Genomic DNA, 144,179 nt, shown 5'->3' with positions numbered 1-144,179 from the left:
TCCCAACTCACTATATATATATATATATATATATATATATATATATATATATATATATATATATATATATATATATGTATGGTGAATAAATCTCCTTTTGTTCTCTGCGAAAGAACTGTCTGCGCGTGAGACCGTTCAGTAGCCATGACTCTCCTCTTCTGAGTACCACTTTGAGTTTTGCTTTTTTTGCTGTTGCCTGACTAACAACTGCTATAAGAAACTTGCAAAAAAACCCAAACAAACAAAGGGAGTAAGTAATATATTTACCAGCATGCCTTTCTCCATCAAAAGGTTTTAAAATTGGAACCTATTTTTGTAGCGAAAAATAAAATTACTGAGTCAATATTTGCATTTGCTAAAATATATTTCACAAGGAAAATATATACTGCATAAAAAGTCAAGCTGTGATTTAAGGCTTTCGGACTATTTGAGTGGTTGATAAGATTCAGAATAAAGGCTGCATTTAATAACATCATTCATGGTTTTCATTTACCTGAACTAGCTGAGCATTTCCACCACAATCAACAGTTAAAAAAAAGAAATAACAAAAGAAAACACCAAATAGCTTCAAGAGTGATTTTGTTATTACATTTTCAGAAGATGCGACCAGAAAGGTTCCATAATTTGTATTTGCATTTCTCAATGTTTTTTTTTTTTTACCTGAACATGTTACAAATACAGGAAACAAAGCAGCACTTAGCAGAGCTCACACCTCCGCCATGGCTGTGCAGCCGTCAACATAAGCTGTCAAAATCTGCCAGAACTGCGGGATGGCTTTTCAGCAAATGTAAATATCAGTTCTTCCAGTCACTATCACCAGCTTGTTTCACAACAGAAGGTTCACATTCTGTCATCACTGCAGCTTAAATGGAATGTGAGATCAGACACTTTTAATCATCAGCCAAACAGCACATATCCGTACCAATTAGTTCTACTTTCTTTTTTCAGTCAGCTAAAGTACGTGCAAGAACAATCCTTTGTAAAACTACACCAAGTTCTGGAAGAAAAACATTTTAATTTAAATAATTAATGTACATGATCATTCTGTGTTGTCAGCAGAGGTCTGTGGTTTATGCACAATGCCTGGTAAACATGTCTCATATAGTTTTGTGAAGACAATATTTGATATCTCGATTTGGCAGAATGAAACTGGATAGTAGGCCTACTTTCCTGGGTGTATATAAAGTAATAGTTAATATTTTGGTCAACAGCCCCTTTAAAGTTCAGCTATGAGGTGAAATCATAAACTTCCACAGTTCTGTCTACTGCAAGCAAAAGGCAATCAAGATAGTCTCATTGGACAGTGTTAGAGCTGTCTGGATGATCTCTGACCACTTGAACATGCGATTTCTTCGCCTCAAACTGAAATAGAGCCAGCTAGCTGGCTAATAGATCATCACTGATGACAAAGGGCAGGTATCAGTCTGTGACCCAGTGACCAAACAGCAGATTTCAGCTGTGTCTGAGCCTGAAGTTCAGACACATGCCAGTAGCATTCATGTTGTCTTCCTTTCAACACTCAGACTATCTAAGCACAATGTCCTGATGCATTTAATGAAGAACATTTGGGGCAGAGGCTAGCCGATATAATATTTTAAGGCCAATACTGATATTTAATGATTTAAAATTCAGATATTTTGGCCAAGATTTGTTTCTTTCAGGCACATGAAACAAACAGATCTTTGAAATACTTGCTATGTGTAGTCATTTCTAAGTTCTTACTAAGATAATATGATAATACCGTTTAAAAATAATCTTCTTTTATGGCTAAGCAGTCATGGAGTACTCATTTTCATTCTGCACAACTGACCTGACATCGGCCGGTTGCTGTATTCCAAATACACTGCCAGCAGGGAAGTTGCAAACTGTCTTCGGCTGAATAAAGTATGCAACATGAACACTTGAACAGCTGCAGAGTGTTTCTCCTATATCTTCTTTACTTCTTTGTTAATCTTGTTAGTCGTTAGAAATGCTAATAAACAGGCAAATACCTTACTGTATATCCATCATACTCTAATTTGGGGCAAACAATGTGCCATTGTGTGCCTGCTCACAATAAATAAAAAATACAGATTTCCTGGAAACACCAACACAATTGTTGCTATTCATAACACCAGAATAAAATCCAAGGCGAAGCGCCCTTAGTTTGACAGTGAAGCAATACAGTATTCCAGGGAATAATTCAAAGAAGCAGGAGCGCAGTGCTTCCAAGAAAACAACCTTGCATGGAATAGTATCCAAAGTTGAATATGAGGTAAAGTTTGTATTTTTTTTTTTTTTGGTGTATTTGCAGAACTTTCTGATTGAACCTAGAATATTTTAAATATGGATGATTTGTATGACTAAGCATTCGAAAAAATAAACAGCTCTGTCAAGATTTTTAAATATTTGCCTGAAGCGCACAAATTAAGAGTTTGCACATTGCTTGTAAAATACAAATGTAAACATGGCAATTTGTGATTCTGGCTAAACTTTAAAGGTATTGCTAGCAGAACTTATCTTACCCTGCAGTTAATCAAACATGACTTCCCTCTCCCTTTATATTTAGATGAACTTGAACATTTATTCTACCTTATTTCTTTGCTCCAAAAGCAAATATCAAATGAATAAAAGACTAATGCTAAAACATTTTATTTTTCAGCTTTCTGATCCACTTCTGCATAATAGTACAAATGTCTTGTAGCACCATATAATCCCTCTCTGAGGGGTTCATGACTCTTACGCACACCAGCTTTCATCTGGCTTGTGAGGCTATTGCCAGGAGAAGTGAGGCAATAGATGGCGAGTCTTGTTTTGTTCTGGTCAGCTGATATTTGACAGAAAATTCAAATGTTTAAGTTCTAAACTATGTTTTTCAGATATCTCCAATTTAGAAATAGTAGAATTTCTGTGTGAAATAACCAGCTAACAACTGAACTAACTAATAAAGTTGAAACAGAGGTGCAGACACTGTTGTGTTCTTTGAGATCAATTAGGTGAGGGTAATCTACAAGTAGACAATTCAATTCAATTCAATTTTATTTATATAGCGCCAAATCACAAAAAAGTCGCCTCAAGGTGCTTCATAGATACAGAGACAAGGCTGCAACGAGTGATATTTTTCAAAACTGATTAACGTGTACATTTTGTGACCATTGCCTTCGACTAGCATTTGAATGAACAGTCAGAAAAATGTTTTTGCACACTGTTGCACCAGTTTAAATCTAAACACACATGAAAAGTACATTTTCAACACAGGCCTTCCTACACACACCCTCTCAGGTCCGCAGCAGCAGGATCACACTGTGATGTGGAAGAATGGGACTTGCAACGTGATGCGGAGAGAGGAGGCAAGGAGACATGATAGACGGGAGGTGCTGCTAATGCATTCCTGTGATCTGTGGCCTGAAAACAGACAAGTGGCATGACACAGAAAGAAGGACAGTCAGGCAGGAAAGTAGAGCTCCTAATATACAGAAAGGATTAAAGAGATGGAAAGCAATCAGTGTAAAAACAAAAAAGAAAAAGAGAGAGCACTAGGCAAGGGTGACGCTTTGTCAGAGGTAGAGCTAGTTGTCAGATGGGCTAATGCTGCCTCGGTTCAAGTCCCTCTTAAAGACGTCAGATCACACAGGCAGATTGCCCGTGGAGGATTTGAGGCAGGGACCCACCGGGGGAGCTGCGAAATTGCATTTGCTGCCTGCTACAAGATCCTGATAAGAGCAGATTTGTTCTAAGAACGCAATGACAGGGCAAGGTTATCACAAAGCTCCCTGCCCTCCCTACTGGAGAGGAGAGGAGAGGAGAGGCTTCATAACACTCAAGAAATCCTTAGAAGAGAGGAGAAAAGCTCACAAATTAGGGTGGAAACAAGCTGATGCTTGTCTAGTATCCTCTCTCAGAACAGTAAGATGTCCAACAGAGTTGCAAACTAGGAACCAGTGGTTGCAGAAGTATCTTGTTCACACTGTAAATTAGGTTTTTTTTCCCTTTTAATTATGCTGCAGCTGTGGCCATCATATGGTCAACAAACCACCCAGAAGTGTGAATCAGAGCTGTACAGCAGTTAGGCCAGCTCAATTAGGAACATCACAGTAGCCTCTCAGTATCTCACTGGCCAGGAATCTAACAGTTTTATATCATATCAAAGCATAATTTTCTTTGGACAGGTTTGAACTTTTGGTTGTACGACTTTAATTTTTAAAGATTCTAACAGAATATGGATCAAAGCTGTGGATGTACCACAACAGCTAGCTAACCTTTTCCACACTATGTTATTTACCACTTACTGGTACTTAAATCTAATGAAAATCCAAAATGGTTCGCTGCTTAGAACAAGCTAGAGTGACAGGGACTAAAGCAAACAGGACAGCGTATGACCAAATTGTGTTCGGGTCAGTAAATGTAGAGACTTCTTCCTGCTGGAAGTTTTTATTGTATCATTGCAGAGTGACTGCATCTGAAGTCAAGGCAAGCTGATAATAGGCAAAGGTGACAGAGCGCTGGAGAAGGTGGGGACGTGGGAATGAGAGAGAAATGTGGGAAGCCAGATAGGTGTTAAAACTGCTCTCAAAACACCGCAGTGAAGAGCAGAAAGAGCCGAGTGTATTTCTGTGTGTTCTGTAAAGTTGGAAAATTGAAGTCCAATTACTCACAAGAATAGTAAGTAGAACTGTGAGGGCAGAAGATTTTACTAATGATCTTCTCAGTTTCAGTTTTTTATTTCACAGTCAGGGAATAACGGTGGAGTTTTGGAACATTTTAAAAGTGAGTTCTCCTCACAGGTCATGATATTTTGAAGTAGTTTACTGAAAAATATCACATTACTTTAGGGAGCCTTACCATCATCTATTAAGGCATGTGTGTTTGTCCAGAACTATATCTGGGACTCTCCACCATTTGACCTTAGAACTGAAGAAGCTTCTCGGATGAGAAACGTCTTCAAGTAACTTAAAGAAGTCCAGACGCTTTTCTTTGCAAGCTCCTTTGACTACAATGACCTGGATGACTGAGAACCTTCACAGACATTTTGTCCAGAACTGTATTTTATTTAAAATTTCAAGGGTGAAATGTGGTTTGTTAAGGGTCATATTACCCTGTGGGCTGGCCAAACCAAGGCATATACTGCACTTTATAATATACCAAGTTATAACCTAATTTTTATGACATATATTTCAGGTACTACTTATTGGCTACTTCATTAGGTATAACTATTCAACTCTTTGTTATCTCAAATACCTTGTCAACACTAATAAAGGTTTGTCTTATCTTTTCAGTCAAAAACATGGAACTGAGTCCAAAGTTCATGTGGCTTAAAAAAACTGGTCAATAGAAACCTGGAAAAACACTAATTGGTCTGATGAGTCTTGATCTCTACGGCCACATTTAGATGGAGTGGTCAGAATTTGGTAAAAACAAACTGAAAACATCAAATCCTACTTGATTATGGGAGATTCACATCATGGATGTGCACTCAACAAATCTATGCCAATTTTGTGATGCTGAGGAATGTTTCCAGCAGCGTGCTGAATCTACAGTATTCTCATTTCTTTATGCAATTACACAGTTTCCCTTGTTCATTCATGTCTATGTAATAGAATTTATATGGCCCAATTTCCGTATTAATACCAATAATCATTAAATTGCATCACAGGTTTATCGAAACCCTCCTGCAACATGGACACAGGCAGAGTGTTTGGATGCAAGGATAAGGTTCTGTGACATGTCATGTGAAAACACCCTATGATGGGCACTGACTTTCCAAGTGACATCAGTCCACCATCCCTCCAACTGTAAGCTCAGAGTCCATGCACCTCATGACAGATGGATTAAGATTTTGACAGCTTTAAGCCATCTAAGCTTACAGCTCAGGACATTCTTCTCCGAACCTTTACTTTGCAGCTCTGTCTTTCTCTGTCCCTTTCCCTGAAACAGTGTTTGTTCTCTTACAACCTATGACAAGCACGTGGTAACAAATCAGCTGTCAGACAGACAAGTTTTTTTTAAAATAACCAAACTAACCTGGCGTGCCCGGCTTTCTCAAACAACCATTTTAATATGTAAGTTTCTATGTGGGAATGGATTTGTCTAAAATAACAATAACCGTAACAAAAAATGATCTCAGCTGTGATTGCTACTGTTACAACAGTTTGAAATGTTACTATATCTCTTTTAATTAGTACCAGTACTGCAAGAATGAGAAAATATTCTTTCCATATGAGTTGCATGGCACTGTATATGTGCTCTACTTCCATTTATTATGCCAACAATGCTGCTTTTATGCAGTCATGGCTTCAGGTGCTCTTTTGGGCTATTTAACTGTTAAATAAGTAGAGACACGAAGAGCACATGACCTGAAGTTACGGCATGGAATTAATGGAGGTTTACAAAGAAGGGCATATGCCAGACAGTAAAGTCTGCACATTCAACTTGGCAAGGCCTAGCCAATGGTGAAATGTTAATTCATGAGAATAGTTCAGTAAGTATAAGTTTTACACAAAAATATTTCACAGTGTGTGACTATAGGGTAGTCTAGGACTTTGCATTTATGTTCAGCCCTCCCTTTACCACAGCAGACTGGTCACACACCGAGCATGCCACTCTGGCAGACTGTCAGACTTGTGCTTCTTGAATTTTATCTACTTGGGGCAGCAACTCATTCCCAACCTGGAGTGGGGTCTCCGCCCTTTTTTAATTAGAATCTTGGAAGTACTAATTTTGATCCCAGGGTTGCTAAAGCAGCTTGCCCTATATGCGATTTGCTAACTGGGTGCATGTAGGGATATCAGCAGATATCTTGGCCCAGAACTGATTTTGACTTGGCTTGAGGTTGTGGCTTTGCTGAAATATCTGTGTGCTGTCCCACTGTACTGTTTACATGTTTACATGTGGTTGTATATTTGGTAAGGAGTTACTAGTTAACATAGTCTTGATTGGATTTGTTACATAGTCATTTCAAAAATATGTCCTTGTAAAATTGTTATTGTAAAACAAAAAATTAAATGTCAAGATGCCAATAAAATTCCCTCATAATCACTGCTAAGGAACCTTTGGCTGCCAGTGATTTTAGATGCAGTATATCTACTGTATATTTAGCCCACACAAATGGATTAAGTAAAACTTTTCTTGGCCTCCAGAAAGTAGCATCTTTCGAAGTTTACTTGGCATTAGAGGTGGGCGGATTGATCCAGATATCGTTAGTATCGATACCAACGCTGGTATTGGTATGGGATCGATACCATCATGGTAGGATTGATACTTTGTTTCTATTCTCTAAGTTCAGCACGTAGCCTACTGAATTGTGTTAAATAAATTATTTTTTAGGAAATGAAAAAATATACCTCCAACACACACTATGAAAAATATCTGAACCTTTTTGTGTTGACTGTCAGGTCTATTTTATTTATATCCTATAGCAGATTTAGAAACAGGCACATTTACATTCCAGGTCTCAAAAAAATCCCAGTTTCAAAATACATTAAAGCTGAAAGCTGCGTTTTGCTGTGTTAACTAGTTATTGTGGAAATTACAAATCACAGTGGTCATTAAAATCAGAATGGCAGATTCATGATGATTCATTTCATGAATCCTTACACACCGCTCTTCGATACATAAGCTGCCTTTATAAGTAAAAAGTATCAGTATTGGTATCGGCAATACTGGCCCTGTATCTATTTGGTATCGGATCGATACCAAAGTTTGCAGTATCACACACAACTACTTGGCATTGTGCAGGCTGGATGCACTAAAAACATCCTGATTATTTGAAAGCAAACTCATAGAAGTGCCTGTAAATGTGGAAAAAACTTCTGAATATGGGAAAACTTTTTCTTTCTGCTGCTCCTTTTCAGGGGTCCCCACAGCGGATCATCTGCCACCATCCTACCTATTCCTGGCATCCTCCTCTGTCACACCAACCCTCTGCATGTCCTCCTTCACTACAGGAACCTCTACTGTGATCTTCCTGTTTTCCTTCTGCCTGGCAGCTCCAACATCTCTTTATTGCACATGTCAAAATCATCTCGGTCTTTCCTTTCAGACTTTTGCCTCCAAACTGCTTCACAAAAGCTGTCCCTCTGATGTATTTATTAATAATCTTGTTCATTCTGGTCACTCCCACCACCTTCAGTGCTGTCACTTTGCGACCTGTCTTTTTGTTAGTGCCACCATCTTTAAACTGTACATCATAGTAGGTCTCACTATCGTCTTATAAGACTTCCCTCCCACTCTTTTTGCTCTTCTTCTGTCACAAATCACATAGATGCTATAACTAAATTAAGAAGTGCGCTGTGTCTAAATTCACTGGAAGCTGTCTGTGAAAGAGAGAGAACAGATGACGTAAAGAAGAAGAGAAATGAATTTTCCAAATCAAAAATACTGCTATGCGATGCACTGTCCTGTGTATTTGTGTGCATGTGTGTGTTTGTGTGTACGTGGGATGTTAGCCTGTGGCTATGCTTAAGTTTCTGTGCATGTTTTAGTGTTCATGCATATGCCTGCAAATGCAGTTTAGATTCTGTGTGTGTGTCTGTGTGTGTGCACGCGTACATGCGTGGCTGTGGTAAATGTTCACACTGGGGTGATTTAGTAGCTGCAGGGGAAAATTAAATCATTTCTCAAGGCCTCTCCAGTCAAGTTTGTCACACAGAAACATAACACTATCATTGCAACCTCATCTTCACACAGCTGGAGCAGATCAGTGAGGAAGTGACTGGTCTGGGATTAAACTGAACCAGTAAATGATTCAGGATAGGGCAGTATTGCATATTTTTTCGATCTTCCTCCATTTAAATGTATTTTCTGCTGTGTTGTTGCTCACAACAATCTGAGCCCATTTCCCCATTTTGTACAGCCATCAAAGGTCTTCAAAGGCAGCACAAGAACTCCCAATTTTACTTTCAAACTCTTTTATTGGGAGTGTTTTACCTGAAATTAAGACTGACATTTTGTCTGACGTCATGATGAGTAAATAATTTGTCTTAACGTTCATTACATAATAGCTCTATTCTGAAACAGCACTAAATTAACACTACAAAAGCCTTTTTATTTGCAGTGCTGTATTCCTGTTTAGTACCATTAAGTGGAGGAAAGCAAGGCGGTGTACTGACACTGGCTGGGGTTAGATAGATGGAGCCCTGCCATGCTATAAATCATACTCCTATTAACCCATGGGCAAGTGAATGTAAAAATCCTGTCAGCCTCAGGGGAGCTGAGAACACAAGGCTGTTTATACTCTGCCTTCAGTCTTTGCACATACACAGGCAATGCTCTGGATTCAAAGTCAAGTTATGGAAGACATTAGAGCATATTTTTGTGCATGTTTGCAGACCCGTAAAAACCATGTAACTCTATAACTCAGTAGCTTGAAGAACCTACTTTAGCGTCAGTAACTTGATGTAATCATTTTCTGTATGAATTTGATCACTTTCTCATCTCCTTGTGGATCAATTCTTCTTCCACAAAGTTCTTTGATGTTTGTGAGAATTTGTTTATGTACAGCTCTCGTGAGGTCTCGCTACAAAATTTCAATCCGGTTAAGTTCAGGACTTTGACTGGGCCATTGCAACAGCCAAGCTATTCTGTTGTAGACTTGATGCTGTACTTGTGATCATTGTCCTGCGTGGACTAATTGGGCCAAGCTTTAGCTGTGTGACAGATGCCCTCATAATTTACTCTAGAATACTTTATTATACAAAGAAGTTCATGGTTGACCCAATGACTGCAAGGTGCCCAGGTTATGTGCCTGCAAAACAAGCTCAAATCATCACCATTACATCATCGCGTTTGACAGTCAGTATGACGTGTTTGTGTTGATATGTTTTCCATCAAAAGTGGTGCTGTGCATTAATAGGAGACTGTTCCAGGAGCCTTGTGGTTTGTTCAGAGGGAAACCTACACTGTGCTGCCATGTTTTTTTTTCAGAGAGAAGAGACTTTTTCCTGGAAACATTTTTTTAAATTGTGCTGTGACAAACTTTAATATTAAACATGCTAACTGAAGCCTGTGGAGTCTGAAATGTATCACTTGGGTTTTACACTTTCACTGATCATTGTCAGACAGACTATGAGGTGAACTTCCTTGGATGTCCACTCTTGGAAAGACTGGCAACTGTCTTTTCCTCAGGTGAACTGTAGACTGATGCACTTAAAGGTTGTATAAGCTTTCCCAGAGTAATGAGCAGGATCAATTGCTCCTATGTGATCATTGCTGGTTTCTTTCCTCCGTGCCATTTTATTAACACACACATTTTATAGCGATGCTTACACTTGCTGGTAATAAGTTAATGAAGTGCATTTGATCAGTAGGGCCTGCTGGGTACATACCCTTTTAATCTCAGTAAAAGCAATAAAGGTGCACTTAGTTTTTCACACGAATGAGTCCTTTAAAAAAGTTTCATTTGTATATTTGAATGGGTGCAGACTATTTCTGACAAAAATGTGATCAGTTTCTTTAAAAGACACACCCATCAAATTTCATGCAAGTTTTTGTCTTTTTCTTTATGGTGATTTTTAGTTTGTTAGTCCATTAGTTGTTTTATTATATGCTGTGTTGTTTAGATCTCTAAAACACTACTGGCATCTGTGGAGGTTTTAAACACTAACTTCAAAGTGCCACTGAATCAGAGGCAGATGTTACAGATTACATGTAGTTTGAAGAGCTTGGAAAGAAAAGCAACTGGACTTCTTTGAGTTTCTTATAAGTATATGAATTAGTGTAGGGATGAGATGCCGTCCCAAGGGGAGCAGTTCAAGTATCTCACGATCTTGTTCATGAATGAGGAGAGAGAGAGTGGAACACAAGACCGACAGTTGGATTGGGGCAGTGTCCATAGTGATGTGGATGCTGTATGGTCACAAGCTCTGGGTAGTGACCAGAAAGATGAGGTCACGAATAAAAGAGGCAGAAACCAGTTTCCTTTGAAAAGTGGTTGGACCCTCCCTTAACTATAGGGTGACAAGCTCAGTTATTCGAAATGGACTCGTAGCAGAGACGCTGCTCCTCCCCATCAAAAGGAACCAGTTAAACTGTCTTAAGAATGTCGTGATGCCCACTTGGATGAGCTGGAAGAGGTGGCTGCTCTCATGACCCTAAAAACCGGATAAATGTCGAAGATAGACGGATGGATTGTTAATTGCTGTAGCTTTAAAAAAAATAGTTAAACTACATGAAAGCTTCATAAAAATACAAACTTCCATCAGGACGTGACTTATATCAAGCTTCTGCTTGATATGTCTTCTACTGTTTTTGTTGCACGCACAGATCTCCCTTCCATGCATGCGTCAGTGATCACCTGTTGAATTGACTGAGGCATGTTGGAAGTGTTTAATAACCATCTCCCGACAGTGTTTAAAACAATATAGTAACATTGTAATGTAAAGTAAGGTGTGTGCACACAATTATATGTACTGCTACTATATTAAGTGATAAAACCAGGTTTGTCTGTCTGAGGAATGAGCTTTGCTTACTTCTTTAATTCCTCTTACACACACACACACACACACACACACACACACACACACACACACACACACACACACACACACACACACACACACACACACACACACACACACACACCTTTCTACCTGCCAATATATCACAGCCCCTAGGTAGGAAGATTGATGGCATTAAATTGCTTCTATCCAGGTTTTTTTTTTATCAGGATTTACAGGCGTCGCCTTACCCTGCGCTTTCCAGCACCACTCCCTTCCATAAATCATGCTTTTTCACCTTACAACCACTCTCCACACACATGCACACACAGGTGCACCACACATACACCTCTGCGCATGCAGGCACAAATGTACACACACATAGACTTTGGGATATGGCTGTAACAAGATGGATGACCTCCCTGTCGCCTGCTGCCACACACACACAAACACAGCAGCTCAGATCGAGCTACACATGTACATTTTGACTCCGTAATGGAAAATGTCAATCTCTGTCGATGGCAGGCCCTGGAAATGCAGTGATTCCTTCCCTTCCACCCATCGCTCTCATTACAGGAAAATGTCACCTCATTTCCCAAGTACACGTCGCCTGATTAATTTCTGAAAAGAGGAAAGAGAGAGAAACAGATGGTGAGATTGAGAGGCATGGCATCTGCCCAGTGTGTTTCTTTGGGCATATATGCTTGTGTGGCATAAAGTGGATGAGCATGTGAGTGCGTGTGTTTCCTTGGTTCTCACAAGATGGCTGTATCCAGGGTGTGGAAGTTCAGCCCCACAATTGACAAGAGGAAAACAAAGGTAGGCCAGACATCCTTCCATCCTGTCATCCTCCAGAACTCCCAGGGGAATCCCGAGGTCTTCCTCCACCAGATGAGTTTTATAATCCCTCCATTATATTCTGAGTCTGCCTATGGTCCCAACTCTCAGTAGGATCTACTTGGAAAACATAAAAAGAGGCTGCCTTTTTTAATGTGTGGCTTTCTTTTTCACAAAAGATCTAAATAAAAGGTGTGCAGGAAAAAGAAACAAGTCTAATTAAAAAATTTTGACACTCATACATTAAAGATCATTTTGAGGTGCACCTCTAAACCATTTTCTGTTGGACAGCTACTTTCAGATCACTCTGCTGAAGTTGATTTACACCTTTTTGCCTCTATATTGAATGCTGGATCGCCTGAAGTGTGTTGATATGATAATCCTTTAACTAGATTTTGATTGTCTGGAAGTTTTGGGGAGGCAAATCTGAGGAATGGGCTCATGGCGAGCAAAGACTGAATTGGTGTTTAAAAAAAAAAAAAGGCACATGGTGGTATGGCAGAATACCACACTACAATTTAGTTTCTTTCTCTGTTGGCAGCCTCAAGCATGCTAATGTCAAAAGAAATCCTAACCACACTCCAGGTTTTGTTTCCCTCTTGGTGCTGTCTTGGAAACTGTGGATTCTTCTGTGCTTGCCTGTAGCTCCCATCAGCAGCACAGCAATAGCTTCTCAACAAATTTGGGTCAGTTCCATACAGAAGTTGATGTTTCTCCTTTATCTTTGCCAAGTCTGTGGTAAAATCACAAAATGCAATGCTAGTAGTAAGAACTGGAATTGCATAGAGGACTTCAAAATCAGCTGCTCTCCTGAAGGCTGCTTCCTCAATTGTTTTAAAGGACACACAGCAAACCATGCCAAGATGTGCTAAGTTTTCAGCTGATAACTCTTTGGGAATCACCTTGTAGGTGCAAAAATGCTGTTTTATGCTTCTCAAATGAATCTATTGCTTGCATAGATTTAAAACACAAAAACAAAAATACAAAAAAAAAAAACCATACAGAAAAAAATTATTCTAAAATAATTGGGTACAAGGACTGGACTGAAACTAAGAGAAAAAGCATCCAGTGTCCAAATAAAAACTGTAAAGGACATTCAGACAGCCTCACAAACTATTACCCAAGATTACTTTTTAAAAGTGTACAAGAAAGTCCAGCTCCTTGAAAACAAAATATCAAGAAATGACAGGTGGCTCAAGACTTTAGCTTCTCCCATATCGATAAAATGTATTCTTTGATGTATTGGAAGCGTTTCTGATTCTGACAGGAGATATCACCAAAAAAGTTTGAAAATTATTTTCTCTACAGTAGTAAAAGTGAAATTGGTATTTACCTTTTCCATCTGCCTCACGGTAGGATAGGACAAATTTACCCAATAATTGCAAGAATTTTATTAGAAGGCAATTTTAGTGTAGCTGCAGGTAAAAAATGAGGTGTTAGAAACAGGCAAGGAGAAAAAAATAATATGGCAGACAAATGAGGTAGAAGCAAACAGGAGAGGCAGCGACAAGTGTTTTACAGCTGCTAAATAATTAGAATTAGATACAACGATGGCATTCTCCCACCTCGCTGGATAATGCAAACAAATGACCCTCAAATTGAAAGCTGCGGGACAACAATAGAGAGTAGCTTGTCTCATCAGTTTGACACACTCACACACACACACACACACACACACAGTTTACAGTCCAAATTATTCTGTGATGACAGTCACATTTTTTTCGAAGTAAATATTGAGGAAATTCTACCATGTGTCATCTGTGTGTGTGTGTGTGTGTGTGTGTGTGTGTGTGTGTGTGTGTGTGTGTTTGTGTGCGTGTGTGTGCACACGAGCACTCATAGCACAAAATTGAATATTGAATTACCATACCTTCAATCAAAAATAAAAGTTGCTGCTGCTTTGTTCTGAATACCAATATTTCATCAGATTATCCATGTAGCTGTTATTGTAAGCAAGACTGAATATTGCCTTCACAATCATTACCAGCTTAATGCTGCTTGCCTGATGTTAATGAACATTATTTGTAGCTTCAATTGACCATATCAGAAAGTAAAAGAATTTCACATCTACCAGAAGTAAGTATGAATGTGTAAAAAGCGACGGGAGTAATTGCCTGCACACTATCGTGCTGAAAATCTGAGATTTGTTTCCTATTCAGCTGTCCAGGGACCACAGATGAAAAATTGAACTGAGGTAAAATACAAATGAAAATAAATGGACCAAACGTGTAAGGAAGGGAGGGGAGTCAGCTCACCAAACCCTAACTAAAGTCTTGTATCTAATGTAATATGAACACTTCTGCAAACCTCTAAAGCTCTTTAGAAGTGTAGGAGTGGAGTGTTTGTGTTTTTTCAAAAAAAAATCACAGACTATTTCTAACTAACTGCATCATTATCAATATCAAAAAGGAAAAAAAACGTATTAAACGTGTTGCAGAATGGAAAAGTACACAAAGACGACGGAGAGCTAAAGTGCTTCTAACCTTGTCAAACAATCTGACTCATCTCACCGTCCAAAAAATCGAAATATATGCTTAGCTGGATAAGTGACGTTTGGCAAGTAGGAAAATCATGAGATCAGGTGTAGTGGTGCAGCACTGAAATAACGAAACTTTGAAAGTCTTATAATTTGTTGTGTGAAGCAACCACCAGCTGACCTGTGCTACTATTCCTTTATTCACACCTCTGACTGAATTAAAGAAGATATAAGCAGATAGTGACACAATATTAAGTATTGATTTAATATCAATACTTTATACTGCCAGTGCAGGCTCTGGTAGACTCAGGAGTATATTATTGTAGGGTCTACCTTACAATATAAAGTGCCTTGAGGCAACTGTTGTTGTGATTAGGTGCAATATAAATAAAATTGAATTGAATTAAACTGTAACAAACTACGTAGTACTTCTTTCTCTATTAGTTTGTTCTCATTGGTTGTTTTTTAAGAAAATTGAATTTTGCAACAAAAGTTGCAACAGAATTTAGGGATTTTCTTGAAGATGAGCAGGAGTGCACATCGAGAAGAAGTGTAACAGTGAGGGTATGCTGTAATTTGCTCATATAGGGCTCCGATGGACCAATTATGAAAGGAAACATGCTTTATGTGAAAGTAATAAACCACTCTGTAAGAGTAAGTCATCTCAGTGACTGCTCTCCCAGAAGATCGCGGATGAAAGAAAGCCGAGAAGAACTTGATTCATTCTGATGCGTTTCAGTTGGGCTGACAGTGTCACTTTCCTTTGTTCTGTCTTCCCTCTGTGGCCTTTCTTTTGCTCTCTATCTGTTCAGTGGTGCAGGAGGTGTACAGTGAAATTGAAACACTGGCAAACAAGGAAAAAAGTGGGAGGGGTGGGGGGGAGGTGAAGATGAATTTCCTGTGTGTGAGCGTGCGTCAGGAGTGAAGAGTTTGGCTTATTTGCCACCCCTCTTTTACTTTTCTTTTTGTGACAGATGGGGAATGTTAGCTGCAATATAGAGCTGAATCTTTGCCTTATATATAGGAAATATGCCAAGACAGAGTTGTTATGTTAAGGGACCTATAGAGGAGCAAGGCCCATACTACTTTGATTTAAGATATTTTCAACAGTTTATCTTCTTGAAACCTTTTCTACCTTGACCGGTGTCTTTTGATGCACAGGCAGGATATTATTATTTGCTATATCGCTTTCACCCATGGCTTTCCGTTAGTTCAATCACTACTTCAGCTACGCAGTGAATATGTTTCAAGGAAAGACAAACAAGATTGACAAATAATAAGAGGTTTGTAAGGATTTTCTATTTTTTTCTCTTTTATAGACAAATTCCTAATAACAAAACCAACAAGGTTCCTAACTGAAGAACTCATTTTACACCCCTCCAAGCATTTTTGTACCGCTGTGGGTATTTACACCCAGCTAGGATTACAGTCTAGCTTCACAAGAGCAGTTTATGGACTTGGGGCTCCAAAATGAGAAATCACAAGCCACAAATACTGGCACAAAAGTACAAAAACTGGAGCACAAAAACTATTGCCTCCAGGATGGCATGGTGCAGCAGTGGGTAGCACTGTCACCTCACCTCAAAAGGTTCCTGGTTCATATCCCAACTGGAGCTTTCCTGTTTTGAGTTTGCATGTTTCCCATGTGCCTGCGAGGGACTGATCTTGAAGTGATTCCAGCACTTAAACCATGATATGATTTTCAGAAAATTAAATTTTTTTAAAAGAATTAAGTTCTGAGAAAAATGATTGATTAGTTTGCATATATCAGTTTTAAGCCTATAATGCCCTATAATTTATCATATTCAATACATGAGTTTCTGAGACCTCTCTCTCATCACCATGATCAATACTTGCCATAATTTCAAAATTTTATGGACAAAACTCTTTTTTGTCTAAAATGTACATTGTTGTTAACATAAATGCCCTATGTATCAAATCTGATATGAAAAACATATAATAAATATATAATAAAAATATATCATACACTACATGATATAGCAAAAATTGTGGATTTTGTTATAAGCGTTAATAAACATCTCCATTCCGAAAAATCTGAATTTTCTGGCTATTTTTTTGATGGGTTCGGTGTTACAGGATTAATTGATATTATATTTGTTACAAAAGCCTTTTTTTGCAATGTATGCAATGTATTTCTTAAAAAAAAAAAAAGCCTTTGCAAGCAGCAAAACAGGAGGTTGGACTAAGCCTGTCTGAGTTTATGTTTTGCTACTGGGCAGCAGTGTTGGTCAAGTTACTTGAAAAAAGTAATCAGTAACTAATTACTGATTACCTCCCCCCAAAAGTAATCCCGTTACTTTACTGATTACTTATTTTCAAAAGTAATTAATTACTTAGTTACTTAGTTACTTTTTAAAAACACGATTTACAACCTGAAGAGGTGATAAAGCGATAGAGCTTTCAGCCCAGTTCTACTTTTTCTACATAATCCATCATACAAAATGTAATCAAATGGAAAAGTCTCTTTTTAACTTGTTTTATTAGTTTTAATCTTTTAACTTTATGCATCAAGCAAAAATTTAATTATATGCAACATTCTCTGACTGGAAGAAATTAGTTTAACATTTAAACCTATTTTCTGCACATTCCAGCACATAAAATAAAATATTTTGTGTGTTTACACTCAGTCTTTCAAATAGATGCAAGTAAAACACAGCAGAAAATAAATAAAGTCAAAGACTCAGCGGTCCTGTTGCTCTATTTTCACCTGTAAAGCAGGAGTTGGGTAGGCGGAGGTTTACCCTGGTGCAGGTGTGCTGCGGTCAGTGGAAGGATATGGCAGTTCTGTGAGTTTCCCATTACATCGTAGCTACTCGGTGCTTGCTTGGAAGTTTAGGGTTTTTTTCGCTGTAAAAAGAAGTTTTCTTCCCACGCACAGCGGACACTAATGTTTTTGTCACTTTTTATGGAATCAAACTCAAAGTAAGGTCAGTACTTCCACACTTTAAACGCTGCACGCTCATACTCTCTCTGCACTCGATATGTGATCCACTGTTGATCTGCACACAGCTGTTGTCACTAACGGAGCACTGGCTTACGTCACTGTCGTGAGACATTCTCGCAAAAGATTCACGGTTTTAGTAACGCAGTAACGCAGCGTTCCTACGGGAAAGTAAAGGTAATCTAATTACCGTTTTTGCAATAGTAATCCCTTACTTTACTCGTTACTTGAAAAAAGTAATCGGATTACAGTAACGCGTTACAAATAACGCGTTACTGCCCATCTCTGCTGGGCAGTAACAAGAAATGCTCAGCTGGTAATGTGAGGATGAGTTAGTTTGGTGTAAAATCGAGTGTCTCTGCTGTCCCACATGCTCACTGATTATTTTGACATATTCCCCCCTCACCAATCTCAGCAAATAGTTACACATCAGATCCAGTGGTTTTCTCGACTTTGTAAATCCAGAGTTAAGTTTGGAAGTTAGAAATTTATGGTTGTTGCATAATGGACGGAAGACTGTTTGGTTAAATGTGCCCATATTTTCAGTGTGGACAGATAATGGCATCATATCATTGTAGTGTTCCAGAAAAAACTGAAAAACCCAATAAGGGTGACATCTGAGCTTTGCACCTACATTCTTTAATCTGACAAATCCAAATGAAAAGTTAATTATTCCTATTTTCTGGCACTAATGGACCTCTGTCTTGGCTCATCTTGCCAAAACCTTCTGGTCATGTTCAAAATTAACAGGAATGAAAAAGTGGAAAACACTTTTTCAAAATCACATACTCCTTTGAAGCTGCCTTGAACTATCCTGAGTTAACTAAACAGTAATTAAATGTTGCATCACTTGATTACTTGGAGGTGTATCGTCATTCTCTAAAAGTCATCCAAACCTCCAGCCGAGCATTCATGACAGGGTGACTGATTATCATTCCTTAAGCCGAATTAAATTACAATACTCAAAAATATCACATCAGATATCAGATTAACAGCCATTTATCATTCTGTAATTCAGATTTGTGTCTTGCAGCAAAACAGAGATAAAGCTTTAGTGCTACTGCAGTTTATCATGTGGGTTAATCCCATAGAAACAGGAGGTTGTCCACTGAATTTCTCCTGTTTTTCCCACTGAAAACTCTACACTCTGGGATTTCCTTAACTGGATGATTGGTCATCCATCAACAAAGCATCCTTACCCACACAATAAATTATATTTTAACTTAGCAAATACCTCTCCAAACTCCACCTAAATAAGCAAAATTCAGCAAGAAACACCAAAGTTAACGTACTGGCACGTACTGGCTATTTTGTTAGATAGAGCAATTTAATTGTTCCTTAACAAATATCTAATAAGCTAATCACATGGCAGCAGCTCAATGCATTTAACCACCCATCAAGACAATCTGCTGAAGACATTGAACACAGCATGGTTGTTGAAGCCAGACGGGCTGGTGTGACTATTTCAGAAACTGTTGATCTACTTCCCCCTAAGTGACCTTTAGGGTTTATAGAAAATCCCCAGAAAAAGAGAAAAGAATCAGTGAGCTGCAGTTCTCTGGGTGAAAATGTCTCGTTCTGCTGCCACATTTGAATGGTTGAGTCAGATCTTGGTATAAACAATATGAAAGTACAGCTCCATCCAACCTTGTGACCTGTTCAGGGTGATGGTGGTCATGTAATGATGTGGTGTGGCTTTGTCATGCCACATTTATGGCTCTCTAGTACTAGTTGTGCAATCGTCATTCACCCAAAACCGTTCCGTCAACATGCAGCAATACACAGCCTGAAAAGTGGGAATCTGTGAGCTTGAACTAAGGGCAATCACAAACCTAAAGTTGCATTCTACATGCATACCATAATGTATGCATACTTTATATATGTGCAGCAAAAGTGTAAAAAGACATCCACCTGAGTTGTAAGTGGCTTTGCTTGTATTTACAGCCTAGAGACAAACACTTGAAGTTTTCAATCAATAATATTAATGTATGCAATATAAATAGAGATTTGACAACTTGTTAAATATTTACAAATCGAACATACAGCTTCTGGACACACATGTGAAGAATGTACATTCAGAGATTCCATTACAAGTCGGATTAAATTTATATAACTTTTTTAATACTTCTACAACGACACCAGACTGATAGATTTTTATGACGTTTGAATGCGGTCTTATTATCTAAAAATTTTATCTGCTCTCACTCCTGTGCGCTCTCTAGTTCACTTCTACCCTTCGGAGGCAGCCTGCTCTTCAGAGACAGACAAATTGGCACAAGCTCAGGTTTAATGGAAACAGTGTCACTGTCAGGAGCTATAATGTACAGCGTACATGTGTTTGCGTGTGTATGTGTCAGTGCCTATTGGTGCTCCTTATAGGCCAGAGGAAGGTAAATGTCACCTTCCCATTGGGGTTGATGTTCTCAGACTGTCGAATCACTGAGGCCATGCTGACAGTGTAACTGTCTGTAAAGGTTGAAAAGGTAAGTCTGTTCTCTTTGTCTCCCTTTATCTCTTTACCTCTGATTCATTCCTTCTCTTGTATGTCACCAACCCTCTCAGTGAAGCCTGACCTCGTTGGCAATTCAAGCAAGCATTTTCAAGAACAGATTCACTCCTGCTAAACTGTTAACGCTGTGAGGGATGGTGTGAATGTTTGCAGGTGCAAGGAGAAGCCACATCAGGTTAGTCTTTTTTTAATATGTAAAAAAAAAAAAAGCTTTATAAACGAGGATACAACTGGGCAGAATATTTTTGTACACCTATTTAGTCTCATGTGCAGATTAAACAACCCTCTAGAGTTACCGCTATCAGCTACACTCTTTGAATAATGTGCAATTCTAATACAACATAAAATAATCATCCTTGGTAACTAAAAATTTCATGACAATTGAACTACTGTAACGCTCGAGTGAACCAGAGAGCAAACTGTGTCTCACTCTTCTTGTTGTAATTTGGGAGGTTTTCTTCCTGCACAGTAAAATTAGCTGCTCTGTAGTTCTTTGGTATTAAAATTGCAAATAAAATGTGCAAATGAAAAGAGATACAAAAGAAATGAAACATGGAAACATGACTCCGAGGCCAGAAAATTGGGATGTTTGTTTTCGAGCAGGATAAATTGGTGAAACAGAGATCTGTCAACTCTTTTCCTTAAATATTTGTGTGAGTGCTATCTTTAAACCTTTGAGCTTTCAACACTGAAGATGGAAAAAATGCTTGTGCAGTCTCCTTGTGGTTTTTTAGGAAAACTCAAGGACACTTATCAACACTTTAAACTCTAGTCTTTTCTACATATCTCTTACAGTACAGCAATTATACGTATTTGGGACAACGGCACAGTGTAGTCAGATCATGCAGCACACACGGATTCAACCATTACGTCAACCTAATATCTTCCTATGCATGTAACTCTTCAGCTGAAACATTTAGACAGTGTAATGAGCTCACAATGCATCCTGTTACATGCTCTTATACTATGCACCATCACCAGCTTTATACATTAGCTGCTTTGCAGATGACACATTTTATCTTATAGCTGTCTTCTATTTTATTTGTTTAGACTTCAGATACCTGAATTTGGCTCATCATCATTTCATGTGGACCATTGACCTAAACGCTGGCTTTGGTTTACTTGAAAAAGACTGCTTTGCAGTGACTCATTGAAAAACAAGCTTTGTGTAATAATCATTACTTGTAGTACTTGGGTTGGTACTTACTGGATGCTGATACACGATGGGACTCTCGGTAGGGTTGGTAGCATGTTCACTGTAACATACCAATACTTCACTAGTCCCTGTCATCAAAGTTTTTTCATTCTTACTCTGTATAAGCATGTTGACTGGAGCATTAAAAAACTTGCATAATAACACTTAATTTTCAGGTGTGTACAGCTCATGTCTTAGTGAACTTTCTTTGGTTTGTTGGTCTTTGTCTCTCTTTTTTCTTCTATCACTTCCTTTCTCATGAACATGGCACCCTTGCTGGGTAGAAAGCAATTACAAAGTGTGCAGATCATTTCATTTACACTTCTTACACACACACATGCACACACACAGACAGAGGCCAGATTGTTTCAGTGGTGTTGATTTGTTTTTCTTATTTTAGAATTCAACTTCCTTCCCTCCTGATCTAGATCTCATTTCCTGACACTTTCCCCTCAGGAACTCTGTGTACACATGTCTGTGTGTGTGAGTGTTTGGCCATAACAAAGCATTAAACAGCGCATGATGCAAAGAGGTTTCAGTTCTGACACACAGATGAGATGTTTTGTCTAGGACAGTTTTCATTTAAAATAAATCACTTGGAGCAAAATTTAATTTCACATGGATGTTTGCCTTGCAATAAATCAATATTGTCATAGGTGGAAAAGCAAATAGGGTAATTTCTATTTGTTTCCATTATAAAAATTTATATTGTATTTATTATTATATTGTATTTGGCCTTTTTTTCGTTCTTGACCAATTTTTGTAAACTTATTTCCTTTTGTTTCATTTGTTTTTTGTTGCATTAATTATATTAGTGCCGCACAAAAATGAGTGGTGTGGAGGGTGGTTTAGTCACGAAGAAATTACATTTTCTCTAAGTCCTCCCTCAGTAAGACAGGAAAAGAATTGCCTCCAAACTTTAATTCTACTGTTCATTGAAGTGTAAGCTGTCGCACTGCACCTCCTGTGTCAGCGCTTGCAGATAGAGATATAGAAGGTCTAATGTGGGCTTAGGCTTCACTTTTTTTCCCTGATCTCAGAGATGGAGCAGTGCAGAAATGGCAGAAGACATTGCTCTAGAGCGATAACTCTCTTCTATACATCATCATTTGTGCTCCTGCTGGGACTTTTTTGCTTAATATTCCCCATGTATTTCAAATTTGGTTAAATATGCTCTACATGTACTGGGTCCAATTTTTCCCCAAGCAGTGTAAATACTTTCCGTTTTTCCAACCTGACTCTAACTGTCATCGTGTTTTAACATCATCGTCACTTCTTTCTTCAGCTTCCATTCCTATAGTTAACAAGGCTGCAGTGGATATTTTGGAACCAACTATGTATGAAATGAGGATGAAAAAAGGGATACTCATAGAGATTTGTACATATACAAATAGCATAAACAGAAAATAAAATCAAACATGTTAAAAATAGAAAATAAAAAAACATTCCAGCATTCTGTTTCCCTTAAGAGTTTACAGGGAGGCAAAAATGGATAAAAGAGAACAAATATTGGACTACATGAATCAGGTGACTGAAAGCACGACTCCAAATACTCTAACTCCATTGTACAGGGTATAAAACCACTCAGTTTACATGGACAAGAGTGAAAAAGAGAGGACACAGTGAGTAATCGCTGCCTTTGGTCATATTGCATGGTAGAGATCTATAACGCAGTCATCAAAATCATAGTCTTGGTTGCTAAGTCAGGCCCACTTTCTGGACAGCTGCAGAGTTATATTAGTGTGCTTCGTACCCTGAAATACTCAGTAACAAAACTCCACAACAAAGGTGGAGAATGCAACGCTACCCATAGAGACAGAGTGGCCAAATTAATGGAAAGTATGTTAGGATGAAATAAACTAATTGCCCTTGATGATGCTACAGCCAGATATCCTTTGGTTTGCTGCTTAATGTTGATTTTAAATTCTGAAATGTAACACACTGTAAATGTCAGTGTTTATATTTTTAAGGTAACACCAGGTGACTTACATGTGCACCTTAATTTAAAAAATTATTAGCATTCTCTAATACATCAGCACTAAAAGTTCATGCATAGGCAAAAGATACACTGCCCTGAAAAAGTATTTGCTTAGTTAATTTACACATTTTTCACACTTAAATGTTTCAGACCATCGCACCATTTTTAATATTAGATTAAAATATCATCAGGTAGGTAAAGCCATACTAAACTGACATGTCTAAGGTCACAACAAAGCATTTCAATCAGATTTAGTAAGTTCAGACTTTTTTAAGCCCCCCCCTTTTTTACCTACTCATGGTGGACATGCTGGTGGGTGTCAGATATTTGTCCTGCTGCATAACCTGTGCGAGTTTTTGTTATAGAGCATGAACTGATGGCTTAACATTCTCCTTCAAGATTTTTGTTTTTGATAGATTGCATAATTCAGAATTTCATCCCACTACAATCACGTTTGACTGTTCCTATGATGTTCTTTTTATAAAATGTTGTGTTAAAGTTCAACTTCTGTCTCATCAGTCCACAGAATATTTGGGTCAGAGGTTATAGTATTATGTTAACCATAACATCTTAAATTGTGTTCAACTGTCACACCAGTAATGGGTCAACGCAGATGTGCATCGTCCATGCTGGTCATGGCTAGCTCCAGTGTAATAGGGAATGCTGTAACCTACCCTCTAATCTACACCATAACCTGTTCTGTAACCACCTGCTTAGAAATGTCCATAGGCCTCCCTACATTTACCAGTAGCCCAGTACACACTGGTAGAAATGCTGGCAATGGCATCAGTGACGTGCATAGGCTATGTCACGGATGAAGGAAGGCAAAAAGACAAAGTCTACAGCCAGCCATTTTTTTTTCTGTGTGTGTGTTTTATTGATCTTCTTCCTAAGATGTTTTGGCATTGACATGTGTGACTAATTTCAAAGCTCTCTTACTTTTGCCACAAAGGAAACTTTAGGCCTTTTAAAAAAAAAAAAAAAGACCAGTTTTTTGTTATTTGTCTGCTGAGACTATTGTCAGCACACGTTGCTACTCTATCGCTCTGTCTAAAATCCATCTACCCATCATCCTTTTCCCCTCCTCCCCCTCCTTTCACTTCCTTCATAATAGGATTCATAGATCCAGAGACATGTCCTATTCAGTTCAGACAATGGGGGACTCTCAACACCCACAAGGAAGAAATAAGGGCTCGGAAGCTAATGGGACTTTCTGACTCTCTGTCAGAGAAAGAGAGACCGAGAGAGAGAGTCTGTGTGTGGACATATGTGTGAGGAATCTCACAGGGGTGTTGTGAAAAGCCAAGTCATGGTTGCAAACAACTGAACACACACACACACACACACACACACGCACGCACAGACACACGCACAACAAATACCCCAGTACCCTATGATATCATCATGGGTGACCGCCCAATATGACAAACACGAGGAGACAGGCTATAATGAGAAACGTTGTTGGAAGAGAGGAAAAGATGGGCTAGGGAATGTGTGTGTAACTCTTTTAGTGTGTGTTTGTGTGTAAAACCTCCACGCCCTCAGACGAAAAATAAATAAATAAATAAATAAATAACAGAAGGAAAAAAAATTATAGGATGAGAAAGTCTCATGCAAACACAAGTGAATGCCCCCTCCTAATGTTGTTCTCTTTCCCTCATCTTCTTCCCATGTGCTCATATCAACCCTGTAACTCAGCAGAACTAATATCTAGACAACTCAGCGAGAAGGTGAGGAGTATTTTTGTGCGCCCTGACTTCCAATTATAAGTCCATTTGGTCACGGATATTTGAGGAGCGAGAGTGGAGAGAGGAGGAGAGCGGGAGAGAGATTTGAATATTTGGATATTATGTGAGTTTGTTCCTCTCTCCATCAGGGCTCTCCGCTGATCAATTTCCCATTTCATAACCTTAGAAACTATTTAGGGTCACGACGAATCAATGAAAAAAACTGAATAATTATCCAAACCCTTTGAATCAGATAGATTGGGCTTGTGTATGATTTATTCATGCATTTATTATTTTATTGAGGCTGTGCTGCATAATAAAGCTGTGGCGAATGAGATGGATGCTGACGGCTTTAAAAAAAAATCAAGAGAAAGGGAGATGAAAGGAGAGGAGAGGCTGGCTGTCAGGACTGATTGATTCAGCTGGACTGATGGAAAGAAGAGATGGATGTTACAGTTTTGTATTCGTTTCATACTGCGGTCATATTGTACAGAGCAAACATTTATGGCACTGTAAGTGAGGATAGTTACAAATATAATTAAAGTGTTTATTTATCAGTAATTACTTATGCCACACAGTAAAGGAGTACTTATAGCCCCTGGCAAAAATTATGGAATCACCACATTTGGAAGATGTTCATTCAACTTTTTTACTTCACAGTAACAAACAAAAACAAAACAAGCCACAAACCTTAGACCAGGGGTGTCGAACTCCAGGCCTCGAGGGCCGGTGTCCTGCAGGTTTTAGATCTCACCCTGGGTCAACACACCTGAATCAAATGATTAGTTTATTACCAGGCCTCTGAAGAACTTCAAAACATGTTGAGGAGATAATTTAGCCATTTGAATCAGCTGGACACGTCTAAAACCTGCAGGACACTGGCCCTCGAGGCCTGGAGTTTGACACCTGTGCCTTAGACTATCCATCCATCCATCCATTCGCTTCCGCTTATCCTTTTCAGGGTCGCGGGGGGCACTGGAGCCTATCCCAGCTGTCATAGGGCGAGAGGCAGGGTACACCCTGGACAGGTCGCCAGTCTGTCGCAGGGCCAACACACAGGGACAGACAACCATTCACATTCATTCGAACATTCACACCTAGTGACAATTTGGATTATCCAATTAACCTATCCCCACAAGCTGCATGTCTTTGGACGGTGGGAGGAAGCTGGAGTACCCGGAGGGAACCCACGCAAACACGGGGAGAACATGCAAACTCCACACAGAAAGACCCCGGCCTGATGGGGGAATTGAACTCAGGACCTTCTTGCTGTGCGGCAACAGTGCTAACCACCGTGCCACCGTGGTGCCTTAGACTAATTAAATTTAATTACTTAAATTTTTTTTTTGTTTTTGCTTAAGTAGAGGAAAAATTACAGACTCACCTTGTAATTTTATTTCTTAAACAAATATCTGCACAAAATACATTTGAGTCACATTAGAGTAAAAAGGCCGACAACCTTTTTTGACAAGAAAAAATCAGTGATTGCAATTCATTTTTCACATTCAGTGGCCAATCATAAATATTTGCAACAACCAGCTGGTCATCCAGGGGCTGAGTGTGCAACACCCTCAACCTGTCAGAAGCAACTTTCCATTACAAGGAGAGCGCACAGGTCGCCTGCTGGGAGGCAACCTGTCTCCTACCAACTGTGGTATGACTCAGGTAATCTGCAGGCACTTTCAGTTTTGTGAAGGTTTGCAAATAACTGTCATCTAATTATATACAAAGGCAGACACATTGCCAACACACTGCAATCAATCAAAGTCTGTGGCTAGTTGTATTCTGGTTATATTCCTATATAAAGGCAATCTTACATAGCAGCAAGTATCACTATTTGAGGAGGAATTTCTAAATTTCTCTTTCCAATATTAGATGTTCTGGCTGGACTCTGAATTATTTAATGTGAATTTTGGTGCACATAAACGGCAATGAATTTATGATTTATTTATTTATTTAATTTTTAGACTTGTCACCCTCGATCACTTTATCACAAATTCATTGCATTTAATTGCCAGCTTGACCTGACTTGATCACAAACTAGCATGCTGACTCCATCTTATTGCTATTTTATTTGCTGTCCCGAAAAACCAAAGTTATTTTGAAGACTGCCACTCACTGTGTGTGGTCACAGACCTGCTCCTCATCTGCAAAGCAACAAATTCAAAGGCAAGAAGATCGCAGGCTCATTACACATGGTAGTGCCGTGGCCTCCAACCACTGTTTTCCCAAGTGTGACTGCAGCATTAAAAAAAAAACAAAAAAAAAACATTTTCAGGCTGCACCTGGCTGACTCAATAGAAGCATTGCCAACAGAGAGTTCAATGTGTAAGCAGCCGACAGATGAAGGCGCCTTGTGATTTGGTGCTATATAATTACACTGAATTCAAACGGAATTGAACTGACATAAAAGTGTGAAAATTTTGAAGCATTAACCAAACATGAAATTCACAACAAAACAAATATGAAAAACAGGAACTAATGTTTTTGGCATAGCTATAAGAAATAGACTAAATAAAATGAAACTCGTTTACAGATGAACCAAACAAAACTAGCAATAATACCTAACAAACGAAAACAAGGCTATAGTGATTTTAAAAAGAAAGCATGAACTTTGGATAGTTGGATGAAAGTGGTGTTTATGCTGAATCATAAATCTGCATTGGGCAATGAAAAGCTGCTGAGGTGAAAAACAGGTGAGGAATCTAGGGTCTGTCCGCAAGGTGGACACAGTAAGGCAGTGGAAAGCCACCAGGTGATCAACACACAGTATTGATCAAAATAGAACTACACCCTTAATGCTTCAATAGGAATTGAGAAGGTAAGAGAAGCTGCTAATCAACTGCATTTCATTAAATGATCATCATCTCCATAGAGCTGATGTTTTGGCAGTTGTTGGTCTGGGGCATTCATGTGTTAACACAATGTCAAAGAGGAAAGACATCAGCAATGATCTTCGGGATGCTTTCCATCAATCTGGGCAATGTTATAAGGCCATCCAAACAGTTTGAAGTCCTTCATCTATAGTGAGAAAGATTGCCAAATCTTCCCAAGAGTGGACATCCCAGCAAACTCACCTCAACGTCAAACCGTGCAATGCTCAAAAACACTACAGCAAACCCAAGGGCTAGATCTTAGAATCTACAGAGCTCAGTTACCATATAAAATATTGAAGTTCAAATACAAAAAAACAAGATTTGGCAACGACCAATCATAGCAATGCATCACAAAGACTGTGAGCAAAGTCATGGAAGGAAGATAAAAATCATACAGAAAACAATTACTTCAAGTTGTTGCTGCTAAAAGTAGTTCTACAAGCAACCGAATCACAGCATGTACTTCATTTCTCGCATGCTGTTTCTGCAGTTTGGCTTAGTTGTTGTTATAAATAGATGATGCATTGTAATATGTCATGATGTTGTTCATCTGAGGTTGTATTCAAGGAACAGATGGGCTTTTATTATTAATGTTCTCATATACAGAACAACTTACAGTGGGTGTACTTTCTTTTTTCTTTTACAATGACTGAAAGGGGCTAAAAGTAGCAGAACAAACTTATGTGTCAGTTTCATAAAACTGTGTCAGGTGACCTAGAAATTGTTATGGGAGAGTTAAAATGGTCCTCAACAAAACTGCTTATCATCTTGTTACTTCATAGGTCCCCTCGGGCAGTTATATTCCACTGTTTTACGTCACTTAAAATCCTTCTGTGCCTTTTACTGTCCCCCTTGCAAGATTTATATTTTTGTGTTTTTCCACTGGCCGATTTTTTCTGACATCAGCAGGAACAAGGATCCGTGTTCACTGTAGTGAAGTACAAACGATGAGAAGTGAAGCGGTTTACTTCCCTCCTGAGGAAACCCATGGATGATCACATCCAATGACTAACACTGGCCTGTATTGATCACAGTGCAGACAAAGCCCTTTAACATGATCCTACAGAGGCGAAGGCTTTGTGTTTGTGTGTCGCCATGAAAATGTAAAAAAAAAAGAAAAGGAAAAAGTCAGCATCTGCAGATCATTTTTATACTTTGGTTAAAATACATCTCACCAGCATGACAAATTAGATGTTTGGAATGACACATTTCACAATTGGCAAACCCAGTGGGCCACCTGTGCCAGAGTAAACACTATGTGTAACTGTGACACACCAGTGGCTTTGAAAAAATGTTACAATTTTACACCCCATGAATAAGAATGGCCAACATGCCGCTGTCACAAAAATCAAACCCAGGCGCTGCAGAGTGACAGAAAACAAGATGTAAACTGCCACTTCACTAACTTTATATTTGCTATGGCAATTTCATATTTTCCACACTGCTGCCAGTTTTAGATATATTTATGAACTAAAAAGAGACTCAGACAGTAAAGCAGTGAGCTACAAGCAACAATTCCTCAGAATTAAAAAAGTCTTAAAAGAAGGATTTTCTGAAATAATAAAACATGTGCTTTGTTAAAGCTGTGGAAAAATTACTTTCATTATAACTGCTCAGTTACAGTTGAAGAATTGTTCATGTTATAAAAATATTTGTAGTCATGCTTTAAAAAAAACAAGCTGATGGTTTGAAGAACCCAAGTTGTATCTTTATATAAACGCTAGATCTAGTTGACACAGACACGAGGATATCTGCTGAAGCTTAACTCTTTTGTCGTAAGTACCATCATCAAACCAGTCATCAAACAAAGAAAAGAGTATTAGGTGTTGCTCTATTCATGAGAACTTATTTAATCTACATCTGGAAAATGCTTTTTACAGCTATAAGCCATGGTAGGTGTGTTGCTATGGGTTTCAAATATTCTTAAACACCATCATTATAAAAGATAATGTCTGCTTCTTACTTGAATGTCACGCACACAAATATATATGAAGTGTGGAGGGATCATAACAACACATCATAAGAGGCCCAAAGCTGTGATGGAAATACAGAATTTCAAGGCTACGATTAGGATTGGATGGAAGTGTAACCTACCATGAAGATATAAAGTGCCAGTAGCATTGTCAGACCCTAACATGATGTCTTGACAGTTACATATTCTTATCAACAGCTCACACTCCAAAAATATTTAATTTACAGCTTTATAAAATGGAAAACAAATAATTAAAAAGAAAAATCCTCGTGTTTCATGTAATTTGACCAAAACACTCACCGGAAACATCAATAGTTATAGGGCTGGACCTACTTTGCTTACAGCAGTGCTATAAGTCTTCATAGCATCGATTCAACAAGATGCTGGAAACATTCCTTAGAGATTCTGGTCCATACTGAGGTTACAGCAACATCCATGATGTTAATCTCCTGTTCAATCATAACCCCAAGATGCTCTATTAGACTGAGATCGGTTGACAGTGGAGGTCACTTAAGTACCGGTACACCGATTTCATTGTTGTGCTCAAGAAACCAGTTTGCCATGATTTTTGTGTGAATATGGTGTATATGTTTATATATGCAACTGCAAAGTAACTCAGAGAACAACACTACTTTAATTAAGAGAAACTTTATATAAATATTAAACATCAGATGGCATTTCTCCGTGAAATAACACCAACATTTCAAAGAACTCTAGCTGATTACAGTATCAAATCATCTGTTGGTGTGTGGGAAGTTTTGATTTAAAAAAAGGCATTATGTGAAGATGTTGCAGGATAATAAAGAAACATGGTGCTCTGAGATCTTAGTTTGTATCAGATCAAAAGTGTAAAACCTGTGATAACTTTCAGATAATAAAGAGATTCTAGTTATTAGAGATGAGAGAGAACAAAGGGGCTGGGTTGAAAAGAAAGGAAGGGGGTAGATGAAGGAAATGTTTGTGCACAGAGAGAATCAGATAGTAAGATCGAGTGTCTGAGACGAGGAAGGAGAATAAGGTTGAGAGCGGAAAATCAACAGCAGACGAACGGGAAGAGAAATAAAAAGTAACAAAAAGGATGAGGAAGCCTTATGGAAAGATGAGCTCAGAGACTCCTTGCAGTCATGGGAACTGTCTGAACAAAGTAGAAAAAGAGAACATATACACAGTGTCACCGGACCGAGTAGCGTGAACCGAAACTGGACTCAGGCGCAGAAACCCAGAACAGAGACAGCATTTAACAATATTGTATTGGTTAGGCTTAGAGTCAATGGCGTGTCCAGCGGGGTGGCCTGGGGGGGCACAGGCCACCCCCCAAACCAGACTGGCCACCCCAGGTGCCACCCCAAAGGCAAAACAATAAAATTCAATCAAATATCAAATGTCCGATTATGTTTTCACGGTGACGCTCAGATATCCGAGTGTAAGTGAATGCAGCATCGCTTCTGCGCTATGCGCATCACGTTAGCAAAGGTAGGAGAGCCAAGCGCGAAAGATGGCACTGCAGGAAACAATTTTTCGGTGAAAGAAAATGAGGACAGAATAAATGTCCCGGTAAGTAATATCAAGTTTGTTGAGTTTAGTAAACTTCGGTGAAATTAGAATACCAAGGAAAAAAATAACACTTAAAGAATTATTGCAGCTGTGGAATATTTCAGACAGTATGCTACTGAGGGCAGCTAACATAAGAGTTATGCGTTATAAGATATAATCTAAGTCGTAACATTGCTGTATGGAGCTGCAGATTTGGTTGCAGGTTAACATAGCTGGACTGGCCATCGGGCATACCGGGCATATCCCCAGTGACTTATTTTTTTTATTTTTTTTGTAATGGCATGAACAATGAGAGGTGGTGGATTGGCCAGATGCAGGTCAATGTGTAGAAATAACTCCGTTGTTTGGTGGTGGCTATGACGGGGCTTCCACAGAGGCAACAGGTGGATGAGGGAAGGGGAGGCAGGAGGAGAGACCCGAAGCAGCCACCAGTCCGAGTGTCAGGTGAACTGAACTTCAGGTAAGAAGTTATGACCTGCAGTCTATCTGGGTCAGATATAAACCAAGTTTAGGTGGAGTTTATTTTCATGTTGCTGACTTTTTACTGTCAGTTGCAATAACTCATACTGCGTTCTAGCCAGTTTGACGGAGTTTTTATACAGCTGGGTGGGTGCTATGATGTTACTGATAGTGAACTTTATTTTATTCATAAGGTTAGTAGAGTTGCCAACGGCTCCTTAAAAAAATGGAATGGTCCCTCATTCAGAGAAAATATTACGCGTTTCGTATTGAGCTGAGAAGAGACGCAGTTTGTCCCGGACTTTAGCTAGAATGGAAAAAAGACACAAAGCTGGATTTATTCTGTCTTTATGCTGCACAGCTGCCTCTTCTTCTCTCATTCTCTCCCCCTCCCTCTCCTGTTGCTACTTCAATCATGAAACTGATCAATGATCAGCTGATCGGCTTTTCTCTCTTGTTTATCGCCCACTTTGCGCCAGAAAGAGGAAACCAGCGGATATTGCGCTAAACAACAGCAGCACGTTTAAGCTTGATCAGCTGTTGTTAGAATGTATTTAATATTAATTTCTAGTATCAGCTGATGTTTGCTGGAGCCATAGCTGTAAAGCTGCTGGTCATGATGTCTGTTTAGATATGTGGTGAGAGGGAAACATGAAGATGAAACCAGGAGATGTCCTTACTGAATCATCAGAGCTGAACAGTGATGGAGAAACAGGTTTACCTTTTAGGTGACATGAATGAGTTGAAGGGAAGTTATGAACTGTTTCTGAGAGACAAATAACACCAGGATCCTTTTTTATGTAGCTGACAGCTGGTAACTGTGCAGGGGCGGGTCTAGCAAAGTTTTGCCAGGGGGCCAGGTAGGGCATTAACAGGGAAAGGTGGGCACAAACAAATACTTTTCTTTCTTATTCTCATTTAAAATACCTAGTTTTTATTAAATAATTATCTAAATCTTACAACCAAAGTTTTTATCTGACGTAAAATGTATAGAAATCATACATATACCAACAAGACTGTACATCACTGTCACAACAGGGTTTGTTTTCATTCAAAGGCTTTATGGCTTTAATACCTGGTGGGTCGGTCTGTAGTAAAAATGCCCAATTTTTTTGTCCCAGTCCAGCCCTGCAGGTTAATACTGGCAGTGTCACCATGCCAGCTGACTGTATTTCATCATCAGCCAGTGCTGTTCTTTATCAATATTACCAAAGTTTACCATAAGGCAGCATAGAAAGTATTTACTTGCTTTCAGGTTTTATTCAAATGTTAGTCTTTTCAGTTGTTTCCCCACTTTTTTCCTGTTTCAAAATCAAACACCAGTTTGTGAGAAGATTATCTTCTTTTTTTAACAGGCAGAGAAAGTTTTACATTGGCATTGGCTAATTTGTCAATTGTTTGTTACAAATGTTCGTATTTTAATTTTCAAAAATGTTTTTGCCCAAAACATATGTGCACTATATGTCAGTAAAAATACTATGCAAATATTGATGTCCTTGAATGCTGAGTAAGCACTGACAAAGCACTGATTGTATCGCTTGTACTTTATCAACGCAGTATCTAAAAACTTTGCACCGTAGTGGTTAAAATCTCATTCTAATAAGAGTTAAAAGTGCATTTGGTTATTAGGTTTATAGGATTATTGAATTATGGTTAAGGGTTGGTAGAATTTTTTTTTTAAACATTATCTGCCAATTAAATCTGCCACCCTTCTCCAAATCTGTGCCCCTACCTGGCCCCCCCAACAAAAATTTTCTAGACACGCCACTGCTTAGAGTTTGGAAATGTGGCAAGGACAAAAGCAATGAAACGTAGAGCTTGGTGTGGCATGTCCTGGGTAACGCAGAACTGGAAGGAAGGTTGCCGGTTCGAGCCCCAGCTCGGACAGTCTCGGTCGTTGTGTCCTTGGGCAAGACACTTCACCTACCGCCTACTGGTGATGGCCAGAGGGGCCGATGGCGCGATATGGCAGCCTCTGTCAGTCTGCCCCAGGGCAGCTGTGGCGACAACTGTAGCTGCCTCCACCAGTGTGTGAATGTGAGAGTGCATGAATAGTGGTATTGTAAAGCGCTTTGAGGGTTCCCGAAAAGCGCTATATAAATGCAATCCATTATTATTATTATTATTATTATTATTATTATTATTATTATTAGAGAGAGGGAACGGGGCCTGAGATGCAGACTAGAACTGGGCAGTAAGCAGTCATATTACAGGAGGAGAAACAGAGCGATGACAGGAGGGCGACGGGGATCCAGGGTGAGCTGAGTGGCGTGGAGAGGCTGACCTGAGATCCGGAGGTTAGAGATGGAGTGTGATGGCAGGAGGGCAGGCAGGCGAGGCACACAGAGTGATTTCCAGAATGGTGGCTTGGTATCCTGAGTCCGAGAGTAGAGCGTGAGCCATAGTGAATCCAGAAACTGCAGGAACTGGAGGAGGTGGCCTTGCCCAGGGGCGGATCCCAGGTATGTTCAGGAGCCTCACGGAAATCCCAGCCACCCACCGCGGACCATGACACACAGCTACATTTATGAAAGGTTATACACACGTGTCATGTAACCAGTGGCGGTCCTAGCCTTTTTGGCGCCCCGGGCGAACACTCCCTCTGGTGCCCCACACACATAAAACATATTAAGGATTGTACATTAACATAAAACTGTTGCCGGAACCAGACTGAATTTTACCAGAGAAACACACACACACACGAAGAGAGAGAGAGTATGCGTTGTATGCAAACGACTACCAAACAGCCATCATAATTCGTCATACAATGAGAACAGGACAAATCAACAATTGACAATGACTAATTAATATTAAAATCTGTAATCTAATGTATTGTTTGGAGTTTAGTCTGTTACTGTTACTATTTTTACCATTTCTTTTTGGAGCAACTGTAACCCACATAATTTCCTAAGGGATTAATAAAGTATTCTGATTCTGATTGTTTCAGGGTGACCTGCCATTATCCAATGACACATCAGCTTACCTGTATCTTTTGCTCATTTCTCCTCCTCTTCTTTTCTAAACTGAGCACCTGATGGCTTTGAACTTTTCTTGTCCATCTTCCATTGGTTTTAATTTTTCACTCCAGTATGAACACAAATCCACCAACTCGAGGATCACCACAACATAACCTAATAGACCTACACCCTAGTTCACAGATTCACTTTGTCTAAGGTGTATTTCTGGGATTTCACACAAACCAGGATTCAAATCATGAATATATAATGGACTTGGATTTACCTCACGCTCACTTTTCGCGTATAGAATTTTGAAAAAACATCGGCGCAAATTCTGTATCATAATGTCTGGTGTTTTCGTGTTTGTTGTTTTGTTTTTATTTTGTTTTATTTTGCGAGTTGGTTATTAGACGCCGCTTCAGCCAGCCAGAGAATCCCCCCATCGCCACGCCCTCTCCTTCCTGTGCTGCAAGCAGCAGGCGCACCTCGCAAACGGAGGGCACCCTTACTCCCAGCAAATGGGTGATAGAAAACCGATTGGTGCCTATGCCATTCCCAATATGCGCTGGCATGACGTCGGGGAAGCATGAGTACGAGCAGTTTTTTTTTTTGCCGATGCCCATGATGCTGCCCCCCACCACGATGCTGCCCCGGGCAACCGCCCGTGTCGCCCGATCGTGGCTCAAGAGTTGGGAGTTCGCCTTGTAATCGGAAGGTTGCCGGTTTGAGCCCCGGCTCGGACGGTCTTGGTCGTTGTGTCCTTGGGCAAGACACTTCATCTACCGCCTACTGGTGTTGGCCAGGCGATATGGCAGCCTCGCTTCTGTCAGTCTGCCCCAGGGCAGCTGTGGCTACAACTGTAGCTTGCCTCCACCAGTGTGTGAATGTGTGTGTGAATGGGTGGATGACTGGGTGTGTAAAGCACTTTGGGGTCCCTAGGTGGGACTAGTAAAAGCGCTATACAAATACAGGCCATTTATCATTTACCATTCAAGACCGGTCTTGGTCTCAAGACCACTTTTACTTGGTCTTGTCTTGGTAAGATAAGATAAGATAACCTTTATTAGCCCCACACGTGGGAAATTTGTTTTGTCACAGCAGGAAGTGGACAGTGCAAAAGTTATGAAGCTAAAATTAGAATACAATAAGAATAAATACAGTACACAACTGTAGAGAATAGAATAAAATAAAATACTATATACAGTAGAATAAAATAGAATAAAATATACAATAAGATAAAAATAGAATACAAATGCTATATACAACTGAGTAAAAATACAACGATGCCAGAAAAGATTATTTCACTTAGTGTTATTGCACATGTGTGGATGTGTGTGTTTGATCAGTTAAAGTCTTTATTGTCTTTATTTAAAGTTAAAGTCTGACAGCAGTGGGGAGGAAAGACCTGCGAAATCTCTCCGTCCCACACCGTGGGTGCCGCAGTCTCCCACTGAAGGAGCTGCTCAGTGCTGTCACAGTCTGCTGCATGGGGTGGGAGATGTTGTCCAACAGGGATGACAGCTTAGCCACCATTCTCCTGTCACTCACCACCTCCACTGGATCCAGAGGGCATCCTAGAACAGAGCTGGCCCTTCGGATCAGCCTGTTCAGTCTCTTCCTGTCCCCGGCAGAGATGCTGCCGCCCCAGCAGACCACACCATAAAAGATAGCAGAAGCCACCACAGAGTCGTAGAAGGTCGTCAGGAGTGGGCCCTCCACTCCAAACGACCTGAGTCTCCGCAGCAGGTACAGCCTGCTCTGCCCTTTCCTGTAGAGGGCGTCTGAGTTATGAGTCCAGTCCAGTCTGTTGTTCAGATGAACACCAAGGTACCTGTAGCTGTCGACAGCCTGAATGTCCATACCTTGGATGTTCAGTGGTTGCAGTGGAGAATGCTTGTGCCTGCGGAAGTCTACCACCAGCTCCTTGGTTTTACTGGCATTGATCTGGAGGTAGTTCAGCTGTCACCAGTCCACAAAGTCTTGAGTCAGTCTTCTGTACTCCTTGTCGTCCCCATCAGTGATGAGGCCGACTATTGCAGAGTCATCAGAGAACTTCTGCAGGAAGCACTGGGTGGAGTTGTGGGAGAAGTCTGCAGTGTAGATGGTGAAGAGGAACGGAGCCAGAACCGTTCCCTGTGGGGCCCCCGTACTGCAGACGACCCTGTCCGACACACAGCCCTGAGTTCTCACATACTGTAGTCCAAAATCCAGGTAGTGAGGTGATGGTCCACTCCAGAGTTCTCCAGCTTGTCCTTCAGAACCGAGGGAAGAATAGTGTTGAAGGCACTGGAGAATGGTAAATGGTAAATGGCCTGTATTTATATAGCGCTTTACTAGTCCCTAAGGACTCCAAAGCGCTTTACATATCCAGTCATCCACCCATTCACACACACATTCACACACTGGTGATGGCAAGCTACATTGTAGCCACAGCCACCCTGGGGCGCACTGACAGAGGTGAGGCTGCCGAACACTGGCGCCACCGGGCCCTCTGACCACCACCAGTAGGCAACAGGTGAAGTGTCTTGCCCAAGGACACAACGACTGAGACTGTCCAAGCCGGGGCTCGAACCGGAGAAATCAAAGAACATGATTCTCACAGTGCTTCCAGCGGTCTCCAGGTGAGCGAGGGAACAATGTAGGAGGTGAATGACGGCATCATCCGCTCCAATGCCAGGTTGGTAGGCAAACTGTTATGGTCTCGGGTCCCTTGGTCTTGTCTTGGTCTCGCTGTCTCGGTCTTGCTGTCTCAGATCGACATAGTGGTCGGGAGATTTGGAGTCAACAGTATCCACGGCACACAACGTAACATTCGATAATGTGTCATGAGCAAAAGCATCAGCTCTAAGAGCCGTGCTTAGAGAGTGCTTTGTAGTGAATCAGAAGAGCCGACTCCCATTGAGCGAGAGCCGGCTCCTCACTTAATTTCCTTTCGCTGCTCAGCTCTCACACAGTGGCTCAGCTATGCTTCAATCGCTCCATATTGTGGTCAATCGCATGCGAGGATATAGGATAATATCATTATGTGAAAAACAGAGAGGGTGAGAGACGCGACAGTCAAGTGGAGCGTGTGTCTGTCCTCTCAGTAAGTGAGTGAGGCAGTAGACAGCGGTGAGGAGGGCTGTGCGAGTGCATCACAAAAACACATAAATATGCCTGACACCTGTAAACGAAGCAGCATCTGGCTGCAGTTTAAAGACTTTTTTGTCTCGGTCTCGTCTCGACTTTGTCTTGGTCTGGACTCGGTCTGTCTTGGTCTTGTCTTGGTCTCGATACCCTCTGGTCTTGGTATTGTCTTGGTCTTGGATTAGGCGGTCTTGACTACAAGTCTAGAAGGTATGTTGCTGTACTGCTATAACATTACTTTATTTGTATTCAATTCAATTTATATAGCACCAAATCACAACAGCAGTCACCTTGAGGTTCTTTATTTTGTAAGGTAACAACCTTACAATAACACAGAGAAAACCCCAACAATCAAGCTACCCTCTTTGAACAAGCGCTTAGTGACAGTGAGAAGGAAAAACTCCCTTTAAACTGATGGAACCCCTTGGAGACCATCTGCAGTGACTGGTTAGGGGTAACGGGAGGGAGAGAGGACAAAGCACAGGTTAAAATACACAACACAAAACATGGGTTTGATGAATTCACTTACTATTACTAGTTTTTAGAATGTCTTTAGCATTTTACTCTTACGCTTTCTTAAACATGATGATTTTATGTACACAGGTTGACTTTTAATCAGAGCAGAGCAGTTGTTACGTTTAGACAGTGAGTCATACAACACTAGACCAGGATTCCCACATTAAGGTCTCCCACTTTGTTGCACTATGGGCCTTTAGGTGCAGCTACTGAGCAGTTATGGTCGCGGCTGTTACCAGGCAACATTGAAAGTAAACTTTTTTTATTGGCAGCAGCAAGTTGCAACTCTCAGCTAAGACTAATCCCACTAGCCCGCACACCACAGGCTGCCGTTATCTGCCAACTAAGTTATACCCCGTCACATAGCTAAAAAGAGCAGACTGCATATTCTTCTCACTGGTATCATAAAGGTCTTTTTATTCACCCCAGGCTTGATAATCACTTTAAAGCTGATGTTGCTTATTTCATTGCTGTTTCAGTTCACCACTACATACTTTATGTAATTCGGTGGACTTGCAGTAAAACCAGCTGCTGCCTCATTTGCCGTCTGTAGATTCTGAGGTTGAGACAGTAAAAAAGACTATGCATTTATGAACCAAGCTGCTGCCCTCCCACTCCTTACCACTGCTGCTGTTTACTATGGCCAAAGCAAAGTGATGAGATTTACTTCCCATAAGCTTTTGTGGATTCATTAGCTGTAGCTAATCTTATGAAAACTGATATCTAATCTTTATAGTGAGGTTAATACATCACTACTAAACATTTGACAGATGTTGACATTTCTTGATGTTCTTATTTCTTTATTGATTGCATTAATCATACTTTATTAGTTAGTCAGTTCCTTGTTGAAAATAAATGGTCTCGTTATTGTTTACTTCACTATAGATGTGCAGGCAAAACAGCAAGGAGAGTAACAAGGAGAGTGTGTAGTCAAAGAAAGATGCAATTTTCTTAAAATGAATGGAAGAACTGAACTGAGTTGAGACAAATCCTCTCGCCTTATAACATAACATCTCTTTATTTTATTTTTTATTTGCTTCATACAGACAGGAACTGCTGCTGCAAATCTACAGTAATATACAAGAGGTGCACTGCCATCGTCTCTGGGTGTTTTGGGGCCATTAGCTGTGATGTGGCCAGAAAGAACAGCTTGTTCCTTTTTGTCTACACAAACTCTTTTCTTTAATTACTGACTTCATGAATACAACCTCGAATCTCTTTAGCCGTTTGTCAACTTCCACTGTAGACATACTTGATTTTTTTTTTTTAAACACAGTCTTGTCTTGTTTAAACCATGCAACACATACGTACACGTGGTCAGCTTGAATGTGTCCAAGTCTTTGTTGCATGTGTCTACATGCATTCATATTATGTGTATTGTCACAGATGGCAGCTATGCACAGTTGCTCACTGTAACCAACCACATGTACAGAAGCTTTTTTTTTCCCATAGAAATTTGCATTTAAAGGTCTTGCAGATACCTCAGTGTTTTATCACTTTTATGTCCAGTGCATGTGTGAATTTTCCTTTATAGCCTCATAAACAGTCATTCAGGACACACACACAGCTCTCCAGCCTCTACTGTGATTTGTCGTGTCCTTGTGTGTTCACAACCTCTCAATGTCTCTGTACTTCTTCCTCAGGATGGAAACCTGGTCTCTGAACAACACTGGGTCCAACCTCATCTGGGAGTGCACTAAGGGCATGAAACCTAGCCAGTGGCTAAAGGCGTTCATGCAACTCTGTCGCTGGGTGAAATGGTCCGGGTCAGCCCAACGAGATGACACCTTGGAGCCCTTCATATGGGAAAACAGAGAGAGAGTGAGAGAATAGGACTGTATTAGAGTAAATAGAAGGAGGGATGAATCACCTCAGCTCTACAGCAGGCAATAATGTAATAAAAATCCACAATCAGCAAAAAGAAAACACATTTTTAAACTTTTATCTAAGGCGCACATTGACTCGGGCCAACAGGTTTAGAGACAAAGTGTATGAGTGGATCGATTTTCACTGGGATTTCAATGATATATTAGTGCAGGGAATCTGTGTAGAGATGGCCAGATGGCATAAAGGGAGTTGGTGGAACAGCTGGAAAAGGTGAAACATTTTGTTGGAAACTTTGGGGGGAAAAAAACTTCATTATCACTTTGTTTCCTGTTTCAATCTCCTCAACTTCTAATCCAGTGTTGATGCAAAAAGTTAGCAGACACCTATTATTTCACAGACAACCTAGCCAGCATCTATGTGTCTGTCTCTTTTTCAATTTTCAGAAAGTATTTCTTTCAATTATCTTTCTGGAAACATTGAAGCATATTCATATTGTTTAACATTCGCAGACAAATCAGTATCCTTCACACCACTTGTTAGACACAAGTCGAAACCTTTGTCATCATAGCAAATATGGAATTGGCTTGTTAGGCTCTGAAGTATTTTTCCATCTTTTAAACTGTAATCAATGCTCTATAATGTAGAAGCCTTCACTTTTTTCTTTCCAGCTGTGCAGGCCTGTCTATACTATCCAAGCCCCATTGACTTGCCTACAAAGTTCCCTCTTTCATCAAGCTGTGACATTTAACTTGTGGCAAGCTTTTGTCCTTATTGAGCCATAGATAAGAGCCACATGATGTATTGTTCAGAAAGGCTCTGTTCCGAAGTTGGATTTTTAAACTTTCATCACTGCAACAAATCCGTCAAATGGATTTTAATTTGGGTTTTCTTTCCTAGATGTTCTACTTTCACTTTAGGTCTCTAAAATCTGTGATTGTTTCTGTGGTAGTAGTTACACAGGTAGTGTGTGTGAGTTTGTGAGTGTGTGTGTGTAGGAGGATGAGAGTGGCTTTGTGCAACACTTTGTCCTACCAGAATTTAAAGTAATACATGTATTGTGTCATTATTGAACTCCAAATGAAAAAAAGATTTGCATAACTTGATGTTTCACTGATTAAAGGTGGGTTACTTTATATTTCAGTGGGAGCCATGTTTTGAAACTCATCCAAATGACTTCTTCAGTTAGCCTTGTCCCTCCGTAACTGAACAGATCACTTGCATGAGACAAAAGGTTTCTCCACCTAAAAACGCTATATCTAGATGAACAAAATTAACGTCCTGAGGCTTCCCCTTCATTTTCTGCTGATATCCTTCTGTCCTGACGCTCGTTTCCACCCACTCCTACCTGCCTCCACTTTCTTCTTCACCTCTCATTTGCACTATTCGTTGCTTTGAATGGCTGACCCCAGTGGTTCATCCACCTTCACTAACTCTACTCCTTAGATATTTACTTTTACGCCTTGTGTTGTGTCTTGCTTTTCCTGACTTTCATTCCTCTTCTATCCAGAGCATACCTCCAACTCTCTAGGCTCTGCCCATGTACTCACTGCTCACACAAAAGAATGCAATGTCGTCTGCAAACATCATATTTAATGGAGACCTCTGCATGACCTCATCTGTCAACCTGTTAATCGCCAATGCATAAAAAAGGGGTTCAGTGCCGATCCCTGAGGTAATCTCCACCCCACAAGCAGGAAGTGTGGCAATTTACTGCTGATCAGTCACACAGTGCATTACTTAACAAACAGTTAATGCAGAAAAAAGTGAACAAACAGTCATTTTAGATTGTTTTTTTAGATTATAGCAGAAATCTGACCTACAAATAACTTTTTATAGTCACAGTGAGAATTTTAAACTGGGACCTAAATGTGACAGGAAGCTAGTGAAGGGACATTCGTAGTGAGGTGATAAGGGAGCATCTGTTTGACCAAGTACATAGCCTAACAGTAGAATTTTGAAATGCCAGCAAACAATGTGTACTTGCAGACAACAAGTTGTGAGCATCCCGGTTGCTGCTACAGATGAACCCGAGAAAGTGCAGTTGTAGGGTTAGTAGAGCCCTTTGAGAGTGGTTGTAAAAGCTGGAGGAAACTTATCTTCAGATAGAAAATTTTGAACTGCTAAAGAATATCCAGTGACAGAAGTGATCTGGGCCTAAAATACAATATGACTTGTACAATAAAACAGCTTAAAAATGTTAATTCATTTAACATTCTGGTCCAGGTATCCCACAAGATGTCAGCTCTTTCCTCTTACGCCATGTTAAATGTCTTATCTGCTGTTGCTTGAAGCGAAGTCACAAATCATGGGTGAGATTGAGGAGGTGGGGGTGCACACAGGAAAAAAAGAAAGAATGAGAGAGCGAGTGAGGAAAGGAGGGGTAAAGGGGGGGAGTAAATCTAGGTTTGTCGTGCTGCTTTCACAATTAAGACATTAATCACTACGTCCATACTGCTGAGTCATCGTCCTGCCTGTGGTCAGACCATCAATCAGAACCTGACAAAGGGCTGGCCCCATGAACACACACACTCACACAAACACATGCACATACAGGGATCTCCCAAAGAGAAGGTCAGGGCTGTATGTGGCCTGAAACTTTTCTACCATTTCTCTTTTAATACTCTTATTATCTTCTTCTTTCCTTAAAAAGAGGTCTATAAACACACAGCACTTTTATCATCTTTAAACTGTGTTGCTACTGTACAAAATGTTTTGATGGACCAACAATGTCATGAGCAATGAATTAAAAGAAGCCTCCATTTGGTTTTTCTCATGCCCTGCTTGCACATTAATGCAATGCAATTAATGCAACAGTGCTAATAGAGCTAAACTACTCCAAACAGAAGCATTTGCAAATGTTTTATGGGGAATGAAATACATTTTGGACTTTGTTAACAAACACTGAAATTATCCCAAAAGGGGACTTTAACAGGGGGAAGCTTGGAAGGCACTTTAGCTTTGGATAACTGCAAATTCATTGAATGTAACCATGAAAACTTAAACATCTATGTAAGGCACAAGTGACTAATTATACAATGTCTACAAAGAAATGATGGATAGTTAGACTATATATAACTAGTTTTTTTAATCAGGTTGTGGGATGACGGAGTTTCTTTCTTAGCTCTTGAACACCGACCCTCCTTCCAGCATTTTTAAACCTTGGACAAAGTTTTCTTCCCTTTTTATTGTCCAAATAACATTTGTAAGTGATTCATTCCATGTTGAAATGGAATGTGATAAAGCACTACTCAAATTCCCTTGCACATTTTTTCGCCTCAAAGTTATTTTTCTACTGAAAGGCTCAGATGGCTGTTGAGGGCCCCAATCACACAGGACTGGAGACTGGTCTATGAGTGGTTGCTGCAGGTTGCATGCTGTTGCTGGTTGACATACGTCACAAAGAGGGTGCTGCACCAAAAGGTCCTTGTGATTACTCTGGTTGTTAGCAGGTTACTATGGTTGACTGTAGTTTACATAGGATACACCGACTTGTCTGCAAACACCTGTAAAAATGTTCCAGGTACTTCAGACCTCGTGTGTCGGAAAAAGTGAGGAAAACCAGGATTTGTTTTGTTTCTTTCTTCTTGGGCTTTCTGAGCAGAAAAGAATGAGAATATGATCGCAAAGTCTGAACAGAAATAACTGCATTGTGCTGCTAAAACAACTTTGGCTCTTTGCTAGTATCTGAACAGACAGAATGCTAAAGCTAACCAAGGCAAGGACACCGAGTGATGTTAAAGCTGAGCGAATGCTGACCCCAGGTCAGCTACTAGATCTTGAACTTCAGCAGGTAACAAATGGATGCGCAGTCAGGCTGCTGGTTTTCATGAATTTCATTCATTCATGAATTTAATTTTCTTTATTTTGTGTTGTCAGCTTTGTGTTCATACCTAAACACTAAGATAAAGAAAATGTGTTTCTCCTCAACAGGATAAGGATTTGTGTTGGTGTGTTGATATTGTTAAATCTCAGATAATTTTTATAGAGAAACACAAAAGTAATGTAATCATTTGTGTAATTAATTATTTTGTCCTGGGATTAATAAAAATACGCTGCATTGATTTTAAGAGAAGTGCTCTTTGTAATATGTGTAATAATAAATTTTTTCCAGTAATGATTGCAACACAATCACAACAATGGGATTGGGATGTACCTCCAACATGCACAAACATTTGTCCGTACAGTATGCAATCACAAGGAGGTTTTTGGTGTAGCACACGAAATGCCTGCAACTGCTCTCAACCACTCACTAACCACTCACACTTTTTGATGTTTGCAAGGGGTATGTGTGTAGGCCTGTGTGACTGGGGCTTTAGCAATTAATTTCAAAGACAACCAGGAATCCCCAGGAATCCCCAGCAACCACTAACCACGAACAGAAATCTCAAAGAGGTTGAGTAGTGATATGAATGTGAGTTGGAGAGAGCCAGCTAGTAAGGAGCTGGTACATATTACAGAACTGGTGTAAAGAATTCAGTCTCACTTTCTTTAACCTTAAGAATGCCAAACAATGATTCAGAGTTTTTGTATTGCATCTGCAAAGTTATATGCCACACTTCACAAAGCTTTGGGGGAAAGGACATGATAAGGTTGCGGAATAAACACCTGTCTGTAGACTGAACATTGCACACTATTGTACTTGTGATGACTACTTTAACTGAGGAAAAATGCCATTCTGAGAACACTGGACAAATTCAGACATAGTAGGGGTAATTTTTTGACTTGGCCTCTGTAGCCATAAAAGCAAGACAGGATAATGTCAAAGCAGCTATAGTTACGCAGAGTAAAAATCTAAGCCTGTCTGTGGCAGAGACGGAGGCAGATACATTCTATAGGAGACAGTGAACAAGTATACAGTCTAAGTGTATCGATAAAAGTAAAACTCTGTCAAACCTGGGTCATCATGGTTTCCTTGTACTGCTTCTTCTGTGTGACTTTGATTGGAGGTTGCTTGGTCACGGCCGAAACGAGGAAGTTCATCAGGATGTCTTCACAATTAGCCATGCGGTCCACCATTGTCAGCAGGCTAGCCGGTATGTAGTGAGTGAACAAGTAGTGATAGTATCTGATGCATAAAGGAAAAGGGCAGATTAGGGATTAGGATGTGGGTGTATTTTTCATTTTAAAAGCCACAATTCTGTTCTATTTGGTTGCAGTGTTGCACTCTCAGCAGCATGGGAGCACTAGATCACTGTCAGTGGTTACCTCCCTGACAAGGTCTCCCGCCCCTCGCTCTTACACACAAATGCATACACACACACACACTTTACAATGTTCCTTTTGGCACATTTTTTTCTACCTTACATTTCCATTTGACAGTCTAAATAACAAAAATAACTGAAGAGGTGCATTGAGCATCCTAACAATAGAACAACAAGAGAGCTGTTTATCTGCATGACAAGATGCCTTTAATCCCTTTGGAGAGCATCACTCTTCTCCATTCAATTTACCGCTCTGCTTAATACTTGAGTTTACCATTTTTTATTTTAGCCCTAGCATTGCATTTTTGACAATTGTTTCATGATATAACAGAGGTGGAGAAAGATTATATTATCCCTTTTCCTAAAGATGAATTTTAATGTGGTTTGCATCTTAGAGATGGGATAAGTATTTCTGGGAAGCTGGTGGAATGATATGCAGAACATCTGCACCATGAGACAAACTGACTGCAGCACTAAAAGAGAAGCTGGACTGCAGTTTATGTCTTTACGTAATTGCTTTTAATGAGTGCTTATACATTAGCACCACTGCTAACATAAAATATAGCAGCATTAAATTTACAGTGGCTATGTGCATAGACAATACTGACTAATAAAAAAATATTTAAAAATGCTTTTTTTTTAAACATTTTATATATATTTTGTTTAACGATCATTACATGAGTCATCCAAACTTAAGATATAAATATAACCTCTCTAAAAATGCTGGGGCAAGTCTCAGCAATAGCTTTAAAGGTTTTTTCTTTGAACAGACAAGTAGGTAGAGTTGTGTGTGTGTGTGTGAACTTTAAAAGAAAATCATGAGTCATATCTCCAAGTTTTCTTGGTGCATCCTCTATATGATTTTTTTTATATATACTCTAAAATATGAAGGTCCTTTGCAGCACAACACAAGAAGAAAAACAAGTCAACTGTCATATCCGCAGGTGTAGGTGTGTGGCAGGCAGAGTTGTGGACCCAAAAAAAGCAGGACTTGGCAACACAGAACTGAACTAAAAAACACAGCTTTAATGCTGGAAAAACAGGCAACAAAAACAAAAGGTAAAAAACCCAACTGAACAGTCACAACCATAAAAATAAACTGACTCAATCATGAGAGGAAACACAGACAGAACCACCACCTACGATGAGGGAGAGCGCAACAGAGAACAGAACAGTGAACATAATACATATATATAAACAGAAGACTATCAAAATAAAACAGGAAGTACAAACACTGAGACTAAGATTCCAAAAGACAAAACACAGTTCAGGGGGTCAACCAGACCTCAGGGCAAAACTCAGTGGCTGAGGCTGGCAGTGGAGACGATGAAGGTCTGGAGGTGATGGTAGCAGAGACCCACTGCAATAGGACTGGAGTCTGGCGATGGTGTGGTGGGCGGAGACCCTGGGGCGACAGGACTGGAGGCTAGGAACAATGGAGATGTAGACCCCTAAAGCAGCTTGGCAGGTGGCCAGCGTCAGTGGCGAGCCATATACTGCCATGGTGTGGAAGCCTCGGACCCAGACGGTGCAGAGACTTCTGATGAGGACTGGGGCCCCGCATTGCACACAGCGCGCTCTGGTTGCTCAGGCTGGGAGTACGCAGCAGGCTCTATGCTCTAGATGGCGCTGCTTGGCCTAGCACCCAGCAGATGCAGGAGACTGCCGCTGCTTGGCTGAGCACCTAGCAAATGGCCACAGAGTTTTGCAGTTATCATTCCAGTCAGCGTCGAGTAGGAATTTGTCAGCTGTTGAAGGATGAGGAGGTATTCATGTGCTGCTGACGTGACAACAGGAGGAGGAAAGCATGAAGAGAGCAGTTTTTGCAGTTCTTCTTTAGCCTCGGTGAGAGCACAGACCATCTCCGGAGACCGGGGAAGCTGGAGGAGCAGAGGGTTCCTCTGGATAATCGCATCAGTGGTGTTAAGTCCAACGAATTTCATCCTTATGCCCATGACTTAGGAGATGTGAATCAAAAGACTGTTCATCCGTGTTAGAGCCAGCCCACATTCTTTCAGGGCTGAGTCTGCTTGGTCCATTATTTGGTCCCGTTCTTCTGTCATATCCACAGGTGTAGGTGTGAGGCCGGCAGAGTTGTGGACCCAAAAACCACAACACAGAACTGAACTAAACATCTAAGCATTGGGCAACAAAAACAAAAGGCAAAAACCATCCAGACAGACAGAACCACCACCTACAATGAGGGAAAACGCAACAGAGAACAGAGGAAAACACAGACAATAAGACAAGGAGGATAACACAGCTGACTAAACTGACCGACGAGACAGGGGAAGCAAAACTGAACATAATACACATGAAAACAGAAGACCATCAAACACTGTGACCAACACTAAGACACATGGGCTTGACACAGGGACTGGGGAGAAAACAGACAGACATGGGTACATGACTGTGAAGGCTGAAAGTCAAAGAGATGAGACTAAGGAAGACTGAACTCTAGAGATACCAATACAGAACTAGAATGTAAACCATAACAAACACAAAAACAGGAGTATGACATCAACACTTCACGGCTGCAGGCTCTAAAATTTTGAAATGCAGAAAAAAGCAGATTACTTAATTATTTACTTATCTTGATCTGCAGAAACTATTTGTGCTGCAGGGCATTTATCCTATAGGAATGTAATTATTCCATGTCAGGGCCTATATGTCCTAGGTACAAACCATGATTGGAGGCAATCATAAGTTCACCATGTACTGAAGGGTGTTGTTAGCCTTTATATACATGGCCTATAATAAGACCAAAACTCTAATTCTAAAACTAGAATCTTTGAGATTTTGGGGGATTCAAGACTTCTTAACACAACTTGCAGCTATCCAGTGGTAGCAAGAATACAATTACAGCCTCTCTTAAATAAGCTCAAGAAACATTTTTATTTTAATCCACAGGAGCAGTGCCTCTACTCCTCCCAAACGGCCGAGGTTCGAACCCTATCTAAGAGAAAACCCAGAGACTGTTCTGAGAGGTTATTTCTGCCGCTTTTATCTGTAATCTTACTCATTAAATCACGACATAATGCTTGTAGCTACAGGTGAGGGCGGGAAGGCATGCTGACTAATAAGTTGATAATGTCACCTTCATGCACTGACACACTGTCTGCATCACAGACGATGCCATGTGCCATCTTTCTGTGCCACTCTTCTGCCATTCACGTCAATACAACTTCACCGACAAGCAAGAAATCCTGTGGATTTGTACCTGTGGTAAAAAGCTGCTCCTGTAAGGACCATGGAGTACTCATTGGTCCACTTGGAAGTGTAGCCCCAGCGTGATCTGGAACTATCCCAGTAGTGGCTCCTTGCTGGATAACCAACAATACGCTCGGGAAAACTTTGCCATACAGTGAAGGCAAAGTCCACCTGGTCAAATAGAAAAGAAAGAAGGTGTTGAATAGATTAGATGTGTAGAGGAAATGTAAAAAAGAAAAAGAAAAGAAAAAGAAGAAGCAAAGGTGGAAGCACAATGAGAAAAAATGGAGAGAAGAAAAGCACAAAGAAAAGCAATACAGCTTATTCAGAATATTTGCGGTGTGGTAAAAATTGCATTCAAAACACCTGTCAAATGGCATTTAGCCAGCTAAACCAACAAGGCCGTCTTCTAAACAACTTCTCTGCCTCTTCACAACTACACAAAGAATATTTTTGAAGCCATTTCGCAATGTTTTCATTCCAGCTGTAGCACTTCATGTTAAAATGTCATTTAAATATCAGAGTGCACTGATTGATCAGTTGGAGAGCTCTAAGTCACATTCTAAACCTGGCTGTGCCGACCTGATTCATAATAATTTCCTCTTGCATGATCAAATGAGGTTTCATTTTTAACTTTTTAAAGAAAAATCTTTTTTTAAAACAAACAGATTTATGCAACATATTAATAATATCTATTTATCTACTTATCTATTATTCTCAGGTCATAAAATCCCTAACCCTCAACTTAATTAAGTCAGACTGCTCATGTTGAAAATGATTCATTACAGGGTCAGGTGTGCTGTCTGGGCTCCAGGTTTATTATATATCAAAGATGGGGAGTGATGAATAAATATACCTTCCCAGGGATTATTTGTGCAGGTAACTTCTGTGGTAGTGGAGGCTTCAAAACAGCAGGCAGTGATACAGGGAGACAAATGAAATATTTTGCAACTTAAATTAGGAGGGTGTGCTGGTATATATTATAAGGAAAGTTTGAAAGTGTGTAATGCAGTGCATTTCACAGACTTCTGTCCATTTTAGTGCAAAATACAACCCCACCAATGGGGCATGAACTGTGGTTAACTGGTTAACAGGCTTGTGATTTACACCAACACCATTCCTATTTTGTTGCTATTTCCATCAGGAGTGCTGCGGCCAGGAAGTCAATTTGGCAGCGTCAAAGGAGACTGTGTGTGCATCACCAATAAACTAGATGCTTTGAGGATCGAGACCCTGGAAGCAGAAACAGGTTGCTGGTCTTGCATTGTGGTCATCTTTTAAGCAGGTGCCAGCTTTGACTGTCTCCTGCTCCATTTTCCTTGGAGACTGCCTACTTCACAATAAAGAAGAAATTTCTCATGGCCTTTCTGTGGAGCAGCTGGTGCCCTTGAAGAAGATGGAGCTACCTGACAAAGACCCTCTTTTGAATACCAAAACACCACTGAGACATTCGGCCAGACACACTAGAGAATAAGGGGTTCGGCACATAATGAAATACTTTGTTAGACACACACACACACACACACACACACACACACACACACACACACACACACACACACACACACACACACACACACACACAGCAATTAATTACCAGAGTAGCACAGGTAGAGGAACTAGAAGTTGGAGAGGGGTGAACCAAAGGTGGATGTTCTGTCATGAACTGAACTACTGTAAAGCATCTGATGTAAGCTGAGAAAAGGTGATTCAAAGCACAGGTCCTCACGAAGGGACATGTTAGCTGTGTGTGTGCGCTGTGTTCCTGTATGAAAATGTGCCCATGTGGCAGATATGTGTGTGTGCGTGAGTAAGAGAGAGCAAGAGACCACTTACATGTGAGTGAGTAACAAAGCACAGGTTCATTGCAATCTGTCTGTCTTAATTATCGTTTAATATGACTGAAAATTTCTAATGAGCCTTGAACATAGTCTGTGTGTGTGTGTTTGCAAGATTTCCCAAAGTAAACAGTTACATTTAAAGGCGCATTAAAGTTTATGGTAATGGTCACGGCTATGTTTCAGGTTATTGTAAACTTCCAAGATGTTAATGCAAGATAATGTAACAAACTTTGAACTGACGGAAACACAACACACAAGTGTGTGTGTGTGTGTGTGTGTGTGTGTGTGTGTGTGTGTGTGTGTGTGTGTGTGTGTGTGTGTGTGTGTGATTCATACTGATGGATTCTACAAAGCCAAAATTGATCTGAAAAGTCGAGGGTCAATCCAGCAATAGATCTGCTACAAATCTCTCCTGACATTTGGGTTTAACATGTCCAGTCTTATAAGATGAAAAGGTGTTGCATCAGATTTTAGAGCCCCTATCTCCCCTCAGTGTTTTCAATGCTTTGGTTGTTGAAAAGTTGTGTCTGGTTTTATTTATTTATTTTCCTCTCCATGACGCAATGCCGCTGCAGTGCTTTCACTGTCAACCTCCACCTGTCTTCAGGATGATAAAACTCAGGAAAATGTGTCGTAAACTGATCTTGTATCCAGCAGGTTTGGAGTGCTGTGGCGTTGATGAAGTTTTACCAGCAGTCTCAGTGTGATCCAAGATAGCCAGCTGGGTTTTAAGGTCTGCATTTTGGGGCTAAAGGGAGCTATAGCAGTTTTGTATTTTGCAGCATTTTAAGACTATAGCCATTCTCACCAAGTAGTCTCAGTGCTGTGAGGTTATGTCTCATCTTTGCGACTCCAAAAGTATCTTTCATTGATTGCTTAAAGGTTCTTCTATAGATTGCAAAGGTTAAGCATTTGGCGTTCAGTGCTGCATGCCAGCACTACAGTCTATTATAGCTTCTACATACAAACATCAGCTGAATCTCCAAACAGTTAAATTAAATTAAAGTTAAATTATTAAATATGCAGCTCCAATATCAAGACATATTCTCTTCAAGGTAAAGGTTTATAATTTACATGTGTATGCGGAGCACACCAGGCTTCCTTGGTTCAAAGGGAAGTTAGGGTAGACTGAATTTGTGCTCCAGATTTTTTTTCAGCAAATGTCCAAATGGTAAATGTTAGGGCCCCAGTCACAGAAGCCTAGAGACCAACTGGTGACAATTTGGCCACGGTTCACCCCAAACCAGTTACAAGCGTTGAGTGGCTGGATGTTGCTTGTTGTCCCTATGTGAAATATACTGTATTTCAGTATTGCACCAAAAACCACATTGTGATGCCTTTGGTCGTGAGCAGATTGCCTCTTTGTGACCAGTTTCACTCATGAACCTCCAACTTCATCAACCAGTAGGGGACTACACGTTTTTCCCTAGTGACCAGAAGTTGGCAGGGGGCTGCAGACTGGTCTCTAGGCCTGTGTGACTGAGGCTTTGAAGTAATTTGGAAGATGCATGAGAAAAGCCAAAGGAGGACATAGGGATCGATAGAGGGGTTAAAAAAATGTTTTTTGAATTAATATGATCCAAGAATATGTTGTCTTATTTTATCAAAACTGTTTCAAAAACTTACTACAAAGCACTTAATTTAAAGGACCCTTTTATGTACTTTAGAGAACCATGCACACAGAAGGAAACTAACAGTGAGACCAGAGACCACAGAGTGTCAGTGAAAATGCAGGGATTTGAAGTGATGAAGAATTCAAATTTAAACTAATATTGGGTTTCCTTGCTTGCTGTTCTGGATTAGAAACACACCAGGTTTTAGATGCCTCTAAATTGGCTTCATTTTTCTTGAACACCACATGCATCTTTTATAAAGTGTTTTAGACACAAGATTTAAACCACTCACAGATGAAGTAAATAACACTCATTATCTTGGCATAACCCATGTTCAGCTGGTTTGCTGTGTTCATATAGACCTTTGACACAACTAAGCAGTGATGGAGACCATGAAAGACATTCAAAAATCACTTGAAGGTGGAAGAATTCAGATTTTGATTGGCAGGATTTCCCACACTGTCAGTCCAATATCGAGCATGCTGAAGCCGGGGGCCTCAAAGTGACACTTTCAACTCATCCAATCAATCAATAGGTAAGAAATATGAACTTAATGGGAGAAAATACCCTAAATGAAATGAGATAGCGTCAATGAGCAAAAGAAAGCCATAGAGGTCAATCATTATCTTTTCTATGAATTCATGATTTGTTTATGTGTGTACTGAAAACCTTGAATACTAATGAAAATAATAAGTGCTCTGAAACATGTTCAAACCCGGAGACAACCTTTAAATGAAATGAGGATCAAGATTCTGCCACTGCTGTTGTAACACAATTTCCATATCTATCATATAGAAAATGTCTTCCAAAGGGCATAATTCAGCAGCATGCTTGGCTGCCCAATGAGAGACAAAAGCTTTGTCAGGTCGTATCCCCTTCTCTAATCTCTCTTCATGGAATAATCATACATTTAATGAGCTGAAACAATGTAATTATGAAATTGGCACAGCCATTCTTCTGCCGAGGTATTGTAATATGAAAAGTCCTATTAAAAGTGTAATGTTCTCTCTTGCACATTTTTAGTGAATTGACATATTCCATCTCCTTTCAATAAAGCCTCTCACCATGTTAAAAGGGCAATTAGAGCTATGGGTTAGTAAGCACAGCAAAGATTCACTTCACTTCCTCTCTTATTCACTAGTTCTCTCCCTGACATTTTCTCCCTCCTCTCGTTTCATAAAACAAGCCGTGTGCTCATAAAAGTTTAGTTGTAGAAACTTGCTCATATTGCTGTGCCTGAAATTGTGGTGCTATAAAGTGTAATTGCGATCCCGTTTGCGTAGAAAAGGTGAACATTGACTTGCTCCGATCAATAAAACATCTTAGAGTTTAAAGATATATTCGATCTCTAGGGCTCATTGGGCCTCACAATCTATTATGGATTGCATCTTTCATTCGCTGAAGATCTGCAGAGAAAGAAACAAGGCAGCTACTTGTAATGGCTCTTAAAGCAGGAGCACTAATTTAGCATCACAGATGAGCTGCTGGTGACCGTATTGCTGCCGTGAAGGTAAGGAAACTTTGTGACTTGGGTCATACTTGTCTGTATTTGTCTATCTGGACATTCATGCAAATGACTGTATGTTTGATAACATTATAGTTCATATGATTTCAGAAAACTTTCAACAGCTTTTACTTGTAAATAATGTTTTTCAATTGAAATGTATAGAATTCTTTAATAGAAAATGTACTATGAAGGCTGTTTTCTTAAAAAAGCTTTCTACACACATTTCCACTCTCTATTACACATTCCTTATACTGTACAGGGGATTGTTCATGTATCACCTCTAGATTTATACTACGGATGAAGTTAATACAAATATTTAAATAGCCATTAAATTATTATTATTTTTTTAGTTTTAAAGTCTACCACTAGAAGGCTGCAGTACTGCAATTAAGGCTGTTAATCAGCCTCCAAAAATATATATAATATAAAAAATAAATATAAATGGCTACAGCCTTCAACAATTCAGAAAACTACACAAAAATCAAATTCGGGGTAAACTTTACCAGGTAAAGTTAGCATGGAACAAATCTACCACAACTGTGCATAATGTTTTTATTTTTGAATGGTTTAAAGTGAATTTTGCCTCCAAGTGTCACAAGTATCTAGACGGTTCTAGCCCTAAAAAAATGACAATAAAATATGTTGACAGTATTTTCTGATTTGTAGTACTATGCAAATCTTTTTTTCCTTCCTGTTTTTATTTTAAAGTAATTAAACCAATATCAGAGGAATTTTTTTTGTTTGTTTGTTTCTTAAGCCACAAAATCTAAACGTTTTTGAAAGAAAAGCCCACAATGCAGTGCTATCAGTCATGGTCGTGAGAACCAACATCAAAAGAGCTTTGAATGCCCTTCAAGTCTCAAGAACTGTGTGCCTCTGCAATGTTCATATTTCAGTGGTTTTGCTAAGCCCCACTTGGCTCACTAACTCTGCTACAATATTTTAAAAAGGTGGATTATCAACATTATTTCCTCCCTTGACAGAGCTTCAAACAATTCTCTGGTTTCTAATTTGTTCTAAAATAGTACAAAAGTGTTCCTCATCCTTGTTTTTAAGTAACAAGTGAGACTTTAATCAAAGAACTTTTTCCCCTTTCTAGCCTGTATTTTCTTTCACATTTTAACACTGCTCACATTATTCCTTATCACATTATTCCTTTCTCTCACCTTTTCACTGGGTTAATTTCAATTACAAGAATACAAATTGAACGAGTTCCACAGTACTTTAGTAAAGGCAGGATCTCAGTTTGTGGCGTCTGTAATCAGAACTCTTTGCTATCCGATTCTGCTGCCATGTTAGACTTCCTACTCGTCTCGCTTAGTTTTTAATCATCCTTTAAAGGCAAAACACATTTTCCACCTTAAGTTCAGTGGCCATGGTGCTGTTTTGTAGAGTGAGGCGTTTCATTTATAATGAATAGTATTCATGACTCTTCGAGAACAGACTGTTTCATTTCAAAGAGGACCAATAATGTGTTAAGAAATCGTCACCTTTTACCACTGACTGCCATAAAACCATGCAGATCACATCAAGCTGTAAAAAAACATTTTTATACACAATTATAGTATTCAAGTATTCATTTCTATCAAAGTTGAGTAAATTGTAGGGATGAACACAATTTGTGTAAATCTCTGCTTTTGCCAACTTGCTCAGCAGCTTTTAAAATGTTTCACAAAGGCGGTTTATTAAATTTGGGAAAGTCTGCATATTAGGAGCCCCAGGCAAGGTTACTTGAGTTTGCATTACTTTTACCAAAGCCACTGATTAATCCTCATTGTCAAACTATTTTCTACAGTGGCCCTGAGAGCTAAATGAACTGCAACTTGAAGTGAGCTGTAAACCAAAAGTAGAAACACGCTGAAACAAACAGGATCTACATTTCCCTGTGGTGTCAAATAATAAAGCTTTTTTCTGAATTATCTTGCTTTTAAAATTTGCAGATGTCTTCTCAAGCTGCAGCAAGTGCAGCTGTCAGGTCAACTGTACTTTGTTTTTGTAAACTATATTGACAAATGTACTGGGACACCTACACATTTCACCTACAGGAGCTGTACGGCCATGGAAAGTCTTGCCAAGCTACACCATTTTTGGGCTGGAGTTAAAGCCAGAGGAGATTTGAAACTCTGCAGTTATTGAGTCAGCAAAGCTCTGGTGACTTTTATGCACTATGCACCTCAGCACTCGCAACCCCGCTCTTTAACTTTACATGCTCTGAGATGCTGTGGTTCCTAAACACTTCAACTTTTCAATAATACAACTTACAGCTGATTGTAGAATAACATAACCTGACTTCTTGCAAAGATTGCATTCTATTGCAGTACCACACCTTCACTAATGTTTGCAAAAAGCAGACTGCAAGAGCTTGAATTTATATACCTGTGGTAATGGAAAGTATAAACACCTGAATTCCAAGGTAAAGAAATAGCTAAATAATTTTGTCCACATAGTGTAACTTGAAAAGTGAATAATAGAAGATATACAATAAATCTGACAGCTCTATATTCTTCACCATGATTGTCAGCTAATCATTGAAACTGTGACATTTTTCTTATTAGCCAAAGATTAAGGTTTAGATTTTTTAGTTTTTAATGTTTTCACATTTTTAAAATGCTAAATGAGTGAATGCTAGCTTAAGTCAGTTCAGTGAAATAATTTTGTAAAAGCAGACATTGTAACTGCTTTAATTACCTCCGTCTCAAATCAAAGACCAGTTTTCACTAAATATCTTTGAAAGTCATTGTTTAGGCTGAGAGTAAGAAAAAGGAATAGTTCTTCCATGTGTTTTTGCACAGCTATATTGAAGTGGCTTCTTTACTAACTTGGGATCTGAGGCTGATATCAGTGTTTGGTAACAATGTGCCTTGGGAGCATCGCTGTCTCACCTCATTTTGTTGATAAAGCACCAGTGTCTCAGTTCACCTGTATGTAAAACTTCAGTGTAGTCTCAGTTGGTTGATCAACTATCGTTAACTCACCTCATTGGTTGAGAGAACAGAGTCTTCATCCAGACTGAGGACTGCGTCGGTGATGATGGCGTCATGGGGGAAAAAACGACTGCTCATCGTCTACAGGCAGAGAGAGAGGAAGTAGTTTGCACTACTGTTAACTGACAAACTTTAAGGAGTCTGAGCTTTTTTAGGGATCAAAGAAACCTATAATACACATTATGTATTTTAAAGGTATAGAGTTGGTATAGCAATATAAAGAAATCTATAAAAAATAAAGGAAAAATAGTTTCACCACCCCAACCCCCAACTGTGTGTTTTATCATTCACTGTGCTCACTTAATAGGTTTTGTTTGAGTTCTGATCAATTCAGTGCCTAACAGAAAGCATGCAACAGGCCCTGATCCATTAGCCCAAAGATCGCTGCTGCTGATGTTATTGACTCATAATTAACGTGTGAATTATTTAACTGTTTGTGAGGAAAAGTAACAAGGGCATAAGTAATTGGTGAAAAATAGGTTCAGTTGAGGTTTCAAACAACCTGCTCCCGGGCTCAGCACTCAGGATCTTTCAAAATCAGTTATCTTAAATGTGAGTGGGTAGCAAAGAACGAACAAGTCAGTATGATGAACCCCAGACAAAGCATGTAATTTATACATTCACCGGCCACTTCATTAGTTGCACTTCTTTAACAGTCACAACTCATTTATGCATGTAAGCATGGTCCAAAAAAATCAAAATGAGCAACAGAATGATGAATTACTCATACGTGGCATGGTTGCTGGTGCCAGACAGGCTGATCTTAATACTTCAGGCAGTGCTGAAAATGTCCCTACGGTGATTTAGCACACAAACATCTCTAGGGTTTACAGAGAAGGGTCTGAAAAACAAAAATATCAACTGAGTGGCAGTTCTCTGGGTGAAACTGCCTTGTTGATCTCAGAGGTCACTACAAGGTCATTACAACCAATTTATGCAGAAGAGCATCTCTGATCACATGGCACCCCTAAACTTGAAGCAGATGGGCTACGAAAAGCAGAAGATCACAGGTTTGATGGTGAAGGTGTAATTGTGAGGGATATATTTTCTTGCCACACTTTGGGCACCTTACTGCCACTTGGGATGTCATCCAATGGAGGATTAAGATTATGTTTTAGCTGCAAATAAATCTGTAGCAACGGTTATGATCTCAAAATGGTCCAAAATCACTATAAGGAATGTTTCCAGCACTTAGTTGAATATATGCCATGAAGAAGGCACAAAGTGGCTGTTTGAGTGTATACAATATTCTCAACAAAAATAGTTAAATCCATAATATTAGCTCTGTAGCAACATATAGCGAGAAAATATATTTTTGCTTCATCTTTAACTCACCCAGAAAGATTATCTTTTCGACTGGAATTATCTAAAATGTGGTTGTGTAAAATTTGCAACCCTTACAGCTTCCTTTCAATTATTTCATGATTTTATGTCACTGAAATGAAGTGTCATGCCACAGTGGTGATGTTTTACATGGATTCATGACCTAAAAAAGAAAAGTAAATTAAATTTACACCCCCAGGGGTAACATTAAGAGGCTTATTTTGTCAAGTAAGACCACAAATCTCCACAAGCTTAATGTCTACTTCCATTTCAGCCTAATGATCTGACGGATGCTGAGATGAAATTTATTAGGAAATTAAGCGTAACATCAAATGAATTTCAACACAAATCCCCGACATTCTTTCAAGTATTTGAGAATGCCACATCAAATTCTGCATTAAATCACTGCTTAAAGAAAGAACTCCTGGCAGAAAATGTGTTTTTCTTTGGATGGTTGCCCTATAATCAGGAGACATGTACCTTATTCAGTCAGGACAGTGTTCGCATTAGCCAACAGCTTCTCAATTTCCTCAGGAAAAGCCACATGGCAGTGAAACAAATTGCTAAATTAACCACAAAAGCATGCCTGACAATCTGCTGCATTTTCCAGACTTAGTGGTGGGAATGTATTAAATCAAAGTTGCATGCACACATTTGCATAGTCAATGTGCATATAAATAGGCATGAAAGTCTAATCTTGCATACAGTCTTTACATTTTTTCTTCACTACATTTTCAGCATCTGAAGGACATCATTTTCAAAATTTATTGCTTATTTTATCATCATTTTTCTTCTTTCTTCTTTCACTAAATTAGAAATATATTTCTTACACACACACACACACACACACACACACACACACACACACACACACACACACACACGCGCGCACATATTATGAATCGTCCTGGAAATCAACATTAACATATGCCAAAGCAAATTCATACAGTTATGGTTGCAGATTCAGTAAGAAATTTGTCTCCTCCTGAAGTCAATATGGATTAAAAGTCAGAGAAAATATCACATCTGCATGTTTTATGGCAACTTAGGAAATACAATCTGCTTTCATTAATAAGGGCTGCAGTTGAAATCATTTTATCAAAACTTTTGCTCCTTTGTCCTGTGTAATTGGTCAGAATTGTGGTCCAACTATACTTGATTTTTCTTTTTTAAGTTTTTCACTCTTTTCAGTTTTAGATCTAAACTGTAATAAGTCAAGGACTATGGGACTGATTAACTTGCCACAATTTCATTGCAATCTATCCATTCACTGTTACATGTTTCCATCTCTACATGGAATTTAATTTGTCCACTACTTTAGTTTATGGCCAAATACAGTACACAAAAAAAGCGAATTTTAGTACTTCTGCATTTGTGCAAATTACCAGTTTGCTAACAGACTAAACTGATATGGTGAACATGTCGAATGTACATGCCATATCAATGTTAGCATATGGGTGATAGCATTTTAGCACTAAGCAGCATGACTGTAATCTCTTGAAGCCTCAGTCAGTCATGTACTGTGTGCAGGCAGGCAGGAATGGTGGCCCCAAAGTGTAGACTCCAGCAGGCAAACGTGAACTCAAAACTCAGCTTTATTTCCTGGATGGCAAAAAGAACAGAAAGCTAACTAAACTGGAAATATAAACCAAGCAAAAACAGGCTGATAGGCAGAACACACAGCATGGAATACTGGAGACCACAACACAGACAAAGGAAAACACAGGGCTTAAATACACAGAGGGAGCAATCAGGGAATGGGAGACAGGAGGGAAACACACCTGGGACAAATCAGGCCTAATGAGACAAGGGAACCAAAACCAGACACATTAACATAAGACACGGACCTTCAAAGTAAAACAGGAAACACGGACTGAACTTCCAGACACAGACTCACAAGCAGACACTGCACCATAGGGAACACAGAGATGTAGGACCAGGGCAGACACAGAGACACACACTGGACACAGAACAGAGGGAGTATGGAAACCATAAGAACTACAAAATCACAAACTAAGAACAACTGGAGAAATAGAAATGCAAAACAGAAACCAAAACCCTCACAGTCATAAACCAAGATGAGAACACAAATAAAAGTACAAAACTGAAAACACTGGGTCAATGACCCAGGTACCCTAACACAGTCAGACAAGCCTGGAAACTAGTTATGACCGCCTGTCTATGTTGGTCACTAGAAAAATGGGCTGGTAACTGGTTGCTGGAGGTTGCTTGCTGGGTGAAATAATTCGTAAAGGGCTCCACCACCACCTATGTGATTGTTACAACTTAAATAAGTGTGACACAAAGCAGAAATGGAGAATGTTCACCTTCAAAGTAAAGGTTGTGCCTTATTGCTGCAACCACCACATTTCAAAAAGGAAAGCTTCTACTTTCACTTTTACACTTTTCACAGTTTTACTACAGCTTGGATAGTAGTTTGTGAGAGTTTGAAGCCAAGCTGGTGTCTTCCAAACAAAGTACTGGTGACCAATACAGCCTGCTAGCGACCTGCGCAATCTCAACGACATTTGTGTTGCAGCATCATATGTCTCTTTGTAGCCAATTTCAGCTAGTCCCACTAAAAAGCTACAGCAACCATTAGCCAGCTACAATTTTTCACTAGTAACTGGTGATTGCCATAGAATGACTGGGGCCTAAAACATGATTTAGAAAGATTAACACAGTAAATCTACTTTTTACATCTTAGCATTCACTGTATTTTACCATAGTTTTGTGTATAGTGCCCTCTATGCATCTATATAAAGACTTTATAAAAGTTTCTTTGGGCTGAAAATTGTCCAACTTAAGCTCAACTTGCTTAAAACACAAAACAGTACCCTTCAGCAGTAGACATCGGTATTGGCACTAGCCCTCAAAACCTCTTACTGGCTAAAATTTACCACCCTTCCATCACACAACCATGCTTCCCTGTGGCTAGTGTCAATGCTTTTCTGCCTCTAGACAGAGATTAGATCCCACTTAAATCTCGGGCAGTTCAGTGGTCTGAACTTTATCTTTGTTGCTCTCGTTCCACTCATTTCCTCTCTTTATGTTTGCCATGACTTCTGTTACTTAAAGGATAGTCTTTGGAGATGTCTTTTCTGATTCTATGCCATTGATATATCAAGAAGTTTCTAAGTTAAAGTTAAAGGTCAAAGACCATGTGGGTATCTGAAAGATGATCATAACCTATCAACAGCCATTTTCTCTCATGATGAATAGTTTACTTGAAAAACAATAGTTATATTTGTAGTTTAAGAAGAGTTATACTATTGGTAATGAAGACTTTAATAAATCCCTCATCCCCAAATCCAAACAATATTTCTGGTTATTTGCAATTTCGAACTGCAATAATATGCTAACAATGACTGTTTTTTTTACAATGTCATTACAATAATTTAAACAATAGGACTCAAAAGTACAAAGCTTTTCAAGGTTGTCAATAGTCAAGGTCAATAGTGTGTGAATGGGTGAATGACTGGATGTGTAAAGCGCTTTGGGGTCCTTAGGGACTAGTAAAGCGCTATATAAATACAGGCCATTTACCATATATATGTCAGGGTTCCTGGGTCGGTGACCCAGTGTTTTCAGTTCACACTCACTGTTTATCTACTGCCTGTTCCACTTCCTGTTTTATTGTGTTAGCCTTGGTCTGTGTGTATTATGTTCAATCCTCTTCCCATTATCATTAGTTCATTATGTTCAGCTGTGTACTCACCGGTCCCTCATTATCATCATTATCACCAGTCTGTGTATTTAAGCCCTCTGTTCTACCCATTCAGTGTCGGGTCATTGATGATGTTGTTTCTGTCGTGTGTTCCGTCCAGTCAGTCAGTCTACCAGTCCGCTAAGTCCAGCCAGCCAGCCATCCATCCATCCTATCATCTGTTGTCTACATATTCAATAAACCTCGTTCTGCACCACGAGTCCTGCATGTGGGTCATCCCTTCCTCGCCTCCGCACACGAGCCCTGACAGAATGACCCGACCCGTGCCAAGAAGACACGCTTTTGACCCAGCGGACTCGGACCTCTACGAGCGGCAGGAGGTAGCGCTCTCCTTGTGGGCTGAAAAACTCAAGGAGAGACAGCGGCTCTTCGCGGAGCGAGAGCACGTCTTCGAGGGCACTCGCTTGGCTCTGGGCGAGCCTCGGAGACGCCGCGTTCCCCCACCTGCTGCCTCACCTGCACCGGAGCATCTGCCGCGGAGAGTGGACGTTTCACGCCGCGCTTCGGCCGCTCCCTCTCTCGCTACTCCGCTCCACGCTCACACATCACCTGCCTCATTCACCGGACCTTCAACCTCGTCACGGCACAGCGGCTCCGTCTTCCACCTCGGCTCAACAGAGGCTCCCGTGCCAGAGGCTCGGACGTGTACCCCGCCCGCTTCCTCCTCCCGGAGAAATCGGCGCACACGCCGCCATAAAACGGACCACTTTCAGCCACTCCCGATGGTGAGCTCCAGTGACTGTTTTTCGCACTCACCATCTGATTATTCACTCAAAACGCACAATAACCCCATCTCTGATTCGTGGGATGTTTCCCTCCTGGAAGATTCTGTGAACTGGGAAGATTTGTTCTGCTCTGCTCTCCCAAAGACTGTAAATAGTGGTGGCAGGAAAACCAGAACAATCCCCAATAAACCTGCTAACGTCACACACCCAGTCATTATCTCCACTCCCGTCAGTCAGTCTACCCCCACACCAGTGCCAGCTCCCAGGAGGAGGGCAGCTGCGACCCAGTCTACCGCCACACCCGCTTCGGTTTCTCGAGTGGGGGTGACTGGTGTCCAGCCACCTCCCGTGCCTGTCCCAGCACCTAGGCTGAGGACGGCCAGGATCCAGCCTGACCCCCCTAGAGACTCAGCTGAGGCTCTCCAGCCAGTGCCCTCACGCTCTGGAGGCACGGAAGAGCTAATCAGTCCACCACTTCATCCACCTCCTGACCCAGCCTTTCACGCACTAGCTTTATCCCTGGTTAGGCTGGCTGAAGTGTCCCCTGCTCAGGCACCGGCCTTACTAGCTCAGGCTGTAGCTTTATCTCCCTCATTAGCTCAGTCTGTAGCCCAGCCATTAGCCACACCAACCTCAGCTCTGTCGTCAGCCTCACCTGCTGTTCAGCTTCCAGCCCCGTCAGTTCACTCACCTGCTCTCCAGTCCGCTCCTGTCCAGTCACCCGTAGCTCAGTCTCCTGTCCAGTCACCTGTAGCTCAGTCTCCTGTCCAGTCACCCGTAGCTCAGCCGCCTCCTGTCCAGTCACCCGTAGCTCAGCCGCCTCCTGTCCAGTCACCCGTAGCTCAGCCGCCTCCTGTCCAGTCACCAGTAGTCCAGTCGCCCGTCCACCAACCTGTTCAGTACCCAGAGCCTGCTGTGAGCTACCCTGCTGCCCAGCCAGGGGTTTCCGCACCCGCTGGCCCGGCCGCTCCTCAGCCAGGGGTTTCCGCACCCGCTGGCCCTGTCCTGTGTGTGCCAGGGGCTCCAGTGCCCACTGGTTCTGAGACCGTTTTCGCTGGAGGGCCCGAGGAGCCCGTCCGGCAACCTTCCTCGTCAGCTGGGGGTTCAGGAGAACCGCACCAGCCTCATGCCTCGTCGGCTGGAGGGCCCGAGGAGCCCGTCCGGCAACCTTCCTCGTCAGCTGGGGGTTCAGGAGAACCGCACCAGCCTCATGCCTCGTCGGCTGGAGGGCCCGAGGAGCCCGTCCGGCAACCTTCCTCGTCAGCTGGGGGTTCAGGAGAACCGCACCAGCCTCATGCCTCGTCGGCTGGAGGGCCCGAGGAACCCGTCCGGCAACCTTCTTCGTCAACTGGGGGTTCAGGGGAACCGCACCAGCCTCATGCCTCGCTGTCACCTAGCTCTGCTTCTGCCTCGCCTGGTCCGGCCTCAGACCCTGCCTCTGCCTCGCCTGGCCCGGCCTCAGACCCTGCCTCTGCCTCGCCTGGCCCGGCCTCAGACCCTGCCTCGGAGCCTTCGTCCTCGTCTGGCCCGGCCTCGGAGCCTTCGTCCTCGTCTGGCCCAGCCTCGACTTTGGCTTTTATTTCGCCTGCTGCAGCTCCGGCCTGTGCTTCGCCTGATCCTGCCTCGTCTGGTCCTGTGCCCACCGGGCCATGGCCAGCACGCCTAAAACTGGAGAGCCGCCGCTGCCTTCCGCGCGGCCGGCCCCCTGAACTGCTCCGTCTCCTTCGCCGCCGCCGCCGCTGCCTTCCGCGCGGCCGGCCCCCGGACCGCCTTCGCCTGAGTGGCCGCCGTTGCCTTCCGCACGGCCGGCCCCCGGACCGCCTTCGCCTGAGTGGCCGCCGTTGCCTTCCGCACGGCCGGCCTCCGGACCGCCTTCGCCTGGGTGGCCGCCGTTGCCTTCCGCACTGCCGGCCTCCCGAACTGTGTCCACGTCACCGCCGTTGCCTTCCGCACGGCCGGCCTTCGGACCGCCTTCACCTTCGCCTGACTGGCCGCCGTTGCCTTCCGCACTGCCGGCCTCCCGAACTGTGTCCACGTCACCGCCGTTGCCTTCCGCACGGTCGGTCCGCCGGAACAGTCTCGCCTCGGGCCACGTGGCCGCCCACCCGAACTGTCTCTGTGTGGCCTCCGTCCCTCCGTCCTGGGCCCCCTCCGCCCGCCCTGTTCTGGTTCTTTTTCGTTTGGCCGTCGGGTGCCGGCCTTTGAAGGGGGGGGGGTCCTGTCAGGGTTCCTGGGTCGGTGACCCAGTGTTTTCAGTTCACACTCACTGTTTATCTACTGCCTGTTCCACTTCCTGTTTTATTGTGTTAGCCTTGGTCTGTGTGTATTATGTTCAATCCTCTTCCCATTATCATTAGTTCATTATGTTCAGCTGTGTACTCACCGGTCCCTCATTATCATCATTATCACCAGTCTGTGTATTTAAGCCCTCTGTTCTACCCATTCAGTGTCGGGTCATTGATGATGTTGTTTCTGTCGTGTGTTCCGTCCAGTCAGTCAGTTAGCCAGCCAGTCTACCAGTCCGCTAAGTCCAGCCAGCCAGCCATCCATCCTATCATCTGTTGTCTACATATTCAATAAACCTCGTTCTGCACCACGAGTCCTGCATGTGGGTCATCCCTTCCTCGCCTCCGCACACGAGCCCTGACAATATAATAAAGTCAGCTGAGTATTGTGCAGTAAAAAAGGGGAAAAAACAGCCATGTGTTAGTCATGTGTTTGCGCTGACACTGACATAAATGGGGTTAAAAAGCCACTAAACTATAATTTAAATGAAAGAGAAATGTAATTACTTCTGTAATTAATTACCTCTGCCTGTAGTGATAAAGCCAAAGAAAAAAAGGCCCCAACAACAGGCCTTAACAGAAGCCATTTTGACATGGCATTGCAGGGCAAAATTAATAACATCAATTATGGCCCTGTTCCATTTACATGGGCCAAGATGTGACACACTTAATAGAATGTGCCCATAATTAATTTAAACAATTATGCCTGTGTTTACCCTGCTATGACAATCAAAAAAGGCTCACAGTTTCCTACTTCTCAGCATACCGTTGTTGTAATTTGATGACTCTCAACTTTACGATTCTTATGGAAAACGAGTTGAGTCACGTTGAGTCGACCCGAGTAGGTACTAATTCAGTTCCCTCTTACCACTATCATAAACCTTTGGAAACTCCTCATAAAAAACCCACAACAACAGTAGAAAATGAAGTTGGGAGTTTTTGTTGAACTGATAGAGACCAAAAGTATCGTGACCTCTGTACAATGACAGCACTTGTTCTTTTGGCTCTATGATAAGACAGATGTCTTGTTTTCTGGAGATTTGATGTAGTAGAAGATTTATAAAACTATGCTACATTACACCTTCATTATAGGAACATGCCTGCTGTCACATGTGTATTCACCAACTCTCTGATATCAAGTGATATTCCATAATAAATATAGCTATATTTATATTGTCATTATTTTTGCACACGCTGGTCTGATAAATCCTGGAACACCACCCACACTGGGAAAAAAATCCTCAGTAATGGCTCAGGGACAAAGAGCACAGGGCATTTACCTGGCCTTCATAACCTCCAGGTACCAAACCCGCTTGAGCAGAAGCTGTAGATGAAGCCCAATCCATGGTGGCGTCACCTCACAACAGGACTCAAAGGACCCAATATTCTAGTCCCAGACTGCACCAGAGGATGAGAGCATGTGTCCATGCCTCACAATAAATACTTTTTGTGCAGTTTTTGATCACTTTGAACACTTCTATTTTATGCTCCTTCGCTGTAATTTAAATGCACAACTAAGAAATGAGGACCGATTTTCAAGATGAACTTATAAACATAAAATTCATTGCTTGAAGGCAGGAGAGGTGATATTAAGAGTACATCGATAAAGCTGTAGTCAACATATAACCAGCAGCAGAGGGGAGTATATTGACCACTTCTTTGATCATATTGATTTGTCTGTCATAAATGCTTATCAAGGAGGTCTAATGACGAGGAGCCACTTGTTTCTGATCAACCAGTAATTTTCTCTTTAAGCATATTGCAGTGCTTAACTAGTTGGTGAGTAAACAAAACAAAGACAATAATTTGCAGAAACTACTTAAAGAACTACTTTTCCTAAGTCATCTGACCTTAATCCCATTGATCATTTATGAGCGACACTTGGACACTCAGAGAGCAGAGAATTTCTGATGTCACATGTTGTCACAAGTCAACATGGCCTACCGTACAGCACATAATTGTGGAATTCATGCAGTGAAAATCAACTGAATTATAATCAAACCCAAAATGAAAGCATGACTGTCAATAGTGGTCTCTGACCTTTGGACGCCATGTTAACATATAGCAATAACATTTCCTACAAACTGCTGTCATGGAAGCAAATTTGGATGCACACTGTACTGCCAAAAGTATTTAATCGTCTGCCTTCACATTCTTATGAACTTAAGTAACATCCCATTCTTAGTCCATATGGTTTAATATGATGTTGCTTCACCATTTGCAGATATAAGAGTTTCAATTATTCTTTGCTTTCCACAATGTGGTTTTGTTCACCCCACCCCCTTACTTTAGTGTTACCAGTAACACGTTTTTAGTTTTAACAGCTCTTAAATTAACATAACAAACATTTTTCATCACCAAATTCAGTTAAGTGGGTCGTTCAGTGGGTCTTTCATTTATTTGCTCATTCAGTGGGCCAAACGGGGTGGAGGTGGATTCAGAATCAGAATCAGAATCAGAAAGGGTTTTATTGCCAAATGTTGAGCGGGTTTACAACATTAGGAAATTGCTGCGGTGCTTCAGTGCAAACATACTGTTATAAATACTGTTATTATTCCCATTCATTTCCTATGGCAGTCACCTTTGACTGGAAACACCACAGAGTTTCTGGTCAAACAAAGTTTATTAAAACACTCAAAATTCAGTGAAAGAGGTGCTCATCACTTTTTTATATATTCAAGTGCATAGTGTGGAGGATGTCATGAGGCCTTGAGGCAATCAGATGTAAAACACCATATTTTAATTTGTAAATCGGTCAGATTTGACCCGAACAAGCAAGGTTGTGTTCATGTGAATTTTTGGTGCAGCACTTTCTTTGCAACCAATCTTACCCAACTACAGCCAGTAACTTCCAGCAAAAACTTGCCAACTGGTCAAGAAATACATATTTTTTCCATAGTAACCATAGTTTCCCAATTGGTTGTTGACCAGTCCCAAATCTATGAGGGTCTACTTAAATTTAATTAAAATGAGCTCATTTAAGTATGAGAACTTCTCAGAAATAATCAAGTAAATTAAAGAGTCGTTTGAATACTTACTGAAAGGTGACTCTGAACGTACTTGAGAAAAAATAACACTGAAGGTAAGCGCAGGACAGAGGTTGAGGATAGAGAGAGAGAGACTAAAGGAGAGAGGGGAAGTAAAAGCTTGTAGATGGAGTGCATCCACTCAGCATTACAGAGTAGATACACTCATAACCAACAGCAAATTACTCTGCTGCTGTGCTCTGCTGAGGCAAATGACAAACTTTCTCTCTCTCTATGTGTGTGTGTGTGTGTGTGTGTGTATTGTTGCTACAGAGGGAGCAAACACAGCGTGCACTTGGAAGGAAATACTGTGAAGAGCATCTGTCTGGGCTGCATGACAATATACCACATGTCTAATTATAGGACCACACATACACATGGTCGCTGAGATGCGTTTTACTGTCACCAGCGGAGACATTGTTCTTTCATTTCAAGAGGGAGACGTTTACATGAAAACAAACAGAAGCAATTAGACGACTAAGAGATTGACATAGAGAGAGAAACATGCTGGCATGTATGGAGGCTTCATTTAGTAAGTGAGTATCTGACTTAGTGCATTTTAAGAAGCTCAGTTGGTTAAAGTATTTAAAAAATGTGACATTTTTCTTCTGTTTATTAAATATACCGTAACAACTATGAGTTTTTACAGCATGTATATGTAGATAGAGGCAGAGTACAACCCAGTAATATTGCAAATGAGAACAAACGAAACAAAGTCACACTCTTGGCTTTGCTCTAATATCTAACAATCAAAGCTCACACTGCTTCAAATTTATCATTAAGAGTCTATTTAAACTTGAAATAGCACTGGATTAGAATTTAGTTGACAAAGGAAAAGAGCATTATACATCATTCCCTCCCTCTGCTGCATGATCATAGGACTTCAGGTAGGATTAAATGAAAATATACTCAATATCTGCTTTTAATTAAACCTAGAACTTGGTGTGGAAAACAGATATAATGAGGTTCATTCATGTTTCTCTTTTTTTTTCATTCCAAGGACATTACAGTGGTGTTAATGAGAGAAGGGAGACCTTTTTCACTCTTTCTTTACATATTTTATCCTTCTAATCAAGTGATTAAAGCAGGCTACATATAAAAGACAGACTTAGACTGACATCACCTACCCCGTCTTTAACTGATGACGTAGGAACCCTGCTTCCAGGTCCAAACTGCTCTGTGTTTATTAAAGGTGTTGTGTTTTTAACGTTTTAATGCTTTGTATCTTGTTCTGTTAGATCTGAACAAGCCCCTAAAAACAGTCAGTGATCACTGTCGGCCTCTTTCGGTTTTTATTACCACTGTTCATTTTGAAGCTCAGTTTTTAAAACCTTACGTGTAACTACAGCCCAGCCCATGCAGCAGTATATTAATGACTAACCTCATACTGTGGATGGATTATCTCAGTTGTTCTCCTGACTGAAGTTTTGTCCGTTTACAGCATCCTGCCATGAAATTGCATTTGTCCCTAACCGTTGGGAACCCTCACGTTAACTTTTATCAAGTGGAAAAAGGTTAACGTTCACCCTCAAGCTTCACTGTGTTTATGTTATTCTAACATATCTGTGTCGCTAGTGATCACGTAGCAAATCATTATATACCAGCTAGCCAAACTTCAGTAACCCTACAAAAGTCACTGCTGTTTAGTTTTCTGTCTTCGTTTATGTTGGAAGTGATAGCAGAGCTGTACATTTAAAAATTTCAGAAATCTCTCAGTCAGAACATGGTATATTATGATAAACTAGTGAGCTAACTCCCTGCTAACTTCAAACTCCATTAAATTTAATAAATTCTTTTTTCGTGGCTGCCTGGATGTTAAAGTTAATTGTTACACCTGGTAAAGCAGCAATGCTGATCGTTTTATTAAAGATGAAAGACTTTAGACAGTTTGAAACTCTCAGTGATGCCACAGAGTTTGTTTGACTTTGGGACCTGAAGCGGAGTTTGGACCCAACACAGGCAGCTGTAGCCGTCTGCTGAAAGGAGTCAGTGAACTGGAGCTGAGCAGACACTGTGTTTGTGCTGTTGGCACTTTTTGGAGCATTTTAATGACATTGCCTGAAAAATGATATGGGTTGCTGTTTGCTACAGTCTGTTTAACAAGTTTGTGTTTCATTTTTTGTGTTTGAAAATGTAATATTTTGTCAGTCTGTTATTTAGTACTAATTAGCAGGTAGTTGTTTCTGTGTTTTCACCCATATGCCAATGTTGAGGCTTCAAAATGCAGATTCACAAACCAACATTACAATGTCACAGTGGCAATACTCATTTTTTACATGTTTTACAGGGCTATGAGGCTTTAAACAAGGGACTTGTAATTAATATGGACCCAATAAATGTGGCAGGATTTGATTTAACACTATGTCAACCCAGCCTAAAAACTACAATCTACAATTACATCATTTTGGGTTTGATATTTTTAGATTAAGAGTCCCAGTCTCTGATTACAGTTCAGAACAAAAAGCTTGAAAGCTTGAAAAGAAAGCGACTCGAGTTTTTCTAGGTTTTGAAGATCCATGAGACGTCTTCACATTCTTCAGCTCTTGGGTGGTCCGCTGGGGTTTATTATGTGTGAATATCCCTCAGTTGTTCCAGAACTGAAGAAGCACAAACAAAATAAAACAAACAAACAAAACAAACCCACTCTGAAAACATGTGGTGTGCTTTAAAACACAATGCAACCACATGCTTATTTATTTCCAATCAAAACTATAACCTTTTCTTAATTTTAAACAAGTGCTGTGAGTGCCAAAGCAAAATCGATAAAAACGAACAGTGTGTGTGAGGTTGTTTTTCTTCCAGAACAGGAAGAAATGCAATAATTTTATACCAAGCGATATATCTTATCGCTTTCCTGTTGTTCAACAAGGAAATGAGTGAGTTTTTAACACTACCAGATGTGAAGAAACTAGCAGGACATAATCAGGACCAAAGAGACATCCACACATTCCTGTAGAGTGTAAATCAGCAACAGTAACTGAAAACATCTGTGATGTAAATCAGGGTCTTTAAAACCCATCTGACTAAACCAATTCAAAAGTCTGTAATGCATTATTATTAGTAGTAGTATATGTAGTGTGAGAAAGACTGCTTGCTTTAGTGTTAGGAGCAGCAGTCTTATGGTCACTAATAATGGTGATATGTAGTCATTTCATACTCGCTGTAGGGTAGATGGTTGGTGTATTTCAGCTTCACTGAGCCATAATCCTGACCCACTCTTGTATTTATTTTGCTGTTAATATAATAACAATATATAAGACTGAGAACATCTGGCATCCCCAGAGGTATTTTGCTGCATTTACTGAATCATTAATCATGGACCGAGACTCTAAACAGAGCAAAATTCCTCGCTGCAAAACACTAAACACATATTAAAGACTCATTTTTAAAATCAGAGACTATTGTTGCAATGAGAGTGTATTTGGTCTACAGCAACGTTTAAGTAATGCTTCTAAAGTTCTCCAATGATTCCAGCAGAACATTCCATCGTTAACCATACAGGGGTAGAATTATCTTATGATTTGTGGTGATAAAGTTTTTCATTCATTTAAAAGTGAATGATATCTTTTCCAAGAATCTTCATCATCTTAAAGATGTCGAAGAAGCTCCTTTAAGCAATTATTTTGGTGTTCCTCCACCTCCAAAGAAATGTCAGAAGGAGTCCAAACCGCAAAAGAAGCGCATATTCTCAGAAAAGTGGTTGCAGGAGGTGAGCTGGCTTCAAACAAATGATGAACGCACAGAGATCTGGTGCAGAATATGCCGTGAAAATCCCACTCTAGCGGACAAAAGCAGTGCCTTTTATATGTCTGTGAAGGTTCTCAGTCATCCAGGTCATTGCAGTCAAAGGAGCTTGCAAAGAAAAGCGTCTGGACTTCTTTAAGTTGCTTAAAGACGTTTCACCTCTCATCCGAGAAGCTTCTTCAGTTCTAAGGACAAGGCGTTCTGGGCATGCGGTACAGTGTAGCGAGGAATGCCCAGACCTCTACATGCATGGCACAACATAGAAGAGCCACCTCCACGGGACAGAACTCAGCAGTCCATCTGCATCTTAAGGATAAAGGACACTCTTTCGAGGATGCCAATGTTCACATTTTGGACAGAGAGGACAGATGGTTTGAAAGAGGAGTGAAAGAAGCCATCTATGTCCACTGTGAGCGACCATCTTTGAACAGAGGCGGTGGTTTACGACACCAACTCTCTGCCATCTATAATCCAGTTTTGAGTTCCCTCCCCAGACGCCTTAACGCCCACTCACATCCTGGGCCATCTGACCTCAGGAAATCACATGATAAGGTGGGGCCAGGTATCACAATGAGCTCACCTGAAACTCTGGCTGATTGGGACCCACACCCAGTTTCACACCTTGGCTCATGTGATTAGAGGATCATCAGGGGTCCTTTTGTCCCTCTTTGGGGGGAAACTCCCACTAGGTTTAAATCTGGGACTCCCCACCATTTGACCTTAGAACTGAAGAAGCTTCTCGGATGAGAGGTGAAACGTCTTCAAGCAACTTAAACAAGTCCAGGCGCTTTTCTTTCCAAGCTCCTTTGACAGTGCCTTTTATATGTACGCAAACGCGCATTGAAACTTCTTATCTGGTGCGCGTCTTTTATTTTGACAGCGCATGCGCACCTGCGGACCACTTATGTGCACTCCTGTTTATTAATCATAAAAGATTACTGACAGTTATGCCTCACAGGCCTAGAACCTATTGAACACCCTCCAGCAATCTCCAGTCAATATGAAAATGTGTTCCTCGACTGGCTGGTGGCTGTTGGATGATACTGGCTGTTGCTGGGTAAAAAAAAGTGGGTGCTAAATTAAAAGCCATCTTGTAACTGCTTTGGCTGCGTTACTTCGAAGAGAAACGGTCTGGGATTGCTTTTTTTTTTACCTCTCACTATCGCTGGGTGAGGAGGTAGCGAGTGCTTGCAGACAGTGTCAGCATCTTCCATGTAATCTGCTTATGACCACAGTCATTGCAAGGAGGTTTCGAGTTCGGCCCCATTAACTTCTTTGCAATGAATTTCACCTAGTGACCGCCAGCAAACTCCAGCCATCACTCAGCAACCACCAGGTGAATATATTTTCCTTAAACTTCATAAAACTGGTATAAAATGTGCAAACTATATAACACAGTGTAAGTTTACAGCATCTAATCCTATAGCTTTATGATATTCTCATTTATGTTATTGTTATTTATTTTTTTTGTGTGTTATTGTTTTCCATCTTCCTCTAACACAGCTCCCAGAACATCAGCTGAGTGTTTCAGTCGCTTTCATATCTGGCGTGCCCCTAAGCAGGTCAGTTTTTAAAGTTTTTAAATTTAAATCTATTTTAATACATAATGGATGTAAAAAAGTCAACAGCCATTACCTTGGTCTGTCCTTCAATGACAGTGAGAGGCACACTGGTGGAGGGCCACTTGTTTCTAGGAGGTAAAGGCTTGTCGCAGTTCCATAAAACCACAATCTGTGTGGGGAAAGAACATGGTGTCCATTAATATTATACAAGCCCAAACATTGTTGTGAATAGGCTTCTCCACAGAAGGTTTTGAATGAGCTGATATTCCTCATAATGAAATGTCCGTCCTATTTTTCAAGAAGCAAAGACCAGCCAGGGGCTTCTGCTTTACAGAGAACCCTTGCTAAAGAATACCTTATTATCAGAGTGAGTACATATATAATCTTTAGTGCCAGAATGAAAAAAATGTTCTTATTCCATTAGCCTGTGAGTGCGTGAACTGTGTTAGTCATCACCGAGTTTGTTTCAAAAGCTATTGCACTTTCAGTATATTTACATGTACATGAATATTTATAGTAAAGCTTAATTCAACATATTTCATTAAAAAAAATCCACATTATATAAGAGACTGCTTATGCAACAGACCTTTAGTCCTCAGGTATTACTCTAGTGCCTTTTTCTAGTACTTTTTATAACATGTGTAGAATAATAAAGCTTGTTTAAAAGCTTTCTAGATAAATTACGGCGGTCAAGAAGACTTGTGTGAAGATTTAAAGCAAATTATCAAAAAACAAACATTATATTTGGTATGTTATTTGAAAAAGGAGCAGAAACTGGAATATAAAACCTACAATAATCACTTATCTACCTTCTCATTTTTTAGACCTTTTTTAAAAAGATTTTTTTTTGATTTTCTTACTGTTATATGAGGAAAACATAATGAAGGAATGGAAACGTAGGAATGAGACAAAAGAAAAGGGAAATAAGGAGGGAGGAGATATGGAGAGACAAGGTTATAGAAGAAACACATTGATAACATAAACATCAACTGTCAAGTCAAACATTTTAGATCACTGAGAATTAACACCTCCTGACACTGTTTGCATTTCACTGCATATATGTGAAACCATTCTTTCATCTTTTTCCTGAACCGCAGCAGAAATCACAGCAAAGTTCAGACACATATCCCACCTGTGCACAGAACTTGGACTTGGCTACAGCGATGATGAGCTTCACCACAGGGGATATCTGGGACTGCAGAGGAGTTACCATATGGATCACAGTGGTGAACTGCTGCGATGGGCTCTTACCTGCACAAACATACCCATACTTCACAAACAGCTGTCATGTGTAAACTGCATTTAGGCTCTTAAAACAACAACAACAACAACACAAAAAAACCCAAAACACAGATTTGTGCAGATGTAGCTCTCCATAAAGCTCCATCACGGTTAACTGGACACAGAGTGCTCCACGCTGCACCCGTCATCCATCTTTATGACAGCATATATACCCCCTGGTTCAGATGGCTGACCATGAGTAAACATGTCTAATCCAAGAGTGAACAGTTTGCTTTGAGTCTCTTTTACTCAATTGCAAATGATGCTGATTTGTTTCTATAATGGGTATTTCTGTTTCTACAACACTTGTTAGATACTCTCTTGCATTTTACCAAAACAAACAAATGAACCAAACAGAACAAAAAGAGAAGCAGCAAAGCAGAATGAATTGAAGCTTCTTTGACAAATGGTATTCAGAAAAGAGTGGGATGGGAAGAGTTGTAATTTTGAGAACCTTATTCTCCCTGTGGCAAACCTGTGTCAGAAAAATGTATTGATATAATAAAGCACGAGCTTCTTAATACATCTTCTGTTTCAAAATAGATTGATCTATTATTGTCAAATATTACAGGATTTAATTCACATTAATGTTATTAAGATGGCTGAGAATATAGAAAACATACACTGTTTTTGCACTGTAAACTTTGCTGCATTCATAATCACTGCAAACATTATCTGACTAGTATTAAATTGTTCCACAAGGCTTTCATGGGGCAAGAAATGATCAGAAATATCACACAAACAGCAACAAATTGTAGTCTGTGTAAATACTGATGGTGATTTTCTTCTTCTTAATCTGATTAGCAAATAAGTTGTGTAAACTGTGAATATTTGGCAGCTGTGAGCTGTGTAATTAGTCTAAATACCCTAATAATCTCACAACAGCACTTTGTAATACACTCTAGTACACGAGGACGCATTCTAATCATCTCGCCATTTATAATTATTACATTATTATAAATTATTATAAATTAATGTTTCATAATTGAACATATGAAACAAAGAGGTTCATAATGAAGAAAAATAAAAATATAACATTAAAGTTCTGTGAAAAGCAGAGGTTCCAGGAAACACTAGCTAATACAACCTCAATTCCAAAAAGGCTGAATAACAAAATGCAATGGTTTGTCATAAACACACATTTTGACATTTTCACAATAAACAGTGTTATAGAAATACATTTACTTCCTTCCTGATTTCTTTTTGTGTGTGTATATTTCTCACACTTTCACATTTCGAATCGTCAAGCAAATTTAAGGCAAGATGACCTACGTATGATAGTTTTTAAACAATTTGATCTATAAAGGAAAAAGATTGTTTAAACCTACCTCGCCCGGGTGAAAACCTAATTGGCCCCTAAACATAATAACAACTTGTGCTGCTCTTGGTAGGAAGAACTGCAATTAAGCATTTGCGATAACTGTCAGTGAGTCCTCTACATGTATTTTTGTCTACTCTAAGATGCTCTTTTTATACCCCATCATGTTACTGACTTGTTGCCAATAAACCTAATTAGAATCACAATGTTCCTCCTGCTCTTTCTTTTTAGTATCACTTACTATTCCAGCCTTTCCAGCTCTAATTTTAACTTTTTTGAAGTCGTTACATTTTACAAAGATTCTCATCCTCTGTTTTGCAATTCAAAATAATGGAATCCATCCATCAGTACTTATGCATGAGACATCTATAATTTAGCTTTTATTTAACGTCATTTCAATAAGTTCCAATAACATTATTTGACAGAGTGAAAATCTTCCATCATATTAAAGGTACTGGGTGTTAACATAGATTTTGTCGTTTCCTTCACTTCAAGAAGACCAAAAACTCTAAATTGCAGCAAAACTGCTTCTATTCTATTTTTACACACTGCCAGAAAGTAATTACAAAAAGTTAGATATCCCATGTGAGCAGCTAAAATGAGGATTGCAAAAATCTATAATAGATAAATGGGCAGGTAGATGTGGAAACACACACACACAGAAACACTGAACACTCAGAGCAGCCAAAGAAGGCCAGGACTGCAGGCACATGGCATGGCAAGTGTTGGGTGCATTTGGGAATAGGGGAAAACACTTCCTCATGGATAAGTGCAGCCAGAGTGCTCTTTAGTGTTGCTCTATCCATCTCTCTGACACTGGGCCCCCTGACCAGCCATCTCAGGTGGGCTTAGTGGTATTTATGGAAGCATGAGCTCTGCCCTTGTGGGGGTCACATAAATAGGGTTAAACCTTCTGTTTCTTGAAAATAGCTAAGCCATGTTAATTTCTGTTAAACGGCATGTTTCCGTTTTTTTTTAGTATCAAAACCCTGTAAACATTGAAACATTCAGTCATAGAACAGAATGGAAGCTCTCTGAAATCAGATCATAAGGGGACATAAAGGACCTTACTCAAGTCTGAAATATTCAAAAGTTGAGAAGTTAACTTTGGAGGGATTTTGTAATTCTTAACAAATAATCAATTTCATAAAACAAGATAAGATGCAGTTAATTGCCTAGATGGATAGATTTGTTCTGGGTTCAAAAGCTGCAGATGCATACTACATAGAAAAAGAATAAAATAGAATACAATAAATTAACATGTACACAACTCAGCCACTGCCATAGTCCAAAAGTGAGCACACATATCTTAAACTTCTTGAAACACAGCCCGAGCAGTGTTCACTGTATTGGTCTGTCAAAGATGTTTTAAAGTTCTTAAACAAAAATTTTCTTAAGCAAATAGTCCTAAATACACTACGGTCTAGTGTTACTTGGAAAAATCAGAGCCTTGAGCCAGGAGTTTTACGCAACCAGTACCTTAGTGGTGTCTTGAGAGCAACTTTGCAACTCAGTTCTCATCTAGTACACTGGGACTAACTGACTTTGACAAAGCATTTGCTGATTTCAACTATATGTATAATTTAAAAGACAGAAAATCAGCATACATCAAATTTTCTCCCATCTTTAGTCACACTTTTATACTGACATGTCCTGCAAGCCGATCTGAAACTCAACACCATTAAAAAAAACTACAAATGTCAAACGAGCTATAAAATAGATGCTATATATAGATGCTATATTGGAACAGTATTGCTCTGATACATCAATTTCTAGAATATTAACACAACCTTCTTTTGTTTATATAATTTGAAGAAGCTGCAGAGCACAGATGACTGGACTCCTTTTCACACACTAAAATAAAACTGTAACTTGAGGCATCTGATAGCGATGTCTTACTTGTCCCAAGGCCGCTATGTATTGACATTAAGCCAAACTTTTTTAAACTATCAGGCCCAAGTTGCAACAGCTTTGCCATGAAAACTTATGGGAAGGTATCAGAGTGAGACCGTCTTATACACGGCGCTGACGAAAAGTTATTCCCCCAGCAGCAGCGCCGGTGATGGCGGCAGCAAAAATAGTGATTTACTGCAGAGGTGTAAACAATAACTGCTCCATCTTTGGTTCTCCTCTCTCTTCCTTCTAACCCTTGTGTCCACAATTCCTCAGAGAAAGACAAACATCGATCTGAGTTACAGCCTCAGACTACTGAGAGTCTCTCTGGTCTGCACACCCACATAAACATGCACATATAGAAGCCTTATTTCTTTCCCTGCAGCTTCAAGTTTCTGAACTATGCCCCAACAGGAGTCTTGCAAAATTTTACGTATACATTTTAAAAACAATATTGCAGAATTTTATTACAGCTGCCGTTGTTAACCACTTATCTGACCTGTCATAAGTCATGCTGCTTGTACATTCACTGTTTTAGGCTCTATAGACAGCAGTTTCTAGCACAGTTTAGGCAGCCAATGAAGTCCAAGTTGACTGGATTTGAAATTTGTTGGTAAACACATCCTCATTTTACAATTTTTTTACTCAGTGATATGGTCATTGTGTTCAGAGGCGAAAACTTTCAGAAAAACACAGGAATTGTCACAGAAACCTCTCTGTCACTGATCAAGGCTTTATGATACTGACAGCATCTGTTGAGCCTTCCTGGCTGTCAGTGACAATTCTGATATTTCCCTGAAAGAAAAGGGAATGTTTTGGATTCCAACAAAAACGAAAATGTGGCCACGTAATCGTTGTTTGCATGATGTGTCCTCCAGCTGTTAATATGATTGTGCCAAGGAGAACACTTAATGAAAACAAATAACAGAAAAACTGCGGCCATGCATCACAGCCCGGATTCAGTAATTATCATATATGTATCAAACTTGAGTTTATTAGCTCTGTGTCACAGGAAGTGGCATGCAATAAACTGAGTGACCTTTAGGCACCTTGAGACATTCAAGGGTATTTGTTTAAATCCTGTAAATCGCGAGCTGGATCTGCAGCAAACCTGACTTTTCCCCAGCACATGCACCACACTGTGGTTCATGTTTTGTGCCTCCTCTGACAAAAGGTACTCATCACTACTGAGCAGAAACACCCCACAACCCTTCTTGTTTTGAGGAAACCACACAGGTCAGGAACACTGCACAGCCCCCATCAAAGTTGCTGAGATCCTGACCTGCTTATTTCTCCAACGTGGTAAATCTAAGTGATCCTTCTCTTATTGGCAAGTACACTGCATTCCAGTTATTCACCTGTGCTGCAGCTAAGTCATTAAACAACAACCTATACCATCTGTGCTACACTGAAATGACTCTTACGGAAAGCTTATGTACTCACCCAGTAGAGCATAGTAAAAAGGAAACTGGGCGGCGTCAGTTGAGTACTGAGGGAGTGCATACAGACCACCAGGTAGGGAATTCCACAACAAACGGTTTCTGGATATAAGGGAGTCCACGCGGTCCTGGATGATCTGGATGAAGCAGAGAGGTAAAGCAGAAAGGAGGATGTGTGAAGAAAAAGAAGAATAAGATCAGGGAAACTTGTATTTTTTTTTCAGTCAAACTGAAAAATCAATTGCCTGAAATTGCCCCCTTAACTCCGCCACCTAACAACAGACATGTACTAATATTTGAAATTTAAAATGACAGCTTTTTAGGTTATGTTAGGTGCTTTGAGAGGTCTCGAAGAGAGGAACATCTTTGCAGACCCAAGACACTTCATCCTGTGGAGCAACTCAATCCCAACATCAGCAGTCCATTAGTGAGTTAGCTAACACGATCCATCTGTCTTGTTACCGGAGGTTGGGTGAGCTGGTTGAATGTTGTGACAGTGAGCCAACAGGATGTAATGCAAGAGTAATGGAGCTGTTGATCCTAGCCAATTGGTTGGTTGCTACTAAAAATTGTATTTATTTATTTTTGCAAATTATATAGTGACATAAAAATCCTTGAATTTCATTTCGGGTTGTTTCTTCATAAATGGCATATGGGCTGTCTATATTTTTGACTTTTACATGCATATTTTAAATTTTTTACATGACTATAAACCATTCAAAAGTAGAGATATACCTAAGTAGTTTTGACTTATTGTGAAACTTAAAAAACACATTTTTAATTTAAAAAACAAACAAACTTTTTAATCACATTTCTTTGTATTTAGATCAAAACAGTGGAGGAAACAGGGAAGGGGAATTGACACTTACATCCAGCTCTTAACAGCCACACACACACATATATGCCACACACCCACCTCCTTACACCAACTGTTAGGCTCGCAGTATGTGGGACACTACGGTTATCAGCCACGCTTCATTTCACCCGTTTAGCCTGGTGGCATGCTGGCTCTGACTTTTTAGCACATCTGGCCAACAGTATACAGCTGTCAGCGGTCTCCTGTCTAATTTCATACCCTGCTAGCACTGGGCATTTGGTGGAATTACCAAGGTCTTGTTTGTGCTCAAAAAAAAAAAATGCTGCAATTTGAGGACACTTTGTATTATTAAGGTAAACATGAAGGCAAACATAAATTATAGTTGTAGGGCTTGGTGATGAAATTATCAGTCATTTTACAAATAGATGGGTCCTTATTCCTGGTGTTTGATAGATGGCATTGATGCAAACATTTTAATATACACAGCATTAAATTGGCTCAAACAGACAAATGTGTGACGTTATTACAGGCATGAGATCTTTCATTTCAATTGCATATGCCATACTTTCAGTTCACTGTATCATTTTTCTACTTTACATATGCATATGAAGTAGAAAATTATACACATAACAGGAGGCAAATTCTGAAAGCAAAAGTTGGAAAATAATAAGGAAAATAAAAAGGTTGTACTTTTAAGTACAAGGTAGTAGCTGTTTGAAACCCTTCAGGGATGGTTAGGCGTGCTTCATATTTTGAAAGTTTTGAAAGTTGATACCTTGATTGCTCATTTGTGCAATCAAAGCAATCAACTGAGCTATAGAATTAAAAAGGGAGTCATTATTTTATGACTAATAACAGAAAATAACTGTGCCAGCATTAAAAATTAATGGCTTTTCAGTCTGTTAAACTTTCTTTCTATTTGTACAAATTCAAAGAGGTAAGATATAAAATCAATAAGAATGATAAAGCCAATTTTCTTAGTCTTAATAAAGCCTAAATATGTGCAAAAAGATCTACCTGTATACCTGTGCTTCAAACTTACTTTGTGAAAAAGAATGGAGATTCCACCTTTAAACTTGCATTCAGTGTAACTTCAGCAATTAAATCAGACAACAAACTGGCCTACACAACAACCACAGCCCTCACCTAGTAATAATATTTTTACACACATTAAAAAAAATTAAGTCGAAAAAGTTAGTCTTTCTTTGTTGGTGTAATGATTGTAATAATAGTATTTATGTTATCGCTATGATGATAATTGTGATAATTATGATATTAGTATTCATGGTGGACGTGATAAATTAAAACAAACTGTGGGCTTTAGAAAGATCATAGCAATCATACTGATGTTTATGTAATGATACCTATGATTCTTCTGCTGATGTTGGTGATAAAAAGGATTATTATCCTCTGTGTCTGTGTTCAGAGATGATACAAAGCGCAAATGGTCTCTGAGGTCTGAATCGAGGTTGTAAGGAAATGAATTTCTTTTAAAACAAAAAAAAGAAAAAGAAAAAAAGGAAGACTAGGATGGCTTTTGTGGTACATGGCAATGACACAGGTTCATTTCTGTACATCAGCTGGTTAGGTCATTTAATGAGCCAGCCTGTGGGTTTCTAGCCTTGAGAGCGGGCATGAACGCCCACTCACATACTGCAGCCTCTTAAACCTGTAGGCTGCCAGACAGCATGGTCCTCCTTCACACTTGGTGCTTCACAACTGGCACTTCACGACGCCTATGTTTTCATTTCAGGCAACAAAATGCTGGTTTCCATCTTCAATATTTCTTTTCTTTTCTCAAAGATTGTCAGGTTAGGTTAAAATAAAACCTGAACTCCATGTAAAGTTTTCTAGGTTAACCTTGCTGAATAGTCCACCAGAGATTTTATGAGCACTTTTCACACATAGCAAGAGGTTTTCTTTTCTGTTTGTCACTGATTAGAACTGATAAGTCACACACAATCTAGACTACCATTAGATACAGAAGGACTCCTGCTAAATATATGTAACTGTCACAAGTCTGATGACAGTGAAGAAGATGAACATTAAGTACTAGCTGGTGCCAAATCAAAGGGAAAGAGGGGCAGTAGCTTTGAGAGTTGAAAAAAGGATAAGTTCTATATAAAAATGTTATATGCCAATGGTGTATCAGCGGCTTTCTCACATGATGCTAAGGGTTTATTGCAGAAAAACACAGTTTTATGAAGAAAAAACAACAACAAAAAGTCAAACTGTAACCCTGATCTCAAAACAAACTTTGAGCATGCCAAATCACCCCCAGTAACTTTGATATACCTTCACTGAGTGTTTGAACACTGCATTGCCGAGCTGCTTCTGAGTGGAAATGTATGAATATGGAGCAGAAAAAGTACTGCAAAAGAGAGGGCACATTCAGCTAACCTTCTTTGGATAAAAAAAAAAATACTGACAACTGGAGAAAGAAATCTTTCAAAGGTTTGTCTTTGGGAGGTGATGCATAGCCAGCGGCAATGTATAGTACAGAACAAGCTATAGCAGTTTGACTGACTAAATGCAACTCTCCTGATGAAAATAAATCCACAACTCCCATTTAAGACAATGTTTTGCAAGCTTACCTCAAGAGTTGTTAAGACTATTTTGGCTATGGAGGAGAAGTAGGCGTCCCAGAGGAACTGAGTTTGCTGGCGGAGAGCCAAGATCCTGTCATGGCCCACGGACCGGGTAATGGAGGGAACCTGTGGAAAAAATAGACAAAGATCAAGATGACAGTGAGACAGATTATATTATGCTAGATTTTTAAACAATGCTGAGTGAAAGATGAGAATCGGCGGAAGGCAAATAGGGTGGAGGAAGCATAAATAATTTGTGGACATGCAGAAAAGATTAAGGGAGATTTTCCCCTCAAGACTCTTCCACCACATCTTACTTTGTACTTACCTCCATTGATAGTGTTTCAACTAAACCACCTGCTATTCAGCTCCAGTTCTGTATTCACCTGAGAGTTAATTCATCTAAGTGTATGCTTGGAATATATATATATATATATATATATATATATATATATATATATATATATATATATATATATATATATGTGTACTTTTTTATATAGATGAGTTTGATGAGCTCTCCAAAGCTAAAAGATATTTAAGCTTTAGTTTAGAATTACACAAAACAGTTAATCAGCTTATCATAGATGTTACATTACCTCAACAACTTATTGATCATTGTTAATTTATTTTTTCCTGGAACAGAAATGAAGGGGAATGAAAAAGCCAAGTGCCAGCAACCGCTGCTGATAGCTAAGACCCACAAGAACAGCCCATGATCTCACTGTTCCCAGCACACACTAACATACAAAACATGAGCAGCTGGCTTGTGAATTGCCTGAGTGGCACCTTTAGGGAGAGACAGTGAAAGCTTAAAATTAAGGAACACCATGATCCTGACTTGGGAGCTAAACAACCGGATATGCCAGGGAGATGGTGCAGGATGTTGTCTTGATGTCCAGCTTGGAAAACAACAAAGTACTACAAGATGAGATCAGACATAACCATACATGCTCCATTGAGCTTGACAATAAAACAGTCAAGGGAATATTCCAGCCAGTGTTTCTAAAGACCCTCATCGGGGGCGTATTTGAAGCCCAAGAACTGTTTGGTGTTTCCCCATGGACAAGAAATCTCCCGTCAATAAACATTAGAGTGCCAACTGGTTAGACTTGGCCAATGAAAAGGCCACTATAATGTGGGGAAATAATGAGTGATGGTGATAATCAGTTTTCCCGAAACACTCATCATTTTCCTGAGGGTGTTGAGGATTTTTATTTAAAGAGTCCCAAGCCACTTGGCTCTATCGGTCATGCTTTGACCAGGGAGCTCTCATCTTACAGTGATCTGTGAAGCCTAATGAGGCGACTCCGACTGACAGTCATCCTGTCTGGAATTTCTTCAACTGATATTTGTCACTGAAATATACCAATTTCCACATGCATTATGTGTCCAATAATATCTTCATCCCCTCTGCTTCAAGGCGAAATGATCCCTTCATTCATTTAAATGAGACCACTGCATTGACAGGAGTGCTGATACAGTGGGTGTTGGCAAAAAAACAAACTGTGGGGCTGACAAGCAAAAACACTAAAAGATAATATAATTGAATGAATGGAAAAAGTAAAAGTGTACATTCTATATCATGCTAATACTTTTGAGTTTTCATCCATTTCTTTCCATTTATTGTTTGGATTTAAACAGGTTTCATTTTTGCCTGGGTTTCTTTGGTTTACTGTACTATTGATTTTTGCATGCTTCGTTTTGCTAAAAATTATATATTCAGTTTACTTTGCAACAAAAGTTGCAATTGTTTGCCTTTGAAACTTTGCATTGCTGGGCTGTCCAATTAGCCTTCACACCCATATTCATATTTTTTAAACTGGTCTTTGTCATGGTCCTGCGGCCATGACACAGTGACTTTGTGTTTGTGTTCCTTATTGCTATTATTCTCTTTATTATTCTTGGGCTGTTTTGGGATGGTTTGTGTTTTGGGATTTTAGATACTGGGTTTTGGGTTTGTGCTCCCTCTATTGGTCCCTGGTGTTAGTGTTCCCCTGTCTCGTCAGGTTAATCAGGTCCAGCTGTGTCTCCCACCTGTGTGTGATTTCCCAGTGTCTCTCTGTGTACTTATAGTGTGTGTTTGCCTCTGTTCCTGGTCGCGTCGTCTGTGTTCATACCTGGTGTAATCCCCTGCGTGCTCTCCCTGCTGTTCTCCCTTCATGCTCAGGTTTGCTATTTCTTTGTGTAGTTTCTCCCAGTTAGTTCATCCTTAGTTCTGTTTTACCATCCCCACTTTATATTGGATATTATCAATAAATCACCCTCACACCTGAATAAGTGCTGCGTTTTGAGTCCTCCTTCCGCTCTCCACACGGCCGCTGCCCCGGACCGTGACAGTCTTATTAAATTGCTTTTATGTCATATGACTACAGTGATGCTGCTTGCATTTTAATTTATCTATTTTTTTATGCTTCGCTCTTTTCACACAAGAATAATAAATAAACACGACTGGATTTCATCTCTGACAGCCCTGAAAATATTTTGGGTAGCGACAGATTTACCAAGCAGGGTGAATTAGTGTGAGGCTGCACTCACAAGACTGCATTGATAGTAGTGGTTTTCAGTCAACTGCCTCCTACAACCCTTAGTAAATATTTTTTGTATGATTCATTTAAATGCTTTCCTCCCATAATTTTGATCTCTGAAATCGAAGGATCTTCAAATACATGCTGAATGCAAGGCCAGCTGCAAAAATAGCTGTGTCCATGCTTACCACTGTGCCTCTACAGTAAGTACAGATAACACAAGTATTTTTTTTTTAATGCTTGGACAGAGCATTAGTAAATCTGGCCCACAGAGTGATGACAAAATTGCATCAAAAATGAAAGAGTCACAGATTATGTGGCAGAGTGTTGATAATTATGGGTAAAAACCAAAAAAAGCACTCACAGTACAGAGGGGCTCTGCTGCTTATCCACTTTATAACAAAATTGTATTATAATTGCTTTTTCATTTACTTTTAAAAGATATTTATTTCACATTTGCGTGATCTGAAAACCCCCACATTAATCATGAACTCAGGAAAGCGGTTGCGCCGGTGTTGACGTCACTGGGATCTGCCTACAGCAGCACAAGCTTTAATTGTTCAGCTCTCTGAGGTGGAATATAAACAACACCAATCAAATCAGCCCCATTCTCTTTCCCTCGATTGACTCTAATAGTGTTTATGTTTCTCAGCAGGGGGGCGTTTTGTGTGTGTGTGTGTGTGTGTGTGTTGTGTATTTCCCCTCTCCATGGAGAGAACAGAAACTCTACATAATAAACAGCCAGGTATTGCTGTGCTCAGTGATGTAATTGAAAGTAATGAGATTCAACTCTCTCAGCAGGTGTTACGGCTTCAGTGTTGCATGAGTTCCTGTGTGTGTGTGCGCGTGTGTGTTTGTGTATGTACACGCGCATGCACGTGTGTAGGTAGTTTCTAGTGAACAAAAAAAAAAAGGAAAAAAAAGGGAGAAACCAATCAGGGCAAGCATACGGAATTTGTTTACCAACCAAAAACTAAAATATATTCTGGTTAAATATTTCACTGATTATCGCCTTCTTTATAGATGTTGTCATCTGGACCAAAATAATTAAATGAATAAATTCTGGATGTTTTAATGCTTCTTAAAGGTGTTAAGCTGACCGTTGAATAAACCATAGAGCCCGAGGCTAAAGAATCCTTTCTGATATCTACTTTCCAGAAAATGATTTTATTCTTGCCACTCTGCCGACTGCCTCAGTGCTGAAAGAAAGAAATGAAACGCCTTCAAGGTGTCCTCAACATCTATAAATGTGTGTTGAATGAAAAGCGGAAACAACCTGTATTGCTGTATCCCTTTTAAATTAATTCATTAATGTTTATTTATGTAACATTATATTAAACTGCTCAACTGGTGTTTATTTAAAACTGACAGGAAATATGCAGATGACTTTATTTCCTCTAAAAAAATGAGTTCCTGTCTTTTATCAGGAATTTGGATGACATAGATGATTTTCTGGAAAAGAAAGGTGGTTTTTGAACCACCACGATGTATACAGTTAGGTCCGTGACAATGACAAAGTTTTTGTAGTTTTATTTCTGAGTGATATATTTGCACTGGATCTTTCAATATGAGGAGAAACTGACATAAGTAAAGGGGGCAACTATTTGCCTGAAAAAACCTTTTGGCTCTCGGAGGAGACGGACGCACTTTTTCTCCTCTCCCTTATCTTCCCTGCTTAGTTCTTATGTCCTTGTCTAGTCTCGTGTTTTTTGTATTACTTTTCCCTGGAACACACTCTCACAGTCTGTTTCTAAAACCTAAAGGGAATTATGGATTTGATCAACTGGTCTCTGAATGCTATTGACACCCTTTTCTCAAGGAGAAGTCTGGGAGGGACTTTCCCTGCCGGATACACGATGGACGGGTGGCAGAAATGGAGGATCGTGTGCCTGGCAGGACTGTCGATCGAGGACGCTGAAGATATCTACCTATTCGGAACCATGATAACAGGGTTCTTGCTGATCGGAGCTGGCTTGACCCTGACTTATCAGAGAATTAAGAAAGGGGAACCGGCTGTTCAAACCCCCCCAAGGCTGCCCGCTGGGATTGAAACGATGGTACGAGGCGCGACTTCTCAGAACTGGCTCATTGAAAGCAGCATGGTTAAGACCTTGGAGACGCTTACAGCTGCCGTGAATACTCAGAATAACACCTCTGAGCGTATATTGGGTTACATCAAGGAGAGGCCTGCTCAGAATAACACCTTTGAGGGAAAGTTGGATTACATTGGGGTGGCTGTAGCTCAGGTGGCAGAGCAGGTCAGCCACTAATCAGAAGGCTGATTAAAGAACAGCTTTGAAATTCTCATGAGTTGTTGCAAAAGGAAAATTAACATCATAATCCGGCTACCCCTTCGGCGCCAGCTGTGGGCTCAAGGCTGAAGCCGAACAAAAACTCCCTGATAACGACTGTGTTGAGTCTGTTCCTTCCCATTCCATGCAAGGCCACCTGGGTTGGCTGAAAGACTGTTTAATTAGCCTGGCAGGGCGAAGGACACTGTCTCAGCTGAACTATGGACACGCACACACATACATATACTGATACTGATAAGCACGCACTGACGCATCACCCTCCCTACCCCGGATCCAACACCACCTCCAACGCTTACCTCCCCTCTGATCATAGCTGGACTGGCCATCGGGCATACCGGGCATTTGCCCGGTGGGCCGCTGGCGATTTTTTGTTTTTATGGGCCGATGGATTTATTAATTTTTTTAGGAAGGGTGTATATATATATATAATGAAAGGTATTGGATTGGCCAATTGGTCATGATCGACTCTGGGCTGGACCAATTACAGCCGAGGAGGCTGGATGCACCCGCCCCCTTGTTTAGCAATCACGTGATTTTCGCGCATTGCATGCCGGGAACTAGTGGCAAAACAATCCAAGTACCGCATCAAATGCAAGCATTTGCAGCACCGCAAAACGTTCATTCTCCGGTTCCAATACCTTCTTGTTTTTTCTTTGGCGCACAAAAAAGGAATGTACAAAACAAAAGGAAAACAATGCCGGTCCGTACAAAGACAGACTCGACGAAAAGACAAAGAAAAGATACGAGGAAAAAACAAAGGAGTGAAAGGGTCAGACCCTTACGAGCACACAGAGGGACAAAAGACATCAGCGTGCTGCCCAACTTTCACCACGCTCAGATTTATAATTATACGCTTCTTGGAGTGAGTGCATACACTCATGAAGTTTAGTAACTTCAGGTCACTGCAACAAGCCCAGGTACAGTTTACCGACGGATGGGTACAGGACCTTGAAATGCACCGTGTAGAACGAAAGACCATCGTACGAACAAAGGTAAGTGTACCAGTCTCACAAATCGTCTCCATAAATACACATTCGTTAACCGTTTATTAATATAACCTTTGAGCTCAACGGTAATTAATCAGTAGTGGAAATAATTTTTGGTAGCATTACAGAAATGTAGCAGTGACAATAATATTGTATGTTGCAATCGCACTGGACAATTAGTGATACAAAACAACTGTTTTATCCTGTGAATAAAAGTATATGTTTTTGTCAATGTACCATGGTGATAACAGAAGCGAAACGCAATATTGTGTCAGGACAATTCACTATTTATGCACAATAAATAAAGGAGCATAGCGCGACAATTTCTGTTCAGCGCCAGACTTGCTTGTAACCTATATCACCAATTATGTTAAGAAAAATGACGTATTAACTACTACAAAACTCTGACCTTTGTGGGAATGCTTGGAGCAGACTAACATGTGAGCTGGAGTGTTCTGAGACGTTTATTATTATTAAACGTCTCAGAATTTGGTATATCCAGACCATCCGTGGGCTCTTACTTCGGAAACATGGCTTAAAAATTTTCTCTTCAACGACGTAATCCGATAAAAAACGATCTCTTTGCCCGTCGGCTTCCCGTGGCTGTCATGCGACCGGCTATTGCAGTTAATAATACAACAGCTTCTTGCCATTTTTTGGGTTTCTTTTTATCGCTGTGTAACTGAGTTCAATTGAAAGCCTGCGTGCGCTAGTACCTCTTGCCACAAGTTCCCAGAATCTTTTGCGGTTTTACCCCTGAATGACGTCACATTTTCAATCTTTATCCTGGTGGGCCGGTCTCTAGTAAAAATGCCCAGGCCGATTTTTTGTCCCAGTCCAGCCTTGCCTCTGATGTGGACATCGGGTCAGTTGGAGGCGCAGTCGAAGATTGCAGCGGTACCAGATCAGATGTACACACTGGAACTCTTTCCCATGTTGCTTGTCTGTGTTTATTGTGCTATGGTGTGTTGATATCTGTGCATTCCTGTATTATCCTTCTGTATTACACATTTCGATGTTTTTTTTCCTCGCTACCTAGCTTGACCTGTCTCCCCAATGCGATGTTTGTATTGTATGTACGGTCGGCAAGGTCTGTCATCTCGGTTGTGGGCAAAAGACCTGCAACTGACAAATAAAGCCTATCTCATCTCATCTCAAAATAAACCTATAAGAGAGATTGCAAAATATGTAAGATTGGTTCAGTCGACCATCTATGACATTCTTAAGAAGAATGAATGCAGTGAAGCTCAGCGACACCAAAAGGCCCGCAAGCTCACAGAAAACAACTAAAGTGCATGATGACAGAATAGTTTGAAAGAAAAAAGGTTGATAATTGTAAAGGTCTACAAACAAGAGATGCCTTGTAAAGAGATGGTTTACAACAAAGTGCAAAAATCTGATAACAAGAATTGAAAAGGACCACATTAGATTTACCAACAAATAAATAAATAATCATTAGATAGATGAAACCAAGGTTTACTTGTATCAGAATCATGAGAAGAGAAAAATATGAAAAATGAGCGGAACGGCTCAGGATCTGAAGCAAACATCATTTGTCAAACATGGTGGAGGCAGTACAAATGAAGAAAACACTTTGGGAAGGCACTTACTGCATCCAAGTATTAAATGTCTTATGAATGTCTTATGGTCACTGATTCAGTCTCTTCCCTTCCTACCTTTGATTCTGTGCTTAGCGTGGCAGCAAAACAACAAGAACCACCGATTTGGTGAACAATGAAGAGAAACAACCCAACCTTCCCCAGTTTGAAATGTTAAAATGTGCCTCAGGTTGCATGATGCTTGTTCTGAAGTGACATGTATGTGACAGTCCCTTTATATGCCACTGTGGTTCATCACTCATGCATTTCATCTATTATCCTGAAAGCCTTGGAAATTAGCTGTGTTTATACCTGCCCCTGTCATTTCCTCACATGTCTGCATTAAAGCAAGGGAAATTAATCGAAAAATGTTTGCTTTGTTTGGATCAGTAATGAATGTGAACACCCTCAGTGTCGGAGGCTATGTCAAAACAAATCTCTCACTTCACACATTATCTTAACCAACAATTAGCACGCCTTTGCATGATGGTTTTATTTTAAGCAAATAAACCAAATAACAAAACCTCTGACAAGATTAGTGCACTATTGTGAGTCTCAGTAATGCTTAATAAGGAAAAAAGCCTGGTATGTTTTATCTAAAAGCCACGTTTTTTTAAGATGGCCTGTCTGCTATTGTGTGTTTCACATAGAAAAACCACAAACACACTAATTAAAAGCAAAAAGCCTACACATGCTTACTTCTGGACTTGCTGTCCAGGTGGTGGTACAGGTCACTGAGGCAACACATGGTAACACAGAGTTATTGCAGTAAGTAAATATCACAAGCTCTACCCACCGCTGTAATGAAAGAGAACAGAAGGTGATCCAATTGTCGAATCATCTATTTTAGATAAAAATAGTTCAGAGCGTAGGTGTGAGTGTCTGTGCATGTCACTGCTGTCATAAAGCATATGATTTTAAAAAAGCCACATGATTGCAATGAGATTTTTAAATTTGGTACATATCGATGATGTGCTGACAGGTCACACTTTTATCAACACTTTTTCTCATCCATAACCTAACAATCACCATTTGATTACACAGACACCAAGTGCCAGATGCTATATTTCCACATTATATTTCTATTTGGACTTCTCTGGAAAAAGTCTCTGAAGCAAAAATGATTCACTGCACTATCATGGAGGCGGCATGATGGCACAGTGGTTAGCACTGAGATCTCATAGCAAGACGTTTTGGGGTTTAAACTGGCTGATCAGTCCTGTGTGGAGCTTGCACATTCTCCTTGCGCTTCTCTTGGTTTTTGATGGCTTTCTTCCACAGTCCACAGTATATGTTGGCATACTTACAGCAGGTCAACTGCAGATCCTAAATGAGCTGTAGGTGTAAAAAGCACAATGTGTTCAGGGTGTTGCCACATTTACCGGCTCCAGCCTCTGTGTGAACCTAATTGGATTAGTTACTAGGAAAATGGATAGAGCTTTGGTTTTATATTCAAAAGCTCACAGTCAAATTAAATTCATTTAAAATTACAGCATTTCGCTTTATACTTTATGTCATCCATGCCTGTGAATTGTGAGCGAAATGATAGCCATTTGAAATAATTTAGAGAAAATATACTCAATGAGAAAAAAGCTTTTTCCATGAAGTTTAGTGTAAAGAAGGGATAAATCAGAGGCCCCTCAGAGGCAGGACCTTCCACAGCTGTCGGAGCAGGAAGCAATAGCAGGTTACCTTTGCTAACAAGTTCTTAATGAATACACATTAGTAGGCCACTGGTATGGGATTGTAGGAGGCTGCAGATGCAGGCAAGAATAAGTCAGTTTAAGGCTTTAAAATAAGCAATAAAATCCTAAAATCTATTCTACAAGCCACAGATAGCAAGTCATTAAAAAGGCTATTTGATAAACAGTATCACAAACAAACACTTGATCTTTGAGGAATATTAAGTGCATACTTAGGATCTATTTAGTTTTTGACATGACTGCGTGCCCACTTGCAGGTAAGCCTTTCAGAGAGGCAGGAGTGTGTTGAGGAAATATTACACATTTTGTCAGTTTCTTCCAGGCTTCTCAAACTGAATACATGATTTGCATAAAAGTGCCTAAACTGAAATCAAGCTGATTAAACTCATATGGCAGCTTTGTTTGGCAAAGTTAGCCTATTCATGCTTCAGGGCCACAAATCTGTTTCCACGCATTTCTGATCTATGCATTGTGCTTGAAGTTTGAATCAGCCCCAGCTGGATTCTTATGGGTTCCCATGGGGATTCTAAGCCAGAGAGGACAATTATAACTGGGAAGATGGTGGCATTTCACCATCCAGACACTGAATTAGCCGGTGCTGAAAGGGCACCGTTTATCTTTTGTTGGTGTAAAGTGCAAGGAAAGTTTGTCCTCTTTATCCAGGTTACATGGTGGTGGCCTTTGCTAACTTTGAGCCATTTACATATTTATATGTAAAAAAAATTATATATATATATAATATGTATAATTTTTTTCTTCTGCATCTGTTCATACTATTGCTGGAAAACTCATACATCTGCTGAAGATCTAATTTCATTTCCCCATCATTTAATTTTCCAGTGTTTTACAGTACCTGTAATAGCAGCCTCTCATCGCCAATGATGGCGGCTTTCCTCCAGTCAATTACTTCAGAGAAGGGAAGCTCCCAGCCATTACTTAGAATAACTGGAATACATGCAGCCTGTGAGGAAATACAAATGAAAAATTAAAAACAAACATGAAGAAAGAGGCACTACAAGCAGAGGCCATTCTATTTTGAGCTGAAGTGGAAAATACGTCAGAAATTTACTGTTGTTAACTTTGTGGGCAACCATGGCGTAGCTTAAATAACACACTCTCACACACATTTGCAAATTGGATTTGTAGAAAGATATCAGCTGAGCAAACAGGGGGTGTAACATTAATTCACATTAAAGTTTTTGGGTGTGATTGTGAACTTGTCCAGTTGTTCACCTCAGCAGGGCTGTCCTCCCTATAAGAAATAGGTTAAATAAAGGCTAAAGAAAACATTAACTTGAAACTGTTTACAAGATTTAGTAGATAAAGTGAAGGAGAAAAATCACAGTGATGCATAAAGTGTAAGCAGAATTTTAAAGTAGAGCACTGGGATGGATCAGCTTTTGGTCTTTTTTTTGTAAGGCATTTATCTTCTTCGGTAGCTTCCCTTTAATGAGACACTTTCAACAGGTTCCAAATAAGTCTTTCAGAAACAAATGGAGTTGCCAAAAAGATTAAGGACAAAATAAACTGTATTTATTTATTTTTGCTGTATGCCTCAATATTTAGAGGGTTCATTTGTGTGACTTGATTCATAGGGAGCTGATTTCATTTCCCACAGGAGCTCTGTGCGTTGCTCTAAATTCATTTTATGAATAAGAATAACTTTATTAATCCCCAAAGGGAAATTGCTTTGTAACAGTTGTTCAAAATTGTGGAAGTTGTAAAATTATACAACTTCAGCAGAAAGAAAATAAATTTTACAACTAGATGAAACGAAGGACCTCCCATGACGTTCGCTGGAGCAGTTAGTCATTCTCAAAACGGTTCATCGTTCGTGTTTAATCGATGAGAGTTGATTGTGCACTCCTCTGCACTATTAAACTGTGTTTAAATGGAAGATACTCTATTTTCTGGCTAATTTGTTTCATTTCACATATTTTATGCATCATTTAAAGGCTTGTGGTGTTGTTTTATTATATTCTCTGCTAAGATTATTATAACAGCTTGAACAACTTTGCTTCACATGTTAGAAAGCAGTTCTAGAAAGCAGGTCTAGGCTCTTTAGACGCCGATCCATGACTGAAAATACATGGTATTGTGCGTTTTCCTATTCAGGTATGCTTGGGATCACTGTTTCCAGACATACTTTTTTGTCATCATAATTTCATTAATTTTAGCATGATCCCCAACACCAGTGGCTGAAATGCAGAGCCTCCAGCACATTTTATAGATAGCTGTAGACACTGCTTTACCTGCTCCCTGATGATTTGAACCACAAATTTCACATTTCAATTACTCTGAATACTTTTTGTCACTGATATGTAGAGTAGATGGACCAACTGAAGGGCTGGATGCATCTCTCGGGTCCTGCATCAGATCTTTTCTGTTTTTATTTTCTTTTTCTTGCTAGTATAAAAAGGCCTAACGATACAATTTAAAACGAGTTCTTTGCTAAGTTGTCTGTTACGTTTAGACCAAACCTGCTTAGCTGCCTGTTTTAACGCTTTAAGCATGTTTTTGCTTGTTAAGGGGCTTAACAAGCTAAAAACAAATTCCTCAAAAAGTAGTCAGGTATAAGGCGATGTTTAGCACTGTTGCCTAACAGCAAGAAGGTTCCTGATCTTAATCTTTTTGTTTGGTGTCTGTGCCTGTGTAGGTTTTTCTCGAGGTACTACAGCTTCCTCTCCTAGTCCAAAATCGTGCTTGCCAATACATGATGTGTGTGCAAAGAGCGGCTGCTCAGGCCAACTGTTGCCCCTCCACATGATTCACTCTGTAGACGACCATGCCAGAGTTGATCAATGTACACTCAGCGGAGCTGTCCCGTGTGACATCCTTCCAGGAATCATGCTGTAGCTCTATGATTCCTGGAAATCACAGCAGCAAAGGAGGAATTTAGTGTCTCTTTAATGTGCTTGTCTTATCCACCACGGGAGTGCTTGTCTTCTCTCAAATAATTTCTTTAGCAAATGCTTGTCATCTATGCACATCTGACATGCAGCACTTAAGCACACTGCTTGAATATATTCCTTCTCTGGTGTACCAGGAACTTTTTTCTTGTTTTTTAATGGACAGAAACCTTCTGAGATCGCTCATATCAAGTTCTTCAAGTAAGTTCAGCCATTTCTTTCACTAGTGTACAACAAAGAGGGCATCACAACCAAACAATATACTTAGAGATGGGACTGCAGGCTGATTCCTCCCACTCTGTCAAAGACTGAGGTTGCTGTGTCTAGTACTATAGGACACCGACTAGTGACAGTACAGCTTTAATTTTATATTGCAGTTTTTAGAACTGTTTCATTTCACTTAGAAGAAATAAAAAAAATTTCTCATGACTTTAAATGGAACACTTTTGAATAGAAACATTTTGTAATTTGGTAAGTTACCTCTATGTTGGTGAGTTATTTTTACTAAATCAAAAAGGCCAACTGCAGTTTCACTGATGAAAATTTCCAAAAATGAACAAATGTGTTTTTTGCAAATGAATTCTTCATGTGTGGTTGTTAAGTAGCGGCGCAGTGTCTGCAAAGAACGAACAAATTTCAGTATGTTTGGTATTTTCATTTAAAGTTCAAGTTTGACTGGATTCTCAATCAAGTGAAACCGAGAGATTAAAGGAGATTCACAAAATGCCGAGTGCATTACGGGTGACCCGTCGATGCAAATTCTCACTGCTTTGATTAGTCTGGCTTTGTGAGATGACGTTCTCTTTTCTCATCTTGTCTTTTTTCCCCACTGTCATCCTCTTACATGTCTCTCTCTTTGTCCGTCCTCTCCTCTACTGTCCTCTGAATTTTGATGATTATTAAACCACTGCAGAGGTTTATTTTCTCACCTCTAGCAAACACATCGGACATGCTGAAAAGGCCATTAAAATAATTGAGATGCATTTAAATGAAAGTTTAAATAAAAGCAATGAGAACATTTTTAGACACTTCTTCTTTCAGCTAAACCTGCTAGCTTTGATACTGTAAAATTCAGCCTTGATTTGCCCGTTGCTTTTGGTTAAAAACTGTGAAATGTATGGTACCAGAAATCAGCTACAGAGAAGTCAGTTGTGTTTGTCTTATTTGTCTTATGTGCACCCTTCTAGAAGCAGACATATAAATGTGTTTTAATTACTAACATTTATAGTTTAAAATACTTTGCTCACAATTAAAATATGTATGTATACCTTAAAATCTGCAAACTTTTACAAAATATATGTTAAGCATTAGTGAAATAGTGAAGAGTTCAACACAAACTGGAATTGTGTAAAGTTCATCTTCAAAGGAAACATTTTTGAACCTCTGAAATGTGCTGTTTTCACACAAACCTTTGGTCTAAGGGAAAACAGTTTTTGGTTTGTTTTGTGCTTTCTCAAGTTTCTCAAGTTACAACTTAATTAGTGAGTGTTTACAGTCAGCATTTTTCGTGCAAACTATTGAAGCTGACAGCAATTAAAGCAAATATTGAGGGTTTTAAACACAGTACATTCTTTGTGACTGACTTCACAACCATCAACCCCCAGCAATGCACATTTTTCCTTAGTGACTGGAGGTTGCCAGCGGGTCGTCAACTAGTGTCTGTGTTGTATAATAGAAATGGGAATCTCTAGCCAGCCTACGATATGATATTGTTACAATATTTCAATATTTTGGCACTGCATAAATAAAATTCATTTTCAGCTCTGATACAATATTATTGTAGCTTTTTACATTTTGCGATATGCTGATCATTGCAATAACATACACTGCATTTTATTTATTTTTTAACTACTCAAGTTGGCAATTTGAAGTCTGTTTCTGATAATATATGAATTACCTCTGATAAATTGTCAAAAATCACATATTTGTTGCTGCCTACATAAACAGAAATTCCTATTATCAAAAGTTCTCATTTATTTTTTACATTTCTGCTTAGCACGCTTTCTGTTCTATAAAATTACAACCAGCTGGCAGCCAGTTGAGTCTTCTGTAGTTCATTCCTGACAAAGACTCCTTTAGACTGATGGCAACATGTTAGCAATCTGTCTTCATTTATAAATTAGACAGCAATTATTTGCACACCTTCAGCAATCTCTCTGAGCATGACTGCAATTAGTCCAAGTCAGACTGTGGCTGTTTGCAGAAACATTACCTCCTATCAGGCAACATCTTCAATCACCTTATTGTCAAGTTATTGTGAATGTGCAACATCATCAGGTTCTGGGCAACCATTTGGTCACCAAAAGTTGCTGCTCGATTGAATACAATCTTTTGTAACAATACAGTCGTTTCTTGCCATATTTTTACTAGTGTGACCGAGCCATTAGCTTGCTGTATTACTGTGCTGTATCGATTTATGCCTCTATAGTGTCTAGGCTTGTGCAACCTAGTCCTAGTCAAACGTCTAAAATGTTCTAGGAAAACAGAAACACCATAAAGGTTTTTAGAGTGACAGTTCTAAAAAACTCCTGAGGTTAGCATGCACCGCCCATTTATGTCTGCATGTAAATGTGTATTCTGTCTACAACAGAATGCATAATCAGAAGCATAAAATAAACAAAGAAGAACAAGGAAAACAAGACTGCCAAGGGCAACCACAAGGCAGAGCCAGATACTTAATGTCAAAACAACATTACGACAACGTGCTAATGCAAGATGAAAACGTCTGCGGTCTGAGGATGAGTGTGAATGTCCCTTTCTTGCTTCTCTGCGGTGTATCAACAGAAAGAGGCTTTTCGTGTCAGTGAAATGACAGATTGCCAATAGTAATAAGATGCTGTGCTGTAGGAGGAGGACACGGAACTGTTTGATTAGTCAAGTTTCTGAGCTGAAGCCTTACAGCCTGACTGACAAGCCTTTACCGGTAATTCTGAGAAAACTTTAGAATGATGAGCACGCGTGCTTGGGTCTATTTTCTCTGAAAAAGGAAATGACCAGAAGAAAATTATTTAATTTAATTAAAAATCTGGGTGTTTTAGACAATAAATATTAAAACAAACACATTTTCTTTTTCTTTTTTTTTAAAGATATTAAACCTTTTTTATTGGGAAGCATCCAATATTTTCTCTTAGGACTCTGACAGCAGCCCAGGATCCAAAGAGGACTTCTTCTTCATGATTTCTTTTTGTTTAAGTTACCATTATTAAAACATACAGCATAATATGTTATGTATAAACAACTAGAAAAAACAAAGGAAAAAAATCCCAATTTCTTTTAAGATGTTTGTTTCCCATATTATTTGTGAGACATCTCATATGATTTTGCCACTTTCTCGTTTTTTTCATACAACAGAAAATGTGCCCTCATGCGAAACATGAAATACAGGGAGTGCAGAATTATTAGGTAAATGAGTATTTTGTCCACATCATCCTCTTCATGCATGTTGTCTTACTCCAAGCTGTATAGGCTCGAAAGCCTACTACCAATTAAGCATATTAGGTGATGTGCATCTCTGTAATGAGAAGGGGTGTGGTCTAATGACATCAACACCCTATATCAGGTGTGCATAATTATTAGGCAACTTCCTTTCCTTTGGCAAAATGGGTCAAAAGAAGGACTTGACAGGCTCAGAAAAGTCAAAAATAGTGAGATATCTTGCAGAGGGATGCAGCAGTCTCAAAATTGCAAAGCTTCTGAAGCGTGATCATCGAACAATCAAGCGTTTCATTCAAAATAGTCAACAGGGTCGCAAGACGTGTGTGGAAAAACCAAGGCACAAAATAACTGCCCATGAACTGAGAAAAGTCAAGCGTGCAGCTGCCAAGATGCCACTTGCCACCAGTTTGGCCATATTTCAGAGCTGCAACATCACTGGAGTGCCCAAAAGCACAAGGTGTGCAATACTCAGAGACATGGCCAAGGTAAGAAAGGCTGAAAGACGACCACCACTGAACAAGACGCACAAGCTGAAACGTCAAGACTGGGCCAAGAAATATCTCAAGACTGGTTTTTCTAAGGTTTTATGGACTGATGAAATGAGAGTGAGTCTTGATGGGCCAGATGGATGGGCCCGTGGCTGGATTGGTAAAGGGCAGAGAGCTCCAGTCCAACTCAGACGCCAGCAAGGTGGAGGTGGAGTACTGGTTTGGGCTGGTATCATCAAAGATGAGCTTGTGGGGCCTTTTCGGGTTGAGGATGGAGTCAAGCTCAACTCCCAGTCCTACTGCCAGTTTCTGGAAGACACCTTCTTCAAGCAGTGGTACAGGAAGAAGTCTGCATCCTTCAAGAAAAACATGATTTTCATGCAAGACAATGCTCCATCACACGCGTCCAAGTACTCCACAGCGTGGCTGGCAAGAAAGGGTATAAAAGAAGAAAAACTAATGACATGGCCTCCTTGTTCACCTGATCTGAACCCCATTGAGAACCTGTGGTCCATCATCAAATGTGAGATTTACAAGGAGGGAAAACAGTACACCTCTCTGAACAGTGTCTGGGAGGCTGTGGTTGCTGCTGCACGCAGTGTTGATGGTGAACAGATCAAAACACTGACAGAATCCATGGATGGCAGGCTTTTGAGTGTCCTTGCAAAGAAAGGTGGCTATATTGGTTGCTGATTTGTTTTTGTTTTGTTTTTGAATGTCAGAAATGTATATTTGTGAATGTGGAGATGTTATATTGGTTTCACTGGTAAAAATAAATAATTGAAATGGGTATATATTTGTTTTTTGTTAAGTTGCCTAATAATTATGCACAGTAATAGTCACCTGCACACACAGATATCCCCCTAAAATAGCTAAAACTAAAAACAAACTAAAAACTACTTCCACAAACATTCATCTTTGATATTAATGAGTTTTTTGGGTTCATTGAGAACATGGTTGTTGTTCAATAATAAAATTATTCCTCAAAAATACAACTTGCCTAAGAATTCTGCACTCCCTGTAGTCATAAGATACCAACTATTTGTCCATGAACAGGGATATGAATTGTTTTTATTTTGGTGACAGATTTTTAGATAATTTTAGGTAACTCATCATCCTAACCCTATATATATGTATATATACATACACATACATATATATACATACATATATATGTGTGTATATATATGTATGTATATATATATATGTGTACATATATATACACACACACACACACACACACACATATATATATATATATATATATATATATATATATATATATATATATATATATATATATATATATATATATATATATATGTGTATAATTTTAACATTTCTTATCTATTTCTCTTTCAGGTGGAGAGTAGAGAGTAAAAAATTTCAATAGAAAATACCGACGTGGTAGGTCAAGACTAAACCTGACAAAATGATTGCACACACATCACTGTTTGAAATCTTTTTTTCTGAGGTGAGAATATGATCTAAAGTTTGGATACAAAAAATAATGCCACCACGCAACAGTCACACAGGCTAGGGAAAAATGTCAATTCCCCAACCAGTTGGCAAGTGATTGCTAGACTAAGCTGTGCAGCACTCTATTTGTAAACCCTTTTACCTCTTAATAGCATTAAACCTCAAGCCGTCTGGTGAATGGAGGTGTGACTCATGACATATTTTATACAAGTCTGTATAAAACTACATGGACAAATCAACAATATTTAAAGACATTATCCATACACACGCAATTGACTGATTTACCTGCAAGGCCTCCAGGAAGCGGAAAGATCCAAGACGCCGGCCCCGTGGCACCAGGCAGAAGGTAGAGTTATGAAGTAGCTCCTGGTAGTCAAACCTATGCAAAGACACATTTTTAGAAAATAATTAGAAAGTGGGCACAAAAACTGACTAAAAATGTGCAAAAATGGTTTTGTTATGTGAAACGATATTTTAAATATATTCTCAGAATCAATTATCAGATGAGGAAAAGAGAGATAAATAAAGATAATCAAATGTCTAAAAGTTGTGCATTGTTCAAGACATTTCAGTGCATTTTTCTGATCTATAGAGTGGAAACAAACAAAGGCCAAAGTGAAAAATGATTGTCAGGCTGAATCTATGCTCGCACTTTGTCACTTCCTCCTTAGTGTCCAAACCTCAATTTCACAGAACAATCAAAAGCAGCTTACTTTTAAATGACTACCGCAGCCTTTTTTCAAGGACTTTCCTAAAATGTGTCTATGTAGAAGTCAGGGTGGTACCTCCTTCAGATCAAACGATATGGAGGATGGTGGATAAATAATAAAATGTGCTGGAAATAGCACTCCGCAGCTGTTATAAAATCAAACATAGTGGCCCTGAACACATTTCATCTGATCAAGATATGAGAACAGAGAATCGTCCATGCTGGGTTGCTTTCAGTGAAGGCTTCAGTCAGCTGTGTTGGAGAGAACTATTGATCTGAAAGCATAGTTTATCTTGTCCGTCAAGTGAGATCAATGAAAACGTTTGAAGGCCAGTGCTAATATTTTTCTAATGAAATTCTTTTAGTGCAGGTTAGCGTCCCCTTAGGGTAGAGTGAGTTAGATTTCACTCAAAGGTTAGCTGATTTCAGCTTGAAGCTAGTGTGACTGCAGAAAATTGTAAAAAATAAGAAAAAAAATCAAATCATAACCATCAATCGCTTGTCCTTGTACATTGCTCCTACATAGAAACCTGAAAATTCAGCAGTAATAATGGACTTGGCTGAGAACCTGAAGTCATAGAAGAACATGTATTATGAATGTACTGTAGTAATGGTGGTATGAATAATCATTAAACATAACGTTGGCAGGAGACTTTTTTCTTGCCATAATTCTGTAGTCTTAAGAAAAGTGTGTTGCTGATAATACTGGTACAACAGAAATATTTAATATAAAATGATGACATAGGAAAAAGGTTCATATAGAGATAATTAGACTCAGGTTTTAGTACATTTGTAACCTCAACACGATTAACGTTTGGAGTCTAGTTTTATTTGCATTATTGTTAAATAGTTCGAACAGGACAATTTTTACCTGATCTGTGTTGTGAAACATCACTCCACCTGATTTTGATTTAGGTCTTTTCTGTAAAATGGGATTTCTTCCTCCCCACAGTCTCCACGTACCTGCTCACAGAGGATTTTTGGAGTTCTCTTTCTAATATTATTTTACTATTGTAGGGTCTTTATTTTACTAGAAAGTGCTTTGACATAGCTGTTGTTGTGAACTTTGACACTATTCTGTGGTGTAGAGTAGAGACAGTAGTAACACATGTCCCATGTATAGTGTTATTTAGTTTTTGTCCCATCTCCCACTGGAAAGTGAGATAAAAAGACTGTAGCAAACATAAAAAGGTGCATCTACTATGCAGATAATAAAAGTAATCGAACATATATGAAGTATTATATATGTTCTAATAAAATACTGAATTCAGGAACAGTAATGCAAGATCGTGCAACATTAAAAAGAAACATTTATTATACTTATGATGCTAATATTTACAAGAATTACTACATTACTTTTTGTAAATTAAAAAAAAAAGCATAAGTAATGCCTAACGTCCAAAATGTGGTTATCTAGAGATAACGCATCAGTGATCAAAAATGATTTGTCTTTAAAAAAAAGTTTTCTATAAACTCTAATAGTTGGACTTCAGACTTTACTCAACTTTTTTTTTTCCTGGCAAGTCACTTTTGTCAGTCGAAAGTCTTTGACTTTAAAGCTCTGACAGCGTATGTGTCAGAGTGTGTGTGTGTGTGTGTGTGTGTGTGTGTGTGTGTGTGCGTGTGTATGTGCATGATTTGAGGGCTGGCCTGAGGAGATTTCAGTTTGGAGTCTAATCTGTCTGGGGATCAACTGTCCACACAACCTCAACACTAGACAGGTGTGTGTGTGCATGTGCATGTCCACCTGCCTGGAATGTCTGCCTCCATAATGTGGGTGTATGATAAGTCTTCATGATGAGAAAGCGTCTGGCATATCACTTACTGTCACTGCACTTTTTGTGTGTTGCAGTGTGTGCGTATATGTGTTTGTATTTGTGTGACAGAGGAAGCAAGCATAATAAGATGTCAGACGTCCAGTTTGTCACCCAAAGACAAGGTCATGTTGACTGCCACTGAGGGAAATGAACAAAGACAAAGTCAGCTTGTCACATCTAAAGATGGGAATTTGAGAATAACAAGACATATTATTTGGCTAAAATTAAATCTCGCTCCACCACACAGCTCCTCTGATTCACGCTTTCATTGCCAAACATGACTTTTTTGTAAACTCTTTTCAATAAAGCCTGGTTTGTTTTTTATGATGTCATCATCGCCTGCCTTTCCCAGAGGCCAATTCGGTAATGAAATGCCCGGGGAACCTGGCTTGTTTTGGTGAGGTGAAGCTGTTTTGTCCTGAGATGCAAGCTGAACCCTAATTTTGGACATTGGAGGATTTTTGAGGTCTTTTGGCATAAAAGCCCCAGAGTTGGAGATACAGCCTATCCCAGCTGTCTTAGGGCAAGAGGCACGTCTTTGGACTGTGGGAGGAAGCCGGAGAGAACCCACACAAACATGTGGAAACTCACTGATGGAATTAAACTCTGGACCCTCGTGCTGTGAGCCAACAGTGACAACCACCTTGCCACCGATGCTGTAAAATGACTAGCTAAATGTTTTGCGATTTGAATTCATAACCTTGTTTAAAATGGTTCGTCTTCTAGTAAAGTTTTGGAGGCAGTCGTGCATTTTAACCAAACAGAAAACTGAGAAAATGTGCTCTGGATGCACAGAAAGTGCAGATTATGAAGTGTCTTTATTAGATATTAGACTGTCGTCGCTCTCACTGACTGGCTGATCCTCTCAAAACACAATTTCTCAACTGATTAAACTGTCATCACACCTCCTGAGCCACCTGCCGCAGTGTTTGCATTAAGGGGCTGCAGGGTGTCTCACCTTACACCTGTGTGTGCACATAGAGCTCTACCTTTTCCTTACTGCTAGTTTCCGTAAGTGAATGACAGCGTGTGTAAGCTCCATGCTCCTCTTATGTACATTTATAATGTAAACAATTATTTTTTTCTTGTGCAGGTAACACTGTTCATTTTCAAAGATCTGCACTGAGTGTATGAGAAGGACCGGTTATGCGACTACAATACATGTCACAATATTTTTCAAATACCTATGTGAAGCAGTGCAAGAGGTGCAGCTGTAACTGTAAGATACTATGTTGCACATGCAAATGAGGATGATTTGTTATGATATCTAAAATATAGCAGTCATTATTAAAAGCAATCAAGAATATCTCCTTCACATCTTTTATGTTATCTTTATTCAACCAGTTTCTGGTGTATAATCAGCCTTCCCTCCACTTTTCTTGTAATTTTCAAATACTAAATAGGTTTTGTGTGATTTTCTTTCTCCTTGTGGGCAGGAAAGTCACATAAAGACAGACAAGACAAAGTCAGAGTTGGATGATACCCAGTAAGAGAGAATTAAGAATCAATACGTGCCACATAGAATCACTCAGAACATTTTGGCTGAAAAACAAAAGAAAGAGTGTTGTTCACTATAAAGTAAAAGGGTTTTCTCAGTAGAAGACACTAAATAGTTTCAGGAGTGATGGATCAATACGGTTTACAGAGTGAAAAATGTGCCCTTTTATATCTGAAGACAAGCCAGAATCCAAAAAACAAAATATTTCACAGAAAATACAATACAGCTGGAGAGCTCTCCTCACAGAAAGACAGACAAAAATATTGTTGGTAATTGACAGCTCTGTCTGTTGTTTACTGTCTGATTCAGAAAATATTTCAAAAGGTTCCCAACACGGCTTGAGGATAAAAGGGTAGACACAGATACAGACTGATGGATCAACAACAAAAGTAATGGGTTTATCTAATTCTCCAGAAATTAGAACTGAATCCATGACAGCAGACAATAATTTAACCTGAAATTGACAAGAATCAGTGTAATGATGTGAATCTTCAATGAGATGATTATCAGTTGACTTGTCTGGTTTGATATTATCATATTCCGCAAACACGCTATGCATTGCATGTTACTGCCATTGGTTTCACTGTCAATAGAGAAAAGTGTCAACAAATGTACTGACCTGCATGTTTTTAAACTGGAAAAAAGAAAAGCTTTACACGTGTTGCAGAAAAGCCTGTATTTAACTAGACAGTCCAAGCTCACAACATTTATTATGACAAATGTGATGTGATATGTAAACTGCAAATGCCTTTACCAGTAATTACTACTACTACTCTCTCTCATACAGACATCCCTCTAGGTGTAATTGTTCAGTATGTGTGGCTTATCATTTGCTGTGTGGACTCATAAATTATGAAGCAGAGAGACACAACCAAGAACATCGTGGAGGAGAAAATGAACAGCCTTTGTTCACAGAAGAGCAAACAAGGCTAAAATGTTGCTCACTTGTGTAATTTAGGAGAGAATGAATTGAATAACTTGAACCACACAGTGGAAAATGTCTTCCTTAGAACAACTACTCAGGTGCCAGGGTCTTTAAATGCAGTATGTATATATATATATATATATATATATATTAGGGGTGCAACGATACACAAAATTCACGGTTCGGTTCGGTTCGATACTTTGGTGTCACGGTTCGATATTTTTTCGATACAAAAAAAATGTTCATGCCTTCTTAATTTGTCATTTATTAAAATCATAAATATATATTTTAACTCAAAAGTACAGTTTTTAAATTTAACCCTAACCCTTGTACGTGTTTTTTATTTTGACAGCGAATGCGCACCTGCGGACCACTTATGTGCAGCCCTGGTTATTTAGCTCGTCATATTGCAGCCACAGAAATTCTTTTGTCCATGAAACCATAAAGCTGCACTTTCTTTTTGCCTTATAGTCTGATTTGTCATAACTTCTCCGTTTTGTGGTAAGCTTTTCTTTGGCTGTCACTTCTTCACCCTGACCTGTCTTATTTGGCTCAGCAGAACTGAAATGCTTTTACACACTCACTCACATAAGCTCAGCGATTCTCTGCGCGATCAACCTCTCACATGTTTAAGCTTGCTGCGGGAGATTTCACTTGTCATGTTTGCATAGTAAGCTAACGATTAATAAGATGATGTCAGAGGAATTGGTGCACAAATTATCATCACTCACAGATCAGTGCTGTCGCTCTTTATACACAGTTCGCACGATTGCAAAGTGAAAGCAAAAAAACAAGCGCAAATTCAAACACGATTTCAATATGTCACATATTGACAGTGGCTCACCGATGCCAATGACATAATTACCCAGCTACATTTCCGAAAGAATGCAAAAGCATTGACATATATTTTTCTTCCTACAATAGCCCGACTGGAAAAATCGCTAGGTCCGGGACGTCGGGCTAGCGATATTGCAAGCCCTGTATCTGATTGAGGAATCACTCATCTTTGGAAAAGAGAGTTTATTACAGAGAAATGTCTCTTTTCAAAATAAAAGCTATACTATCCGCTTCTTCTGGGCTATATTCTCAGCAGCATAAGGAGAATCACGTGCTAACAGCTGTCTAAATGACTCGGCTAAAGTTAGTAGCATGCTTGTTGTTTTTGTCTTTGCACTAGGATGATGTCGGCGTAAATGTGCAGTCATATTCGTTGTGTTCCCACTAGTGCTTTCAGGTTAATCTCGTTGAAATGACCTTAACGCCACAACAAGGCAAATCTCCGTTAACGAGCTACCGCCGATCGCCCCGTGCATGGGGCTAGACGGCCAACACGTTAACGAGCTAACTGTGCTAACACACTAGTTCCCACCCATGTAATTGAGCATTGTGTGGCACATCCAACATACTGTTTTACTTTAGTCCATGACTCGCTTACCTTCAGGGTCATACGCCACATGAAAACCAAAATAATTCCAAACACCACATCTGAATGAGGGTGGGGGAGGTGCCCTGCGCTCTTCCTTCTGACGATGCTGTCTGTGTTGAGCGCTCAGTGGATCTGCGCTCGACAGTGCAGCCTAGGCGGAGTAGTCGAACGCAGATTCACTGAGCGCTCCACACAGACAGCATCGTCAGAAGGAAAGTTGATAAAATAAATTACAAATGTTGTATTGTTCGATACATATGCGTACCGAACCGAAAGCACTGTATCGAACGGTTCAATATCGATACGAATATCGTTGCACCCCTAGGGGCTGCACTGTCGAGCGCAGATCCACTGAGCGCTCCACACAGACAGCATCGTCAGAAGGAAGAGTGCAGGGCAAGCTAGCCAGACAGAAGTTAAGCTCTCCTTGCAACATGGCAAATTGAACCTCCCCCACCCTCATTCAGATCTGGCGTTTGGAATTATTTTGGTTTTCATGTGACGTATGACCCTGAAGGTAAGCGCGTCATGGACTAAAGTAAAACAGTATATTGGATGTGCCACGCAATGCTCAATTACATGGATGGGAGCTAGTGTGTTAGCGCAGTTAGCTCGTTAACGTGTTGGCCGTCTAGCCCCATGCACGGGGCTATCAGGGCACTCTAAGAAATGACACACTGATGTTGGTAGCATTATGTAAATGCTTCATGTTAAAACTAATGCCACCAATTGATTTTTAACTTTAAACACAAGTATGTTGTTTTGAATTTAATTAACAACATAATATTTCAATACAACAAAATGCAGTAAATTAAATCCAATGTAAAAAGTTCATTTAAAATGAAGAGCACTTTAATTTAAAGAGGATTGTCCTAATAGGCTCTCCGTACTTCTGAGTTTGCACATGTGCAGTGTGGAAGTTTGATCATCCGCCGTTTTCAACTGAGACTTGCATATGCTTAGCATCCTGGATAGAATCCATCGCCATCTGAGGATTATTTGGTAAGTTCAACAATTTAAGGATGACAAATTTGATTAATGTATACTAACTGATACACATCTGACACTTTCGGGAATACTTTTGCATTTTTTTTAAACAAATGATGCCTGGCAAATTTTTTAACACTCTAGCTTGTATACCTCTCTCACATGTTAGAAGTATGAAAACATTTAACAAATATTGTTGAACCTGCTTCGGTGTAATTTTCCAAAATCTTTTGCGATTCTTGTTAAGATGAGACTTGCCTACTAAGACCGACAGTTTTAAAATTACTCCCAACATCTACCGCACCTGCTCCCTGACATCAGTAATGACCACTGGGAGCGCCAGCGATCCTGTAGTTTGAAGAATGAAATGAATGTGTAGTGTATTTTAGAAATGTGCATCAATTAAGTTGCTACATTGTTTGAAAGAATTCGACTCTATGTTGATTTCTGGTTTAGTGTCAGAAATCTTCACTGAAGAAGCTTCACTTTTCTTTCCAAGCTCCTTAGACTACGATGACCTGGGGATGACTGTGAACCTTCACAGACTTATTGTTATCCACAAAATGTCATGATAGGATTTTAAGTCCATATTGCCCAGTTCTAATCTTCTATTTAATTTTAATATTTTTAGGGGCACAATTATTAAATATATTGTTGAACAATCTAGAATTGATTAAAGCAAAAATGAAAGCTTTCACGTAATGTCAAAATTGAAAAGCTTCGATTTTTGGGTTCATATATTTGTTAATCTGACACAGAGGAGTCAGTGCCTTACCAATCATGAACCTCACTGCACATCACTGATGTGAGTTATGAAACATTGCTTAATCACATATCTGCTATGTGTTAATATTTTTGACTTTGTTTTGTAAAGAGGTTGAAAGGAACCAAAATAGGAAACTTCTCTCATATTGAGTTCTTATCTCCACCAGAATCCCAGCGTTGATGTTTGACAGGAATGCATTCTGAAAGCTGTCTGTGTCTACTTAAATGAAAAGCCAGATGACCTGTTCAAGGAATTCTTGGTAAGTTAAAAAAGGAAAACGATCAGTTATTTTCCTTTTTTAAATTTGGGATTGGAAATGGAAGGTGGACTTACTTGTCCATATGTATATGTACGCAATTAACTTATCTTTTTTTAATTTTTATTTAAAGGATGTGGATCTTGGTGCAAGCAGAGAAACAGAGCAGCTGACTTTGGGAGTCTATGTTGTCAGACATGAGAGCAAACTCTGCAGATACACCTGAGGACATTGGTGTCATCATAGAAGGATGCACTGTGCTGCAAGCTCTTAGTGATGTGGCAAAGGGTTGTGCCCTCCTGCTTGGACTAATCTATAGTCTAAATCTGAGCTACCCAAAGCACCTGAAATACACATTTGAATTTCTTCAGAAGGTGCTGATGGAGTTGGATGGGAACAACCTATCCATGAAGGTGCAGGTTCTGAAAAACAAACTGCTTGAGTGAAACAGCCTGCAGTGAACTATAGAGGACACTGAACTTTAAGGTTCTCGAACCCTTCTCCTTGCACTTCATAAACTGTTCAGTTTGAATTGCCACAAGAACTTCTGCAAGGCCTTTCACTTTTCTGCGTTCTTTGTTCTTGAACCTTTACCAACATCCAACTACACTGAAAAAGACTGCTCCTAACTTTGGACTTCAGTTTAAGTTTTGAAGCAAAGGTTATTTTTCTAAATATGGACAAAAATGACACAAAAGTAATTTCTACCTGCTGTTTGCAGGGCTGTATTGTGGGCTTTTCATTGTAGCCCAATCAAGTTTAAATTAAGTCATGTTAATGTTAAAAATGTTGGAATCACAACACTTTCCAGTTTTAATCATTTCAGTTTAACATGACATTCTGTATCTTGTCTTCCTGCACCTAAAATGCACTTGAATATATGTAAAGATTGTTTGGGGGAAAAGATCTAGAAGCATTTGAATTGCTCAAAGTGTGCTTCAACAAGTTTTACACAAAGTGTTATTAAAGTTAGGTTAACTGAATAAACTTGTGTTCGATTTATTTAATTTACAAACTTAAATAGACTAAGTTGCAATTCTGTTAAAGTGATTTAATCCTATAGTTTCAGTAGAGCGTGTTTTGGGTGAGTAGATTTATCAGATTTACTTAAAATTTGTTGTTCAAATTAAATATATCATACATTTTATATTTCACTAACCCAGTTGTGTGGAACCGGTTGACATAACTGGGTGGAGTAAATATAACATGTTATTTCTCAAAGTAAGTACAGCTTGTTTTGGTTGAGTAGGTTTTATTTAGTCTTCTCAATTTAAATCAACAAGGTTAGTTATATCAACATTATGATATTCAGCTAATACAACATGATTCTTTTGATTTGCATTTAATTATCCAAATCTTATCAGATGTACTTAAAATTTCTTGTTCAAATTAAATGTATCATACATTTTATATTTCACTAACCCAGTTGTGTGGAACCGGTTGACATAACTGGGTGGAGTAAATACAACATTTTATTTCTTAGAGTGTAGCTCGTTAACGGAGATTTGCCGTGTTGTGGCGTTAAGGTCATTTTAACGAGGTTAACCTGAAAGCACTAGTGGGAACACAACGAATATGACTGCACATTTACGCCGACATCATCCTAGTGCAAAGACAAGTGGGAGCAGACAAAAGGAAGCATGCTACTAACTTTACCCGAGTCATTTAGACAGCCGTTAGCACAGGATTCTCCTTATGGGGACCTGATATGTTTAATATGCTGTGAGAATATAGCCCAGAAGAAGCGGATAGTATAGCTTTTATTTTGGAAAGAGCCATTTCTCTGTAATAAACTCTCTTTTCCAAAGATGAGTGATTCCTCAATCAGATACAGGGCTCGCAAAATCGCTAGCCCGACGTCCTGGGGCTAGGACGCTAGCGATTTTTCCAGTCGGGCTACCAAAACCTCTCTCTGCCCTGCCCGTCCGGCTATTGTAGGAAGGAAAAATATATGTCAATGCTTTTGCACGATGGCACGGTGGTTAGCACTGTTCCCGCACAGCAAGAAGGTCCTGAGTTCAATTCCACCATCAGGCTGGGGTCTTTCTGTGTGGAGTTTGCATGTTCTCCCCGTGTTTGCGTGGGTTCCCTCCGGGTACTCCGGCTTCCTCCCACCATCCAAAGACATGCAGCTTGTGGGGATAGGTTAATTGGACAATCCAAATTGCCACTAGGTGTGAATGTGCGAGTGAATGTGAGTGTGAATGGTTGTCTGTCCCTATGTGTTAGCCCTGCGACAGACTGGCGACCTGTCCAGGGTGTACCCCGCCTTTCGCCCTATGACAGCTGGGATAGGCTCCAGCGCCCCCCGCGACCCTGAAAAGGATAAGCGGAAGCGAATGGATGGATGGATGGATGCTTTTGCATTCTTTCGGAAATGTAGCTGGGTAATTATGTCATTGGCATCGGTGAGCCACTGTCAATATGTGACATATTGAAATCGCGTTTGAATTTGCGCTTGTTTTTTTGCTTTCACTTTGCAATCGCGAGAACTGTGTATAGAGAGCGACAGCACTGATCTGTGAGTGATGATAATATGTGCACCAATTCCTCTGACATCGTCTTATCAATCGTTAGCTTACTATGCAAATATGTGAAGTGTGAAAGTGAAATCTCCCGCAGCAAGCTTAAACATGTGAGAGGTTGATCGCGCAGAGAATCGCTGAGCTTATGTGAGTGCGTGTGTAAAAGCAGCAGGATATATATTTGACTACGATGACCTGGATGACTGAGAACCTTCACAGACAGATATATATTTTAGTTCTGCTGAGCCAAATAAGACAGGTCAGGGTGAAGAAGTGACAGCCAAAGAAAAGCTTACCACAAAACGGAAAAGTTATGACAAATCAGACTATAAGGCAAAAAGAAAGTGCAGCTTTATGGTTTCATGGACCATAAAGCTGCACTTTATGCACTTTATATATATCCTGCTGCTTTTTTAATTTCTGTGGCTGCAATATGACGAGCTAAATAACCAGGGGTGCACATAAGTGGTCCGCAGGTGCGCATTTGCTGTCAAAATAAAAAACACGCACAAGGGTTAGGGTTAAATTTAAAAACTGTACTTTTGAGTTAAAATATAAAATATATTTATAATTTTAATAAATGACAAATTAAAAAGGCATGAACATTTTATTTTTTATCGAAAAAATATTGAACCGTGACACCAAAGTATCAAACCGAACCGTGAATTTTGTGTATCGTTGCACCCCTAATATATATATGTATATATATATATATATATATATATATATATATATATATATATATATATATATATACACATATACAGTGTGTGTGTGTGTGTGTGTTTATATATATATATATATATATATATACAGTATAAGCTCCTTACCATGCATGGAGGGTTTCACCCCAAGTCCAGCACCCTGAGGCTGTACGCTAAGCGGAAGGAAGGGGGCCGGGGACTGGTGAGTGTCAGCACCACAGTCCAGGATGAGACAAGGAACATCCAAGAATACATTAGGAAGATGGCCCCAACTGACCGAGTGCTCAGTGAATACCTCAGGCAGCAGAAACCCAAGAAAGAGGAGGGAGACGAGGAACCATCATGGAAGGACAGGCCCTGCACGGTATGTACCACCGGCAGATAGAGGAGGTGGCTGATATCCAGAAATCCTACCAGTGGCTGGACAAAGCTGGACTGAAAGACAGCACAGAGGCACTAATCATGGCAGCACAAGAACAAGCTCTGAGCACAAGATCCATAGAGACTGGGGTCTATCACACCAGGCAAGACCCCAGGTGCAGGCTGTGTAAAGATGCCCCAGAGACAATCCAGCACATAACAGCAGGGTGCAAGATGCTAGCAGGCAAGGCATACATGGAACGGCATAACCAAGTGGCCGGCATAGTGTACAGGAACATCTGTGCCGAGTATAACCTGGAAGTCCCGAGGTCAAAATGGGAGATGCCCCCAAGGGTGGTGGAGAATGACCGAGCTAAGATCCTGTGGGACTTCCAGATACAGACGGACAAAATGGTGGTGGCTAACCAACCGGACATAGTGGTGGTAGACAAACAGAAGAAGGCGGCTGTAGTGATCGATGTAGCGGTTCCGAATGACCGCAATATCAGGAAGAAGGAACACGAGAAGCTGGAGAAATACCAAGGGCTCAGAGAAGAGCTCGAGAGGATGTGGAGGGTGAAGGTAACGGTGGTCCCCGTGGTAATCGGAGCACTAGGTGCGGTGACTCCCAAGCTAGGCGAGTGGCTCCAGCAGATCCCGGGAACAACATCGGAGATCTCTGTCCAGAAGAGCACAGTCCTGGGAACAGCTAAGATACTGCGCAGGACCCTCAAGCTCCCAGGCCTCTGGTAGAGGACCCGAGCTTGAAGGATAAACCGCCCGCAGGGGCGTGCTGGGTGTTATATATATACACACATACATAGAGGGCAGCACGGTGGCATGGTGGTTAGCACTGTTGCCGCACAGCAAGAAGGTCCTGAGTTCAATCCCACCGGGGTCTTTCTGTGTGGAGTTTGCATGTTCTCCCCGTGTTTGCGTGGGTTCCCTCCGGGTACTCCGGCTTCCTCCCACTGTCCAAAGACATGCAGCTTGTGGGGATAGGTTAATTGGATAATCCAAATTGCCACTAGGTGTGAATGTGCGAGTGAATGTGAGTATGAATGGTTGTCTGTCCCTATGTGTTAGCCCTGCGACAGACTGGCGACCTGTCCAGGGTGTACCCTGCCTTTCGCCCTATGACAGCTGGGATAGGCTCCAGCGCCCCCCGCGACCCTGAAAAGGATAAGCGGAAGCGAATGGATGGATGGATGGATATATACATACATATACACACACACAGTCATCTGTTCTGCTTCATTACAAAGTATTAAAGAAGTGGGTAAACATTGGCTGACATTAGCAGCAGCACTCAGACTAAGAAGGTCTTGCTGTGAGAAAATGAATTTTCTCTCAAATTTCAATTGCATCACACTGTAGAATAAAGATAAAACATAAAAATAAAATAAAAACTAAATGTTAACTTGGACCAGGGATTCCCTATTAACAGCTCCTCGTGGTGATAACACTTGCTCCCATTTTTAAAGAAAGAGACCTCCAGCAGGACTAGGCTAAGGAAGAGTCAGCAATCTGCTGCAATTAATTGAAGTAAGGGAAAGAGAAGACAAAAACTGAGAGCAAAGAGATCATAAACAGCAATGAATAAAACACAGAAAGAGTAGACAAATCTTAATGAAGTGATAAGCAGCGAGTGGAGGAGGAGAAGTGCTCAATCCATCATGAAAAGTCCCCCCCAGTAGCCTGACTAAAGGATGATCCAGGATCACCTGATCTGGCTCTAACTTTAAGATTTACTAGGACTAAAATTAAAAGTGTTTGTCTCCTGAACCCAAATTGGGTTCCAGAGGAGAGGGAGCCTGATAACTGAAGGTTCTGCCTTAATTTTGGAAAGTCTATTAACCACAAAAACATGCATTTACTACTTATTGCTAAAATATAATAGTGAGAATACAACAAATATTCAATTAACGGTTTAATTAAACTCCATTTAATGTAAAGATTGCAATAAAAAATTATTTATGAAATTATGTATTTATTTATTTTTGCTTTTGACAGGAAATGCTTGGCAACCGAAAAAGTCATTATTTATAGTTATAGTCATCAATTATAACTTTTATGAAAAGTTATAACACCCATAGCTGGACTGGCCATGGTGATTTTTTGTTTTTATGGGCTGATGTTTTGTTGTTTGTTTGTTTGGGGTTTTTGTAACGGTATAAACAAAGAAAGGTGGTGGATTGGCTAATTGGTCATGATCGACTTTGGGCTGGATGGATAGGGGCCAGGTAGGGCATTAACAGGGAAAGGAGGGCACAAAGTCTTACTTTTCTTTCTTATTCTCATTTCAAATGTCTAGTTTTTAATAAATTATTATCTGAATCTTACAACTAAAGTTTTTATCTGATCTAAAATGTGTGAAAGCCCATTAGTGTATGTAGTAAATATTAAGTCTAATATACAACCTAGTAAGTTATAGTACTTTTTTCCCTTTGGGAAGGTACCATCCGTGCAGTCTGCAGTTCTGTTGATGAAAGATGTTGAATTTATTTAATTATTGTAGAAAAACAATTGATTTCTGTGCATTTGTTTTACACATACATTAAATTAAAGTTAATTATGTCAATTAAGGCGGAGGGTGGGGGGTGGTTCCTTATTTTTTTTTATTTTCTTTTTTTGCTACGAGTTGGCAGTTAGGTTGTTTAATATTTCTGCTAAATACTGTTTAGAAAACTAGAATAGGGAGGAATAGGATGCTGTAGGTTTAAGTTTATTCAATTGATACATTAATACCAACAAGACAGTGTACATCACTGTCACAACAGCGTTTGTTTTCATTTAAAGGCTTTATGGATTTTCCTATAATACCTGGTGGGCCGGTCTCTAGTCAAAATGCCCGGGCTGATTTTTTTGTCCCAGTCCAGCCCTGATAACGCCCGTTTGTCTTTATCAACTTATCAACAGAATTTCAATTTCAGAATTCAACAGAACCCTGAAAAGTTCATGTACAAGACTAAATCAAAGCTCATAGTGAGACTGAGGAACTTCAGGGAAATGTTCCTCCTCCTGATTGTAAACACTCATTGTACTCTTGCGTCTATACTGGATTATTAGAGTTAGTGTATTCCACAACAGTAACACCAATACTTTGTTTTTTTACACAAATTTGGTCTTTCATTTACTCTTAACCAATTTTTAAATGTATTTATGTATTTTAATTTGTCAGCTACTGCAATTTGCTTCATTTTTCCTTTGTAAGCCAGCTTCCGAAATTGACATTAAAATACTGTTCCAAAGGGTACAAAAAAATCAAAGACAACCCAGAAAGACTACCAGAAAGATGTTTAAGAATACATGTATAAATAGTTTACTATGAGTTTCCCTGACTTTTTAAAAATGTAAAATGAGCCTGTGTAACAGTCCCATATAGTTTGGTATATTGCACTGTAGCTGTTTCCATGTGACTGCTTATCGAAGACGCAAAAATAAATATCAAAACAATTCAAGCGACACCTCTTAACAACTCTAAGAGCTCTAAGAACTGGATAAAGTTAACTCCTACAACAGCCACAGAAGAGTTTATCAACACCTAGCTCTTTAGAGTCCTTTGGAAGCTGTTTAATAACTCATCAAAGCATTAACAAGCTATTTAGTCCATCATTAGAGAGTGTGGCAGGGAATGTGTGTACGTGTGTGTGTGTGTGTGTGTATCTGAGAGAATCAGCAGCTGTGTTCTGGCTAATGTGTGTTCTCACATTAGTGCAGAGGCATGCTTGTGCATTTAAAAGCAGTGCATTGTCTCAAATTTGCATTCAACAAATCAAATAATTCAGAGGCCTTATGGAAAATGTTTTCATGCTTTAATGGCCAGTGCTGCAAAGAATCGATGGAAAGGAGCTGAGGGAAGAACTCACTGCTAATTTAAAGCTTTTTAGTTTGTTTTCACAGAGACAGAAAAAAGTGGAGGATTCTTACAAGTGAGCATATTTTGATGAAAGCAAAGTAGACTTAGATTTTGGTTAAGCATGTGCTGCAGAGGATTAAAGGATTCAGTAAGCTTTAAGCAAACTGCTAGACAGATATTTAGACAGTCAGAAATGATTAGTAAGAGAGTCAAGCAAGCGTGAAACACAGTCCTTCTGTCAGACACTGGTGGAATCTCCCAGACAAACACAAGGTGTCATTTGGCATTGGTGCCATAACAGGCTGGGTTAATGGCACGGATGCCAGCGTTTCAGCTCCAGCTCACATATAGATGATTATAAAAGGCTACTGGCATCACATTTAAACACACCAGGTGAGTGTCAGTCTTTAATGTGCAGAGGTAACCCAACTCATATGCTTTTCTTAAACATAACCAAATAGTATTTTGGCATCTAAAACCTAATGTAATAAAACAGCAGCATTTGACACCCTATAATGGTGATACTGGAAAGACCTTTTCAGCAGGGCCTCTCACAATGGATCTTTCTTTTTATAAAAGAATAAATCTGTGCTTAACCCATGCATACTATTTTATACTTAAAGAGCCAAAGGTTATTCACCATCCACCTGCTTTCTTTTATTTTCAAAATAACTTAATAACTCAGACCTTTTCTTTCCCACCTGAGCCACAGTTTGTCTCAGGGGACATCGGCCACTAAAATCTGTGTTTTCCTCCTTGAACATTCTAGTTTCAATGTATCCAATTATTATTATAATTTTTAGTGCATGCTTCTTTTCCAACTTAATTTTTTTCTGCTTTTTGCTTATTACAAAGTAGAACGAGGTACTGCTGTTGGCAGGCTTGTACCTGTTGATTTCGAATGAATCAGATTCAGTAATACATCAGCAAAAATGGGGTGTAGCTAATTTGTTATGAACAAGATCCAATAATGTACAAGGTGACAGGATATAGTTAGGACTGGATCAGGTGACCCTGAATCCTCCCTCAGTTATGCTGCAATAGGTGTAAGCTGCTGGGGGATTCCCATGATGCAAATAGCATTTCCTTCAATAAAACTGAATTGATTTGAATTTGCACCCCCAAAACAGGCTAAAAACAAAATTTTTCAAAAAACAAGGTTTTTTGGTGAGGATATAGGATTTATAATCTTTTTCAGCCCTCACACAACTATTCCATCACTTTTATGAGCACAGCTGAGAGCATCACAGGAGTTTAGATGACAACAAATAATCTACAAGTTTGTATGTTTGAAGCATAGCAGTAGTTGTACTTTTACAGTTTATAACCTTGACTTAATGGTACTTTATTGTGAAATAAAGACCCTACAATATTAGTGAAAACCTGAAGAATGACACAATCTCCCATAAGCAAGTATTTGATTCCATCAAGGAAGAACCCTCTTTTAACAACTTGAGAACCAGGCTAGGGTGAGGGGAAAGAGAAGAGGAAATGCATGATATCAGTGCCTACTTACCTGTATAATAAACATGGTATTATAGTGGCAGTTTCATAGACTTTTAATAATTAAGAAAGTGGATGGATCAATGGATGTAAAACCTTTTTTCCTGAATCATCCGTCAGACCAAGCAAATGTGCCTGATTTAAGAAGTCTAATTGCAGTTTTCCAATGTTCAAGTGCTAATAAGAAAAAGCATACTGGTTCTAGTAGCACTTTAAAATTGTTCTACAGGGTGGGCCATTTATATGGATACACCGTAATAAAATGGGAATGGTCGGTGATATTAAAGTCCTGTTTGGGGCACATTAGTATACGTGAGGGGGCAAACTCCTCAAGATGGGTGGTGACCATGGTGGCCATTTAGAAGTTGGCCATCTTGGATACAACTTTTGTTTTTTCAATAGGAAGAGGGCCATGTGACACATCAAACTTATTGGTAATGTCACAAGAAAAACAATGGTGTGCTTGGTTTCAACGTAACTTTATTCTTTCATGAGTTATTTACAAGTTTCACTTTGTTCACAGCCATTGACATGTCGAAGAGGTTAACACGTGAGGAGCGGATCGAAATTGTGTTGATATCTGGTGAACACAGTAACCGGGTCATTGCAGCCGATTTCAATGCAAGACACCCTACGAGACCACCCATCCCCCATGCAACAGTTAGCAAACTGCTTGCTAAGTTTTGTGAAACTGGTTCAGTGTTGGATTTGCCAAAATGTGGACGCAAGAAAACTGTCACTAATGAAGAAACATCAGTGGCTGTCCTAGCTTCATTCAGCAAGAGCCCACAGCGTAGCACTCACCGCATGTCACTGGAGAGTGGCGTTAGTCGAACATCCCTTCGGCGGATATTAGCTACTCACAAATGGCACCCTTACAAACTCCAGCTACTGCAGCATCTCAACGAGGATGATCCAGATCGGCACACAGAATTTGCAGAATGGGCAAAACAAAAATTGGAACAGGGCCCTCAGTTCACGCAGAAGATTTTGTTCAGTGATGAGGCAAACTTTTATGTGAATGGTGAAGTTAACAAACAATATCACTGCTATTGGTCTGACACTAACCCACATTGGATGGATCCCTCCAAGACTGTTGGAACAACAAAAGTGATGGTTTGGTGTGGTATATGGGGTACAACGATAGTGGGTCCATTCTTCATCAATGGAAACTTCAAGGCCACTGGATATTTGAAATTGCTACATGATGATGTGTTTCCCTCTTTGTGCACTGAAGCTGGCACGTTCCCTGAGTTTTTCCAGCAGGATGGTGCCAGGTCCGAGCATTCCTAGATGAACAGTTTCCTGGAAAGTGGATTGGTCACCGTGGGCCAGTTGAATGGCCCTCAAGGTCTCCCGATCTGACCCCCTTAGACTTTTATCTTTGGGGTCATCTGAAGGCAATTGTCTATGGTGTGAAGATACGAGATGTGCAGCACCTGAAACTACAGATACTGGACGCCTGTGCTGGCATTTCTCCTGCGGTGTTGCTATCAGTGTGTGAAGAGTGGGAGAAGAGGGTTGCATTGACAATCCAACACAATGGGCAGCACATTGAACACATTTTATAAGTGGTCAGAAACTTGTAAATAACTCATGAAAGAATAAAGTTACGTTGAAACCAAGCACACCATTGTTTTTCTTGTGACATTACCAATAAGTTTGATGTGTCACATGGTCCTCTTCCTATTGAAAAACAAAAGTTGTATCCAAGATGACCGACTTCTAAATGGCCACCATGGTCACCACCCATCTTGAGGAGTTTGCCCCCTCACATATACTAATGTGCCCCAAACAGGACTTTAATATCACCAACCATTCCCATTTCATTACATTGTATCTATATAAATGGCCCACCCTGTACATTAAAATTTACCATTTTGATTTCCTTCTCTATACAAAAGTTTACATGGTTCTGCCTGTTGTTTTCTTCCTTCCTAATCAGTGTAATTTCCTTACAGCAGAGGAGAACAACCTCACATTATGATAAATAGGCCACAAATAGCAAAAGAAGCACAGAAGTGTAGTAGCAAAGAGAGAGGATAAGGGGAATTCAAACTTTACCTAACAACTCAAACAAACAAACTCAGGTTGAAAACTAACGAAAACAAACGTATGTGCACCATTTCGGGCCCACAGGTTCAAAATGTGTGTATTATTCACAAGGACTGCTTTTAACCTTCACATCCAAACAACAGAAGCTCCGGAGATCTCTGGAAGGGCAGCTAAGTCACAGGTCGGGGAGCAGAAGAGTCCCAGACGGGGTGCATCAAAGTTTGTTAAAACACGACTACTTTAAGGGGAAAATACTGTTAGTATAGCGGTCTATTCCCGTCAAGTTCCATTAAAATACCAGAAGACAGATGGCACAGCATCACAGAAACACCTTAGCTTCAAGTGTGCGTGTTTGATGGAGAACCATTTGCATGTTCATTGCTGTGTCTTTGAGACAGAGAGAAATTTCCATATTTATCACTGTGTGTATGTGTGTAAGTGTGTAAGTGTGTACGTAAACATCACTGTTCCCTTCTCTCACTGAGTTGAAACACGGGTCTCTGGGCTGGTATTAAAGCTTAAAGTTGCAGACTAGCCTGGCACAGAATATTAATGCTCACTTACTAATACATGATGCCACACACATATACGCAGGCAGAGCTACAATGTACACATACAGAGGAAATGTATCTATACAGTTTGAAGAATCAAATCTTAAACACTTTTGTCATTATTGCAAGTTAGATGCTAAATGTATTACCTCACCTGAGGCACCTGCCAATGCCGAGTATCAGTCTGGCACCAATATTCTCTTTGCCCTAAATTTAAAGTCTAACTCGGATAAGACCAAATAAATGTAACTGAGAAAAGCCTGCCTCACCATAAGCCATAATGGCATTCTCATTCTGTATAAGAAAGTTTTAAATGGTACTTAGTATCAGTTCAGACAGGCCAGTTTAGCCACAGAGCAATGCCAACATAAATCACCTGATACATCTCTACACATTCAAAAGCATTATCACATATAGCCTATATGTGCTATTTAAGTGTAGATTAGCATGTCCAAAGCTGTCAATCTCAGCTCATTTTTGCACACATGACTTTTATTGCTACTAGTCTGCCAGGAGAGTTTGATAGTGGTGTTTGACTCCTCGCAATTTCCAGCAACCCCTTCCCACCTGGTCATCCAATACACATTTTTCCCTCTAGCCAGGGGGGTTTAGAGAGAGGCCTTACCTAACCAGTGATATGTCTATTGTCAGTGATGCCTGCTTTGTTCTGTGCTAGGGTCTTGCTGCTGCTTTATGATTTCCATTGGTGTGAAAGAGCAGTGAGTTTCCAAATCATAGCCTTGTAAATTAGTCCAAATTAAAAAAGTCATTATCTTTTGAGCAGTCTAAACTAAAAAGGTCCAGGGCTTCATGTGAAAGAGTAGAAGTGAAAAAGGACTGACACACTATGTTAAAGACTAACTCATGCACTACTAACTTACAGCATTACAAGCCTGGTACCTTTTAAAAGCAATATGCTAGATTATACCATTTCTTACTAAGAAAAGTACCACAAGTGCATGTTGGATTTATTCTTCATAGGGTGTGTGGCTTTTGTTTGTATTTTATATATGACTCTAATTAATGGAAATGCTGATCTCTAAGCTGAGCTGATCACACAAATCACATAAATATTACCACAATTAAAAACAGAAACAGTTCTCCGATCACTCCTTTAGGCTTTGGAATATAACAGACTTAAAGTTTTGTGGTTCACAAAGAAAAAAGTTTAACTACTGCAATTATACACAAATAAAAAGCTGAATATCTAAAGTATGCAAGAGTGAAGGTACAATAATGAATTTCTCATTAAGGTATTTAAAAAAAATGTTATCATTTTTACAGATGTACTTGTACTTATTTTGAGTACATATTTACTATTGATTGTAAAGTTTTACAACAGCCTTCATCCAACAACTGTTGCTCACAGCCAACTCTCTTTTTTACTTCTCGCTATTTTCATTGGCTTCACTTTGATAGTTTTTATTTTAATTCACCACAGCAGCCGACAGTGTGCCACAGTAACAAGAGACTATTTGGCCTTGAGTACATCTAAAAGGAATTTAGTGGTATCCAGTCTCATTCAAGTGGATTGAACAAGGGATGTTGTTGTTGGGCAAGCATTCCTGCACAAAACAGGTAAAAGCTTTCTGCTGTTAACCAATCAACTGTGACCTTTCAGAGTCCTCTAGCTCACACAGCGGCACAAACAAAAAAAATCACTTCAAAGCAAAGAAATAAAAAGCTGCAAACAGTGCATCTTTATTTAGTTGTTTTCCAAGCACAGAGCAGTAGGTGATAGTCTGACATTTCCAAATCACAGAGGTAGACTGTTACTCTGTGTGTTATCAGCAGGTGTTGTTTGAGGCCATGTGTGTTGTCAGAAGGATGGAGAAAAGCAATGGCAATTTTATAGTAATTCTTTGCCCAAAGACTCTTTCTTTCAGTAAATCCGTAATTTTCAGAGCATTAGCTGGATGGAACAAACTGCTTCAGAAAATGGGCACATTAGCAAACATCTCCATGTTTAAGAAAATGATAAAATTGCTGGTACTACATAACTGAAGTAGCTTGTAATATTGCTATTTGACCTTTAAATTTTAATTGTGAAATGTGATAAGGAGATAAGGAAATCCAGCAAATAATCAGTCCAATTGGATGTTGAACCAGGGACCCACTTCACTGACATTTGCACCCTTGTTGTAGACGCCCTTCTGTCTTGGTTTATTTGTCAATATTGCTTGTTGCCAGTTTAATAAGGTATGCACTTGAACATGTTTTTATATTGTTTTTGTTCCTTTCTCCTTTCCTTCCTTTCTTCCTCTGGCTTCTTATGAGTAATGCCTCTCTGAGAGTAGCACATACGCTGAAGTGGTGTGTGGATGTGTGTGCGCTGTGAGACACCATTAACACCCTCCCTGTTCCCCTACAGCATTCAGTGGGGCAGTATGAAGATAGGTGTGTGTGTGTGTGCCAAAGTGAGCGTGGTAAAACACCAAACCCATCATCTCATTCTGTATTTTCTGTTTCATGAGCAGTGTTTTTTTTTCTTTTCGTCTCTTTAAAATGTCACATTAAATCAAAATGTCTGTGTAGTTCTTCAAAAAAATGTATCTTTTGTTCTGCTGTATTTTAAGTTTCTAAAGTGCTGTAATACTTCCAGCATTTTTGTGACATTTGTTGACAGTAAGTGGTTTGTATGAACAGACAGCCTTGAGCTTGAATAGCCATTTATAGATTAAAATAATAATAAGGGGGGAAAAGCAGAAAAGGGGAATTTTAACTTCTTAACCTTAAGGTTTTCACTTGTAATGTGTTCCTCAAGGGTAATGAGGTTTTGTTATTAAAAAGGACATGTCGATAATTTACAATATTTCCCTTTTATTTATACAAAAGTCATGTTACATGCAGTTAAAGCATCAATTGCATGTATATCCACTTAAAAGCACATAAAGAAAGAATAAGAAGTCTTTAGATAAAGATGATGTTTTATTATTGGTTTACAACACATGGGCCATATGACCGACTACACATCTACATTCACTGACTGTATATGTATATGGGCCACCGAAAGTAAGTTGAATATTGCTATCAATTATTAGACGGGAAGGAGGGGTAGGGTTATATGTCTTGATATTCCTTTTTTAGCATATACAGATGAATAATACTGGGTATTTTTGTTACTTGTATTTGGTACAAATATTCAACTGGTCTCAAACATGAATACATATATCAGCCAATTACGTGGCAGCAATCCAGTCCTTTTTGGGATAAATACACATGGTCAAGCTGAACTGTTGAAGTTCAAGCTGAGCATCATCATCATCACTTCGAACATTGCATGGTTTATCCCAGACAGGCTGGTCTGAGTATTTCAGAAACTGCTGATCTACTGGGATTTTTCCACACAATTGCCACATTTTACAGAGAATGGCCTATAAAAGAGAAAAAAAAATCCACGGAGTGGCAGGTCTCTGGGTGAATGGACTTGATGGACTACAGCAGCAAAAGACCACACTGGGTGCCACTCTTGTTGGTTATGAACAGGAAACTCAGACCACAATTCATAGTTCACTTAGGCTCACCAAAATCTGACAATAGAAGCCTAGAAAAATGTTGTCTGGTGTGATGGGCCTTGAATTCTGTCACAACTTTTAGGTGGTAGGGTTAAAAAACAAGTAAACACGAATGCATGGCTCCACCCTGCCTTGTGTCAACGGCTCAAGGTGCTGTTGTTATAATAGTGCGTGGGGTTATTTTCTCAAAGATTTGAATGACAGATGTGCAGCTGACAAACCTGCAGCAAGTGTATCTTGTGAATGTGGATGGATCAAAATCTCAGGGGGAGGTTTCCAGCACCTTGATGAATTGCTGCCATGAAGTTATGAAGTTGTGAAGGAAAAAGTTATCCAACCTGGTACTAGCAAGGTGGTCAGTGTAAACACGAAGGATTGTTAAACCTTTAATTATAGTGTAATGACGATGTAACACTGTTTCTGGTAAGGAAATCTACCTTTTAAATAAAAGTTTAATATTTGGTTCAACAACATCAAAATTTCTCGAGTATGTGCACAAACAGAGTCACAGGCACGAGAAAGACCAAAATCATACACCTCTATGCCACAAGCAAAAAGATAAAAACAAATCATCCTTAATTACAAAAATCTCAAATAAATCTCTTTGCCAGTAAAATAAACATGATGGATTCGAGCATTTGTTTCCGCCTCATTTGTAAGCTTTGGATCATCTGCCAAATGAATAAATATAATTATTACCCAGTTGGATCATTTGGTGTACTGTAGGGCTGTCACTCACTATTATTTTTTATATTATATGCTTTTATTTTCTATTTAGAAATGTAATTAAATTACTCTTGACTATCTGGTGATGTGTTGGTCTATAAAATATTAGTATCTCTGAAGATTATTATAAACCTATTCAGAGTCATGGATAATGTATTTTTATTTCTTGTTTTGTTTAAGACATCAGAACTGATTGCAGCAGAATATCCATGTTACATAGACCTTAAAAAAAAATAAAAGTAGCTTCACAGTTAGATCCAGTGACTGAATAAATGAAAAGTTTATTCTTGTACACCTGAGACAGGGCTCCTACACATGTAGCGGTGTATATAAGAAGTGTATAAGAATAAGCAGCAGTAGAAACTATTCTAGCAGAGGAGGAAAATTGATAGAAAATATTTCTGTGAAAGACAAAGCGTTACCAACTCCTTCTCCAGTTTTCTTTTCTTATTATCCATCAGGTGAACTGTATCATGTGGTTTAAACCACAAACCTCGAGCTTTATTCCACATGGCAGGCTCCATTCTACACATGGGGAGATTCACTGATGACCGCAAACACACACTATTCACACTCACACATGAAAGAAAATGAACTTGTGAGGTTATCCTCAGTGCGGGCAGCTAGAAATCAATAATTGTGAATACATGCCACTTAACTCTCACCCACTCCGGCTCTAAGTCCCTCTCTATCTCTGTCGTTCCAGAAAAGAGGAGCGGTGAAAATGGAGAACAGGCGAGTCAAAGTCATCCTCCATCTCCTCCAACTCCCCCTCCTCTCTCCTAGTCCTCCGTGGTTCCAGAGATAGCGACAGGCATTAAACAACATCGGGCAGGAAATCAGAGATGCAGCGTCTTCTTCCTGCTGTTGAATTATTCAACACTACAAAGGTAGCTAATGCGAACGCACGGTTAAACGCACAAACACACACTAATATGAAATTTCATGCAGGGATACCGATGATGACTTTGATAAGAGGTGGCCCACACAGCATGTTACTGTATTTTTCATCAACTCTGTCTTTCTTTTATCTCTCACAGAATTGCAGGACTGCTCTGGAGATGTCCATACCTCAACAGCAGTGGACAGCTGGTTTTTGAGGACACCAAAATCAAGGTGTTGCCAAAAACCTGTCACAGCATGTTAATCATCCAGCCAGTTGCTTGGTGATGTATGGACTAGGGCTAGTCAGAGGTCATCTGTCTGTCTCCTGGTTTTCTGTGAAAGCATTAATCATTTCTGCAGAGTACAAAGCCTTCTCTAGGAGCCATACTAATTATGACAGGAGGAAAGCAATGGCTTGTAACACAGTCAGACTTATTTTTACAGTCTCAGTAGTTTAGCCTCTGGTAGCCATAACAGAGACTACAGATTTAGGGTGTTTTGGCTGTTGTTTTGGTTGCACTGTTGGTTCATTTGTGCAAATGTGAACACCATAATTGCACTCAGGTGTGGACCAAAACAACCACACAAAGAGCCCTTGGAGGAAATGTTCTCAGCCCATGTTGACTTCAGGGTAGTTTGTTTAAGGTGGGAATGTGTTGTGATCTTGATAGGTGTACACTCTAAGGCGAAATCCGATTTTTTTGACCCTATGCGACCCATATCCGATCATGGTATGACAGTGTGAACGGCACAAATCCGATATTTTCAAATCCGATCTGGGTCACTTTCGTATGTGGTACTAAATCCGATACATATCCGATGTTTTAGAAAGCGACTGCTGTGTGAATGGTCATGTCGCATTAAATCCATCTTTTACGTCACTGATACAAGACAGACGCCGATTATCAGCGCCGGAGAAGCTCCCGAGAAGACATCGCGAACACTTCCTGACCATCCAGTGTAGATGTTAGTGAAACTGTTGGGAAGACAACGTTGGAGAAACGTGAACATTTTATTTGTACTGTATAATCTGCAGATTCTGACAGAAATCTGCAACTATCCTTTGAAGCACTACTCCTCTCTAAAACAGCAATAAGGATAATTATTAGGCCATATCTAAATAACAAAATAACTTTAGAAATTACAGCAAAATTGAGAAACGTAAAGTCCGAAGTCTTTATATTAAGGGCCATCAGTCAAACAATACTGCTTGGTCTGGGTCTAAACAGAGCGCTTTGTGTGTGACATATTCTTTTGCGCATGCGGGCCGCTTTGAGCGTTCGCACTAGGGAGCGTTTGCTGTCACATTTTATTTGTAGTGTGAACGAGCAGACAAAAAAATCGGATTTGATCAAAAAATCGGAATTGAGCATTAAGACCTGCAGTGTTAGGTTTGACTTAAACACCTTCCCATAGCCAGGCATGCATTGCATTGTGGGATGTGACAGAGTACCATAGAGTATACACAAGCTTCATTCACTAGCTGTAAAATGAATGTAAATTGCCCATAATCTTCTCAAGTAGTTCAGGACACAGTACCTTTTTCCTGTATTTATCTTTGCTTCTCCTACACCAGACCAGTCTGGCCAATAAGTGGACTAAATGTTCTCATGTGGTTTATAGTGACACTATTTGGTTTGCTTGGAGTTTTCTCTGTGTGAAAAGAAACCCAACCACAGGAAAGACCTACAAGTTTATAAAGTCATCAAGTAATTTGGAATACAGTAAAACAAATTACAGGAGTGAAAAGTCCTTAACGTCCTTTCACACTGGCTTCTGGTCAGCGTCTACATCCACACGAACTGCTAGCTAACGCAGCCTCCATTGTAAAACTCAGGCTCTTCTTTTAATGGTCAGATATGTGAGAACTATTTGTAATGTTTCAGCTGAAATTTGAATCAAAATGTAATGAGTTGATCTCAACATATAAAATATAGGGAACGTACATTTCACCCTGACTTGAAGCACCACTAAATGTGATTATTCAACAGACACGTATTAACTTCGCAATGAAACTAAAAAAAAAATACATTTTTGTTTTAGTGGTTTTCATCTGGATTATCAGCATAAATAAATGAAAACAAAATAACAAATGGTCTCAAATTCATAGTCTTGGTTCCATTGTGAATTCAGAAAGATCTGTTCTGAACACTCTTTTCCTTTCAAACAGTCATCAAGTGACACAATATTGGCACCTGCAAGCAACAACACTCCATATTTTTCCCCTATTCACTGTTAATATTCTAGCAATCATGACAATCATTACTCATTATCAGTGAATAGGGAGCAGAGATGGTGGAACCCAAGGCGTGTGATCGAACGCCCCACAAGGAATCTCGTTGGTGTGTGTGTGTGTGTTCGTTGGTGTGTATGCTGTATTACACAGGAATGAAAAGGTTGGGACGTCATCAGTTCCCATATTGATTTTCCTGCTCACATGCTTAATTGAAGTTGTTGGGGTATACATAATTGAAGGTGGTTCTCTCAATCACTCTCCCTCTCGCCTTTTCTCAAACATTAAAAAGAGAAAAAGCCATACTTCTTCCTTCTCTCCATCCTTTTTTCTCATTTCTTTTCAAGAAAAAAAGTGCTAATGGAAAGGCCTGTGGCTATGTAGTTTTAACGGAGTGGTAGGGTGCATATGATTGTGACACTGTGCTCCGCACAAAAAAGACCGTGTGTAGCTTCTTTTCGTATTTTAGTTAATTTTGCTCAGTTGTGATTAATCAGTATTAACATTTTTATGTTTTGTTCAAAACCTGGTTTAATTTTTATCATCTTAAAAAGCTACATTTCTCCCACTAATTGCTAGATGTGCGCTGAATACCACAAGGGAAAACCGAGACCCCCCACATATTCTCTATTTTATTTTGTTGCTGAACTCCTGCTGGTCTAATTCATTACAGCAAGGAACAACAGTGATTACACGCCTGAATATGCTGTTGTTGCCATGGTTCTTATTCATTCATTTCTTAACAAGCATAGAGAAAAATGGGTTTTCAAAAAGTCATCTGAGAATACACTGGCACTTCATTTATTCTTCTTCATCTGCTTGTAAGCTTTTTTCAAAAAGTAGCATTTTCACTCTTTTTTCTGACCACTTACTCTATGTATGTGTCATGCTAGTCCCCTTTGTATTGGTTCTCTATGAACATATTTTTGAGGTTTTCTCTCTCAGGAAAAAGATGTGTATTCCTCAAGCAGCTGACTAGTTGCTGTAGGTTTCTGGATGTGAAACTGGTTGCCAAGCGGTAAATATGGCGCAACACAAAAAACCTCCTTGTGATTTGTAACTCTCTCCAAGTTGAAAAATGGACAGAAGGCATTCTTGAATTTTACTGGCATTTATTGGACACAGGTGCCACCAATGATGCTGTGAGAACGACATAAAATAATCAATTTTCACAGTAAGCTGTTCTCATAGAGCAGGGGTCGGCAACCTGCGGCTCCGGAGCTGCATGCGACTCTTTAGTCCTTATAGTGCGGCTCCGCATGGTTTGGGAAAATAAATTAGAAGTATTTAGCTGAAGTGTATTTTATTTATGTTAGTTCTTTTTTTTTTTACTTGTACTTCTAAATTGGAAGATTTTTGTGATATTGAAATATAAAAATAAAATTACATTCTATTATTTTTTCATCGCTGAAAATAAGCGTCACACTCGCGTAAGCCGGTGTACCCGCCGAAACGCCGTGCATTTATCGAGACTTTCAACTCCAGGTAGGCCATATATGGATCTTCGGATCCACATTATGTCAGCAACTGTTCTCCACCGAGAACTATGTTAAAAACAAACGCCGCTCACGCCTCACAGATGACAGCTTACAGTCCTGCGTAAAGATGAAAGTGACTTAGTACAGCCCCGATTTACAGACGCTGTAAGTAAGATGAGTAAGATGAGTAGAGAACTGTGTTAATGGAAAACACTGACCTGTCTGCAAACACTGGCCAACTATTCGCTGACCAGATGCAGTTGGGCAATACACGTTGTTCCCTAGTTTGCAGCATTTTTATTTGGGATTAAAGTCCTTCATTTTATAGAGAATAGAATTTGAGGTAAACAGAAATTTTCACCCTTTGTTCCAACTTTACAGCTTTACACTCAAGCCTGAAAAAAGTCTAAAAAGAACTCAAATATTTGCTTTTACTGAAATTAACCAAGGTACAACAATACAAAAAGAGAAATGAGTATATTTTTGTTCTGTTTGCTTCTATTTGCATCGTTTAATGGTGCGACCAGAGCATGCAGCCTGTAGATGAGGGTGGCAGATGTGTGCCTGATGTGTGGATCCTGAGAGTTCTATTCCTGCTTTTTATAATATCGCTGCTCAAGTTCATAGCAGGTCAAAATGACCCTGAGGACACTAGGAAATAACATAGTGCTTCACGATAAGATTCATTTAATTTTTAATTTTTTTTTTTTTACATACAGTATATAAATATAAAAATATCGGTTGTTGCCAGAGTTTTTGTTGTCTTGGGGTTTTGATTTCTAAGTGATTATAAATGAGTTTGGGCTTCTGTTGAAGTTTATTGGTTTTTATTTCAGTGTTTGGTGACTTTCTGGGTGCCTGTTTTGATTTTATTAGTGGATTGTACGCTTTATTTCCAGTGACAGTGTTTAATTCCTGTTTTATCTTAACAGTAATTCTAGAAGGAGTTTCAGTTTTGCATCAAATGGTTTGGTTCATGTCTTTGTTTCTGTCTGCATGCCATCAATTGAAACATTGACTCTGCTTTTGCTAGATAGCTAGCTTTAGTTGCTGCAAACATCAAAAGAAAAAATTAATTAATGTGCCCTTAACAATTACACTAACATCTCGGACGAGCCCTTAAACAAGTAAAGATCAATTGTGTTGGCACGATTGAATGGAGAATGAACCTTCATTCTTTTTCCTTTATCTTCGGGATAGGAAGTGCGCACAGAACCAGATTAACTGCTCCAAGTGTTAATTTGCTGCCCTCCTCTGAATCCACATGTCTCCACTGATTAAAATTAGCCTGTGTCCTGTTGCTGTTCTTTGTTCATTTAAGAGGATAATTGATGGAGCCAGTAGTCTTGTTCTCTGTCCTCCATTCCCTTTCATCCTTCCTGTCTGTTTTTTTCCTTTTCCCTTTCTCCTAAACTCTACTGTTTGCCAGTCGCCTACCTCCTAAATCATGCTGTTTGCAAGCTGTCTCCTCAGGCTAGAGTGTGTGTTGATGTGCCTGTGCTTGTTTTTGTGTGTGAGCTCTCTGCACACACTACTCTGAGTACCCATTTCACATGCTAACAATACTGCCTGCCAGTATTTTGTTTTGCTTTATTAATCCTCACTCTTATATAGGTCAATACAACATGTTACAAGTAGGAAAATATTAAAGTACTGCTGTTTTATTTGGAACTCCAGCACAATTTCACTCTGCACATCACAGAGATGTACTCAATTAACTTTATGTGCCATGACATCATATAAGCATGCTCAGCCTATTCAGTGTCACTACAGCTTGTCATTTCTGTCAAATGTGCCCTTTTCAAATTTGAACAGCAGTGGACTTGCTAATCCAGATCATTTGGAACCAAGAGCTGAAAGAAAACTAAAATCACTATGAGGACTACTCCTCCTCCTCCACCATTTCCACTGTGCGCCCAATTGTGCATTGAGGAGCAGACACGTGTCTTTGCAGTAAGGGAACCACCCCAACTTGTTTCCAACTAATTATATGATGGCTATATTCCCATATAAAAGCAATGCTGCTGTGTGTCATTAACTGATAGATGGCGACCTAACATCCCTAATCTGTGAGGTTCTGACTGGATTTTGAAAGGGAATTTCTCAAAATGCATGCAAGCAACAACAGATTTGTGATTTACGACTTATTATCACCATATCATCATAAACTCATTGCATGTAATCAACCAACTTGATGGTTTAATCACACTGATAACAAACTGTTAGAATGATTACTTCTTATCCTGGTTTTATGACTGTTTTTTAGTGCTAACGTTGCTTTAACTGCATCTGCAAATGGTCACAGACATGGCCCCCATCTTTGAAGAACCATTTCAAAGGCATCAAGATTCCAAGATTTTCCTTAGTGTGACTCTAACATAAAAAGGTGTGATGGCAGGAAGCAAGAACACAAATGGCAAACGTATGCTGATTACAAACAATAAACAGAATATGGTTGAATTTTTATTGACTTCTTGAAAAAAAAAATCAAATGTGACTGATTTATCGCCACTGCATACATTTCCCCACTTATTACTAGTGTGTGTATGTCGGGGGGGATTAAGTTAATGAAGTTGTTTTATATAGTTTTCCATAAAAACTTGCTTTATTTTGTGTTAATAAAGCATCTTGGAGAGAAGGAAAATAAGACAGACACTCAAAGAGTACCATTAGAAAAGTCAGCTCTGAGAGAGAAGATCCATATTTGCTCCATTATAGCTAGCTTAGCGAGCCTGGGCAGATTCAACCACATAAAAAACCAGCAAATTTCCCTGAGTCTCACTGTGTTTAATGAAGCAGGCCTGAAAAGCGCCTGACTAGTTCTACAGCATGCTGAGCTCACAAATACCAAGTAAAATTAGCAGTGATTTAGAGATGTGTAAATTACCCAATGAGCTCTTCTGGCAAAGTAGTCCAATTTGTCGAAAAACTATACTATGTCATATGAGCTATAAATCGCACACCTATGGCAAAGAAATGTTTGCCAATGCAGGTAATACATTCTACACTATGTTTCTAAAAGACAAAAATGTCTTTTGGAGTGGAGGGCATGGTTAGCTGCGGCTTTGTAGATTAAAACTTTACTTGGTGGTTAATCATTAAGATATGGTGAGTCAAGATGTGGATTTAGCAATATTTTGAACTTTTAAATATCCAATCAGAACATTAACTAATACTACTGTCATCACCCATAGTGAGTTTGGCCCAACAGCTCTTCATCAGTCTCAGTCAATTCTTCACAGATTTTTCATAGACTCACTTCAGCAGTTTAAAAGAAAGAAAGAAAGAAAGAAAGAAAGAAAGAAAGAAAGAAAGAAAGAAAGAAAGAAAGAAAGAAAGAAAGAAAGAAAGAAAGAAAGAAAGAAACTGAGCTCATAGCCTTTTTATTTTTTGCCAGTCTTGGTTATACTAACTGTTCCATAATGAATTAAGCCAACCACAACTTTTACTGAGAATTTATGTTCGTTGTCCTAAAATGAGGATGCTGAGTAAAAAATAGACTTATATTATTTAGTTTGATAAAATATAAATGTATCAAATACAGGTCCAAATTCATCCAACCCATACCTCTGATCTCACACCTTTTGAATCAGTGAATGAGCCCTGGAACAAAAGCACGTGCAGTGCATTTCTAATCTCCATTAGGCTACATGAGAATAACAGAGACAGCCATCTAGCAAGTCAGAATGTAAAAACTGTCAAATACAATGAAGTAATTCATGTTGATAGTGCGAAGCAGTAATCTTTGAGAGCTATCAAGCAACATAATGTAAGGACATTATGAGATAAAAGGTGTTAAAACAATGCATATTGGCAGTGTGTGATTCCTGAAATCGCAGAATAACAAAAAGAGGCAAACTTGATGATGAAATGTTGATGAGATCTCAATGAATGAAAATGAGGAAGAAAGAGCTCATCTTCATTTCTGGCAAGCATAAATGTATGAGGGATACCAAAGGTTATAAAGTGAAGAAGAAACTAGGCTTGTGGAGGTAAAAGTGGACAGAGTAAAGTCATGGAAAAGACATTAGTCACACTTCCAGTGAGCCATAGCGACACACTTCTTAGTGCTGTGAAATGAACTGTTAGGGCATTAGAGAGTCAGTGGCAGAAACCAATAGTGAAAATGGTAGTCTTGATCTCAATTGTAAGAAGATTGTAACCCAGAGATAAACCCATATATGCAAATGTATGGACAGCAGACTTGTTGTACATTTTACTTATTTATTACCTCTGTCAGAGACACTTTCTTTAATGAGAAACCTTGCTTATTCTTAATCATGTCACTTGAAGACATCTGTTTTTAAGCTTCATTCATGTTGCCAAGTTAAAAACACCATTCCATTTTTTTTCTTTTAACATTACTTCTCAAATAGATTGTTGTGATTAACTACAGCTTATTTCCTCCATTTTTCACTTCTTTACGACTGGCCGTTCAAAATTTCGATTCCTTCAATCTCCCTGTTGGTGTCCATGTATCGATCATTAAACACCAGACATTTTAAGAATCAAAAACAAACTTAGAAGTAGAATATTTAATATTTTAAAAGGGAATGAATCTCTGCATTAAAACCAACATGTTTTCATTTTCATGATAGACTGAATTGGGTTAACAAAAAACCTGGCAGTCATGGTGATTCTAATGGACATATAATTTTCTCAATAAAGTAAGTAATATTACGCAGGGGACTGTCATCGGCTACATCCAGAACTCCACGCACTAGACAGACAGGTGGCTTAGCTGTGTATTTAGCTTCAGGCTAAAAAAAGTGAGCCCCAAGCCAAGTTGTCTGCATACTAAAGTGTTTAAGGACCATGCTGAGTAAAACATAAATACCACATTAACTTGCCTTGGGCAGTATTATGCTATCAGCACACTTTGGTATGCCTTTGAGTTGTATATAAATATATATTTGTCACTGTCTGTGCCACAGGCTTTGCTGGCAGACTTTGTGGTATTTGATATGCCTGCCATTTGCCAGGGCAGAACTTTATATTCCAACAGTAGTACCGGGACACATACACACATGGTCACATAAACAGACATTTGGTCACGGGTAGCCTGTTCATATGCTGCCTCTAGCTTCAACAGTGATGGCATCCCGCAGACACTAAAATAACTCTGGCAAACAGAAATCAGTGTCTATGCATCAAATTCATAAGCAATTCTCCCATTTTCACTTAACTTAAAAGCCATGCTGTGTTAAAACTAAAATACTGACTGCAGCTTATGCCTTTCTTGTTTATTACTACAATTTGTCCCACTTGCAGAATGAATTTAAAGAGAATGGTCTCTTCTTTTCTCTTCACAATTCAAAGACAATGGCAGTGGCAGAGTGATGGACTTTGGTTCCTTTGACTCCAGCTGAGACATTTGGATGTCACTGTGGCTGATTTTGACCTTTATCTCTAAACTTAAGTTCCAATATGGAAATTATGATTTTCCCTTTCCTCCTTAACCACATGAGATCAAATGTATCTTCTAATTCAGAGTTGCAAATATAACTAGAAGTCTCAGAAACACTGCAAAGTTAGACTCATTTCAGTCCTCACTGTTTAGCAGGAGATGGATTGAAATGCAGGACTTAAACCTCAAAGAAGACAAAAGCAAACCCTTTATTGAGGTCAAATGCATACAGTTTCTGAAGTTCAAATTCAGTAGACTCAAGCATAAAGCAGAAATTCAACTACAGCCAAAATATCTATTGGATGGATGACTAAAGATGGGTAACTAAACACTGCTAAATACAAACAAGACAATCATAGGCGAGTAGTAAAACTAAAGACAAGTCACAAAGCACAGTAGGATGGAAGAAAGGGAACCAATAACTGAAAGGAAACTCAGCATATATATTAGTAATTACGAGAAAATACTATAAAATAGCAATAAATAAAAACCTATGAATGCATCTTTTGAGCGAATAAAAAATAAATCAAATCTAGAGGAACAACTAGAAGTTAAGAAATGCAGAAATCTTCATATCTAAGAACAAAGTTAATATAATTTTTGACAAAATTTTTGTAATTGTGTAGAGTGGGATGATAATAAATGTGCGATCAAACTTTTTTCACTTGATATTTATTACAAACAGAATTATCAGAATCAGAATACTTTAATTAAATAATCCCTAAGCAAATTAAGTAAAGCGTGTGGTGTGTAGCTGCGGCGCTGAAGTCCCATTCCTCAATGAAAGTAACAGTTCTGTGGCAACAAGGAGAACCAAAACTTTCGAGATATTGTTTGAAAAGGAAACTATTAACCCTTTAAGACCTACCATAGAACCAAGTCCGCCAGAGCTTATATTATATTTTTACATGTTGTGGAGCCATTTTTGGGAGCATTTCAAGTTGCTATACATCAATACAATCATTACAGCCTAAATTTTAATAATATGCATGCATTAAGTGCATAGTAATTACATAAATTGCAAAAAAGTGCAATAAACTATAAAAAAATTGGAAATCGTTTTTGTTTTTTTAACATATATTTCTAGTTAGAGAAATTTAAGAGGCTTATCCCTCAAAACTGTAAATACAAAAAAGTTGCACAAACTAGTTTCCCACCACTGTCAAAATGCGGCAGCTCTGGTGCAGATGAGTGTTTATTTACAGGGGTGTGAGTACAAACAGCGGTGGCGACAAAACATAAAACCGAAAACCTAAACTGGGTAAACTAATAAGACAAACCAGAATGAGGATGCAGGGAGGTCCGGAGAAATACATACAGGGAGAGCGAGGGGAAACAACACAGACGAACCAGCGATTACCAAGACAGAAAATACAACTTAAATACACTCAGAGAACACAGGGAGATTACACACAGGTGGGAGACACAGCTGGGAGTGATTAACATGACGAGACCAGGGAGGCAAACTGAAAACACTCACATAAGACGCAGACCTTTACAATAAAACAGGAACACACGGGGGGGAACAGGGTAAACACCAATTAGAGAACAGAACCAAAATCGCGAAGAGAAAACACAAAACGCTGGGTCAAAAGGACCCAGGATCATGACAGTACCCCCCCCTCAAAGGCTGGCCCCAGACAGCCCAACAAGAAACAAAACAGCCAGAAAAAACAGAAAACAACCCGACCAGGGCGGGCGGCGGGGGCCCAGGAAGGAGGGCTCGAAGCAAAACAAAACCGGAGCACCAGAAGGCCAAAAGACAAAAACAAAAAACGAGTCCAAAACCAAAAGAAACGAAGCACACCAGAACACAGGAAAAAACAGAGTCCAAAACAGAAGAGTTCAGGGGGCCGACAGCACAGGAGTCCAAAACAGTTCAGGGGGCCGGCCAGGGGGCCGACAGCACAGGAGTCCAAAACAGTTCGGGGGGCCGGCCGTGCGGACGGCAACGGCGGCGACGGGGACACAGTTCGGGGGGCCGGCCGTGCGGAAGGCAACGGCGGCCACTCAGGCGATGGCGGTCCGGGGGCCGGCCGTGCGGAAGGCAACGGCGGCCACTCAGGCGATGGCGGTCCGGGGGCCGGCCGTGCGGAAGGCAACGGCGGCGACGAGGGAGACGACGGAGCAGTTCAGGGGGCCGACCGCGCGGAAGGCAACGGCGGCGACTCAGGCGATGGCGATCCGGACCAGGCGAGGCTGCAGAGGCCGGACCAGGCGAAGCACAGGCAGAGGCCGGACCAGGCGAAGCACAGGCAGAGGCCGGACCAGGCGAAGCACAGGCAGAGGCCGGACCAGGCGAGGCTGAAGGCTCTGAGGCCGGACCAGGCAAGGCTGAAGGCTCTGAGGCTGGGCCAGGCGAGGCTGAAGGCCCTGGAGCTGCAGCAGGCGAGGATGATGATGGAGCTACAGCAGGCGGCTGGACGGGCTGAACGGGTCCCTCGGACCCTCCAGCGGAGGCAGGAGGCTGAACGGGCCCCTCGGACCCTCCAGCGGAGACAGGAGACGAAGGCCGGAGAAGTCCCTCGGACCCTCCAGCGGAGACAGGAGACGAAGGCCGGAGCGGTCTCTCAGACCCCCCAGCGGAGACTAGAGACGAAGGCCGGAGCGGTCCTACGGACCCTCCAGCAGAAGTCACCACTAAGCCAGCAGTCATGGAGTCCTCTGGCAAACACGAAGGCAACTGGCGATGCACTGAGCACTGGCTCTGCCCAGGCAACGCTGACATGGTGCAGTTCTCAGGTGGCTGCATAAACTTCAGGGGTCCAGAATCAGCCGGGGACTGAGACCTAGCCTCTGGGGAAGCCCTGGAGCGGCAAACTGTGCCAATGGCGGCTGAACCATGAAAAGCACCTTGAGGTGAAATTAGACTTTCTCCCTGCATGGAGTGAATGAGTGAAACCGGTGATACTGGAGCCAGAGCTACGGGTAGCGGGGGCACTGGAGCTACTGGGGCCTGCGCTACAGGCGGCACTGGAGCTACTGGGGCCTGCGCTACAGGCGGCACTGGAGCTACTGGACTGAGGGTGGCACTGGAGACTGAACTGAGGGTGGCACTGGAGACTGAACTGAGGGTGGCACTGGAGACTGAACTGAGGGTGGCACTGGAGACTGAACTAAAGGAGGCACAGGAGACTGAACTGAAGGAGGCACAGGAGACTGAACTGAAGGAGGCACAGGAGACTGAGCTGAGAGGAGCACTGGCTGCGGGGGAGCTAACCGAGCTGAGAGTGGCTGCGGGGGAGCTAACTTAGCTGCCGGTAGCTGCACAGGCGATAAGCAGCTCGCGTTGACATCCGCCACACAAAACGCAGCCCCTGAATGAACAGTCATGCAGTCCGAAAATGAAAAAGAGTCCTCACTCACCACAGCCGGTGATTTAGAAGCCCGAACGTCCGGCTGTGGGGTGGCGCGCTTGTGGCGCGATCGGCGTTTCCTCCCCGCAGACGGCTCCGACGGGCCGGGCAAGATCACATCCGGCGAGTCGGGCAGCGAGGCAGGAGTGGCAGAGAGAAGGTGCGGTGTGAGCCGGAGAAAAGCCTGCATGGTCGGAGGAAGCGACTGCAGAAGCCATGGCAGGCCAGAAAAGAGCCGTTGTAGCCGACTTTCCACGGCACGACGAAGCTCCTCTGGAGGGTTCTCCAGCCATAGCCCGAGGAGAATCTCCACATTGTACGCAATGTCGTCCTGGAGCTCCTCGGACGGATTCACTGCCGCTGGGTCCATGGTGGCTGGTTCGTACTGTCACGGTTTGCCGGGGCAAGCCATGTGGAATATGAAATAGGACCCAAAATGCGGCAGCTCTGGTGCAGATGAGTGTTTATTTACAGGGGTGTGAGTACAAACAGCGGTGGCGACAAAACATAAAACCGGAAACCTAAACTGGGTAAACTAATAAGACAAACCAGAATGAGGATGCAGGGAGGTCCGGAGAAATACATACAGGGAGAGCGAGGGGAAACAACACAGATGAACCAGCGATTACCAAGACAGAAAATACAACTTAAATACACTCAGAGAACACAGGGAGATTACACACAGGTGGGAGACACAGCTGGGAGTGATTAACATGACGAGACCAGGGAGGCAAACTGAAAACACTCACATAAGACGCAGACCTTCACAATAAAACAGGAACACACACGGGGGGGGGGGGAAACAGGGTAAACACCAATTAGAGAACAGAACCAAAATCGCGAAGAGAAAACACAAAACGCTGGGTCAAAAGGACCCAGGATCATGACAACCACAGGAAATTTATTTTGAGTGTCTTCATAGTTGTATTTTTGAAATACACCAATTTCTATACACTGCAGGAAAAACGAAAATAAATATTATACTGCAAATTTGCAAAAAAGCAGCATATGCATCAAAATAAACTATTTCCAGCAGTGCAATATGAGTCCTAAGCATCCCAGAAACAACACAGAAAGTCATAAAGTCAAACATAACTTTTAAAAACACCAGGCCTTGATGGCCTTGATGGGAAAAAACTACATTTACGCGAAAATGACGTCACTTCCGGTTTCGGGCAGGTCATGGCGGACATGCAATAGTTCGTGCTGATGGACGTAGGAAGTGTTATGAACAGCTGATCGGATCGGCAAAGCCTGTTTCTGGAATATTATGTTTTTGTTGCTGCAAGTGCTTTTTATGCAGTTTTTGCAAAACTATATGTGGAAGGAAACTGTGACCTAGGACAAGCTGATGGCATAAGATGTAAGTACAACTCCTCCGGTTTCATATGCAAAAAAAATTATTGCGCTAGCTCATGTGGTTGCAGTGCTACCAGGATTTAAAAATAGTTACGCAAAACGGAGCGTGCCCGCTCTGGCCGGTTTTAAAGGGTTAAACAAACTAACATTCTACAATACCAAGTATCAGACAAAGTAACAAAAGTTCAAGCAGTGGTTCTCAAACTTTTTACATCATTCCCCACATGGCAGGAAGAAATATTTTCACACCCACTCGGCACCACTGTAAACGATGCATGATAGACCCGACCACATGCATGTTCGCACTTTTTAGCACACTTCTTTATTGCGGCTGTCAACTTACACAGGCAGCTGAAGCTTTTCAGCAGATGCAGCGGATACGCATATTATTAACATAACTGCATGACTGAAACAGGCTGCATGCCGGTTGATGCATGGGCACAGAGTGCAAAACATTTCAACAAATTTACTAAAGAATTAAATGAATGTCACACGTGCTATATACAAGTAAAAGTAAAGTAACATTTTATTTATATAACACCTTTCAAGATAAAAATCACTAAGTGCTTCACAGAAGCAGAAACGGATATACAATCTCAAACAAACAGAATCTACCAAAAGCAAGTTTAAACAGATAAGTTTTTAACTGCTTTTTAAAATAAATGGGTCCACAGATCTCAAACTCAAAGGGAGCGAGTTCCAGAGTCTGGGAGCCACTGATACATATGCTCTGTCACCTTTTGTTTTTAACCTTGTATGCTGGACAACCAGCAAGCCCTGGTCACAAGACCTCAGGGACCTGCTGGGGCGATAAGGAAGAAGAAGATCACTGATGTAAGTTGGAGCTACACCGTGCAGGGCCCTATAGGTCATGATTATAACCTTAAAATGGACCCTGAACTTGACAGGGAGCCAATGCAGTTGAATCAGACGGGGAGTGGCATGGGAGTATTTTGGATACTTTGTCTGAAGCCTAGCAGCATTTTGAACACCCTGCAGTCGTTCCAGGGAAGCATTACTTAAGCAAGTAAACAAGGAATTACAATAATCTAAGCGAGATTAAACAAAAGCATGAATAATCATTTCCAATTCGGAGTGTGACACAATGGGACTCAGCTTGGCAATATTTCTTAAATGGTAAAAACAAGAGTGAACCAAAGATATAACATGTGTGTCCAGGGTCAGAGCTGGGTCAAATGTAACACCAAGGTTTATAATGGAGGGTTTAATATAAGAAGCAAGGTGGCCTAGATTTTTAACCACGAGGGGAACAAGTTTCTCAGGAGCAAAGGCAATGACTTCAGTTTTCTCAGCATACAAATAAAAAATAATCATAAATATAGGTGTACTTAAAAATATGTCAAGTATATTCAATTGGGTTTCAAGGAAAACATCAAAAGACAGCACTTTGCACTTGCTTTTACTACAAGCTTTGTAAAGGACATTTAAAAAGAACAGAGAAAACAAAATTATTACATAGTATGCTTTTAAAAGTAAATATTGCCCAGAGAGTGAGCTGCCTCGGTGGAAGTTTGAGTTTTTAGTGCTTCTTGTTAATTTTGCGTGTGTTTCGCAAGTTCTGGAGTCGCAAATTCGATTCCCACCTGGGGCATCTGTATCCAGCAAGGGTCCTAAGGCTAGACCCCCCCATGTTAAGCCAGCCTACCGCAGACATGAGCGAGAGGGATAAATATGAAGTCATGGTGGCTCGGACGTCGCCAGGATCAACAAGGTTCACGTCAGGTGTTGAGGAACCAGGGCACCCTCATAAGAAGTGGGTTACTTGTTAGAATGCTGCTACGCAAGTAACCCCGGCGGAAGGGGTTACATTAACAAGATGAGGGACCCATGGAATCTTCGATACCCAACCTCCACATTGACGCCAAAACAACTATTAACTCAGTATTCCAACATTCGGAAGAAGGGACTGCTCTCACAGCTACAGACAAACAAAGTACAACACACATGATACGGCAAGGAGTCGTCAGGACGACAGGTCAGTGGGGAGATATCATCACCCCCACCCGAGACTGGGTACCAAGCCCCAAGTGCAAACGAAGAAGGATCGTTGAGTCCGAGAGGAACTGACCTGAAAGATAGAATCATGGCGAAGCTTGAAACCTGGATCCTCCGTAGCCAGTCCACTACATGAAGTACCCTCAGAAGATCTAGTAGATGATGTGAATGCAGCACTATGGACAGTACCTACCCTGTCCATTACTGGGACTAACAAGCTGATCTACATTATGGCAGCAGTGACCAGTGAACAGTTGAACCGCCACAAGGAGCAGTACCCTCCAAGGAGACTAGAGGCCAAGATCAAGGTATGGCTAACCCAAGGCCGGACAGTCCTGATACTAAAGGACCCCCAGAAGGGACTGGTCCCATCCAACTACCGCCCAATAACCTGCCTCAGGGATCATAGCGGCTCAGATGAACAGACACATGGGTCAATACATGAGTGGGGCACAGAAAGGGATTGGCAAGAATACTAGAGGCGCAGAACACCAAGGCACAAAACACTAGTACTGGTGGACCGAGCAGTCAGCCAAGACTGCAAGATTAGGCTGACCAACCTGCGCACTGCCTGGACTGTTTACAAGAAGGCCTATGACTCGATGCCCCACACCTGGATCCTGGGATGCCTAGAATTGTACAAGATCAACAGGACCCTAAAAGCGTCAATCAGGTCCTCAATGGGGATGGGCAGACAACACTGCAGGTTAACATCAATCCCCATAGCACAAATCACCATCAAGTGCAGGATGTCCCCACTGCTGTTCTGCATAGGCTTAATCCCCCTCAGTCAGATTATTGACAAGACTGGCTACCAGTACCAACTATGGAATGGAGCAGTTGTCAGCCACCTCCTGTACATGGATGACATCAAGCTGTATGCCAAGAGTTGACGAGACATTGATTTACTCACACGGGATGATGGAATTTGTTTGAGTCCTATTTTGTGTGTACATTTTTATATGGTGTCAGTAAAATATTTGACATCGGAATGTCCTTCGGACTGGAGAAGTGTAGCCAGATGATAACAAAGAGAGGGGAGGTAGTCAGAACTGAGGGGATCGAACTACCAGAAGGAAACATTGCAGACATTGAGGACAGCTACAAGTACCTGGGGATCCCACAGGCAAATGGGAATCATGAAGAAGCCGCTAGGAAAGCTGCAACCACCAAGTACCTGCAGAGTGTCAGGCAAGTCCTGAGGAGTAAGCTGAACAGTGGGAACAAGATCTGGACTATCAACACCTACGCCCTGCTTGTGATCAGGTACCCTGCTGGGATAATAAGCTGGCCAAAGGAGATAGAAGCCACTGACATCAAGACCAGGAAGATCTTTACCATGCATGGAGGGTTTCATCCCAAGTCCAGCACACTGAGGCTGTACGCTAAGCGGAAGGAAAGAGCATTTATGCATTCATTTACACATGTATTTTGAGTTTGAGCTTGAGATAAAATATATCACACATTTCAGGTTTGACTGACTCTCTCTGTATATGCATGGGCAGTATATCAATGGACAATGTTTGTGTTTGGTTTCTCTTATTTATTAGTATAATTGTATTTAGGTAATCAGAAACACTGTAGTTTGCTTCTATGTTCTGTTGTGTCTAGAGATATTTTCTGTATTAGTACTGTAAATGATGTCATTTCTTTTGTTATGTTTCTAAGAATTTGGATATTCTTACACAAAAGAGAGGGAAATCACACATATAGAAATATATAATCTGTGTGTATGCCAAAGCGCAGGAATTGTTGTTTTTTTTTTTTTTTTGGCCTGCCATCAGCAGTTCACTCTGCTGGTCTGAAGTGAAACAAGAAGACAAGTGAAGCATGCTAGTGGCAACATTCAGCTGTCACTCTCAACATCCCAGTCTCTCTCACACACACATAAACACAGAGGGAGAGAGAGAGAGAGAGAGAAAGGCTCTCAGATTTCTCACACGCAATGCTCTGCCTAATTAAGGTCGTAATGTGAACAAAGGCAGCAGTCCTATCTGCCACAGCAGACCTCTGAGCGCTCAAGTTTAGACAGGAAACCTCTTAGTGAAGCCATGTGGGGTCCTTCATTTGTCACACACAAATGGACAGAAGGGTAAATGAATAACACAAGTAAAACTCAGAATCATGTGCAGCAAAGCTAACAGTCACTAAAAAGTCATCAGGAGGAACCTGAACTTGAACCCTAAATGAGATGGCCAGATGCAGGATCAATGCTTCAAAATTCAAACAGAGTAATGGTTCAGCTATGCTACAAATGCTCAACTGCAATCCCATCTACTAATCTGCCACCCCACATTAACTTACTTGAAGCTTAATCCTGTCCATACAGCAAATCTTAAATCACACCTGGCTTATACTCGCTGCATATCTGCAAGCCACTTTGTAAGAAGAAGATCTGCATAGTCTGCAGCGCTGCCACTGATTCTCCAGACAATAGCTTAGAAAAACTTTTCCGTTTTTCAATGTAAAATGTGAAAAACAAATTAACCGTTTTGGGGATAGTAATGTGAAATTACATCTTGTTAAAAAGCTTGAGCCTTTTTTAATTGACTTTTTTGGTATATTTAAGTTGTTTTTCAATAAATAAATCTGTATTCCCTGGTATATTTGGATCATTCAGACTCTATACAGACAAAGTGAATGTGTTGACACCAACTGATTTTAGAACTGAACCAACAGTTTGAGACACTGATTATTTAGATAAAATTATTGTTATTTTATCTACGCTCAGGCTCTTATCAAAAAGATTTTGGAGATTTTTATGTTTTTGTTGTGTAGCTGTAATCAGTTTCCAAAAGATGGCTGACAAAGTCATAGCTTGGGTGAAACTGCAGTCTTGACTGAGAACACGTAGATTTTCCAGTACACACTGCTCTTCTAGTGTCTGTCCCAGATAAATGGAAGAGTTGTATTCAGAAGCGCTTTCAATGCAATGTTAAATCTGTGCCAAATCAAACATGCAAATCCATCTGCTTTGGTGACCCTTTTGGGGGGGGAGTGTAAAATTATAAATTGTGACCAGCTTCCTTCAATAACTTTACATCCTGGTCATATATCTATTCTTGTTCATATATCTACTGTATTGGTTCACTTCAAGTGCAAAATTTAGAAACTGCACACCATCGGTGCATTTATTTATTTATTTATTGTCATTGTCAAGAACAATGAAATTGCGTTTGGGGCTTCCATACAACCCAAAAAAAAGAAGAAAATAATAAATACCCCTTAAAACCCAAGTGTACATATTTAACCCAGTGTGACTCCAATGCAATAAGACAATCCTTAGCAATAATGTTCGTAGAAATTCAGACAAAGACCTGAGATACATGACAAAATACAACAATGCAACCCATTCAATA

At 40.1% G+C, this 144,179-nt stretch overlaps 1 protein-coding gene and 1 long non-coding RNA gene across 2 annotated transcripts; one reads left to right on the top strand and one right to left on the bottom strand.

Moving 5' to 3' along the window:
* Positions 1-40,162: 40,162 nt before the first annotated feature.
* LOC308397091 (exostosin-1-like) lies at positions 40,163-101,201 on the bottom strand (the record flags this gene model as incomplete). The annotated part of the gene is made up of 11 exons (XM_080882806.1): positions 40,163-40,351; positions 45,276-45,447; positions 48,804-48,964; positions 56,730-56,819; positions 73,204-73,299; positions 74,263-74,381; positions 79,066-79,198; positions 82,473-82,592; positions 92,447-92,554; positions 100,190-100,283; positions 101,125-101,201. The coding sequence occupies 11 exons, from the start codon at positions 101,199-101,201 to the stop codon at positions 40,163-40,165; spliced, it is 1,359 nt and encodes a 452-aa protein (XP_080738932.1).
* A 5,997-nt stretch (positions 101,202-107,198) lies between these two features.
* On the top strand, positions 107,199-109,376 carry LOC308397471. Its single transcript, XR_013971779.1, has 3 exons — positions 107,199-107,281; positions 108,199-108,291; positions 108,422-109,376. It is a non-coding gene; the product is annotated as an uncharacterized lncRNA (long non-coding RNA).
* The last annotated feature ends 34,803 nt before the right edge of the window (positions 109,377-144,179 follow it).

The sequence above is a fragment of the Rhamphochromis sp. 'chilingali' genome, assembly GCF_963969265.1.
Source record: "Rhamphochromis sp. 'chilingali' genome assembly, chromosome: 5".
NCBI lineage: Eukaryota > Metazoa > Chordata > Actinopteri > Cichliformes > Cichlidae > Rhamphochromis > Rhamphochromis sp. 'chilingali'.
The sequence above is the reverse complement of the archived record's forward strand: the minus strand, read 5'-3'. Positions and strand labels throughout refer to the sequence as shown.